Below are 124,824 nucleotides of genomic sequence, written 5' to 3'. Positions count from 1 at the left end.
AAACAAAACATAGTAAAAGAGATCAGATTTGAGGATACTAGAGGTGGGGGTTAGGCGAAAGAGAAACTGGTTAAAGGTAGGGCTTCCCTGGTGCCTCAGACAGTAAAGAATCTGTTTGCAATGCTGGAGACCTGGCTTCTATCCCTGGGTTGGGAAGATCCCCTAGAAGAGGGAATGGCAGCCCCCTCTATTACTCTTGCCTGGAGAATCCCCATGGGCAAAGAAGCCTGGTGAGCTACACTCCAAGAGGTTGCAAAGAGACATCACTGAGTGACTGAGCACAGCCCAACACAGTTAAAATGTACAAACTTCCAGTTATAAAATAAATAAATAGTAGGAGCATAATGTACAACATGATAAAGATAATTCACACTATTATTTGTTATATATGAAAGTTGTTAAAAATGTAAATCTAAAGAATTCTCATCACAAGGGAAATTTTTTCTATTTCTTTAATATTATATCTTTATGGGATGATGGTGGAGAAGGCAATGGCACCCCACTCCAGTACTCTTGCCTGGAAAATCCCATGGACAGAGGAGCCTGGTGGGCTGTAGTCCATGGGGTCGCTAAGAGTTGAACACGACTGAGCGACTTTACTTTCACTTTTCACTTTTCACTTTCATGCATTGGAGGAGGAAATGGCAACCCACTCCCGTGTTCTTGCCTGGAGAATCCCAGGGACGGCGGGGCCTGGTGGGCTGCCGTCTATGGGGTCGCACTGAGTTGGACACGACTGAAGCGACTTAGCAGCAGCAGCAGCAGCATGGGATGATGGATGTTCAGTAAACCTATTGTGGTAAACATTTCATTATGTATTGATATTTAAGTCAAATCATAATGTTGTACACCTTAAACTTATACAGTGCTATATATCAATTGTATCTCAGTAAAAGTGGAAGAAAAAGATTTTAAATCAATCAACTCTAGAAACATAATGCATGTGCCAGCTTAAAATGTTAGAAGAATTTTTTAAGCCTTCAAAATAATAAAAAAAAGTGACAAGAACAAAAACAAAACCTCAAGACAAAAAATGAATTTTAAAACTTAAAATCAATAAGAAATGCACAAAGGAAATGGTCAACATATTTAGTTCACATGCAAAACATTGTTTATGCCAATGCCCAAAACAAATGTAAAGGACAGTAAATTTTTAAAAATTTAACCGTAAAATGATGGAAACAATGAAAATTAATATTCTTAATATATATTAAAATCACAAATTTATAATAAAATAAATATTAAGTAAAAAGGCAAACCTAACATTGTTAACAAAACAATAAATACATGTAGCTAATGTAAATATGCAAAAATGGCATATTAGCAATAAAATACAAATTAAATTAATAAAATGCTACTGTCTTAAGAGACAAATAGAGCTAAGTGATTAAACTTTAGTTTATTAATACCACTGAGAATGCAGCAAAAGTGTAAGTTTTATTTTACTAACGCTATTTTGAAGTTGCTGAGCAGCATCAGTCACATTTTGAGGATGTCTTCCCAGTTAACAATCCTTCCATCCCCCATTGTCTAAAATGCCTGAAAGTTTTCAGGGCAAACCAATCCAGTCACAAGTGTGAACAGAGGGAACCATGTTGTTCTTTTGGAACACAACAAAAGCCATGGCCAGTCAGACTGTTTCTGAGTAATGTAGACTGAGGAATAGAAGAGTAATCTCTTTGGTTAAAAGTTTAAGGTATGATCTGGAGATCTGTGTGGTGGCCACACACGGGCTGTGGTTTAAAGAGTGAGAAACCACACCTGGGCTGTGGTTTAAAGAGTGAGAACGTGAGAGACACACAGTAAAGGAAAGAGGCGCATCAGAGAGAAATGGCAGATGACTTTCATTTCCTCTTCAGTCTCCCCTTATGGCCCAGCCTTTGTGAGTTCTAAGAAACTTCTGTGTTACTTAATAACAAACAACTATTTTTTGTTCAACTTGATCCTGATATTTGAAAGAAACCAAATCATAATAGAACAAATTGTTTGAAAAGCAGCTTGAAAGACAAGCCACAGGCTGAGAAAAGACATACCTGATAATGGATTGTTACCCAAAATATATAAAGAATCCTTAAAATTCAACGAAAGGAATAGTAAATTAAGAAAACAATGAAATACCACTGCATATCTATAAGAATGGTCAAAATCCAAAATACTGGCAACACTGAATGCTGGTGAGGATGTAAAGCAACAAGAACTCTCATCATTGCTGGTGGAAATAAAAAAATGGTACAGCCATTTTGGAAAACAGTTTGTCAGTTTCTAACAAAATTACACATATTCTTACCATACAATCCAGCAATCTTGCTCCTTGGTATGTACACTAAAGAGCTGAAAACTTAGGTCCACACAAAATCTTGCACACAGGTGTTTATAGTGAAAGTGAAAGTCTCTCAGTCGTTTCCAAAAGTGAAAGTCTCTCAGTCGTGTCCGACTCTGCGACCTCATGTACTGTACAGTCCATGGAATTCTCCAGGCGAAAATACTGGAGTGGGTAGCCTTTCCCTTTTCCAGAGGATCTTCCCAACACAGGGATCGAACCCAGGTCTTTCGCATTGCGGACAGATTCTTTACCCGCTGAGCCACAAGGGAAGCCCGGTGTTTATAGTAGCTATATTTATAATCGTCAGGCTTCCCACGTGGCTCAGCGGGTAAAGAACCCGCCTGCAATGAAAGAAATACTGGAGATGCAGGTTCGATCTCTGGGTCAGGAAGATCCCCTAGAGGAGGGTCATGGCAACCCACTGTCCAGTATTCTTGCCTGGAGAATTCCATGGACAAAGGGGCCTGGTGGGCTATAGCCCACAGGATAGCAAAGAGTCGGACACAACTGAAGCAACTGAGCATACACATTCATAATCATCAAAACTTGGAAGTAACGAGATGTCCTTCAGTAGGTTAACGGATAAACTGCGGTACATCCAAACAATGGAATATTATTCAGAGCTAAAAAGAAAGGATCTATAAACCCTAAAAAGATCTAGGGGAAACATAAATGCATATTACCAAGTGAAAGAAGCCAATGTGAAAAATCTACATACTGTATGAATCCAAACACCTGTCATTCTGAAAAGACAGAACTATGCAGATCAGTGGGTCCAGGGGTTAGGAGGAAGGGAAGAATGATAGGCCGAGCAAGGGGAGGATTTTTAGAGCAGTGAAATTATTCTGTATTATTCTGCAATAGTTGATACACATCATTAAACATTTGTTCAAGCTAGTAGAAGACACAGGGGTGAATGTTTGTATAAACTGTGGACTTTGGGTGATAATGGTGTATCATTATCAGTTGTAACAAATCAGTTACAATAAATCAGTTCATCAGTTGTAACAAATACATCACTCTGGTGCAAGATATTGATATTGAGGAGGACTGTACATATGTGCAATGGCACCCCACTCCAGTACTCTTGCCTGGAAAATCCCATGGATGGAGGAGCCTGGTAGGCTGCAGTCCATGGGGTCTCGAAGAGTCGGACACGACTGAGAGACTTCACTTTCACTTTTCACTTTCATGCATTGGAGAAGGAAATGGCAACCCACTCCAGTGTTCTTGCCTGGAGAATCCCAGGGACGGGGGAGCCTGGGGGGCTGCCGTCTATGGGGTCGCACAGAGTCGGACACGACTGAATCGACTTAGCAGCAGCAGCAGCAGCAGTACATATGTGGCTGCAGAGTGCATACAAGAACCTTTAGTACTTTCTGCTCCACTTTGCTGTGAACCTAAAAGTATCCTTTAAAAAATCTTTTGTCTTTATAGCAATTTGAGACTGTTTTCAAGAACTTTAAAAATATCATAAGGCAAACTCATAATTCCATTTCTAAGAACCCATCCTAAAGGAGGGATATTCAAAACAAGCCTACAGATAAATTATAAAAATGCATTGTGTAAAAAAAGTATTTTGGACAAAGAGTTAATTGCATTGTTGTGTGTGTGTGTGTGTGTGTGTGTGTGTATATCACTAGTGGTAAAGACCTGCCTGCCAATGCAGGAGACATAAGAGATGTAGGTTCGATCCCTGGGTTGGGAATATCCCTTGGAGGAGGGCATGGCAGCCCACTCCAGTATTCTTGCCTGGAGAATCCCATGGACAGAGGAGCCTGGTGGGCTACAGTCCATAGGATCGCAAAGAGTTGGACATGACTGAAGCGACTTGACACACACATATAGAAGTGAAAAGCAAAAAGCAATACAAACAACAAAGAAATAATAAAGATGTAGACAACTGGGCTAAATTGTAATAGATTTATACAGTTCAAGAATCAGCAAAAGGAAAACTATTTACAAAAGCTGATTTTAAAATCTGATAAATTAATAATTTACAGTGCTAAATAAAGATTACAACAGGAACATCTATATCCTGGCTATACACAATTTTAACTCTAACAGTGTGGTTCCACTTCACAGTACAAATAGTCAAAAATTAATAAATCATTATTAAATAAATGATGTGTAAAATTGCAATTTTAGAATATTAGGTAGCATGGCAAATACTGGTGAAGTTCTTTGTTGCTGTTCCAGGCAAGCTTTACAGTAACCCTCTTTATTACTGGGTTGATATAATTTACTGACATATTCCAATGACCTAAACTATAGAAAAATTGTTAGGAGAAATTTTGAAGTGCTATTCTTTCTAAATGCCATTTACTTTAATTTTTAACTAAATTTTCTTAGCAAATTCTCTTTATAAAATTTTTCTTAAATTTTAAAAAATTAAAATGTATTTCAAATACATTTTTGTAAATGTGAAGTCTAAAAATTACAAGAATTCTGCAAGAGTAAAATAAATACTTGTAACCTTCAAGAAAATAAATACTTGATATTTATTTACTTAAATAAATCAAGTAAAATAAATACTTGATTACTTGTAATCTTCTTCTCTCATTAGTGAAGACTAATGGAACTTAAAAGAGAATTCAGAATGAAAAATATGTCATTTTTAGAATAAATATTTTTCACACAATATCTAATGAACTTTTTTTCTACAAAATAATTGGTTAATGACAAAGCATTCAAATTTCAATTTTTGAAAGCATATTCTCATCAACATTAATATAAATTTGGCACAAAGCAACCAATTCCAAGTTAAACATTCCATGATATAAAATTTCAAAAAAAGTCAAATGGAGCATAAGTTCCTGCTAATGTCAATAATATCTATGTTTGTCAGGTTACATCTCATCCCTATATCGTCCCTAGTATACATTCTAAAGATAGTATTGCATTCATTTATTTATATGTAGAAACCATGATCGTTGTGAAATTGTCACACAGATAATTATCATCAAAATAATTATTTATAGTATTTTTTTTCATAGTCTTATAATGTCAATATATTTTGTGTGGAAAGTTTATGCCCAGTGAAGGTTCTGGAGCAGAATGGCCAAGATCAGAGTATCTGGCAGAATTAAGCTTAGTGAGAATGGTACAGATCTCACAAAGATGCTGTGAAATTTGCTGACATAACTGTGGAAAGTGACTAGAACAGTGTTGCCATCTAGTAAGAGCTCACTAAGTGGGTACATCCGGTTGAGCAAATTGAAATCAAGGAAGAGATACTGTCACTTATGTTCATCTTGTCTACAAATGACTCCAACTGTAATATTTTATCATTTCCTATTTATTTTATAGGAAAAGTTCAATTCTTCTTACAGTTTTTCAGGATTGCACTGCATATGAATCAGTAGTCAGTAATATAGTCATTCTCACATTTAGTCTTCTATGCTTCTTTTTAAGGAGTCTGCTTCTTAAAATTGTGTCCTGTACTTTTATATTATTTTTCAGATTTAATGAAGTTATCAGAAAAAAGGAAAAAAAAATCTCATACATATAAATTTGTCATTGTGTTCATAGCAAAGAGGCACCCAGTATCTTTCAATTCATTGCAGCATTATTTCTTTGAGGGACAGTTTTTTATTAAGTTCTTGATTCCTTTCTAAAAGATCTGAATCACTGAAGTTGTCAAATTGAGTTTCAGATTTCTCCTTTGCCTTCATTCCCTACCCAAGAACCAGCTTCCCCTCTTGGGCATGGATTGTGTTTGGGTAAGAAGGAAGACTGTCCAGATTGATAAAGCAATACCCCTGGGAAAAGATGATTAACATGTATAAAGGGATTTCCCTGCAGTATAAATACCAGCATGCGCTCTCTTGGTGCTTCAGAGCCTCCCTGATGTATATATGCAGGTAGTGAGATTTGAAACGGCCCTTTGAGATTGTAATATAATAAAACTGACTTGAGGAGTGGCACCTCTTCTCCGTTTCTATTCTTTTGTGGGAATGAGTTGCCAACCTTTTACTTCGACTGATACCTTTATACCTCTGAATTCTGAGTCTTCTGCAACTCTGCCTCTGATAATGCATCCCAGTGCTGCGGAGTGCCTACCGGTCTCCAACCACGCCACCAACGTGATGTCCACAGGTACTAACTTCAATAACAGTCTACATGCGGCTGCGCCTTAAGATATCAGGATGGGTGCTTTGAATCTTGCTAGTTTAGAATCTCATTTTAAAAAAAATTTTAATGTGTATTAAGTTAAATATTCAGGATATTAAAGAAGACAAAATGCCTAAGAAAATATTCAAGAAATATTAGTAAGTGTAGTAATTTCAAGTATTGTTGATTTTATTATAAAACCTGTCTTCTATACAAGTAAACAGTGAGTCTGAAAACCACTCTATGCAAACATGTATGCATAAAGAGTAAAACTAAAAAAATAGTGTAAAATAATTTAAAAGGTGATTTTTTTTCCTCTTAGAGATTTATTTGGTTTTTAGATTACATTTACTACCATGTCTAAAAAATGCCGTACACCTCTGAGTAAACACAACTGAATGATTCCTGATACCAACAACAGTGGGTTTCAAAGAATAAAATAATTAGATGTTTAAATACACTTTATTCAGATGGTAAAGAATCTCCCTACAATGCAGGAGACCCAGGTCTGATCCCTGGGTCAGGAAGATCCCATGGAGAAGGGAATGGCAACCCACTCCACTATTTTTGCCTGGCGAAGTCCAAGGACAGAGGAGCCTGGCAGGTTACAGTCCATGGGGTTGCAAAGAGTCGGACACAACTGAACGACTAACACTTTCACTTTAAATACACTTAACTTCTTTAGAATAATTAAAAACTCAGAAACCAAGTCTAGAGGCAATATAATATTTATTTGTTTATTTTTAAAACTTTTTATTTTATATTGGAGTATAGCCGGTTAACAATGTTGTGATATTTTCAGATGGACAGCAGAGGAATTCAGCCATACATACACTATATCCTTTTTTACCCAAACTCCCCTCCCATCTAGGCTAGAGGCAATATAATATTTAGAATCCATGAACTGATTTGAATCTTTTCAAGATTTAGTTCTGAAGAGATTTCAACCTTTAATCAAGTTTTTATATTTTCTTATATAACTTTCTTAGATGAAAATTAAAATTAATTCAAATATATTGTCTCAAACACAACCAAGTAAATAAATATGTTTTGTTAATGTGTCTAATTTTTACTCAGTAACAAAGGGTTTTGATTAATAAACAATGTCTTGGGTAAATGTCTGTTTAATAGCACTTTTCACTTGTAAAGCAATCTAAATATGAGCTAAATTTTATAAATTTAAAAATCAATTTGAGTTGACACATTTATATGCCAATTTAAAATATTTTAGCCTTATATTTTGTTAAAATTAAGCAGCTTTGAAAGTTATATGTAAGTTTGGTATTAATCTTTAACAGAATTTTCAAATATCTGAAGATCATATTATCTAGATTTGGGGAAAATTATTAATGTAGAGATGTTTTTTATCTACTGAAGAGTCTCAGAATTTAATTAAACATATGCTGATGCAAATATCCTCAAACATGGTTTTAAAAAAAAGTAATAAAGTATTTTTATGAAGAGGTGTGGTATAAATAAATTTAAACAATTATCACATATTGTTGTATTGTTCAGTCGCTAAGTCTGAACTCTGCAACTCTTTGCAACCCCATGGACTGCAGCATGCCAGACTTCCCTGTCCTTCACTATCTCCTGGACTCTTCCCATACAATTATCACATAGCTAATTGTGTATTTTAAATAATGGACATTTAAATAGATTGAGAATGAGAAGGATAGTGCATTTTTGCATAATATACTGTATGTGGATAGTATTTGGCTAGAATAAAAATTGGAATTGAGGTTAAAATTAAGCAGGTTTAAGCTCAAAACCCTATTTATTTAAAAAAAAATAAAAGTAAATAAATAATGTATCTAGTAAATTAGCTTGTCATTTATATGACTTCCCCAAATCAGCAAAACAAAAGAATTTAAACCTTGGAGGTAAAAAAATTCATAATTAGTAACAATGTCCTAAATGGCTATTGTTATTGTTTTAAATAGCAATAGCATTGATTCTATAATTTCTCCATCAAATTGTAACCGTATATATCTAATTGTCTAGGTAAAGAATTAGAAATGATTATAATGAGAGGGAAATGGCAACCCACTCCAGTGTTTTTGCCTGGAGAATCCCAGGGACGGGGGAGCCTGGTGGGCTGCTGTCTATGGGGTCACACAGAGTTGGACACGACTGAAGCGACTTAGCAACAGCAGCAGCATAATGAGAGGAGCAGTTGGATATTCAATGCGTTTCATGTTTCTTTAATTTTGGAATGCATAGAAATTATTATAACACAAAATTATTTCAGTTCTATGTGTCAGTTGTAAAATGAAAATTTATACAGATACTTTAAAATATTAAAAATGAGTTATAGTTAGAGAAAATGTTTTACTTTATGTCTTTAATTGATAGACTACATATTTTCAAAAAGGACTATAAATCTCTTCTAATATCTCATATTATTCAAGAAGATACAATTATATTTTTGAAAATCCACCACTCTATTCAGGACATAATGGGAAAAAGTATAAAATAAGATATAAAAGAAAACATTGATTAGTGATTTTATTGTTAGTAGTTCATTGTGATTCATGTTGAAAGCTTGATAGAAGTTAAGTAATTCAAATTTAATTTCAAAATACACCTTAATTCAATGATACTTGTAGCTATTTATAAATGAAGTTAAGTTATATGCTGGACTCAACCTTTATAAACCTCTAGTTACTCAGTGATCAATGAATTTATTTTTTGACCAGCTTCATCATTAGAATTGTTCAATTAATTGTGTGCATGCAGAAAATCTACAAGCTCATGGTTTCAATACCAGCCTAAATACATTGCACATTGTCACAGAGTTTTTGTAAGCCTCTGAATTTAATGGAGTTTTATGATCATACCCAATAAAAGGCTAGTGGCTCTGCCACTTCCTCTTTGATGGAAGAAATTTGTTAGGTGAATGAGCAGAAGTAAAAGTAAAGACCCATGAAGAGTTGATTTCTGTATTCATTGCTCCAGCAAAAGACAATTTTATGGTACCATGTTATACGAGAATTTTAAGAGACTATTCTCTGGTCAGTTCTTTGCAAAGTCTACATTGGGTGAAACCTGCAAGAAAACTGCAGCTTCCAGTTGTGTGCGTGTGCTCAGTCACTCAGTCATGTCTGACACTTGGCAACCTCATGGACTGTAGCCCACCAAGGTTAAAACTGGTCAGTCACGCCAACCCAGAACACTGGATATAATTAATGAAGGCTCTAGTCCACTGTGATGATTCATGAACTCGTTACTTGGGAAAAATGTCAACCCCTAGTTTTAGCATACTCATCAGAGAACTGCCCCCAAATGAGAACAAATTATTGGCATATAACTTTAAGAATAGCATAAATGTGTACATTTGAAATGAAACGAATGTGTCTTGAATCCTCATACATTTTCTTACCAGTCCCGTCTATTTTGTCTTTGATCCAAACTCCTAAATGTTTGTGCACATGTTTTGTGGTGACAATGCTGGGAAACACAGCAACAGGACTTCATTATTCTGTTCCTTCCTGTCATTATGGAAACCAGTCATCGACCTATGGCGTGATGGCAGGTAAGAAAAATTGTCTTTACATGTAAGATTGAGTTTGGGGACGCTTGGATGCATTTTCTGGGTCGAAGGGAATCTTGACCAGAGTGTATCATGAAATTCAGATCTCCTAACCTTAGAAATTGCTGCTAAATCCACCACTTACTATAATGGTCCCTGATCTGTAACGCCTTCAGAGATCATAATAGTTATACCTGATCACTGCTGTTCTCCACATGCCTGAAATGAACTGCTATGCTTCTTAACGCCTGTGTTTGCTTTGTATGATTTTTATTCTAATTCTCTGTTGCCAAACTGCTAATTGTCACTTGCTTATGCCATTGGTGGGCTTGCCTCCAGTAATAATAAGGTAGCTGCTAGCCTTATGTAACTATTTAAATTTAAAAGTAAATTAACTAAAATAAGGTCAGATTTAAAATTCCTCAGTTGCCAACAGTGAGCAAGTCAGCAAAAGCTTTAAATGACTTCATTGCCCGCCTCCATACCAACAGGGTTAATGATTATGAGGTACGGAACTTAATAGTCATCATTTCCCTTGAGATTTTGGCTGTTCCTTCAGTTCCTGAATTTAAAATAAAACAGGAAAGTGCTTAATAATCTTTTGTGGCTACCAAAGCAGATAGACTAACTTATAGAGCATATTCCTCATCACAGTATTTCTTTTGGCCATTTGGTCTGTAAAGATAAATAAGACATTGAAGGCTAAGAGAGATTTGCAGCAACTTTAGCCATAGTTGAATCCTTGGCAGCCCTGTCTGAGATGCTCTGAGTCTTGGATAAGATTGAAATAGTATAAGTTACATACTTATTTCCCTCTGGATAAAGAAAGCATCACTATATCAAGATAAACTATCTTGTTTGCTGACACTTAAATGAAAGTATTGTTAGCAACTTTCTTAAGGGAAAGAAAATCTGACGTAAGAGATCCACTCATCACAAAATTTATGACTTAATTTTAGACCATGGCTATACAGTAATTTTTTTGTGCACAGAAATTATTTAGAAATCTCAATCTTTTATATTTATTTCTGCAGCAAGAAATAATTTCAGTGACAATAAACTACTAATGTTCTATGTGAAAAATATAAACGTGTGTGTGTGCATGCTCGTGTAATAGTTGTTATCCAAGTAGGTAATTAAAAAATCAAACATAGATTTATGCCTATAAATTTGAAATTAAATTGAACAAAGAATTTAGTTCACCAACCTTTAATTTCTAAAAATTTCTCAAATTTACACTAAATAAAACATTAAAACTTTAAAATAATATATTCTAGAACAAATTAGCTTTTCCTACATTCTGTTAGAGAGCATTCTGAATAAACTTATATCCTCACCTTTATGATGAAGTGAAAACTGATGTTCTTAATGGTTACCTTTAAATCTTAATGTCTCTCTTCAATAATTAAAAAATAAGGAAAGTCATATTTTTCTTCCTCTGTGAAAACGGACCGTTTATGATTCGTGTACTTAGCTGTTAATCAGTATCCATGGTTAATGAGAGGATCTCTCGTTGAAGATGAACTACTTTCATTATAGAAATAGTAGAACAATGTGCATTTAGCCACTAGCGGTGCCGCTCAAATGCTTTCTGTGGCCTCCACCACACTTGGATTACAGAGACAAGAAATGATGAGTTTATAGACATGTGCTACTCTTTCTTGGAGGAGAGAGTCCTTGCTGTTCCTTCACAGTAGTTCCCAGGAACCCACATGCAACTTAAGTCATCTCTGCACCCAGCAAGGGGCAGCAATGAGTGGAGGTTAGTGCTCAGACCAAACACTGTGAGATGATTTTTACTACTACCTCCCTCCCACCAGATCTAGGTAGAAGCTGCTGAGTTCACAGCTGGCCTGAGAAACCTGACTTCCTTCCTGTTTCCAGGGTTGCAGGTAACAAGCCCAGGTTCACACTGAGAGTCCACAGGCAACTCAGGTTGTGCTGGTCCAAGTTTCCTCAGCAGGCCCTCAGCAAACTTTCATCTCCATTAGAAGTTAAAAAGGAGAGGTCTTTGGAAAAACCTTTTAAAATGATTCAAAGCCCAGGTTGGTGATAATAATGAAAAAAATGGATGTCCTAAGCTTTGGAGGTATTGCTGTAGTCTTAAACCAAAATTACATATATTTTGTCGCTGAAAGAAAAATTCACCATGTCAAGCATAGAGATTATATTTGAATATTTTTGAGAGGGAGATCATTAAAATGTGATGTGCTTTGTAATTTGTTACAATGTCACTATTTTGACATATATTCAGTATTAGCCTTTGCATCACGGCAGATTTAATCTCAGAGAATCTGAACCTTTCTGCTGTCATCCCCAGAGAAGCTACACAAATTGAGTCATAAAACACAGGGATTCAGAATATTCAGGAATTCACAAAAGGTTTAAAATACACAAGAGAAACCTGATAATGTCATTTGAATTTTCTGAGAAGTCTCAGGCGTTCATCAAATCAGCCACTTCCACACAATCCACAGAAGCGTCTAATCACCAACAACGAAGGTTCATTGTCACATACTCCATATAAAAGTGAAGCTGCACAAAGAGCAATATTTCAAAGGGTGTGAAATTGCTTTATTTGAATATGGTTATTTTATCCCTATACTCTGATGCTTATATGTAGTCTGAGCATTTCATTAAATTAATAACTCACTGGAAAGCAAGAGCTACAGCTCATATTTTAAGCTAAGGTTGGTAGGAAGGATTCTAATCATCAGATGAATCCTCTGTACCTCATAGTCCAGGTGTGGGGATATCAAAGAGAATGATTGGTGGGGTGAAATGAATTAGCCACACCAGGAACTAATTACAAACCTCGTTCAAGTTAGCATCTCAAAGTGTTAGTCTCTTCACATCCAAGTTGTGATGGGTACCATACATAGCTCTATCTGAGTTGAGTTGTGGCAGCTTTCTACCAACTTAGCCTGGTTTTCTCCTTGATCTTCTCTTCAGATACATTCATAGTTAAATTTCTTCTTCTGTTTCTTCTCTCCTAAGTACTTAAATAATTCAACAGCCTGCAGGATGGATAATAGGAAACAGGGAATTACAAATACTATTCAAAAATCTCTTCTAGATAAACACGAAAGAAAACTAATAACAAAAACCTTTCAAAATTCTGATTTCTGGGTATACAAGGTGGTGTCTGTTCTCATTTGTAAAGCTGGGTGAAAGTTGGAAAACAAACTTAATGAGCTGTGTACCTTGCCCACCGTCCTGTGTGAACTGGGCTAATCAGCTACATGGTAATGATTGCTAAACCCAGCAAGGTTATGTGTTTTAATGGCCACCCAAGGTGTGCAGTAAGAGTCCTTGATTAAAAATTGATCTTAAGAGGAAAGCAAAATAGCTGATGTTGGAAAATTATTCAAGGAGATGAATGCTCTTTTTAAATGAGATGTGAATAATAAGAATAAAAGATGAATATAGCTAAAAAGTGTCTTTTCCACCTGGGCTAGGACAAGAGGTACCAGAAATATGTTTCACATTTACATAGGCAAACAGTCTACTTTGGAGGCCATCTCTTCATTCTTAAATTGTCTTTTTTCTATTTCCTTTTTTTCTTTTTTGTTTTATTTAGTTTTATTTTTGCCTCACTTATTCTGGATGTGTTGACACTAAGGGAAGGAGTAATTCTGACCATCTTTTGCCTCTGGATCATGAAAGGCGCCTGCAGTAGCATGGACACTGTGTATTATTCCTTAAATTATGTAGCATCTGTCTCAACTTCACAACTCAAAAGCAGCTACAGGCAATCTGTAAACAAATGGCCATGGCTGTGCTCCAAATCAACCTAATTTACAGAACTAGGCAGAAGACCTGTTTATATGTGGATAGGATGTAGCAATGCACAAAAGAGAAAAAAAATCACAATTCAAATTTATGATTTGTTTCACATTGTCATGCATGAACGTAAAAAAAGAAAATAAATGGAAATATTTAAATGAACTGTGCTGTGCATCTCTACAGCAAGGTGGGGGTATTTTACTATATCCTTCTTCCCCTGTTTGTTCTTTTAAAGCTTCTAGCTCACAACCTCAGAGATGTTGTCAGTTAGCAGCTGTCTGAGCCACGTGCTGCAGAAAAGCAGTGTGCCCTGTATCATGGGACCTTGAATCAGGTGCCCGTAAGGCATGCTGGACCTCAGCTTCCCATCTTCTGCTTTTAAAGATTTAATCTCTGTTCCTCTCCCTCCTCTGCCGTCCAGAAGTCCATGCAGAGCAGTTCAGAGAGGCTATGGTGGATTAATCTGCAGGGTGAAAATCCATCTTGGACTGTAAAGAATGTACAAACCTTTCCAAGCTATTTAGGTGTGCACTTGTTCTAGGCTTATAGACAAGTTTGGTTTATCAGTGTTTTGGAAAATATTCATGAAACTTCTGTGGCACACAACTTCCTGCATCTTTTCTCTCCGTGCTCAAACCCCGACTTCTTAATATTCCAGGCTTTAGAAAAACCTTTTAAAATACCTTGTCACATATACCATACCAATCAATCCCCATTTTCTCCCAAATACAGGATCATATAATAGAAATCAGTTTGTCTGACCATGCTTGTGACTGTCCCAAATTTCTGTTTAACATTAGTTTCAGGAAAACTGTGTCCCTGTGGATAATTGTGGATACTTTCAGTTAATGAAAAATAACGCAGCACACATCGTGTTTTCCTTCCTCCTCTAGATGCCAAACTTTTGAACATGGTATTTCTTGTGCACTCTTTATGAACTCATGTTCAAATTTATTTTCTAAATGTCCATTTCTCCAGAGTATTTATAAAGTATACACTAGCTTTAAATTTTTCCATAAATAGAGATGGCACACTTCCAATATTTTTGTAAATATTTATAAAACTTTTGTTTGAAAGCATTTGTTTAATGTGACCAAATATATTTAAGATGCAGAATCTTTGAGTCATCTGATTTCCCTGAGTACAGATTACCTGAAAAATGAACTGATTATTGATGTGGCCTATTGAGGTATTCACAGGGCTTCACTTCTAGTTTCAATTGTATAGTGAATTCATCTTAGCACTCAAGGAACGTTATTTGTTTTTATATGAATTTTAAATTGTGGATAAAAAAATACACACTTTTTTCTCTGAAAATAAAACAAAAGTCCTTAGATAAATATTAAGTAAATGTTAACATAAAGGTGATAAATTTTTTTATATATTAGTATTTTACTTAACTAGTAGAAATCTAAAACTAACATTAGGCCAAAAATGAGCTTTGTTAAAATGTAACAAACATTAAAAAAATTGAATTTTGTAATAAATTAAAAATTGATAAAATTGCTTTTTAAAATTGTATCTGGTCTATTCAATGTAGCACCCACTAAAGCAAAAAGTGGATGATTAACAATAACAACAAAAAACTGGATAGTTTTGATTTTTGAAAGTAATATGAATTGCTTTAGACAGAAATAGTTTCTTTTGTATGTTTTTTATATCCATGAAACAGCTATACTTATTTTATGATATTTTGCTTAATTTCTCACTTGTATGTATTTTGTTTCAGAAACATAATAGTCTACTGGATAGGGGTACACTTCAAAATTATATTTTCTCATATAAATAATATGAGCCAACAACTTACTGACTTGCAATATTCTTTGCTCATTACATATTGATATATTAATTTAAGATTTATATATTCTGGCAAAATACACTATTACTCATGTCTGATTTCTGACTGTATTTATAGAGAAATTATAAATAGCATAAAACTGATGTATTTTTTAGTAAGTTTCTAAGAATGATTACTGCCTATTTTCTATAGTCATTTATATTTAATTTATACTCATAAGAAAAATGATTAATTATTGAATATTTTATTTATATCAAAATGTCTTGGTTATACCCATGTCATTTAATATAAAGTGAAATCCTTATGAATAAAAATGTAATATACTGCTGAAGAAAACAGAAATAAAATGTGTGGGAATTTGGCTTATACCATCCTGTCACCAATACTCCCTGACTGAGATTCTCTCTTCTTTCCAAATGAAGAATGAAATCTAGAAGCAATTAAACAATTAAATCATGTAGTTTTTTGAGATTTCTCATTTAACTAACTCAATGGATTCAGTGCTTCATCATTTATGAGGGATTATGTATTGTATCTCAGAGAAGGAAATGGCAACTCCAGTATTCTTGCCTGGAGAATCCCAGGGACAGAGGAGCCTGTTGGGCTGCTGTCCATGGGGTCGCACAGAGTCGGACACGACTGAAGCGACTTAGCAGCAGCAGCAGCAGCATGTATCATATCTAGAATTGCACCCTTCCTTGACACTTAACTTTTTCTTCTTAAATAGTAATCAAGAAATGATTCCATCATAGTATATTTTGCAAGAATCTTGTTGCTGACCTTCTAATAGATCTTTAAAAGTTACTTTTTGTCGACATCCATCATTACCATTAAATCTATTTAAACCTTATTAATGTATTTTTTGTTCTCATAATTTTCGTTTTACTTGCCTTTACTAAATTAAGCATTTACTGATAAAACATTGGATTTCTTAATGCTGTAAAATCAATTTTTCAATGCTATGAAAATTTCCCAGAATAGCACTTAACATACACCTTGATTATAATTAAGAAAATATACATTCTGGTAGAGTTGAACCTCAGATTCACAATAACAAATGAAAAGATTTTTGTTTGTTTTTGGGGAGCCATGCTGAATTCCATAACCAGGAATCAAACCCATGCCCTCTATACTGGAAGGATGAAGTCTTAACCACTGGACTGCTATGGAAGTCTTTTAAGAGAAAAACAATGATGGAAAACTCACACTTTTTTGAAATTTGCTTATTTCTATTTAAATTATTTGCAAGTCCCTGGTTCTTTCCTTTGGCTTTGCATTATCTTTGTTTCCACTGCTCCCAGGAAGGTGGAAAAAAAAGATCCTATTTATACTAAGCTACACTGACTTCTACTTCAGAAAAGCAAATGTCAGGTAACCTTTTAGAACTGAGACTGGCTGTCACAGAACAATCTGATGGGCCAAAATTTTCCATGTATCAAAATGAGGGATAATTACAAATGGTCCTTTTCTTGTTGTTACAGGGAGCTTAACCCCTTGTCTTTATAAGTTTCCTGACCACACGTTGAGTCATGGTTTTCCTCCCATGCATCAGCCTCTCCTTTCAGAGGACCCCACTGCCGCTGATTTCAAGCAGGAGCTCAGGCGGAAAAGCAAATTGGTTGAAGAGCCAATAGACATGGATTCTCCAGAAATCCGAGAACTTGAAAAGTTTGCCAATGAGTTTAAAGTGAGAAGAATTAAGCTAGGTAGGTGCTTGTTAACAGCTGTGGGACACACAACTCCGTCTGCAAAGTCTTACTCTATTACTGTTTAATCTCTTACATGCTGCTCAGAAGTCTAAGACAGTTCTCATTCTACATCTCTACTGTGGATGTAAGTTGAATTATGAAAACCTATAGCAACCTTCATTTCCTTGTAAATTCTTAGCAGCAAAAATATATAGATTTCTAAATTAATGGTCTCCTTTTCAAACATAAGTTTAGAAATACCTTTGTTTTATTTGAATTAATACCTTTGTGTGATTCAAAAGCTAAAAAGCTGTGAGAATTGTATCCCTCTGCTTATCCTTCCTGTTTATCAGTGTTATTAGTTTCTGTGAATCCTTCTATTCTATGCATATTCATATAAGCAAATTCATGTATTTCTTCATATAGACATTTTTCATTTGACTATTTTGGAGAGCTTTCAGTATTAGTTTTTTAGAGAGCTCTTCTTTTTAATGCATCTCTCAATTCCATTTTATGAATATATTACCAGTCTCCTACTGATGGAATTTAGATGGTCTTCAATCTTATGTTACTGAAGACAATGATGCAATGATTAACTTCATAAATAGCATTTTGCACCGATAAAAATATATGTGCAGGGAAAGTGTTAAAAGCAAAATTGTTTGATTGAAGAGCATGTGTATTTGTAATTTCAGTAGATGTCAAATTGGTCTCTATGTAAATTCTAACAAATCTTATTGCCACCATGAGTATCTCCTTTGCCACTCTTCAGAATATGAATTCTGTTAAGGCAGAAGTTTTTTGTTTTTTGTTTATTTCCTTTGCTTTCTCCTTAATGGCATATCCTCAGCACTTGGAACAGTGACTGGCATGTAGAATAAAAAATAGTTATTGAAGGGAAAAGATGCTATTAATCTTTTGGACCTTTGCAAATCAGTTAGGTGAAAGTAGCAGTTTCATTTTAAATTTCCCTTATGAGTGAAGAGTGAAAGAAGTTTTTCATGTGTTGGACAGTCATTTGTAATTCCTTTTCTGTGAGCGATCTGTTCATAGCCTTTGCTCACTTTCTAGGGTGAAGTGTTTTTAATGTAAATAATCATAATAATTAACCTTGATTTAAATGCATGAAATATATTTTTAATGGATTGAACTGATAGTACAAACTTCTGCATTTGTGGACTGAGCCATTGGTAACTTTTAATGATATCAATTGATGGGCATCATATGTAATCATTTTATGCATACAGGTATATAGCCTTGGGCCCTGAATTAATATGTAGTTACTGTTTGTCATAAACACAGCAGTAGGCATCTTTATGACATTCATTTTCAATTTACTTTTTATATGACTGTGAATGTTTCAAATTCTACATTGATGACATTTGTCAACTTATATTCTGAGAATGTTTGAGACAATCTATGAAAACTTTTTGCCTGGAGATAGAAGCATTACCAAATGATATAATAAATGCTTGGTGATATACATAAAATGTTGTGTGACCAAAGTCTCATAATAAGCATGCTTTTAGGGAAAGTAAACACAGTTCTTAGTTTTATTTGTTAACTTCAACATGTTGAATTTTTCACTCTTACAGCTGAGATAAAAATATTTGTGATATATCACCATATAGTTTACATATTATATTTTAATATCTATAGATTTTGAGCATATTTCAACAGATGCCTAATAATAATGATTAGAGAGAATTTTTAAATGTCTTCTAAAGTGTGTATTAAGGATTCCCTGGTAGAACAGCTGGTAAAGAATCCACCTGCAATGCAGGACACCCCAGTTCAATTCCTGGGTCAGGAAGATCAGTTGGAGAAGGGATAGGCTACCCATTCCAGTATTCTTCGGCTTCCCAGTGGCTCAGCTGTTAAAGAATCTGCCTGCTATGAGGGAGATCTGGATTCAGTCCCTGGGTTGGGAAGATCCCCTGGAGATGGGAACAGCTACCCACTCCAGTATTCTGGCCTGGAGAATTCCATGTACTGTATAGTCCATGGGGTTGCAAAGAATAGTCTGACTACACTTATATTAGGTTATAAAAATGATTCATGTATAATTACTACAGTATATAGCACAGTGGCAAAAAAATAAATCTGGATACATTAAAAAGAATCATTTCACTACTTTATACCTATGCTACATTGTCTAGAAACTTTTCTTATATATTTTTGCAAAGTGTGTTTAACACATTTATCCAGTTTGGCTAAATATGAATGGCAGATGTTCCTATCTGAATTCTTTTGGCTTCTAAAATATTAACTTATTAACTAGAAGGAATTTTTTAAAATACTAGACAATTCTACACTGCATAACCTTACTGTTATTCTAAATTGCTAACAAATTTATCGTTAAAAGCAATATTTAATAGTTGACAAAAATACTACACAAATTTATACAATAGTGGACCCAAATCAGTGTTTCTTGCAAAACTGAAGCTCATGGCCTTTGTTATTCTTTCACAGGATACACCCAGACAAATGTTGGGGAAGCTCTGGCAGCTGTGCATGGCTCTGAATTCAGTCAAACAACTATCTGCCGATTTGAAAACCTGCAGCTCAGCTTCAAAAATGCATGCAAACTAAAAGCAATATTATCCAAATGGCTGGAGGAAGCCGAGCAAGTAGGAGGTACAAAAGCTGTGTTTCTGGAAACAGTGATGTTTTAACCTAAAAACAATGGTTTCCCTCAGTTGAATTTGTACTAAAGCAAGAGGTTTGAAGTTTGGTTTGATTTTTCTCTTTGACATGAAAAATAAGTATCTTGTTTCATCACACTATGAAGAAAAGCAAGGCCAGTGAAAGTGTAGAAATAAATTTATTGAGAAGGTAAATAATGAGAGAATAAAATATATAGGGAAAGTTTCTACACAATGTGGCATAGGTGTGAAGTGGTGAAATGATTCTTTTTAATGTATCCAGATTTTTTCCTGCTGTGCTATATACTGTAGTAATTATTCATGAATCATTTTTACAACCTAATATAAGTGTAGCCAGAGCATTCGCACACACCGTTCTTTCTAGTGAATAGCAAGCAATTGCTAGATGAACAATTTAATGTGATAAAAATTATCTACTTATATTAATGTCAAGGCTGGCTAAAGAGCAAGATTTGATAGCATTTAGAGCAACTGTTTCAACAAAGATAGGGTATGATTTAAAGACAACTGTTAATATTTATAAAGTTAATATTTTTTTCTGTGTTAACATTTTAATCTAGGGCTTGTAATCTAAAATGATGTATACTGCAAATATTTAAAACAAAAATGTATGGTAATTCTATTTTGTATTGTTTTATAAAGAAACTTTAAATCCAAATCTGATAGTTAAAAAAAAAACCTGGTTTGTTTTTGTAATTATTCATTGTTTTCGCATCACAGCTTTATACAATGAGAAAGTTGGTGCAAATGAAAGAAAAAGGAAACGGAGAACAACAATCAGGTATACTTTTGAGATATTAAGAGTTAGTGGAGAAGAAAATGATATTTTACAAATGGAATGAACATTTGAGTATAATATAGTTTCAATATAACATAAAAATGAATAGAGCCAATTGAGAAAATAGGTGAAAAAGCACAACATTCAATAAATTACTTCTGAGAAACAGCTGGAAATTTAAAATTTGATGGAAAAATATGTATTGTTTGATTCAAGAACAGTTTTGCTCTGCAAGTTTTGGATAAAACAGAAGCTGTACAATCACAGCTAAAAAGAATGACTGTTTCTACTGTGTCATAATGTGTTGATTTATGTTTAGACATAAATCTTGCTCCGGGAAAGACCCCATGGACTGTAGCCTACAGGTTCCTCTGTCCATGGGATTTTCCAGGCAAGAATAATGGAGTGGGTTGCCATTTCCTTCTCCAGGAGATCTTCCCGACCCAGGGATTGAACCCGGATCTCCTACATTGTAGGCAGATGCTTTACCATCTGAGCCACAAGGGAAGTCATCTATCTATATTATTTCAAATTAACAAAACTGGTCACTAGTATTTTAGTTGCTTAAAGTTCAAAATGACTTCTAGCATTTCAAGCCAGATTGTTCATTTATCTTTTTGTAGTTTCCGTGAGGCTCATGGAGGAATTGCTAATATACAGGTTTTGTTTTGGTTGGTTAGTTGTACACTAAACATTTCAATAACCTGAGTTCTGGGGGACATTTAGAAATGCATACAGAATTATTTTCTTCTCAGTAAGTCAGTGCCCTCTTGTGGCAGAAAGTGGATAAACAATGTCGGGGTTCCCTCCTTAATTTCTTCCTGTGACTCTGGTAAAAGGAGCCTACATGAGACAAGCATCTAAATGTTCAAAAAAACTTCACATTTATTATTGTTGAAAAGCTTTGAAGGTGTTTTCAGCGTCTTTAGGTTTCCTTTTTACGTTAATGTTAGTACTAATATTTAGGAAATGTAACCTAACTTGATTTTGATGGGCCTAAACCATCATCTCCCTTCTTTCCTGCCAACTCCCCACCTCCCAGTATTGCTGCTAAAGACGCCCTGGAGAGACACTTTGGAGAACAGAATAAGCCTTCCTCTCAGGAGATCCTGCGGATGGCTGAAGAACTAAACCTGGAGAAAGAAGTGGTGAGGGTTTGGTTTTGTAACCGAAGGCAGAGAGAAAAACGGGTGAAGACAAGCCTGAATCAGAGTTTATTTACTATTTCTAAGGAGCATCTCGAATGCAGATAGGCTCTCCTATTGTGTAATAGCGAGTGTTTCTACTTTTCATTCCTTTCTCTTCTCCAGCCAAAATAGAAATTAGTTATTTGGTTAGCTTCAAAAAATCACATCAGTAATTTTTGCAGAAGTGTTTCTTTTCTACTTTAAAAATAAATACAATTTAAATTATGTTGATGAATTATTCTCAGAAGGCACATTGTACATTTTAAGCCAAAGACTAATAGGATTCAAACAATGATTCTGTCCCTTTCACTATATCTTTCCCTCTATCTCTCCCTAACACACACACACACACACACACACACACACACAGGAGTATGCACATGTGCTCTTTTAGTTTAAAGATTCTTTTCCCAAAGGCTGTATATCTGCTTTTTAATATTTTAGTCAGTATGTCCCATAAAGAATATCACCAGAGAAGATCCAATTAGAAAATTCCTTACCTGATGTCCTGCTTGCCATCAGCTTTAATAGTTTGTTTGAACTAAAAGTTAGAATTTTATTATTGCATTTAGGAATAAATCTTAATCAGAAGTGACGCCTTTGAAGTAACAATTAGGGCACAGAGCCCAAAGAAGTGTTTCAAAAGAAATTTGTAGAAATATTAATTTATGATCTTTTTATTCTTCCCAGACATTAGCTTTTTGATGTTTAGCTATGGAAAATATGCTTTATGGAATCTTGAGCCCCACACTACTGTTTCTATAAGCTATAAAAGTACAAGGAAGATGTCTGGCTTACTTGCTATTTCCTCAGTGCCTGGGAAAGCCTTTGCTCACAGTGGAAAGAAATCTTTGTTAAATGAACAAGGGAGTTTATTCTTAACAGTGGCCACAAACTTGAAGAGAGTCAAATTTAATACCATAGCTCATTTTTGAAATCTCACAACCTAGAAAATCATCTGGGGTCCCATCAGAAAAGAGGATTATTTTTGGTTTAATTAGTTAGAATACGATTTATTGTTAATGAAAAAATTTGCTGTATTGAGCTTTTCAATTCAGGGAGTCGCACCTTAAGGAACATGTATTTAATTAATAAGACTGTGCACCACTGTACAGCATATGGAATATAGCCAATATTATATAGTACCTTTAAATGGAGGATAATCTATAGAAATATTGAATCACTGTTGTATACCTGAAATTAACATAATATTGTAAATCAACTATACTTCAATTTAAAAAAGAATGCACTTCTTTAAAACTTGTAGGTAGAAGCAAACTGTAATGTGTTACCACTATCAAATAGTGACTTTGTTTTGCGTTTTGAATGTCAATCTGCTGGCAATGTTTACCTAACTTATTTTATGTAACAAAAAATAGGAACAGTTAGACTAAATTTATTTAGAATACTTACTAAATAAACTATACTGTCCTGTCTTCTGCTTTTTGTAATATTAATAAAGACTAAGGATTATGCAGATCATAATCTATGTAGATTATATATATATATGTGTGTGCACACATAATCAACATCAATTGGATAGCTGGAAACATTGATATATTATTAAAAGCAAACAAAAAAAGATCAGTTTTCAGTGGCCTGATAATCCATGCTTAAGTACACATCTAGGACCCAGGAGGTGTTAAATACTATACAGATACATACACACACACACACACACACACACATATATGTATGTATATATAAAGACTTTTCTTGAGAGTAAATTCCAAATTACTCAGCTGTGTGGATTTATAACTTTTCTCTTGATAATTCATTTGCTTAAAACATACATTAGTTAGGGAAGTGATTCATTAGTTTGTAAAAGGCAGAGCAAATTTATACATACAGACCCTCCTAAAAATACATGTATGCGTGCTGTTGAAACTTGCAAATAAAAGCAAATGTAATGCATTATAAATCTAGAATAGTGACTCTTTGCACTTAAATATGACTGGGAATGTTTAATCTGACTCTATATAGCAAAAACAAGCACGGATATGTGCCTCAGTCATCATTACAGATGTTAAATTTAGATTATCATCAGACATTCTTCTATAAGGTCATTCTTTCCAACTTTAGATAGTTAGCATTGGAAACCAGTTTTTCTCCCTAAGAAACATTTTGAGGTGGTATTTAATATTGAACTAGCAATCCCTTATTTACTATTTATTACGAGTAATAATAATACTATTACTAGCTATTTACTAGTTGTAAATGTACTGGTATTTGCTATTAACTCATTTGTATAAATGAGTTTTGAGACTTATTTTCTATTTAGATAGTATTTTAATAGATATTGGCTTCCTTAAAAATAGAAAATGGTGAATGTTATTTAGAATTCTAAACTGCAATTAAACACGTGACAAATGTGACTTACTGTGCAGTGTCTGTGTTTAACATTTGGGAATACATCCAAAGCTGACATAGCCACACAGTCTTTCCATTTCTTGTTTTTATGAGCTCTTCCGTGGGAAATCTTCAAGAATTCCATAGAGTTCCATTAAAATGGAAGGATCTGTTTGTCACTTATACCTATTGGTACACTCAGTTTTAACCTGTAGAGGTGGCTGAGAAATTCACTTAACTTACCTTTCCATATCTAATGGTAAAAATAAAGAATCTGCCTGCAAAGCGAAGACCCAGTTTCAATCCGTGTCGGGAAGATCCCCTGAAGAATGAAATGGCAACCCGCCCCAGTATTCTTGCCTGGAAAATCCCATAGCCAGAGGAGCCTGGCAAGCTATGGTCCACGGGGTTGCAGTGGGACACAACTGCACGGCTAACACTTTCACTTTCCATATCTAATGGTAAAAATAGTTGAAAGAAATATTTTCAGTGTTTGGGACAGAGATGTGTGTATGTACCCATGCATATTTTCAGGTTCTTGGGAGGATGGTTTGTGGGGAGGGGGTGTGTATGCTGTTCCTATAGCTGGGTACCTGAAATCAGACTTCAGGATCCTCAGGCTTCCTTGAAGGGGAACTCAATCCAGTGACTCTTAAAAGAACTAAGTAATAGGAATTGTCTTAAACACACTTATGGACTCAGGTCCTATAGAAATTGAAAAGTTAATCTATTCTTCTGTAACTGCAAAACCCTATTCATGTAGGGTAGTGGCATCAAAAGAGAAAGTCATCACAGGTCTCTTTTTCAGATTTGCACATATACAGTTTAAACATGGGAATGTCTCAAACAGGGGTACAGATTTAAATTGGGCCAACCAGGACCAGGCTAGGAGTGTGGCTACTGGGCTGATAAGGAATGTCCATGGGGTGAGGGCGGGCTTCTCCTAAAGGCATTCATTACAAATTATACACCTCACTGTGCAGGTGGTAACCTGAAGCTCACAGGTCACCAGATTTCCCACTCTGGTTTACATAAGCACAATTGCTTTAAAATTTATTTTATTGAAGTATAGTTGATTTACAAGGTTGTGTTAATTTCTTGAACTCATTTCCACTACCTCTGCCACAACCAGGCACTCCCCCTCCAAACATAGTCTGTGCAACACAATCAGCCGACGGATGGTCATTTTATGTTTTCTAAGATGAGTATTGATGGACATTTTTGTACCAAATTCTACTTCTCTCAAACTCAGTGATCTCCATCCATGACATTAACATTCAGTAATAGAATATGACATTGGGCTGCATTCTTCAGTAAGAGAAATTGCTATCCTCCTCCGCTCACGTTCTATTAGCAAACATGTCAGTTGCTAAAGAAATCCTTTTGCCAAAAGTAGGAAATGAGGAAAATCAAGTAAACATATAAATCAGTTGTTTCATTAAACTCAGTGTGTGAGAATCCTTGTTTACTGATTTTAAGGGTCTAAAAGGAAGTTTTGTTTTTCGCTGACAAAGGTCCATATAGTCAAAGCTATGGTTTCTCCAGTAGTCAAGTACAGATGTGAGGTGGACCGTAAAGAAGGCTGAGCACCGAAGAATTGATGCTTTCCAACTGTGGTGCTGGAGAACACTCTTGAGAGTCCCTTGGACTGCAAGGAGATCGAATCAGTCAATCCTAAAGGAAACCAACCCTGAATATTCATTGGAAGGACTGATGCTGAAGGTGCTCCAATATTTTGGCCACCTGATGTGAACACCTGACTCACTGGAAAGGATCCTGATGCTGGGAAAGAGAGAGAGCAGAAAGAGAAGAGGGCGGCAGAGGATGAGATGGTTAGAGAGCATTACTGACTCAATGGACATGAGTTTGAGCCAACTCTAAGAGATAGTGAAAGACAGGGAAGCCTGGCGTACTGCAGTCCATGGGGTCGCAGAGTCAAACACGACTTATTGACTGAACAAAGCAGCAGCATAACTTACAAATTTACAGACAATGCTCATGAAAACTAGAGCATTTTATAAATATGGCCAAATCAAAATGACTCTATTCTTTCCTTTGGGTCCCAAAGTCTTTTGTGGCATTCATGTTTGACTGAAATTGTTTTAAAAAATCTCTAAGACTTATCTGTTTAAAGATTTAAAAATGGTTATCCCCTGCAAGTTCCAGGAAAGAAATTATCAGATAAATTTCATGTGAAACCACCAATTATTAGACATTCCATTCACAAGCATCAGTTCTATACCAACTGCTAGTTCTTAAACAGACATATAAACAGCATCGTTATCTAATTTTTCCTTCCAAGAAAGTAATAAAAATCATTCTTTTGAAAAATTATCAGATATGCATATAACTTTAGCAGAAATCAAAAACAGAGTATAAGAGATAAGGGGAAAAAAAACATAACAGCAATAAATCTTTATTGAGGTTTTTTTTTAACAAAATAATTTTAAAAACAAAAACCCCCACATGTAAACAAGAAAGTAAATAAAGTTAGTTGGCATTATTATGTACATCCAAGAATCAAAACAAGTCCTATGTTAACATTCCATAATCAAGTAAAGTGTTTTGACCCATCAATGTTCCAAGGGTACCTATATTTAATGTCATCAATAATGAAATCTTATCTTTGAACATTATAATATGGTTTATGGATTATGAAGTTTAGGTTTTCATTTTTCTCATCAATTCCTTATGCCATATGTTCACTAGTCCTAAAATGTATTTATGTTGTTCATATTAGTCCAAAACATCCATTGTCCCAAATTAACCAGGTTACAGTTATTTGATCTCCTCCAGAAGAGTTTTTAAAGGGTGGGATGTGCTAAAATCCATATATGACAACATCATTTTTCAAAGCTAACCTAATTCTAAATTCTATCTAACTCATCTGCCATGTCTTCATTTCTTCTCACTTTCTATACATACATTAAATACCATAGCAACTTTACCTTAAAAAATGCAGTTAATACATTAATACACATTCAGGCAGCAATTTCTGACAAAGTTGTAGTTTATTTACCAAGAAAAAAATGTTCATTTTTAAAATTAATTTGAGTACTGTCTTAGTAATGTTACTTAATTGAGAATGATGGCTTCATCAAACCCTAGTGAGGGTTTGATATACACATTAATACAATTCAAAATTAAAGAGATTAAATTATAATTCATATGGAGGAAATTTCCTCAGTTCTGGGAAGAAAGACCAAAATATATTGTTTTATTAATATAAAATGTTATTCAGTGTCTGTTTTTGCTAATTGTATTTAATTCACTTTATAAGCTTAAAAAAAAAGTACCTGGCTAATTTTTGCAAGAGGCTTCAATTTGAGTTTAAAAGGTAGTTCTTTTCTGTCAGTTAAAATAATTTAAAGATGTGCACAATATGTTTGTACTGTTTAAGGCAGGTGCCAAGCACATTTTCAAAGGTAATAAACTTACCAAGTAGAATGTTCTCCCAAAGGAAAAGAAAAGAAAAGCTCATAACAGTTTTTGTTTAAGACAGATGTTCAAATAGCACTCTTCTTTTAGGTGATTTAAAAATAATTTGACAGCTGAACCGCCTATGGTCATAATACATATCACTTACAAAGGACAAGTAACAGACACAAAATTAATGGTATACTTTTAATATTCTTACAAGTCTCTTTAAGTTGGTGCCTCGTGGCTTTAACAAGATTTGTATTCTGTGTAAAAAGATTCAGAACATAAATACACTAAGGAATGAATATAATTTCTCTATGCCATGCAGAAAAGAAGTCAACATTTTACACATCATCACTCTCAAAGAGTTCTAATTAAAATCCAAACTGTTCCCATTTTTGCATCATTGTCATTCTTTGGCAAAAGATTCAAAATAGCCATGGGTTAGGAAAAACTGTTTACTCATAGTCTTCATTTTTGCAAAATAAATGTGCTTTGTAAAAGGAATCTTCACTGTGCCTGGTTTATACTAAATAATTATAATAGGCAAAATATAATGGCTTTTTAAATTAATCTACTCCTAAAGCTTTGAGTTGCCGTTCAATCTCTTCATCGGAGATTGTAGACTTTGAAGTAGAGGCAGATGGTAAGCTTCGGGCAGCTGATGGAGCTTTGGCCATCTATATTAAAGAGAGAAAAAGAGGAAAAAAAAAAATGTATTAACAAACTTTCGGGTTAGGACATAAAGGATATGCTGCAAGAGGTGTAATTTACTTTTCAAATAGATATTAAAAAACATACACCTAACATAAAGGAAAACTTAAAACAATGACATGAAGAGAAAGTACTTCCATCTGAGAGAATAGGACATTCGTTCATACCTTTCCAGAGATTTCAATTCCAATTTCATCAAGAACTTGATTCACAATATCTTGGCTTTCTTCTTCATCATCAGAGCCATCAAAGATGTCATCAAGTGTGTCATTGACTTGAGGGGAGAAGAGGAAACAAAGCAGTCACTTTCAAACAGATTTCAGGTTAGGTTTATATTTTCAGAAAAAGGCCAGCAATGTAATTTACACAGTGCAAATAAAATCTATGAATAGATGGAGAAAAGTAAATACCTTAGTTTACACTTAAGAACAGGAAAAAAAAAAAAAAAAAACAGACTCTGATAAATGGAAAGGTAAATGATTATAAAAGTTTCAAATGGAAGAGATGACACCCATCTGGAAGGAAGAAATACTTGAGATGGTCACTGAAGGACACAGATATACAGTAGCATGAGCAAAGACACAGTGGGAAGCAGCAGGGATACATGTAAGGAAGAGTAAGCTCTTCTGTTTGACTATGTAAGATGTATAAATGGGAAGTGGTTGGGAAGGAAAGAATTTAAAAAACTGGCCTATGATTGTTATTAACATAATCACTGGGGAAGGTCCCAGAGGAAGAAAGACAAGTAACCTAGCCTGATCTCACTGTAAGTACCCTGCTAATTGGTTGTCTGATAAACAGACTAATACTTGCCAGCAAGAGAGTCCCTGTTTATGAACTTAGCAGGCTGTTTTCATTTTAGGATTGTTGTAGCTACAACCTATGGGTTTATATCTATAAGTCCCTTGAAAATAACACATAAGATAGGTGACCATCTGAGGTATAAATTTAATATATTTCCTACACTTTGTGAATGTTCTGTTCAACATGAAATAAGCAAACAGATTAGACATATCATCTATGATGCTTATGTCTGTTATGGGAAGAAAAAGATTTGGAGAGTCATTTCAGACGGCCCCGCCCCTCTCCCTGTTCTGCAAGAGTATCTTAATAGCTTGTATCCTTGACATTGCTAATAAAGCTTGATATTGGTTAAGATCTCTACTGAGCATTGTTTGATAATTTTGATTTTTTGTGTTAGTTTAATAGTATAAAATCAACTGGAAAAAGCTAAAGAGCTTAAGACCAAAAAAAAAAAGGAACACCATCTCTGAAGAAGTAAAGTTAATGCTAAATTTTTATTTAGAATCTCAGTTCTTACACTTAGTAACTGGCCAACTTTACGGGAAGTCACTTTACCACTCTGGGCCTCAATATTTGCGTTGAGAAAAGAAAAGGGCTTGACCTGAAAATTGTGTTTGATTTATGATGTGGGACTTTATTTTTGTAGTCAGAAAAGTGCCACTATGGGAATCTGATCAGCATGCTCAGAAGTAAGCCTCCAGAAAAATTATTTAGCAGTGATACTCAGATGGTAGTGAAGTAACAAGGGCTGCAGGGAGTCCTGCAGGTTAGAGTTAATAAGGGCCTGAATGAAAAACTACTCACAGAAAAAAATGAAAGAAGAGGACAGAGAAGCAGCACCAGAATGGTGTAGTCAGGATTAGCAGAGAAAAATGTTTTCAGGAAAAGTGTTAACAAAATTAAAGATATAATACAAATTCCCCAAAGATCTTGTTTCCAAAACCTGAATGTGAACAAGCATTGGAACAACACTGTAAAATATAAATTCTAATTTGAAAAAGATATGTCCATCTAAAGCTTGTATTTATCTTTGGATGAAAATACTAATGTTAATACACTTTACTGAAAAAATGAGTAACCACCAATAACTACTATTCTTTCAGACTTGCAAATTACTAAATTACAAATGAGAACAAGTGATAGATACGAATTTTAAATACAGGCTTACTGATTCTCTTCACTATGGCTTAAAGGAATATTTAATTCCTCCACTAAGATCTGCTCACACCTGTGCCATCATTGGAATCCACATAAACATTTAGATACTATGAAAATTATATAAATGGCAATTCTCTCAGTCACTAAAAATTCACTAATGATGTTTTTGAAAAATTATATTTTTAAAAGTAAAGGTTAAAATAAAAACTAAAGAGTTTTTGAAACTCTCAAAGACATATGCATGTGTGCTCAGTCATGATGGACACTTTGTATCCCCATGAAAGACAGCCCATGAGGTTCCTCTATCCAGAGAATTCTCCAGGTAAGAATACTGGAGTGGGTGGCCATCTCCCTCTTCTCCAGAGTCTTCCCAACCCAGGGATCAAACCCAGGTCGCCTGTATTGCAGGCAGATTAGATTCTTTACCATTTGAGCCATCATGGAAGCCCCAAGAATTTTGGATAGGGTATCCATTCCCTTCTCCAGGGAATCTTACTGACCCAGGGATTGAACCTGGGTCTCCTGCATTGCAAGCAGATTCTTTACCATCTGACCCACCAAGGAAGCACAGTGTCGTTAAACCACAGAAAAAAAATCAGATCAGATCAGTCGCTCAGTCGTGTCCGACTCTTTGCGACCCCATGAATCGCAGCACGCCAGGTCTCCCTGTCCATCATCAACTCCCGGAGTTCACTCAGACTCACGTCCATCGAGTCAGTGATGCCATCCAGCCATCTTATCCTCTGTCGTCCCCTTCTCCTCCTGCCCCCAATCCCTCCCAGCATCAGAGTCTTTTCCAATGAGTCAACTCTTCGCATGAGGTGGCCAAAGTACTGGAGTTTCAGCTTTAGCATCATTCCTTCCAAAGAAATCCCAGGGCTGATCTCCTTCAGAATGGACTGGGTGGATCTCCTTGCAGTCCAAGGGACTCTCAAGAGTCTTCTCCAACACCACAGGTCAAAAGCATCAATTCTTCGGCGCTCAGCCTTCTTCACAGTCCAACTCTCACATCCATACATGACCACAGGAAAAACTATAGCCTTGACTAGACGAACCTTTGTTGGCAAAGTAATGTCTCTGCTTTTGAATATGCTATCTAGGTTGGTCATAACTTTCGTTCCAAGGAGTAAGTGCCTTTTAATTTCATGGCTGCAGTCACCATCTGCAGTGATTTTGGAGCCCAGAAAAATAAAGTCTGACACTGTTGCCACTGTTTCCCCATCTATTTCCCATGAAGTGATGGGACCCAATGCCATGATCTTCATTTTCTGAATGTTGAGCTTTAAGCCAACTTTTTCACTCTCCACTTTCGCTTTCATCAAGAGGCTTTTGAGTTCCTTTTCACTTTCTGCCATAAGGGTAGTGTCATCTGCATATCTGAGGTGATTGATAATTCTCCCGGCAATCTTGATTCCAGTTTGTGTTTCTTCCAGTCCAGCGTTTTTCATGATGTACTCTGCATATAGGTTAAATAAACAGGGTGACAATATATAGCCTTGACAAACTCCTTTTCCTATTTGGAACCAGTCTGTTGTTCCATGTCCAGTTCTAACTGTTGCTTCCTGACCTGCATACAAGTTTCTCAAGAGGCAGATCAGGTGGTCTGGTATTCCCATCTCTTTCAGAATTTTCCAGTTTATTCTGATCCACACAGTCAAAGGCTTTGGCATAGTCAATAAAGCAGAAATAGATGTTTTTCTGGAACTCTCTTGCTTTTTCCATGATCCAGCGGATGTTGGCAATTTGATCTCTGGTTCCCCTGCCTTTTCTAAATCCAGCTTGAACATCTGGAAGTTCACGGTTCAAGTACTGCTGAAGCCCGGCTTGGAGAATTTTGAGCATTACTTTACTAGCATGTGAGATGAGCACAATTGTGCGGTAGTTTGAGCATTCTTTGGCATTGCCTTTCTCTGGGATTGGAATGAAAACTGACCTTTTCCAGTCCTGTGGCCACTGCTGAGTTTTCCAAATTTGCTGGCATATTGAGGGCAGCACTTTCACAGCATCATCTTTAAGGATTTGGAATAGCTCAACTGGAATTCCATCACCTCCACTAGCTTTGTTCATAGTGATGCTTTCTAAGGCCCACTTGACTTCACATTCCAGGATGTCTGGTTCTAGGTCAGTGATCACACCATCGTGATTATCTGGGTCGTGAAGATCTTTTTTGTACAGTTCTTCTGTGTATTCTTGCCATCTCTTCTTAATATCTTCTGCTTCTGTTAGGTCTATACCATTTCTGTCCTTTATCGAGCTCATCTTTGCATGAAATGTTCCTTTGGTATCTCTGATTTTCTTGAAGAGATCCCTAGTCTTTCCCATTCTGTTGTTTTCCTCTGTTTCTTTGCACTGATCGCTAAAGAAGGCTTTCTTATCTCTTCTTGCAATTCTTTGGAACTCTGCATTCAGATGTTTATATCTTTCCTTTTCTCCTTTGCTTTTCGCTTCTCTTCTTTTCCCAGCTATTTGTAAGGCCTCCCCAGACAGCCATTTTGCTTTTTTGCATTTCTTTTCTATGGGAATGGTCTTGATCCCTGTCTCCTTTACAATGTCACTAACCTCATCCCATAGTTCATCAGAAGAAAAACAGATACTCTGAAATAAAATACTAGGACTTTCATGAATTTAGTAATCCTAGTAATTTAGATAGTGCTTTATACAATAAATGCTGTCAAATTAAAATGCTAGGAGATAAACAACAGCTAAACTGACATATCCCTATATAGTTGTAAAATAGTTAGACAATATCTTTGTGAAACAATGATGCCAGTTTTGACATATTATACAAGTAACAATTCAATGTATTTTACAAGTAAGAATGCAATGTTGACCAGGGTGCTGTGAAGGGTCACTCATTTGTTATCGATGAAATAAAGATTACATAGTCCTTCTGAAATAATCTGGTAGTTTGAACCAAATTGAGAGTCCCTTGGACAGCAAGGAAATCTAACCAGTCCATCCTAAAGGAAATCCGTCCTGAATATTCATTGGAAGGACTGATGCTGAAGCTGAAACTCCAATACTTTGGCCACCTGATGTGAAGAACTGACTCATTTGAAAACACCCTGATGCTGGAAATGACTGAAGGTGGGAGGAGAAGGGGACGACAGAGGACAAGATGTTTGGATGGCATCACTGACTCGATGGATGTAAGTTTGAGTAAACTCTGGGAGTTGGTGATGGACAGGGAGGCTTGGCATGCTGCAGTCCATGGGGTCACAAAGAGTCGGACATGACTGAGTGACTGAACTGAACTGATGAACCAAAAGTCGTATAAAAGTTAATAGTCTAAGAACACTGAAGAAATTCAGACAGATATTACAGAAACATATTTATCAAAGGACTGTCAAATAAACTGAACATTTTAAAACAATCTTGCTGTTGCTGCTGCTAAGTCACTTCAGTCGTGTCCGACTCTGTGCGACCCCATAGACGGCAGCCCACCAGGCTCCCCCGTCCCTGGGATTCTCCAGGCAAGAACACTGGAGTGGGTTGCCATTTCCATCTCCAATGCATGAAAGTGAAAAGTGAAAGTGAAGTTGCTCAGTCATGTCTGACCCTCAGCGACCCCATGGACTACAGTCTACCGGGCTCCTCCATCCATGGGATTTTCCAGGCAAGAGTACTGGAGTGGGATGCCACTGCCTTCTCTGTTAAAACAATCTTACCAACCAATATAAGAATTGTTCAATAAATTAGGATATATTGATGTTATATAATATTAAAGCCATTAAAAAAAACAGAAAATTCAAGGTTATGAGGACATCTTTATGTTATACTACTATGTTTTTTAAAGGCAAGATAAGATTCAAAATCATCTATGTTATCTCATTTTATAAGATATAGAAAAATATAGGAAAGAAATAAATAATATTAACACTATAGGTGGTATAATGATAAATTTGTCTATAGCCTTATTCCTCTTATCCCTCATATTTCTACCACAGTATGTAGTTTATACTCAACAAGAAGAAAATTAAATATTAAATTTAGACTCTGGAAGGGGAAAAAGAAAAAAGAATGAAAGAGCTCCATTATCTCTACCTCTAATATAAATAGATCTTCTAGAGTATGAAATATATAAGATCTTCTATAATATGAAAAAATATAAATATATCTTCTGTATATTTACAGATCTTCTACAGTATGAAATAATCAACACAACTCTTAGATTATCTAACTTATACTAAGAAGCACTGTTTTATTCACAAGTTGGTTTTGATTCTCTAATCTATAAAGTAAAATTGCCAAGGCCAAATAGCACAGAAATAAGGCATCACATATTTTACATTTTTCTTTCAGCTAAATGTTAATAGAATTTTGAGCCTTACACAAAAACTTGATGAAATTCCAATACAGTCATCTATTTAGAAGAGAGCTACATTATTTCTCATTTGTGTCTTCATGGGTGACAATATGAGGTTGTTAGTAAATAAACTTGCTAATTGAAAGATGAAACAACTGAAAATTTCATTACAAGTGATTAAACTTACTCATTTCCTCAGTCATTTCCATTTTCATGTTTTCCTTCTGGAAATTCTGCATTGTTTGTAATGTCTTTTGTGGATCCATCTTCTTGTTTACTGCCTGCATTGTCTTTAAACATATGAAAAGATTCATGTTACATACATAATTATGAAAATTTTACTATGGAATAAGTCCAAAGGGAACACATCAGTAAAGGTAGATTTTTTTAAAAGATAAACATTCTGCCATTATCAAACATGAAAGTGTTAATATTATAAAAAAAAATTAAACTACTCATTTGGAAACCATCTGCTTAACATCTATATAATAAAGGCCACTGTGAAAAAACTCATCTGAACAGTAGGCAAAACATTATGTAATAAAAAAATACTGCTAACAAAATCCATTGTTACTCATATAGGAAAACTACATTTGCCTGTTATGTGGCAAGCAGGTAATGGCTACATTTAAAAAAAAATATTAATTTTTTTCCAAAAATTTTCATGTCTGAATTACAGGACACTTATTTAACCTATTTATTCACTTAAAACCATGATTTCAAGAAATGATAAAAACACTTAGCTTTGCAAAAAATATGTGAATATTTTATATTCACAACTAATTTAATTAAAACAAATTAATGATATCAAGTATGGCCAAAATATTTTATATATTATTATCATATATGTATATGGGTATATGTGTTTATTGTATGTGTGTTATATAAAATATGTCAGTTCAAAGATAGGAAGCAAACACAGTCTTTTATGCATGCTGCAGCCAAAGTAATTTTTTCAAATACAACACTGTACTCTCCCATCCCCCACCAGCTCACACATACCTAATTCTCTAGAGGCTTTGAGTTGTTCTTAGCACTGAAAATTCAATTCCATAAATTGACTTGTGAGACCAAACATCCTAACCCTGCCTAACAAGCCAGTCTCATTCTGCACCACTGCCCTCTGGGTACACTGATCTTCTATTTCCTTAAATGTACTGTGTTCCCTCCCACCACAGGACCTCTGCATATACTGTCCCTCTGCTGGAATGCTCTTCTTTACTTGCTTTCACTATAAATACTTCAGATCTCAGTTTCTCACCTTAGGGCAGCAGTTTCTGACACCCTAGGTTAAAACAGATAATCCTGTTAAATCCTACTCAGTACAGATAAAAGTTTATGTATTGGTGTAAATTATATGACTTTATTTGCAAATTACAGTACTGTTACAAAAATATACTAATAACAACTACAATGCTGACAGTGATAAAAGAGCAGCTAATGCTGATATATATTATTTCTGTGTGCCAGGCACTGTTCTAAGCACTATATGTATAAAATATAATAATATTTAAAGTTAAATACATTTAAACCTAACAAGTCTTTATGTGCTGCTGCTGCTAAGTCGCTTCAGTTGTGTACAACTCTATGCGACCCCGTAGACGGCAGCCTACCAGGCTCCTCCATCCCTGGGATTCTCCAGGAGAGAACACTGGAGTGGGTTGCCATTTCCTTTTCCAATGCATGAAAGTGAAAAGTGAAAGTGTATTACCATTTCCTCTCTATTACAAATGAAGAATGAAGAACCTGTCGAGATCACACAGCTATCAAGCAAGATATGAACCTAAGTAATCTGACTCCAAAGCCCATGTTTCTAAGCACTGAATTAAAGGGAAAAAAGTAAAAGTGTTAGTCATTCAGTCATGTCCAACTCTTTACGATCCCATGGACTGTGGCCCGCCAGGCTCCTCTCTCCATTGAATTTTCCAGGCAAGAATACTGGAGTGGGTAGCCATTCCCTTCTCCAGGTAATCTTCTTGACCCAGGACTGAACCCGGGTCTCTTGCATTACAGACAGATTCTTTACCATCTGAGCCACCAGGGAAGCCCAATCACTAAACTAAAACTACCTCTCAAATGCGCTGCTTTGTAAATAGACTTTAATCAGCACTTGCCTGGTTGTGTTTCCCATTTCATCCCCATCACTTATTATAGTTCCTACTTAGAGGACCTAAACAAATATTTCTTGAATCAACAAATTTTTAAGAAATTTAAGTGAAAATTCTAATTCGTACATTGCTATATGGCAGGACCACATTAGATATGCTTTCTTCCCCTATCACTTGCAGAAAATTGCAAAATGAGTTGTCTTCTTCTTCAACATTATTGAAAGGTTATCCAGCTCTGGTGTGTGATCTTCAGATAGGACCTTATCTTAAAATTAGATAGATATTTAGTTCTATCGATTTGTAAAACCAAAAAAGGAAAACAAAGTTTTTTTGCTCTTAACCATGCATTTCCACTGTAAATGACTAAGATCCATCAAAAGTAAGTAAACTGACAGAATAACCTTTATTCAGAATAAACAGCTTTGAAACAATCTGTTTTTTAAGGAACACAATGTGCCACTGTACTTACTGTACATAAAATGGACACTTCTATTTCATGTGTTCTGTGGTCTAAAAGGCAATTTTAGTTAATCCTCATTATTTCTGAATTCCTTATTTGTGAATTTGTCTACTCACTAAAATGTATTTGTAACCTCAAGTCAATACTTGCAGTACTTTTATGCTCGTTTGTGGACATGCACAGAGTAGCACAAAGTTTGAGTGGCCCAACAAGCACAATTCCAGCTTAGATCTCCCAGATGACACCCTGCCGTCTTGACTCAGCACTAATAATGTAAATTAGTGTCATCTTTGTGGACTATTTTTTTCCTTTTGGTTGGTGATATCACTGTTTAAAATGTTCCTCTAAGCATAGGACTGAATTATGGTCTAGACAAGTTAACAACAACTGTGATCAAAGGCTCACAGGCACCTAACCCTCCATTTCCCCTAGGAACAATGGTTCGATATTCCCTAATTCAGTGTTCCTCAAACTTTATAGAATGCAATTACTGCAAATAATGAGAATTAATGGTTATGGACTATTTTCCTAATATATATAACCCTGCACTTTCTCTCCTCTGTGGTTAATCTTTTCTTTTTGCTCTTTATATTCATACTCTTTCTTCCCTTTATTTAAAGCCTACTGATAATTTTGGTCTTCCAGAAAGTCTTTCACATCAATCTATTCAAGGATCTGTGCAGTTCACTGAAACATGGAGAACAGAATGTTGTAGAGTGTAAAGCTTCCTTTTTAGCACATCTCAACCTTCTCCCACCGCCAAAATGAACTATGTAATATATGTGAGAGCAGAGCCTTTGTCTTGAACTTCTGGTCTCTCACAGTTCTTAATACACAGCAAAGAGCTCACTATTTATTAAATGTCTGAAAGGCTCACAGTCTTTTAAGTTCTACAGTAAAATCAATAAGTTTTTTTAATATAAGGGCTGTAAGTTAAACTTACATTCTTGATAAAATGAACTGATAAATTCTTCTGAAAATACTCATGCATCTTTCTGACACATTCATGAAAATGAATCAAGAGGAAACTATAATTCAAATTATTACATCAAAATATATAGCATATGAAATAAGAAGCCCTAAAATCTTTTTTAAAATTTAAGGGAAAAAAACTAAATAATGTTTTAAGTCAATTTAAAAACTTTAGAAGTTACATGTAATCCTGGAAGAGTGGAAGTGCCTAAAACAAAAATTTCATATTAAAACAAATTGATAAAAAGCCTAGAAATATTTATCTTAATTATGTTTAATTATAACTCATTTGATTAAAAATTACAAAGATTCTATACCATATATATGTTATCATACACATACACACACACACATATAAAAGAGGGAGCTTTAAATCTAATTTGAATGCTGATATTTAAACATCTCAGATGAAATCACAAAGCTATGGATATAAAGGTTTCCACTTACTTTTGCTGTAGTAGACATGGCTCCTGCCATCTTCATCTGAGAATTCATCACTTTTGTTTGTGTGGACATGGAAGTGACTTTTGAACTTACAGCAAAGGTTCTTGTTTTTTGTTTCCGTAGATGTACAAGCTGTTTGGCTAAAACTCTGCAAGCTTCTTTATTACCAATCTTGGCCATTTTCTTAATTTCTAATTCCTATCAGAGGAAATAAAAAGAAGGAGTAAGATCATTAAAGGGGGAGTCCTCAGTGATTTGAGAAGAATAGACTGAACATATACATTATATCCTTTCACCCTGATTATGAAGAAAGAGGCTTTAACAAAGTCATACAAATAGTCATTTGAGAGGGCAAACTGTTTTACATGTTTATATGGATAAGACGGAACTAGTACTGTGTTCTACACAAAGAAAGCAAGTCTACAAAACAGTACTCACATAAAGCCGAAAAGAAAATTTAAAAACTCAATCCAAAAGTAGGTAGGAAAAAACAAAAAATCAAAGGAGGAATTAGTAGAAGATAGCAAAGAAAAAAAAAAAGAGTACAGTGGTAGATTTGAAGCTAGTAATACAGACAACTATCTTTAATGAAAAGGTCCATTTACTATCTTAAGTAAGAGACAGATTGGCAAATTAGATGTTGTTTAGTTGCTAAGTCATGTCTGATTCTTTGTGACCCTGTGGACTGTAGCCTGCCAGGCTCCTCTGTCCATGGGATTCTCCACGCAAGAATACTGGAGTGGGTTGCCATTTCCTTCTCAGAACATAAAAATATATGCTATCTCAAGAAAACAACTTTGATTAGCAAAACAAAGCTATATAAAGCTAAGTAAAAGGATAGAACAAATATATTCTATATAAATACTTAGTAAAATCTGGAAATTTGGAGTGGTTACATTAACTAGATTAAAAAAAAAAAAAAGAAAAGGGAGTATTACCAGAATAAAGGGGGCATTTCATAACAAAAGAATTAATACATAAAGATGTCAAACCAATCCTAAATGTGTATGCACCTAAAACAGTGCTTCCAGATTTACGAAGTGCAACTGATACAACTGAAAGGAGAAACAGACAAAGACACAAGTAGCATAAGGGACATCAGCAACTCCTTTCTTAAGTATATTGCTGTATTTTAGGACGAGTGGACAGATTTACAAAGGTGTAAATTTACAAATTTACAAAAGTGTATTTTAGGACGAGTGTACAGATTTACAAAAGCACTATCACCAACCTGACCTAACCAACATTCACTAAAAACTCCATCACCAAGAGCAGAATACTCTTTGCAAGTGCACATTAAAAAAAAAAAAAGGAATTACCAAAAATATACCACATTCTGGATCAGAAAACAAGGTTCAACAAAAATAAAAGGATTGGAATCCTACAGGTATGATTTCTAACTGGAGTGAAATTAAACTTAGAAAGCAGTAAGAAAAATAAGAAAGGAAAATAACAAGCAGAAATTAGGAAACGTGGTTCGAAATAAGTCATGCAAGAATTGATGCTTTCCAATTGTAGTACTGGAGAAGACTCTGGAGAGTCCCTTGGACAACAAGGAGATCAAACCACTTAATTCTAAAGGAAATCAACTCTGAACATTCATTGGAAGGACTGATGCTGAGGCTGAAGCTCCAATACTTTGGCCACATGATGCAGAGTCAACTCATTAGAAAAGACCCTGATGCTGGTCAAGATGGAGGGAATGAGGAGAAGGGGGAGACAGAGGATGAGTTGGTTGGATGGCATCACTAACTAAATGGACATAAATTTGAGCCAACTCTGGGAGATAGTGGAGGACAGGCAAGCCTGGCGTGCTGCAGTACACGGGGTTGTGACAACAACAATAACAACATAGAAAAAAAAATCACAGGGGAAATGAGATAATATTTTGAACTTAATAAAATAAAAATGCACATATCAAAATGTGTGAGTTGCAGTAAAAACAGTTCTTAGAAATTTAAAGTGTTAGAGCTTACATTTAGAAAAACTGAGTATCTAGTAGGCTTCAAAATAGAGAAAGTAGAAAAAAGCAGAGAAAATAAAACACAAAGTATATAGAAAGAAAGAAATATATAAAGAGAAGAAATCTATAAACTAGGAAGGAAAAAAATACAGAAAATTAATGAGATCAAAAGCTTTTTCTTTTACAAGAAATTGATCAAATTGATAAACCACTGCCAATTAGAAGAAAGAAAAAAACAGAGAATACACAAATGACAAATACTGAAAATGCAGAGGAGGGCATCACTTAACAACCAAAAGATGTTAAAGAATAGTAAGAAAATATTATAAACACAATGTTATTACATTTTAAAATTTAGTAGAGATGAACAAATTATTTGACAGATGTACACTACCAAAACCTCATTCAAAACGTAGAAAGTTTGATCCATTCTATACCTATTTTCTAAAAATTGAAAATTTTAGAATTTAAAAATCTAGCCATAAAGAGATTTTTGTTTAGTTCAAACATCTATCCACAAAGAAAACTTCACTTTACTGATGAAACCGATCAAACATTTAAAAAAGAAATACACAGACCCTTCCAGTAAATGAAACAGAAAGGGACACTAGCCAACTCATGCTTTAAGGTCAGCAGTACTCTGATGTTAAACTACATAAGGACACCACACAAAAAGATAACTACAAATTAACAGTTTTCATGATCAGAGATACTAATATTCTTATGAAAATTTCAACAAATTGAAATAAAATATTTTTTTAAAAGTTCATCATTACTAATGAAGTTATCCCAATAGCAAAAGTTTGATTCAACTTTGGAAAATCATCAGTTATGTAATTCACTATACTAACAGACTAAAGAAGAAAAACTACATAATTATAATCTCAATAGATGCAAAAAAAGACAGCACTTGACAAAATAAGTTCCTGATAAAAACTCTCAACAACTAGATAAAGGAACTTCAACCTGAGAAAGGGCGTCTACAAAAAGCCTATAGCTAATAAACGATGACAAAAGGAAGAAAAATTTTATTTACACAGATGACATGATTGTCTATGTAGAAATCTAATAGAATCTACAAAAAGGCTACTAGACTGAGTTTAGGAAGGTTACAGAATAAAAGATCAATGTACAAAAAAAAAATGAATGTATTTCTATATACCAGCAACAAAAAGTATCAGAAATATGATGAAAGTAGCACAGGATCAGTATAACCCTGAAATGACCTGGGAAATGACCCTAATGTTCATTAGCTGGTAAACGGATAGTCAAATTTTGCAATGTCCACACATGGAATAACAGTTATCAGTAAAAATGATGATACATGTAATGACACTGATTAAGCTCAAAATAATTATGAATGAAAGAAGCCATATAAACATGAAATCACTTTACGATTTCATCTATATAAAATTCTTGCAAATGTAAAATCTACAATGACAGACCAGTGTTTGCCTAACTGAGGAGGAAATAGGGAGAAAGGGGATGGGTAGAAGCGATTATAAAGGGAATAAGAAAACTTTTGGGGATGATGGATATGTTCATTACCTTGACTGTAGTAATCGTTTCATGAGTTAATACATATGTCAAAATGTGTCAAATTATTTGCTTTAAACATGGACAATCAATTGCATGTCAACTATACCTCAAGCATGTTGGTTTTTAAAAATGTTTTAAGCAATATACATTTAAAAACGTAACAGAAAAATACTTAAAGATAGCCAATCTATTTTAAAAGTATATTCATTATCACAGACATTGTCAATAACAGTTAAAATATAAAGTAAGACACCCCATTGGTTAACACAGTTATTTTCTTGCAACCCTCTCTTGTTTTGTTCTTTTTTAATTTATTTATTTATTTTCAACTGGAGGATAATTGCTTTACAATATTGTGAAGGGCTCTTGTTTTCTAGGACTATTTTATCTTTGCTGTTGATTGAGAAGAAGATGGCTGTTTTGAGCAATATTTCTTCCTAGGCATTTATGTCTTTCACAAACAGAAGAATAATTTGATTTTATATTCAGCAGAATAAAGACTCCTGATAAAAATCAAGAGAATGACACAGTAAACAAAGGTAACCAGAAATTGCAGGAAGGTATTAAATGCCATTTCTTAGTAAAGTAAATCACTTACCACCTGCCATGTGTCTTTTTCCTAGTTAGCTAATTACTCCAACACTGACTTCTAAATTTGTTAGAAAAGTTAAACTGAAATTTAATGTTCTACTTACCAGCTGTTTTTCTTGTTTCTCTAAAGCTGCCCGATCTCTGATTATAGCCCTCTGTGTACCTCGTAACTCTCGATTCTGTTCCTTTATTACATCTAAGAGAATCACAAAAGAAACCTAAATGTATGACTTGTAAGATCTTCTTTAATACCACTTAAAATACTGGAATTAGAAACCTCAATTAAAAAAATTTTACAAGATGTTAAATTTTTTTGTTTCAATATACTAAAAATTAATCAAATGTTAGAATGAATTATAAATATTGATTATATAAAAAAACACTGAAGTACAAATACACTATATAGTCTGAGGTTTAGTCAAAAGAATATATAAATCACACTAAAATACTCCCTTAGAGAACTGATTATTATACATTGCTTTTATGACATATATATTATATGTCACATATATGCGAGTGAGTGAGCAAACACACACACACACACACACACACACAACCTTTTTCATCTCTTCCCTACTTCAATATTACATGAAATTCCAAAAAGGAAGACAGGCAATGTGTTTATTAAATCTTTTTTTTACACTATGTCATCATCATTATAAAGAGTAAGAGAAGCATCCAGACTTCCAATGAAGCAGACAGGGATTTGAATCACACCTCTGCTACTGGATCATTATATGATGGTTTCTTGTAAAGTCAGTTAATACTCTAAACCTCAGTTTCTTATAAAATAAAAATTATCATGAAGGTGCAAATAACATTCACAATGACCTGATATATTGTAAGTGTCCATTCATTGTTAATGTCTTTCTCATTTATCTCAATTCATGAGGATCCATCAGTCTTACCTTTTGAAGAATTAAAGTATTAGTCTAACTGACTGACTATAATTTAGATTAATTGTTACTAAATAGTGATTACTTCAAAAGATCACAGATATGGATGGTAATGTTTGCCAAACTGTTTCCTCACTGTGAGGAAACTTGCGAAGTACTTTACATGTATGTGATCCCTTCATGGAACACAGCCTTGTCATGGCAAAGGGGCTTGTGTAACTCAATAAAGCTATGAACAATGCCATGCTGGGCTACCCAAGAGGGACAAGTCATAGTGAAGAGTTCTGACGAAATGTGGTCAGCTATTTAAAATCCTAAAAGGTGATGCTGTTAAAGTGCTACAATCAGCATGTCAGCAAAATTGGAAAACTCAGCAGTGGCCACAACTGGAAAACATGTCTTCATCCCAAAGCCAAAGAATGTTCAAACTACCACACAATCGCACTCACTTTACATCCTAGCAAGGTTGTGCTCAAAATCCTTCAAGCTAGGCTTCAATAGTATGTGAACCAAGAATTTCAGATGTAAAAGCTGGACTTAGGAAAGGCAGAGGAACCAGAGATCAAATTCTCAACATTCTATTGGATCAGAGAAAACAAAGGGATTCCAGAAAAAACATGTACTTCTGCTTAAATGACTAAACTAAAGCCTTTGACTGTGTGAATCACAGCAAACTGTGGAAAATGGAGTACCACACCATCTTACCTGTCTCCTGAGAAACCTGTATGAAGGTCAAGAAGCAACAGTTAGAAACTTACATGGAACTGACTGGTTCAAAACTGAGAAAGAAGTATGACAAAGCTATGTATTGTCACCCTGCTTATTTAACTTCTATACAGAGTATCATCAATAGAAATGCTGGGCTGCATGAATCACAAGCTAGAATCAAGACTGCAAGAGGAAATAACAACCCCATATATAAGGACGATACTGAATGGCAGAAAGTGAAAAGGAACTAAAGAGCCTCTTGATAAGGGTGAAAGAAGAGTGAAAAAGCTGGCTTAAAACTCAACATTCAAAAAACTAAGGTCATGACATCTGGTCTCATCACTTCATGGCAAATAGAAGGGGAAAAAGTGGAAGCAGTGACTGCAACCATGAAATTAAAGACACTTGCTCCTTGAAAGGAAAACTGACAAACATAGTCAGTGCATTAAAAAGCAGAGACATCACTTTGCTGACAAAGGTCTATATAGTCAAAGCTATGGTTTTTCCAGTAGTCATTTATGGATGTGAGAGTTGGACCATAATGAAGGCTGAGCACCGAAGAATTGATGCTTTTGAGTTGTGGTGCTGGAGAAGAGTCTTCAGATTCCCTTGCATTGCAAGAAGATCAAACCAGTCATCCTAAAGGAAATCAACTCTGAATATTCATTGGAAGGACTGTTGCCGAAGCTGAAGCTCCAATACTTTGGCCTCCTGAAATGAAGAGCCAACTCACTGGAAAAGACCCTGATGCTGGAAAAGATGGAAGGCAAAAGGAGAAGAGGGCGACAGAGGGTGAGATGGTTAGATAGCATCACAGATTCAATGGACATGAATTTGAGCAAAGTCTGGGAGATAGTGGAGTACAGAGGATCCTGGGGTGCTCCAGTCCATGGGGTCGCAAAAAGTCAGACATGACTTAGCAACTGAAAAACAACAATTCAGTATAACGTTCGCAATAATGCCATGGAATTGGTTTTTCTATTATTTTATACGTATCCGAAAATATGTGTTAATAAGTTTAAATAACGTGCCCAAGGTCACAAGGTAGTAAGTAGTAACGCCAGATTTGGATGCAAGTTTTGTCTCCTGAATCAGTGGTCTTAATCATTTTACTAGAGTACCTTTTCAGTAAAGAGGTAGAATTTAAAACTACCACCACTACAACAGATAGAAGAGTCTCCTCATCAGATGGCACTGGGAAAACTAGTCAGCTACATGAGAAAAAAGAAAGAAAGAAAGAAATTGGACTCCTGCCTCACACCATATATAAAAATTAATTCAAAAGAGAAGAATGACTCAAATATAAGAGCTAAAATCATAAAAGACTTAGAAGAATACATAGGAGTAAATCTACATGATTTGGGTTTTGGCAATCGATTCTTAGATATGACACTAAAAGCACAAGCAACAAGAGAAAAAAATAGATAAAGCAGACTCCATGAAAACTAGAAACTGTGACTAAAGGGAATTATCAAGTGAAAAGACAATGTAGAAAATGGGAGAATATATTCGCCAATTACATATGAGTCAGAAGCCAGAATATATATATATATATACATATATATATATGTATGTATGTATGTATAAACCTCTTACAATTCAAAAACAAAGGACAACTCAACAAATGAGTGAACACCTTGCACAGACATTTTGCCAAAGAAAATACATAAATGGCCAACAAATATTTGGAAAAGATACAAAGTACTCATTAGGGAAATCAGAAACCATTTCTCATCTGCCAAAATGGCTATAACCAAGAGTCTTCTTCAACACCACAGCTCAAAAGCATCGATTCTTCAGTGCTCAGCTTTCTTTATAGTCCAACTCTCACATCCATACATGACTACTGGAAAAACCATAGCTTTGACTAGACGGACCTCTGTTGGTAAAGTAATGTGTCTGCTTTTTAATATGCTGTCTAGGTTGGTCATAACTTTTCTTCCAAGGAGCAAGTGTCTTTTAATTTCATGGCTGCAGTCACCATCTGCAGTGATTTTGGAGGCCCCCAAAATAAAGTCTGTCACTGTTTCCATTGTTTCCCCATCTATTTGCCATGAAGTGATGGGACTGGATGCCACGTTCTTAATTTTTTGAATGTTGAGTTTTAAGCCAACTTTTTCACTCTCCTCTTTCACTTTCATCAAGAGGCTCTTTAGTTCTTCTTGTGAGTAGGAATGTAAATTATTTCAGCCATTGTGGATAAAAGTTCAGTGGTTCCTCAAAAGTTGAACATAAAATTACCAACTCATCTCACAATTTCCCTCCTATTTACCCAAAAGAACTGAAAAAAAAAGTACCTAAACCATTACTCTACACAAATTCAGCACTATTTAAAATAGTCAAAAGGTGGAATCAACCCAAATGTCCATGAACTGGAGAGACAGGGGACTGGTGAGTCATTGCTTAATGGATACAGGGCTTTATTTTACGGTGATGAAAATGTTTTGGAACTAGAGATGGTGGTTATACACCATTGTGAATGTACTAAATGCTCCTGACCTGTTCACTTTAAAGTGATTAATGTTAAGTGAATTTCAACTCCATTAAAATAACAGCAAAGCCAGCAACCATTATCTTTTGTAGTGATGGAGCATCACAACTTATATTCTACACATTTCTTATTATAATGAAACTTTACTCAGAATAAAAATAACTAATTATACTGAGTAATAGGTATATTAAGTGCTTCACAACAACCCCCAAAGGTAGGTACTATTATTTCACTTGTTTCAGAGGCCGGAATTGGTATTTGGTGAGGTAATCTGCGCAAGGGAGAAAAAAGTGCTAGGCTTCACCCCACAGGCACTCTGATTCAATAGCCTCTGACTGTGAAGCTTGTAGGAAAACAAAAAATAAAGCTATCAGAGACATAATCCTTACAAATAGAGACAGATATCAACAAATAGCACTGTTAAACAGAATGAACAACATTTCACGTCATTATATAAAATCAACTACAATGACTGAATAAAAGTTAAAAATAAGATGTCAGAGCTCCTATATCCTACTTACAAAACATCTATTTCTCCTCCTTTACTTACTCTGTTTCTCAATTAAGTTATATTGGTGGACATCTCACACTCAGGATTTACTAAAGATATATTCTGTATGTTCCTTACACACAGGAATAGGAAACCATACAATATCTATATAGGAGATGAGAAGAGAGGGAGCTCTCTCCCCTCACTCACTTTCTTCTAGATGGGAAACATGTTTCACTTAAAAAAGAAGGGGATAGTCTGTAGGCAAATATATTTGGGAAATGTTCAAGTTGAAAAAATTTTAAACCAATTTATTTGCTTCAAGGCTTCTAAGAACATTTAATATACAAAAGTACATTGTTAACCTTTAAGGGAAGAATATGTGGTCGGTTATTCTCCGAAGTCATTAAACCAGGAATCCTTTTAAAGAAACCTCTATTAGCATTTCTTGGGTAGCAGTGTTTCATGGAGCACTGGCTGGGATCCTATTCTTAAAAAACATGACTTGTTAGTTTGCTAGGGCTATTACAACAAACACCATAGACTGGGTGGCAGAAACAACAGAATTTTAAGGTGCTGGCAGGGTTGGTTTTTTCTGAGCCCTCTCCCTTGACATGAGATAGCCATCTTCTTCTTGTGTCCTCACATGGCCTTTTCTCTGGTATCTTTTCTTCTTCTTATGATAACACTGGTCCTATTGGATTAGGGCTCCACCCTCATGACCTCAGTTAACCTGTTATCTCTGTAAAGACCCTGTCTCCAAATACAGTCACATTAGGGGTTGGGGCTTCTACATATGAATTTTAGGTGGACATAAATTTAATTAGGTCTACACACATGATGTTTTTCCTCTGAAATCTACAGACTGACACTAAACAAAAGAGCAAAGAAAGCTTTCATTTCCCCATCTTTCAAAACAATCATCAGCTTTTTCATCTTCACTACTTAAACCCTTTCAATTTCCATTTTTTGGACATAGTTCCCCTATCTTGCCCAAGACAATGGATTGGTATGAAAACACTGACCACTTATTCTACTATTTCAAAAGAAAATATGCCCTAAATTTAACACTATAGTATTACAAGTGAACTTTTGGAATACAATCCTTTTGCACACTAAAAACTCCCTGAATTCAACTAGGATAAGATGAAATATTAAGATAATGATGATGGTCTTCTAACGTTACAAAAGTACTGAGCTGAGAGAGAAGCCACCATATTGATAAGTTGAATTGTGACTAGGTAATTGACACAGTGTAAAGCAACTGCTGAAAGCACTGACTGTTGGATCTAAAATGTTATCAATATACATTTTTTCATTACTAAGGTCATGTAATGAAAAATTTATATTTGGTCTTTGTCTTGAGTTCCTGGCACAGAGCTCCCAAAACTCTTGGAATTTCCTGAGTGATAGATATGTCTTTTGATCTAAGGAAGTGTACCTCTGGAGAGTTCAGGATGAGGCTGCTTACCAGAAAGTCCAAATTCTTGATTAGAAGGTGAGGCCTTTCAGCCCCATCTCTCAGGGGAGGGGAGTAGAGCCAGAGACAGGGTTATAAATATTCTTAAAGAGACTGGGTTCAGGATGGGGAACGTGGGTATACCTGTGGTGGATTCATTTCGATATTTGGCAAAACTAATACAATATTGTAAGTTTAAAAATAAAATTAAATTAAAAAAAATAAATAAAGAGACTGGAAGAGTTTCCAGGTTGGTGAACATACTGATATTCTGGGAAGGTAACATGTCCAGAGAGGGCATAGATACTCTGAGCACCACCCCTCACCCCATCCCCCTGCACAGTACCTTGCTTCCACTTAGCTGTTCCTGAGTTGCATTCTTACAAATAAACTGGTAATACTAAGAACTTTCCTGAGTTCTGAGAGTTGTTCTAGTGTGTTTTCAGATCTGAAGAGGGAGTTGGGGTGACACTAGTGTTTACAGCCGGTCAGTCAGAAGTACTGGTGGCAATCTAAGACTTGTGACTGGCCTCTTAAGTGAGGACAGTTTTGTGGACAGAGCCCTTAACCTGTGGGGTCTGTACTAACTCCAAACAGTTGTTGCTTAGGATTGAACTAAAGTGCTGGAGACACCCACTTGGTGTCAGAGAATCAGAGTAAAGAATAGATATAGCCATCTTTGTTGAAATACAAGTATTATGACATGATACTTTAATGACATGATACATTAATAAAACAATTTAATCGAAATTGTTTGACTTCACTTTTCTTAATTTTATGTAACTATGTGTACCATAACTGTCACTGTATATTAGAGAAGGAAAAATAAAGAAAATTAACTACCGCATATTTCACAGCCTGTTGTTAATGACCTATTAATATTTAAAGAGTTCTAAGCTATAATCCAAGAGCATCTAATGTTATACACTAGATTGTATAAAACAAAACTGTAACACTTTAAAATATATTAAGGTAAGAGGGAAAAGACAGTAAAATATTTTTTTCATATGAGATAATGGGTGTATCCTATAAAACAAATTTTCTTTAAAAACAATTCCTGTACTAAACTCATAGTTAATAATTTAATCTTCAAATAATTCAGAAGGAATAACATGAGAAAGGTTCGGAGACATTCTTAATGTTCTGAAGTCAAAGTTTATTTCCCATTAAATTTATTTCTTAGTAGGTCTGATTTCTTCCTAAGGTTACAAGCTCTTTAAGAGCAAGAAGTATATTTTATTTATTTACCTATTTGTATTCTCATTTTACTTCATATCAACAACTATACCAATATAGTAGTTAACTGTAATCTAAGGGAATACAAACATATATATACCAAAATGTGAAAGGATTTATCTTATAGCCATAATTTAACAGGTTCTTTAAAAATATGTAATAAAATTTATTGGTTATCAAGAAAGATGACTAATAATTTAACAATAAAATCTACTAGTTATCAAGAAAGATGGTTGACAATTTAACAATGGCAAAATCTGAGCTATGACAGATTTTATGACATTTTCTACAAAGGAAAAATGGAGTACTGAACTTCCAAACTGTGAATATGCAGGGATGTGCCTACGGTATGCTCTCTCTGTTAGTACTTGGACATGTCAGAAGGTTCCAGGGGCTGCCCCACCCACCATCTTCTCCTCACCCACATCCAGCACAACACTGAGAAAAGGCCACTCAGGCCAGCTCCATCCAGGGCATTAAAGCCTTTCAGGCTCTTCTTATTGAACAAAGTAACACATATGTATAAGAGTGATAAGATCACTGACTTAAATTTTGGACTTAAGAAGATACAAACAGACCTAAGGTCATTCTTTGGTTCCCAGTCAATAAGGTCTATCTGATTACCAAAGAAAAGAAAAACAGAGAGCGCCAAAATAAAAAGTGAAATATAAAAGGGTCTCCCATGTGATCTAGCTCACTAGAATTTTCTACTGGGTTTGAGGCTAAGCCTCAACTTGAATCATAGTTATTATTTCTAGACTCTGCTCATTTCCATACTGTTTGCACATCTGAGGATTAAATTACAAGCTGCAAATATGAAAAGTGAAAGTCGCTCATTACAAGCTGCAAATATGAAAAGTAAAAGTCGCTCAGTCGTGTCCTACTCTTTGCGACCCCATGGACTGACTATACATGGACTATTCCAGTCCATGGAATTCTCTAGGCCAGAATACTGGAGTGGGTTGTCTTTCCCTTCTCCAGGGGATCTTCCGAACCTAGGGATCAAACCCAGATCTCCCGCATTGCAGGCGGATTCTTTACTTGCTGAGCCACAAGCGAAGCCCAAGAATACTGGAGGGGGTAGCCTATCCCTTCTCCAGCGAATCTTCCCCATCCAGGAATTGAGCCAGGGTCTCCTGCATTGTAGGCGGATTTTTTTTTACCAACTGAACTATCAGGAAAGCCCACTTTTTTCTTTTTTTTTTTCATCCTTTCAAGTGCCTATGTTTTGAGAGAAGGGAGGGAGCTCAAGCTTGCAGTCAGGATTACTGTGCCTCAGGAGCACTAAGGCACAACTCACAGACTATACCACTCAGCTGTGTTTAAGCTGGTCTCCTAGACAGCACCGGCTCTACCATGTACTGGGTTTGCCACTTTACTGTAAGGTCATGATGGATTTTTTAACATTACCATATTGTCTGCTTTTAAATGTGTTTCTTCAGAGAAAAATCATTTTGATTTATGCAACTGTATTGCCTATCCTGAATCTGACGATCACATGGATTGAAAAAGGAGCACAAAATGCTTCCACGTCCTGCTTTACCATCTCCATGAACTGGCTTCTGGGGATTAAGATCCAAGAGGAGAGCAAGTGTCCTCTTTGTATTTTATGTGCAAGGTCTGCAAGCTAGTATCAGAGGAAATAGTGGCACTGTGGCACTGGTAGAGTGGGTGAAGGAGTATTAGATAAACTCTGATCATGGCTATGAACAGAAGAGCTGGGAGCATGAGTTCAGCTAAAGCTGGCATGTGGAGCTCCACAATGAACAATAAAGGGGGATGGGGTACTGGCCATGTGAGAATATACCATCTCCTTAGGTTGATGAGGGAAAAAAAAAAAAAAAAAAAACAACTGCAAAAATGCTACAAACTCAAAGGTTAAGGGCTAAGAAAGAAATATTAATATTAGAGGTCAGTACCTAGAGAATACTGGCTTTGAAAATCAAATTTACAGAGGCAGAAGGACAATAACAGTGAGAGAGTGGGTGAGAAGAAATCAAAATTTGATAGGCAAAGCAAACTTGTTTCTCAGGCTTTGGACATAGTACATCAGAAATCTGAAAGAAAACGTATCACCTAAGTAACCAGTTTTAATACATGATGAAGAAAAAATAAAAACAAAAATAAACAACTATGGGAAACAGAAAGGAGAGTAGAGAATCATGCCACTCTGTACTTGGTCCAGACAGCCAGGGATTTGCTTAAAAACCAGGCTGAAGTTGAAAATCTCAGCGGGACTCACTTGATAGGAAAAGGTGGAACACTATGAAGAGACTAGGAGTCTAGCCCTATGGTAGCATAAAAAGAAGCAACAAGGAATGCTTTTCCCCCACCAGGAAAGTCTCAAAAGTAACTCAAGCCCTGAGGAACTCATTGAAATGAATTTGTTCATGATTGTTAAAATATCAGTGTTTTCAGGAATTTAAGGAAGGTTTTGAGATGTCACCTGTCAGCAGATCTTTGGGTCTCATGTGGGTCTCAAAGACACAGCCTTTAGCATGCTCATCAATAACAGCTTCAGAAAACTGCCAAGGGCGTTTTTCAGCTTAGATAAGTAAAGGAATGAGTGAAAGATCCTTTGAAAGAACAGTCTCACAGGATGGACTTGAAGGTAGAAAATGGTAGCATGAAAGGAAATACCAGCCTTTGGTATCATGTTTGGAATGGAGAAATGTAAAGGAAAGACATTTCATACAGAAATATCTGTTCCTGGGCTTCTGAAAGGGCTTCCTACTTTACTGTTCTCTATGCCTAGAAGGCTCAGGTACCTGGTCATCACATAACTATTTCTTTCTCAACACTGTGTTTTTCTCTCAAATGCCACATAAGTAGGAAAGTCTTTTCATCACCCAGGTAATCACTTCCCTCACAAACAACAGCAACAAAAACTGCAGTAATGAATTGGGGGGGAGGGTGGACAATTAAGGAAATTTGGAATTTCACTCCATATTAAATAATGCTATTGGGAGTTCCCAGGTGGTGCTAGTGGGAAAAAACACGCCTGCCAATGCAGGAGACATAAGAGACACAGTTTCAATCCCTGGGTCCAGAAGATCCCTTGGAGCAGGACGTGGCAACCCACTCCAGTATTCTTGCCTGAAGAATCCCATGGACAGAGGAGCCAGGTGGGCTATAGTCCACGGGGTCGCAAACAGTCAGACACGACTGAGAGACTTACACTGTCACTTTCACTTCTGTACACTATTAACTTTTTTGAGAGTCATAATGGCATTGTGTTTGTACAGGTGAATATCCTATTCTGGGAAATATCTGCTGGATTGTCACAGTTGCATGATGTCTATAACTTACCCTAAATAATTCAACAACAGAAACCCACATACGCGTACAAATGTACTCATAAAGACATACACACATAGAAAGGGAGAGAAAACAAATGTGGCATAATGTTAATAATTGGTACATTGAGGCAATGAGAAAATGGGTATTCACTGAATAGTGTCATTTCAACTTTTCTTCAGATCCGAAATTGTTCAAAAAAACAGAAAAGAAACAGTCTCTATTTCCTATAAATAAAATGTTGTAATACTTTTGCTCAGAAAAATGCTCAGAAGAGTACTGTGTTCGTGAATTCCTTATTCAATTATTTTTCTTTGGTGTGCCAAGAATTTAGGAACCAATCAGAAAGCAAAATTTGAGTTTTTAAATATTCAGGATAATAATCATTCTGGGAACACATACCATGCAAAGAAAGATCTGGGTACTGTAGGTAGCACCATGAGAATGCTGTAGTTTATCTGGAAGAAGGCACGGATATTTCTGAAAGGGATCTAATTTATGTAGATGATAAATTTTATCCCCTCTTGTGCTATCAAAAATGTGGCATCACAACTGACTCTTGACAGATTTATCCAACTTAGTCAAAATTTCACAAATTTTGAACTCTGGAAAATCAGCATACATAAACAGCACCCAATAAGGCAAAGCCTAAGAAGCTTTGTTCCTCTACTGTCAGTAACAGTTCTCAAATTATCTCTAAACTTGCAGTAAGGTTCAGGGTTGGTGTGATAATATAGATGTAGACTACAGGATGCTCTGGATATGGATACTGGGAACACCGCTCTTGGTTAGTAAATGCCACTATTTTGGCATTTAGTCTCTAAACTCTAAACTGCTGTAGAGTCATTCTCATTAATGCTGAAGACTCTGCAACCATCCAAATGTGGAATGTGGAAAAACTTAAGAAAAGCATAATCCAACTTTGGAAGTTCATGAAGATCTACTTTCATTCAGGAAAATACAAACAAGAAGATGTTAAAAAAAAAAAAAAAAGTGGGAGGGGGCACAAGGAGTGAGGTATTTAACACAGTTTGCAAGAGAGTTCCAGAAAAACATCTATTTCTGCTTTACTGACTATGCCAAACCCTTTGACTGTGTGGATCACAACAAACTGTGGAAAATTCTGAAAGAGATGGGAATAAGAGACCACATGACCTGCCTCTTGAGAAACCTGTATGCAGGTCAGGAAGCAACAGTTAGAGTTGGACATGGAACAACAGACTGGTTCCAAATAGGAAAAGGAATACATCAAGGCTGTATACTGTCACTCTACTTATTTAACTTCTATGCAGAGTACATCATGAGAAACTCTGGGCTGGAGGAAGCACAAGCTGGAATCAAGATTGCCGGTAGAAATATCAACAACCTCAGATATGCAGATGACACCACCCTTATGGAAGAAAGCAAGAAGAACTAAAGGGCCTCTTGATGAAAGTGAAAGAGGAGAGTGAAAAAGCTGGCTTAAAGCTCAACATTTAGAAAATGAAGATCATGGAATCTGGTCACATCACTTCATGGTAAATAGATGGGGAAACAGTGGAAACAGTGGCTGACTTTATTTTTCTGGGCTCCAAAATCACTGCAGATGGTGACTGCTGCCATGAAATTAAAAGACGCTTACTCTGTGGAAGGAAAGTTATGACCAACCTAGACAGCATATTCAAAAACAGAGACATTACTTTGCCAACAAAGGTCCATCTAGTCAAGGCTATGGTTTTTCCAGTGGTCATGTATGGTTGTGAGAGTTGGACTATAAAGAAAGCTGAACACCGAAGAATTGATGCTTTTGAACTGTGGTGTTGGAGAAGACTGTTGAGAGTCCCTTGGACTGCAAGGAGATCCAACCAGTCCATCCTAAAGGAGATCAGTCCTGGATGTTCATTGGAAGGACTGATGTTGAAGCTGAAACTCCAATACTTTGGCCACCTGATATGAAGAGCTGACTCATTTGAAAAGACCTTGATGCTAGAAAAGATTGAGGGCAGGAGGAGAAGGGGACAACAGGGGATGAGATGGTTGGATTGCATCACCGACTCGATGGACATGGGTTTGAGTGAACTCCGGAGTTGGTGATGGACAGGAAGGCCTGGCGTGCTGTGGTTCATGGGGTCACAAAGAGTCGGACACGATTGAGTGACTGAACTGAACTGAACTGAGGTGGCACTGAAGAAGAATTTCTAGAGAAAGAAAAAAACCTGTTCAAATTAGCTACAGGAAGAAAAAAAGAGAACTCTACACATAAAGGTATCATAACTAAAAAAACATCAGAGTGAGAAAGAGTATGATATATACAGATGAATATGAGAAGGGTTCTTAGTGAAATGACATGGCTAGTAAGGAAGACAAGGAACAGATCAAGCATGGCACTCACTCGATCCTTTCATGCTAGAGACTCAATAAATGGATTTACAGTGAGGAGCAGCATAGTGAGGAGTAGCATGGTAAGGGAGAAGGTAATGCCACCCCACTCTAGTACTCTTGCCTGGAAAATCCCATGGATGGAGGAGCCTGGTAGGCTGCAGTCCGTGGGGTCACTGAGGGTCAGGCACGACTGAGCAACTTCACTTTCACTTTTCACTTTCATGCACTGGAGAAGGAAATGGCAACCCACTCCAGTGTTCTTGCCTGGAGAATCCCAGGGACGGGGGAGCCTGGTGGGTTGCTGTCTATGGGGTCGCACGGAGTCAGACACGACTGAAGTGACTTAGTAGCAGCATAGTAAGATTTGGAGTTCATATATATATATCAATCACATAGGCAACTTTACAGATGAATGATTTACAGGCTATGAAGCTACAAGAAGGAAATGCAGAAAAATGATGTAAGAAAGTTTAAGATAAATGGGACCTGAATGAGAAAAAGAAAGATCATATGTGACAAACATTTAAGAGACAAAAGGAGGACTTGGTAATTAATTAAAGGTAGAGGGCAAAATCAAGGACTGCTACACATCGGAAGATGAAAACCCAGGAAAAGAACTGACTTGAAGGAGATGGTGATGAATTCTTTTGGGGACCTCTTTTAATTTGAGGTACTCTGGGACATCAAGGTGGAGATACTTAGGAAACTATTAGATATACTGATCTGAAACTCAGAAAAATATATCTAAAGATACACAATTGGGATACATCAGCACTTAGGTTATAACTAAAATAAGAGTTTAGATAAGATCATGTAGGGAGAAAATGTACGGTTAGAATAATGGTAATCCAAGATGGAACCAAGCAAAACACTAACATTTAAAGGCAAGGTTAAAATAAGAAAAGAAGGAAGAAAGAAAAGAAAAACATAAAAGGAAAAGGAGTAGTCAGAAGAATTTGTGGAAAATGAAGACAGTGTTATGTCATGCAAACCAAAAGAGAATTTCAAGGAAAAAATTATTATCAAAATCAAATGCAAAACATAGCCTAAGAGATGATCACTAAAAATGGGATTCAGTGATCTAGAAGTCACTGATGATCTTAGCAAGATCTCATTTATTACATGAGACGTAAATCAAACTGCTGTACAATGGTGGGTGGGGGGACGTCAGAGAAGTAGAGAAGTGGGGATAGGAGACATCACCACTCCTTTGAGAGATTTAGATGAAGAGTAAAATGAATTGGAAAATACTTCCTAAGAAAACGTTGGGTTAAGGGAAAATATTTCCACTAAGAAAATTTTGGCTTATAGACAAAAGGTATGCCTTACATGGTATCTACCAAATGCTGAGAATTCCTTGTACTTAGCAAGAACAGCAAAATTAAATTGTGCCGCAGGCTTTTCAATAAGAAACAAACAACAATGATAATGCTCAAAGAGAGAAAGTCATGTCTCTGTCACCTAGTAGCTGAATGATCCTGGGCAAGTTACTTAGTCCTTTGCGTCTCAGTTTCCTCATCTATAAAATGGAGATGACAATAGTGCTTATAGGTTTTGTTAAGAATTAAATAAGATACAGATACAATATGCTAACACAGTGTGCTGGCTTAGACTAGCACCTCAAATTTGTCTTTGTTGAGGATAACAGACAAAAAGTATATCGCGCTTAAAGACCTTCACTTTTTAACAGGCATATTTAGCTGTGCATTCACAAGTCCTCATGGCATCTTGACTTACAGGTTCATAATTAGATTAAAAAAATAGGTCACCATTAGTCCACTTAGGGAAAAAATACAAAAGGAAAACAAAACAAAAACATATATGCATGTATATGTACATATATATACATATATATATACAAGTAGTTTCAGTTGTGTCTGACTCTTCATGACCCTATGGGCCATAGTCCGCCAGGCTCCTCTGTTGATGGAGTCTCTCCAGGCAAGAATACCAGAGTGGGTTGCCATGACCTCTTCCAGATGATCTTCCTGACCCAGGGATCGAACCCACATCTCTCACATCTTCTGCATTGCAGGCGGATTCTTTACCGCTGAGCTACTGGGGAAGGCCTATATAATGTGTGTGTGTGTGTGTGTGTGTGTGTGTGTGTGTGTATACATATATATATATATCTTATAAATCAGTAAAAGGAAAACCAAGTAGTCAACTGTAATTTCAAATTCAAAAGAATCTTTCTCTTCCTTAGCACTGAGCTACAATTCTCATTAATTTCTGTAACAAAGTATACACTGCAGAGACTTGTTCATCTTTGTGTCAAAAATGAATTAAACATAACTCTGAATAGTAATAAGTGCTGTAATGTTTTCTCCCCTTTTAATTTACATATGCAGTATTCTTTAATGATATTGTATGCAACTCTTCTAGCCAATCCAAAGAGACAAGAAAGATTCAATTATTCTCCAGCTCTATAAGTAGTTACATATTTTTCTTATATATCAGAATTTCATTACTGCTGAAACAGGTAAAAAGACAGCATATAGTAAAAGATCTTATGATCAATAATCAACGATTCTGAGGATCTGGCAGATATGCATAAGAATACGTTCACTTTCAAAATATATAGCCTCATTACTGCTAAAATGAATGCTGTCACCTTTTAAACAAAACATCTTTTTTTTTTTTTCTGAGAAAATAAAGAATAAAAGCATCAGCAAATCTCCAGATCAAAATAATGAAAGTACAGATCTACAATTAAGATGTCATTAAGTGATCTCAATTGACATGATAATTTAAGAAAACATCAAGTATGCAGTTTGCTGGTTATAGTGAAATGTACATAGTGGCCAAATTTATATTCAGAAATTTCACACTCAGATCTTTAAGTCAGTAGATAGTTCCTTCCAAAAGTCCTTAAGATTTTTTTCTTGCAAGTAAGTCTATTTAGCAAAAACATCATTTCTTGGATGAATTAACTCAGCTCCAAATAAGTATACAGTTAAACATGCTCACTGCACATCCTCATTGTCTTTTTTTTTTTTCTGCTCTATACTTCAAGTACAATTGTCACTGGATTGCCAAAAGCACCAGGAAGCACAGCACTGAGAATATAGAACTGATTTTTATGTCTTTGTAATTTGACAGACATCAAGCAATTAGAGCTAGGACGTTTCGCTTTTAATGTTAATTTTAAAATTTTAATTTGTAATATCATAGTAAGAAGATGCAACCCTTTACCTCTGTACAATTCTCACTCTATGAGACTTAAATAACCAAAAAAAAAAAAACCTCCCCCCGCCCCCCCCCCCGGAGTACTATACAATAACTGAAAACCATAATGTTGGTACTGAACACTGAAAAAATAAAGTGTCATGTTAAAGATTAACATTCTCAGGTAAAATACACACAAAACTCATTTCACATAATTGTATTACTTCCTATCCAAACTTGATAGTTATTGCAAGTATTTTAAGTGGTATTTCTCAGTTAATAAAAAGTCAATTTCACCCACTCAGAATAACCAAAAATTATTATTATGTATCACACAGTATTATGCTGTGTGACAAATTAGGGGTAAAAAGACATGTGCTGAAGTAAAAGGTAGTGCGGAGGGTAAAGATCCTATCTCTGTCATCCTCCAAAAAATAACTGTGGCAGCACTGGAACAGTCAATACAAAGGAACGAAGGAGTTACCCCACGTCTGGATTGAGTACCCTGTTTGTACCAATCACTGTCTAGCTACCACTGCTCCTTTTGTGGCAGTTAGACCCTTACAAAGAAGTGATTCTTTGATTGAACCAGCAACAACCTAGACTCAACATGTAATGAGAAACACGATTTCTAAATAATTTGAATGAATTTGATTCCTGGTAAAGTCAATGAAAATATCAAGGCTAACTAAACAGCTATATAAGCATTTATGACAATCATTGCTTACAAACACCAATTTGTATATTCCTGTATTCACTTTTTCCCCTTAAAATGACATTGAGTTAAATGTCTGGGGCAATGCAAGCATATTAAAACGTAAGTGTCTATGCAGATAATGCAAACCACATTTCTTACTTTAGACAGCAAGATATTTATACGAGACAGAAGTCAACTATGAAAACGAAATCCAGGTACCTCCCTTGGATTTCTTTTATTTTTCTACTGGTGTCAGTCAAGAAGCATTTATTTCACATCTCTGTTGATGGTGTGTTCCCAGGGCAAGACCGGTCCAGACCAAGTTCATTTGTAACTGGAGCCTATTACACCCTCCCCCCACGTCAACACAGGTTTCCGGTTTGGATGCTCCCAAGTAGTACAGCTCCAAACTGAAGGAGCAGTAAACACTCAGAGGAAACCAACAAGAAATTCATCAAATCACCAAATCTAATGACAGGCAAGGGTCAACCGCATCCTGCCTCCAGGAAATGCTCAGGACACAGCTGAAGGAGAAACCTGGGGACGGGGCGGGGCTGTTAAGGATTGTGTTATCAGAGAGAGGAAGCCAGACTGCCCAGGTGAGATTGAGGTAGGGCGAGTCCGAAGAGACAGGGAAGTGGAAAAGTGACGCACGAAGGCGGTCACCTGTGGGGCCACTTGATCCAGCCCCGCCCCCAGGGACAGCAACAAGAGTCAAGGCCGGAAGTCCCCCAAATAAGCCTGGGAAACGCAGAGCTAGGCCTTTTCAGCTAGGCACGGAACTCACCATCCACGGTTTTCTTCTTGAAGAGGGACGCCATGGTCAGGGACCGCACCCGGGCAGCCGGCTCGGCCCAATCCGGCCCGCGAGTTAGAAAGAACAAGGAGGGATATGACAGACCCTCGAAAGGTTCGGGATGGCGGAGCGGATGGACAATTGAAGAGGGCGGGGTCTGCAGTCAGGACCCGCGGAGAGCGGGTATCCGCGAAGCCTGCCGCAGCCGAGTTGCCCGGAGCTCAGGTGACCGCGAACTAAGACACTTTTTGGAGAAGTCACTTCTAGGCGGCGCCTGCGCGGTTTGCGCATGCGCCTGCGCACTGCGGCGCCTGAAGCCGCGGCCGCTGCCCTCACTTCAGCGGCTGCCCACTCTCCAGCTTGCTGGGGTCCTGGCGCCAGGAGTGATGCGCCGCTAGCGATGTTAGCAGTACTTGGGGATCGCGGGCAGGGTCAGGTGGCTTCTAGGTCCGGGTTCCACGCTGAATGCAGACAGAGATGATCCTTAGCGCTCTCCGTGCCCACCAAGAAGCTGGAAGTAGGGGTCCCCAGAATCCTAGGACAAGCGTGGGTCGTCCTGGAACCAGTTGATTAATGACCATCCCCTTGCTGTCTGTATCAAGCCTTTCATAAGTGCAGGGGCTGATGATAATGCTGAGGTCCGTGCCCTGGTGGTGTTTGTCTTGGGAGTTTTCCGCGGTGACTGGCTCAGCAATCTCCCCGACGCCCACCCGCGCAGCCCCCTGCCGGACCCAAGGCGCTCACTGCGGCCCTGGGCCCGGGGCTCCTATCACCCGGTGTGGGTCTCCAGGGATCCGGTTTCTAGGCTTGGAAGTGGCCGGGAGAAGGGTGGGGAGCAGCTTTCTTAATGCAGTGTTTTTTGTTTAGTGCTCTTGACTGGAAACAAAAAGAAATCCACACACATTTGTTGTACACCGGTTTAAATGTCTCCAACTCTGTTTTTTAATATCTCAGTTTCTTGCAGTTGATCAAGAAAAATTTATGGCTACACTGTGAACCTATTAGAATGTTTCATACCTGTATATTGGTGTTCACTGTGGAACAAAAGCTTTATATTATGTACAAGGAAAAGCATAAAGAATTATTTAAAGAATCCTTCTGTGTATAAGCATAAATATGGGAAATATTATGTTTGGATCGAGATCTTAAATTCATTGTTCATTTTTGTGTGTGTATGTGTCCCTCTCCCTCCTTCCCCCGCTTTCAGTCTCTGTGTGTTTGTATTTGTACACATCTCTGTTTAATATATTACTTTGCTATTTATAATTTTAATTTTGCATTGAACACTTTTTCTCCCAATCTATTAGTGCTTTAAGTAACACTGCCTTCCACAGGATGAAAATAATAGTACTTTTTTCCAAAGATGTGATTTCTGATAGGAAGACACCTCAATAACAGTATCAGTATTATCAATCACCTCTGGTTTTATGAATTATGTCTCAAGGATTTTTAAGTATTTGAGGTAGTCAGATTTCCCCGACTCTTTGCAACCCCATGGTCTATACAGTCCAAGGAATTCTCTAGGCCAGAATACTGGAGTGGGTAGCCTTTCCCTTCTCCAGGGGATCTTCCCAACCCAGGGACTGAACCCAGGCCTCCTGCATTGAAGGCAGATTCTTTACTAGCTGAGTCACAAGGGAAGCCCTCCTCATTTATTCCCCTGTAGAATCCCAGGGATGGGGGAGGCAGGTGGGCTGCCATCTATGGGGTTGCACAGAGTCGGACATGACTGAAGCGACTTAGCAGCAGCAGCAGCAGCAGATACATCAAAGCCCTCAGGGCTAACTGTTCTTCCTGCCGTTGCTACTAAAATTTAGCTGAGAATCTGCTCAGGAAAACTTTCTTTTCTCAGGAAAAGCATAATCGTAAAGAAATGGGAAAAAAGGTAAGCAGGACACAGTCTGTGCATCCAAGGCCTGGCCTTTCCTGGAGTAAGCTCTATGGCAAAGAGGCAGTTTACCCTGGGTGCCTGTTGTAATGAATGGCATTGAGTAGTGCTTGAATGCCTGAGAGGCAATAAGCTGTTATGTGTGTAGTGATCCTGTTCTTCCCTGCTGCAGTCACCCTTGTTTTATTACTCCTACACAATCCCCCCCACTGACCCAATTGTAACAGTTGGGAAAATGCCAAAATACTTAGCAGCAACCATATGGAAGACCTTCCAAAAGTGCACAGCAGGAGCTCAAGATGGGGTTTCTTCATTACAATAAAGACAAAATAGAGATGTGTAGTATTTAAACCCAGCACTGGAATAGCGTCATTCTCCCCTAGTTTGAAGCAAGCTGATAGCTGGATAAGCAAACTGGAATCTATTCTGATTAGTTGGTGGCCAAACTGTATCTGGTTATATTTTATAGATCACTCAGAGAAGGAAATGGCAACCCACTCCAGTATTCTTGCCTGGAGAATCCCATGGACAGAGGAGCCTGGCAGGCTACAGTCCATGGGGCTGCAAGAGTCAGACACAACTTAGAGACTAAACCACCACCACCACCTTATTGAAGGGCATGTATGCTTAAATATAACTTAGATTTAGGACACCGAGGAGTCATAGAGGCTTCCCTGATAGCTCAGTTGGTAAAGAATCCTCCTGCAATGCAGGAGACCCCAGTTCGATTCCTGGATCGGGAACATCCACTGGAGAAGGGATAGGCTACCCACTCCAGTATTCTTAGGCTTCCCTTGTGGCTCAGCTGGTAAAGAACCGACTGCAATGCAGGAGACCTGGGTTTGATCCCTGGTTTGGGAAGATCCCCTGGAGAAGGGAAAGGCTACCCACTCCCAGTATTCTGGCCTGGAGAATTCCATGGACTTCATAGTCCATAGGGTCGCAAAGAGTGGGACACGACTGAGAGATTTTCACTTTCAAGGAGTCATAAAGTAGAACACTAGGTATTTTTCATTTCTTTAAAACCAACATTATCACATACAAACTAACTGAATCAACAAGAAACATGCATAGTGGACAGAGAAAACTTTCTAATATTACTTTTAAATCTTAAGAAATAATGATTTATTATCCTATGGTGATTATGACCCAATACTAGTCTTCCAAATTATTCATTGAAAAATATTTGTTATATTCCTAATGACACGTACCATGTTATGTGTTGGGGACATACTATGAAGAAACAAGTTGTGTTCCTCCACCATTTTCTCTTCCACCTTCCTACCAGGTATTTCATCTCTTATCGTTCACTTATTACACTCCAACTCCAATTCCCATATGTGGGATTTTTTTTCCACATGAAGCAGTTCTCCAACATCATCTGGGTGTCCTACAATTCAACTCAGTTCCAACAATTCCAACACTATTTACTCAGAGATAGCATCAGATCCCAAAAGATTCCACCACCCACCCCCCTTAGGTGCCAGTTGCAAGTCCAGATTGTTAACTGTGCCTCTAAACAACCGGCTATAAACTAGATGTTCCTATAACCCACCCACCCCCACCTTTGAATGCCTGCTAAGTCGCTTCAGTAGTGTCCAACTCTTTGCAACTCTATGGACTGTAGCCCACTAGGCTCCTCTATCCATGGGATTCTCCAGGCAAGAATACTGGAGTGGGTTGCCATCTCTCCCTCCAGAGGATCGTCCCACCCCAGGAATCGAACCCACATCTCTTACATCTCCTATATTGACAGGCAGGTTCTTTGCCACTAGGGCTACCTGAGAAGCATCCCCTTTGGGTTTAGTTAGTTTGTTCGATTGTCTCAACAGAACTCAGGAAACCAGTTTACTCACTAGACCAGTGGTCTCCAACCTTTTGGCACCAAGGACAAATTTTGTGAAAGACAGATTTTCCACAAACCTGGCAGGCAAGGAGGGGGTTTGAGATGATTTAAGAATATTATATTTATTATTCATTTCCAATCTAATGCTGCTGCTGATTTGATAGGAGGTCCCAGCCAGCCTCCCCAGAGATTGGAGATACCTGCATTAGGCTACCAGTTTATTACAAAGGATATTAAAGAATATGAATCAACAGTCAGATGAAGGGATACCTAGGGCCAAATTCTGAATGCAGGATCTTGTGTCCCCATGGAGTTTTGAGCTCAAACAAGGTGGCATGTGGATGTGTTCTGGCTCACCAACCTGGAAGTTCCCAAAACCCCAACCTTTTGGATTTTTAATGCCTTATAAGGCAGGACGGATTAAATCATTGATCAGTGATGACTGAACTAAATTTTCAGCCTTCTCCCCCCTCCAGAGGTTGGAGGAAGGAGACTCAAAATTCCAACCCTCTAACACATAGCTCGTTCCTCTCATGACCAGCCCCCATTCTTAGAAGCTTTACAAAAGTCACTTTATTATCATAAACTCGGTGTGTTTGAAAGGGGTTTGTTATGGATGTCAACACATATTTATTGCTTTTATCACTTATGAATTTTCAAGGGTTTTAGGAGCTTTATGTCAGAAATGAGGGTGAAGACCAAGTATGTATTTCTTTTTATATGTGATGATAGCATACGTGTCCATCACAGAACAAGCTTTGGCTCAGAATAAAGAAAAGAGCAGAACTCATTAAAAACAGGATGCGTGCTGGATGAGATAGTGAGTGTTTTGTCACAGAAGTGCTCAAGCAGGAGCAAGCTGTGGTAGAAAGAATTCTTTTGAAGAATCAAAGGCTTGACTGTAAGGTTTCTAAGTTTCTTTTAAATTTTGAAATTCTTTTATGAATAGAATATAGCTCAGGCCAAATCTTGGGATAGGGTGTTCCATTCCTTCCAAGTAATGCCATCAAATCTTATTGGCTTCACCTTTAAAGATATGGTAAAGCCAAGAGGATAATTGTATTTTATAGTTTTTGAATCATCCTGATTCAGGTAATCTTCATTTTCCTCCAGCTTATAACCATCTATGTAATTAATATTTCCCTGCTTTCATCTTCAGCTCACACTTCTTTTGTATCAGTATAGAGACAGAGTGGTCCTGTCAAAATGTGAATCAGAGCAGAGCATGCTATTCTATTTCTCAGAAGGAGATCAACATAAACTCAATACTTATGTCTGGACCACACATACAAGTGTGAATGTGCACGTGCATGTGCACACACACACACACGTAACTGTTCCACAGATTGAACTTCTGTTATTTCATCATATGTCCAAACTTGTACCATCCAGGTTGCTTTCCTATTCATTTCTCTTCATTGTGCATCACTCACATGGAACATAATTATTTACATGCGATACTAAAATTATGCCGTTTGTTATCTACATGGAATTTCTGATAGAACTCCTTTTAATTATATTACCGTTTTTGAATTACATCAAGATTTTAGTCAAGTAAAAGTTTTAGTGTTTTTAAAAAATATAAATTCCTATTCAGTCTTCCCACCCTATTCTTGATTATGGATAATTGTAGCCCAAATATAAACGTTTTCATGCATCACTGGAGATATTCATGTTTGTATTGATTCACTTATAAGTACTTTAGAAACTTAGGGCAGAAAGAGTTGGAAAAATCCAAAAATCTCTTGTTTCTTAAAACACATAACAGTTAAGAGAGAAATCAAAAGGCTTTTCAAAGCTGTACAGCTAGAAGGTGTTGAGTCAGAATAAGTGGGGACAGGCTCCTTCGCTGAGTTCGTGCTTCATAGTCAATTATGTTGGCTCGTGTTTGTCAGTTACCGTGTGACTGTGAATGGGTAAGTGTGTGCACTCAGGGGACAGGACAGCAGAGAGTGTGGGCTGTCTAAGGTTGCTATTTCCCACATTTGCTCACAGAGGAAGCCAAGGTTTGATTTAAAGGAAAGGTACATTGGAGAAGGACCTCCTGTTTTACCTTCATTTCCTGGCTTCCATCTCTTGTCAGGGCTCAGTATCTATACATGGATCCCCCTCTTTCAGCTTCTCCAAATTCAAAACAGAGAGACATCACTTGTTCCATCAGGCTAAATAAAGGACAGACACTCAAACGGCATTATCTCAAACACATGTATATCCATTTCAAGCCCAATAATGTATGCAACATTTATGCAACAAATAATGTGTGCAAACCAAATGCAACATTTTCCCACATTTTAGCATGGTCACCATGTTTTTGCATTAAAATTTCAAATATTCCCTATAATTTCTGCCTCCATGCTTTTATAGTTCCCGAAATTCACCTCATTTTTCTCTTTGTCAAATCTTGCTTTATAAAATATCTGCTATAAAAAATGAGTTGGACAAGTCAGACATTTAGTCAATGAAAAGCTAAATGAATACCCTAAATGTGTATGGCTGCACATCATTGGTTTTATAGTCACAAAGTGTTCTTGTGTTATTTGGAATATGTAACAGTGTTATCCTTTTTGAAAAATAAACTAAACTTTGCCCTGAATTTCTCAGTGTTAATAGGAGTTGCACATGAGTAAATCAAGACTGAATTTGTGCCCCCTGGCACAACACAGCATATGTGTATATTTGCTCTTCAATCCAATAAGAACACTACAATACAGAACTACTACCATACAAATAGAAATGAACTTCAACATAGGGGTAATGGCTTTGCTTCTTCAATAAAATAAACCTTAATAGCTATCTCACTTTGTATTTCACATGAATAGAAATTAAGAAAGGCTCTGGATATTAGATCTTGGTAAATTAGTAAGTATGAATAATTTACTAAAATAATGGCATTGAACTTTCTATACAAATAAGTTGACCTTTTAGAGTAGTACTCATTTCAAGCTACATTTATGTGGCTTTCTTGTCATTGCTTATTCAGTAACAAATAGTGAAAGAACACATGTGTTATGAAATATATAGTGCTAGTTAGTAACTCTGGAAGTGAAAATCACTCAGTCATGTCTGACTCTTTGTGACCCCATGGACTATACAGTCCATGGAATTCTCTAGGCCAGAATGCTGGAGTGGGTAGCCTTTCCCTTCTCCAGGGGATCTTCCCAACCTAGGGACTGAACCCAGGTTTCCCCCATGGCAGGTGGATTCCTCACTAGCTGAGTCACAAAGGAAGTAACTCTGAGGGATCTAAAAATGAGTTAGACATGAAGATTGTTCTAGAGAAGTAAAAAGTTTATTACAGTTACTAGTGGTATGTCAAAAATTAAACAATTTAAAAAGATAAATGTACCCCTGGCTTTCCTGGTGGCTCAGTGGTAAAGAATCCACCTGTCAATGCAGGGGGTGTGGGTTCGACCCCTGGGTCAGGAAGATACCCTGGGGGAGGAAATGGCAATCCACCTCAGTATTCTTGCTGGGGAAATTCCATAGACAGAGGAGCCTGGCAGGCTACAGTCCATGGGGTCGCAAAACAACTGGACATGACATGAGCATTCACACATGCACTCAAGAATTAAATGTCACAGTATATGGTCTCTCAAGGCCACTAACAAAATTGCATCTTTAATTGAATGTATGACTATAAATTTTAAGTTTGGAGATCTTGCAGACTGTTGGACTATAATTAATGTATTGTATTTAGTGATGTAACCTCATTTTTAAACCTCATTTTAAGCCTCATTTCTTCCTAAATATGTTATATTCAAAAAATTGGCTCAGAATCTCAAAGATGCCCAAGAGTAGATGAAAAATTAAAATAATTTTGAAAATAATTTTAGTTATTTTTGATGCAAAAAATGTAAGAATGTCTAAAGTTCATAAACTGGACCTTGTTGATAGACACAATTGCAGTGATAAGTGATATCTATGTACAATGTTCATATGCTGGAGGAATGCTGTATCATATTTTCACAGTTTAATATGAGAATTTCATATCTTCTCTCTCTACTTTATATGTGAAAATTACAATTTAGGCTACAAACTAGCCTTTTCAAAACATATAATTAAAAATTTAGTATTTCTATATTATAAAAATTTAAGACAATCCCTCATAAAAGAGGTCTGGGCATTCAGTTTATTGAAATCTTGTTAATATGTATTTAGTTGTGGAATTCTTTCTAGCTGAATCTAACTTTTACATGGTCTTTACAATAGCACAAACAATAATCATATTTAGTGATTATCTGCTCCATGTACAGCATAAAGAAGTATAGAGAAATATTAGATAAGTTAATTGCCAAATTAAGAATAACATATTTTAGTGATGACAAGTAACCCTACAAGAAAAGTTATTGTATTAGGAGGGCTAAATTTGTAGTCAAGAATAGCAAGTTGATTTGACATATCAGAACAGTCTTCATAGTTTAAAATCATTTTTATGATAACAGCTACTGCATTTGGAGATGTGGAGAGTCTAAGTACAAGCCTGAGATCAGCTGGAATAGGATACTGACTTATAAAGAAGGCTGTACAGAAGTTGTTTACTCTCAACTTTTCCCCTGAATGGCTACCCTTGACTTTATTACCAGAAGGATGATGTATGAGTTTCCTACTGCTGCTGTAACAAATTATCACAACCTTAGTGACTTAACTCAAATGTAATATTTTAGTTATTGATCCTGGGAATCTAAAATGGGTCTTAATGGACTAAAATGAAGGTTTCATCAGGAATGTATTCCTTCTAGAGGCTGCCTGAATTCTTTGGGTCCTTGCTCCTTTCTTCATCTTCAAGTCTTGCAGGTTAGCATATTCAAATCTGTCTCTGACCCTGTCTTCTAACCTTCTTCTACATGGAAGGTAACTTGTGATTACATTGGACGCAGTCAGACACTCAAGGAAAATTCCCTTGTTTTAAAGTCAGCTGATTAGCAACTTGAATTCCATCTAGACACTAATTTCCTTCTGCCATGTAACAAAGCATATTCATAGGTTTCAGGCTTTAGGAGGCAAACATCTTTGAGGAAGAGCATTCTGCCTGCCAGAAGTGAGGCTATGTTTTTACAAAAAGCATGAATCATTGTGCTGCTTGGCATTCTTTGGGATATTTGAGTTGTAGATTGTTTCCCCAGTCGTTTGCAACACCACCCATGTGGTTCTAAAGAGCACTGTTGACCCCATGACGTGAATAGACTGCTCTTTTCTACTACTATACATCATAGTCAGCTGTGCTCAAAATATTAACCTATCTTTTTTTCATTTTGGTGGGAGTATTCCTGATGCTTTCTCACATCAGCTCTAGCAGATTTCTATGAAAGGGAGTAAAAGACCTTTGGACAAAGGTTTGTCCAAAAGATCAGGATCTTGTTTGTACAAAAGATCAGGATCCATCAGGATGGGACATGGAATTTTTCATTGAAACAGACTTGGCTTAATGCTTTGTTCTAAATTCTTTCATATGGATATAGTATGTTTGTATTTAACGACAGTTTTATTTAATTGATATTTAATTTTGGACTCAAGCTGCATTCATAGTGTTGACAATCAACATATTTAAATGTTTAGATGACTGACTTCCTTTTTCTTTTATTCTCCACATGTTTGACAACTAAGGTTTCAATAAACTTTATATCAAGTCAACAATATTCAACCGTCATTTAGCATATAATTTAAATACTTTTCAAAAATGCACATTGGATTAATGCCACTCAATTTTATTTTAAGAAATAAATACATTTCCTGGGGAAGGAAATGGCAACCCACTCCAGTATTCTTGCCTAGAAAGTGCCATGGACAGAGGAACCTGATGAGATCCATGATGAGTCCATGAGATCACAGAGTTGGACATGACTGAGATACTGAGCACAGACCAGAATGCTCAATAATTTATTCAGTCATTTATTTCTTCATTTTTTCATTCACTTATGCTAGAATTTTAGAGGCGAAGGGGATTTTAAAAGTTGTCTATTACAAGTTCTTCATTTTACAAATAACTATCATGACCCATAACAAAGAATTGCCGAAGCTCACTGTCGTTCAGTGGGGGTTCTACAAGGAACCCCAGTGACTCAGATCTCAAGTCAGTGCTTGTCCTGTCCTATAGATCTGTTTTAATAAAGAAGCAAATAATAAAGGAGAATAAAGAAAGGATCTGGAAGGCAGTCTTTGAGAAATGTGCAGGCATTGAGACATTTTGCTTTATGAAGAAATGATGGTATGTTCCTACGACTTTCAGTGCCCAGGATATAATTCATGTAGCTCATTGAGGTCAGTTGTGTAAATATGAGAGGTCAGCCCTTTGGGAAAACTCCCCATTCTCTTGGATACATTTCAGGATACATTTGAGCTAGGAAATTTTTTCTTTCAACAAGTGATTTCTGCCATCAATACGGAGATTCAGAACACTAATATTTTTATAAGTATATTCTGATTTTAATGAAGACAGAAAGTTATTTTAGGTCAGAAGCATAAATGGCAAAGCTGAACTCAGCCCCTGAAAGGAATGATCCAGAAAGGAGTTTGGGAACATGAGGGTGGGATTGGGAACATGAGGGTGGGAAGCCTTTATCCACAATCTGCTAATTTAGAAAGTGATGAAGGCACTTCTCGTGAACAAGTCAGAATATACACATGCACTCAGCTCATCATTCAATTTCTTAAACATTAGAAACAGTTCTTAAGTCTCACAGTTCCCTCAAATTCAGTGTAAGGTTATTCAGGTTAGAATGGTGAAATAGAGACTGACAGAAAATACTAGTATTTCTTTGGGACACATTCTGCATTTAAGAAGCAAAAGGCACAAAAATAGACAGGGCAAGCGTTTTACCTAAATTAAAATCATGAAGATGCAGTATCCTCCAGAATATGATTTAAAAATTGAAAAATAAATTACAAAAAATTTTATGTCAAAATAATGCTTAATGACAAGGAAGACTATCCAAAATTGAGTCAGAAATGTTGGTGAAATAAGTCATATGAATACAAGTGTAAATTATGGTTAACCATCATTTTAGTAATACCTGATGTTACAAAAGTGGGCGGTTGCTTTTTCTACATTTTGCACATAACGCGCATTACGTAGAAAAGCAGATCTAAGCACAGAGTTCTGCTACCAAGGGAGGATGGGGACTTTCTCCTTGGGGGTCATAAATATAGTTTTCCATCTGCTGGAAACTGTTTAGGTGAAACATGCCTGAAGTCAGGGCCTGGATCAGATGATCTCTGGGGGTCTCTTCCAGCCTTTTGAGTCTTTGAGAGAAATTTCTAATCAGCATGTTAATGACTACTTTAAATTTGTATTCTGGTTTCCTTGAAGATAATTACCAGAAACTCTAAGCAGAGAATAGCATTTCTAAATGCCTGTTTAAGAGATGAAGAGAAAGAAGAAAGAAAGAAAGGGAAAAAAAAAAGATTCTGTTTAAAAAGAAAAAAAAAATAGAGGTAAGAAAATGTGACCCACTCGATATCAGAGAAAGCAATTACCTGAGAAGATGGTATGGTTCGGCGGTCTTGGTAACGTCTGAGAAAGTCCAAGGATGCTGGATCTTTCCCTTGTTCTTAGATGTCTTGCTGTGTGACACAGGGCAAGTCACTTGACCTTGGTTTCTTCATCTGAAAATGCAAGACCCCAGGAGTTGTGCTTGATTACCTGACTAATATCAAGGTACAGGAACTAAATGAAGAATGGAATTTCATTTTGGGCTTCATCACTGCTGCAGCGATGACAGATGGGAATAACATGAATTAGGTTACTCCTGCGCTTCATTAACTGACAGGAAAAAAGTCTCAACAACATGGATGGTAAACTAAACTTTGGAAACACTTTAAAAAATCTTAATTTGGATATTATAGGATGATAAATATGGCAAAGATGTATTTAATTTCTACATAATAGAAAATCAACTTTAATATTATTCTATATGTTCAATTAATTTAGTTTCTCCAAAATTAACCAGAGAAGAAAAGGAGTGGGGTAAATATATGCTATAGGCCAATAAGTTCCCTTTCTATACCTAGTCTTTAGAGGGGGAAAGGCCTTTATATTAATGTTGATGTATAGCTGCTTTATAAATAACAAAAATGTATCAGTCCAAATTATTTTTCTCCCTATGTCCTCCTTTTCTTTACCAGTAGTAAAATAAGTTTAGTCTAAATTTTCATATGTTTTTGACACAAAATGTCATTTACCCTAGGTGACTAAGCTGACAAGTTTCCACATAGGGTTAAGAGCTTAGCTCCATGCTATTTCCAACACATTTTTCCCACCAGAGAGTTTTGTTTGTTTTAGTAAATATGTCCTATATGTGTATGTATAACTGAATCACTTCGTTGAACAACTAAAACTAAAACCAAATTGTAAATCAGCTATACTCCATTATAAAATAAAAATTTTTTAAATGTCCTAAATAAGAAATCAAATGAGGAAGGAATTAAGCTTATACCTAACACAGAAGATAATACTTTCCAATAATCAGCTAAAACTTATCTCTGAGTACTACTAATAATCATTACCTATGTTTTAATGAATAATATATTCTACTTACAGTGAAAGAGCCAAACTCATTCTGGAAAAGTAGTTGGCATTTTGATTAAAGATTGCAATTATCTGCAGCTTTTTGTTCATGAATGCTAAGGGGAGGGCAGAGATATCACAGGAAATACTGCTCCACGTGAGGTTTGGGGAATCATAAATTCTGGTTCCGACTCTGCTATTCAGGTTGTGGATGGCATTATACCTTAGTCCCACCATCTGTACAGTATGAATAATCATATTTCTCTAACTCACAGGTGTGTTGTAAAGAGCAGACAATAAAAAGTAACGGAACATACAAGCATCCTCAGAGCCCAGATGATAAGGAAAACAAATGGTTAAGAGATACAAAGTAAGTGAGTTGAACTTTCTAATAAAACTCTGAGAATCACATTTAATCTGATAACAAAAAATCTTTTCTGACAATGTTCTCCTACCAAGATTTTCATAAGGCTCAATTTTATTTACAAAATGTGCATGATTTGGACTTTTGGTTTTATTCCAGAGTCTGTGAGGGGCAACAAAAGAGAAACACACTTCCCAACCTTGCAGCATTTGGTATGTCTTATGTGAGGGATCAGCAAATGGTACATTCTCACTGTGAATCTATGCAGTATTTAATATTGAATTACAACTTTAATTGAAAGAGTGAAAAGTATACTTTAGTTAAATAAGAGGGACTAGGATAACTGTTAGGAGCTGAATAAATGTCTTTTTATTCCAGGTATTGACATTTATTAACATGACACAGGTAAAATGCCCAGCAAGCCTTTGTGTTTCTTCCTTCAAAATTTGGGATTCCAAGGATACCAAGTCAATATGCCTAATTTAGATAAAATATTTACCCCAGGATATTCAGATACACTCACAATAGGCAGGTTAGAGTATAATATAATCATGTTTAGTATAATCAAGCTTCCCTAGTGGCTCAGACAGGAAAGAATGTACCTGCAATGCAAGAGATAGAGGTTCAGTTCCTGGATCAGGAAGAAGCAGCCCAGGTCAGATTCAATTCCTGGGCTGGAGAAGGGAATGGCTACCTACTTCAGTATTCTTGCCTGGAGAATTCCATGGAAAGAGGAGCCTCGTAGGCTACAGTCCATGGGGTTGTAAAGAGTCAGACATGACTGAGCAACTAACACTTAGCCTATTATTGGGTTGTTCGCAGATACAGGAAAATCTTTGTGAACCAAGAAATCACCCCCTTGACTTCTATAAGCATATTACTAAATGTTATTAAAAGCAAGTTATATCCTTTGGTATATGGGAGACAGATAAATGTCTTCTCTTCATGCTTAAAAGAACATTTCCTGTTTCTGCTGCTGCATAAACACCTTTTTGCTTTAACTCCTTTACCCACCATTATTGAAAACCAGAGTTTTGAAATGTGGGGTTAAAAGTTGTGAAGTTGTGTGTCTCCAGTTCCTTTCTTTATATGACTTTCTGTGAAGACTTTGTTCTCAACATGCCAGCTTTTTTTTTAAAGAAAGCAATCTCGTTCAGCTTCTTTAAATAAACAACACAAATAAATAAGTTGAGGATCTCTGGTTTAGTGTTAGGAAAATCAGAAGGAAAGAGAATTTCAAGGGTGGGTAGTCAAAAATGTGAAAATCATGAATAGTGGATGAAAAGTATGAGTGAGAGAAAAAGGAAGTGCAGTTTCATTGGCGTAGGAGCAGAAGATCAAAATGCTTTAAGATACAGAGCAAATGATGGTGAGAAAGAAAGTGGGGTCATCGACTAAAGAATATACTTCAAAATTTTTAGAATTAAAAAGTAGATTTTTTTTCAAGATAATTGAGATATAACCTCATAACATCTTGTGGGCTGAGTGTATGGGTCTGGGAAAACTCTTTCAGTTTGTGGACCAAGCATACTTAGGGGAAATGTGAGAAATGCCTTCAAGTTTTGTACAGGACTCTCAGTAATCCACACATTGTCAACCTTGAATGGGTGCCCATGAGTATTTTTACCTTTTTAAAAAATTTATTCATAATTTTTATCTTTTTCATCCTTCTGATTTTCCTTACTCCCAAAGGACCAAGGTCAACAGTGTACCTTGCTGTCAGGGCAACTAATATTGGTTTTGGATTTCATCCTGTCCTGAGTTTGGAATAGTTTAGAGCATCTGGATTCCTTTGAGTATAACATGCAAAAGGTAAACATTTCTCTACTAATCTTGACAACCTTAAAGGAAGAAAGGGCACAAAAGGAACAAGAAACTTCTATTCCCCCATGAGTGCCTTTGTAATATCGTGAAAGCTCCTAGTGAAGGCAAAGACTGAAACTGGTGGTACCACTGATTTTCAAACTGAGGTGAAGACTACCTACATCACCATCAATGCCATATTTATCTATATCATAGGTGTGCCAGGCAAAGAGCATGGGAAAGTTAAGCTTCAGAAAGGAAAATTAATCTCTTTGCCTCTGAGATTTAAGCAAATAAAGAAAGAGAGGAGAGAAAGAGATTGGATGAGCTTTATGGAAGAGTAAACATGTTATCACATAAATAGCTTACAATATCTGAATTCTCTAAGTGATGTAGGAGGTAAAGCCCTCTATTAAGAAATAAGTAAATGGGTTGGATTGTGACTGGATAAAAGTCAAGAACAACAACAAAATAATCAAGAATTTCTGAAATTGTCACTTGCTGAATTCCATAGAAGTCAATAATATTCTGTTGTTCCTATGGGATAATACTTGTCCAATATTTTAACAATTGATGGCAACTTAAAATCAGTGCTGAATAACTCTTAACGTAACTGCTCTTTCCGGCACATATAGGGACTCCATCATGGCACTTCATACAGTAACTTAAATTGAGTTATGTGCATTGTTGAAAATGTCGTCAGAATGATTACTCTGTGATTCAGCATTGAAACAGTAAGTTATTCTGTACTTAGGAAGACATGGGAACGGAGCAGTGGGACATTAATTTGATATTAATGAAGCAAATGTTAATCAGAGGAGAAATGAACACAATTCTATAATTTCTTACCAAAAAAACAACCAAAAGCATTAGTGAGATCCAAGAACATAAGACATGCATATATTTATTAATGAGATGTCTGTAAAAAGATTGGCAATCACTCACCAGGCTCTGTAACTAAAGGAAAGAGAAATATCCATGTATCTCAGCCTAGATGGATGAAGTTTCAAATTATTGAGAAGATGGTATGACCAACTTCGTTGTAACACAGATTATTTTTAAAATGCTTGACATCCATTTTCCAGAAACTTCAGCAAATTTAATATTACCTCTTTCACTTCCAGCAACATGTGATTCAGTTGAAGAAAACTGAATAAATTCCAATTTTGTCAAATAGGATAAGCTGATGAATCCTGCAACTCTCTGACATGCCTCCAAGTTAGACCATCAATACCAAAGCACTGAGAAGATGAAGATTATGGACATGGATGAAGAAAGACACTGTATCACCAAGAAATTGTGCATAATTGCCAATGTTCAAATGTTTCCTCCATGTTGCATTTTAACCTCAAAATATTTCTGAAAATTATCTCCTCAGAAATGTTACTCCATATTTCTATGCACATACATAGGTTCATGTACATGCACAGTCGGTTGAAAATTGTCTGAACTATAGACTGGATATATGTTTTCTGGAAGAAACAAGTAGGAGCCTACCCTAGTGAATTGCAATGTTTTCTTCTTGATTTATTTAGTGGGCATGCACTGAACCATTTTGAACATAAACTTACCCAAAACTATAATGACTTAGTTGTTAATTGCTGCCATTGTGAGTGGATAACTGCAACCTCATGATTTTCAATCAACCAATCATTTAAGGACCATTTAAAGGAGGGTGTGAGCCCTTGTTGCTGAAAGATAGCTATTTGTTAACACCTGCTAAGATTAATCTAGTGTCAGATATAAAAACTGCCAATTGGGAATCTAAATGAAAGTCTTGAAGGAAACAGTGACTATGTAAAAAATAACCATGCATCAGAAACACATTTAGTAGGACAAAAGATGACAATTAATATGAAAGCATGCTCATTGATGAAGGAATAAAAAAAAATTCAAAAAAGTAGTCTCTGAAAGTAAACATATTTCAGAAATTGCATATCAATTGAATTTGAGACTTAGAAAATTATGTATCATCCCCAAAGTGATATAGTCTTATATTTTCTTTAAATATGTTCATAAATTATATTTATTTTTTTTTACATCTAGATAAGTCTAAAGGTTCTTCCAATAGTATAAAATAAAAAATATATATTTCAGGAAAGTATATCATTTTATTGGCAGATTTTTTCCTTCTCAATTGCACATAAGAGATGGTACTTCTGAGAACTGATGTCATATTAGATTAAATAAAGTACTATAATAGGGATTTTCACAATGTTATTTGTCACCATTTTTTCTATCTACTCTCATGCATCCATCTATTTGTACAATCCATAATAAGCAGCACTTTTGTTCTAGGAATTCTACTAAAAACTAGGGATAGAAAGTCTTATGAAGTATAGTCTTGAGATTAATGTCATTACAGTCTAGCTGAGGAGAAAAGGAGAAGTAAATAGCTATAAGGTGATAAGCATTGTATTGTGCTGTGCTTAGTCACTCAGTCATGTCCAACTCTTTGCAACCCCATGGACTGTAGCCAACCAGGATCCTCTGTCCATGGGATTCTCCAGGCAAGAATACTGGAGTGGGTTGCAATGCCCTCCTCCAGGGGATCTTCCCCACCCAGGGATCGAATCAAGGTTTCCAGCATTGCAGATAGATTCTTTATCGTCTGAGCCACCATGGAAGCCCAAGAATACTGGAATGGGTAGCCTATCCCTTCTCCAGGGGATCTTTCCAATCCAGGAATCAAATCAGCATCTCCTGCATTGCAGTTGAATTCTTTACGAGCCAAGCTACCAGAAAAGCCTAAGCACTGTATTATATATGTGTGTATGTACAAAAACATTATTATTGGAGTAACTATAAAGTCACTGGCTCTGCCTGGGAGATTCTGAGAAAACAGAAGAAATATTAGGGGTTAAATCATGAATAAGTGCTTATTAGACAAAAAGGGAACACATTTTGAGTAGAGGGAACAATATATGCCAAGATCAGAGTGACAGAAACAGCAATATTAGAGGAACTTAAGAGGAATAAACTGGAAACAGATTTTGAAGTATTTAGTTTGCAATAAGATTGTAGTAATTGGAATCACTGAAGACTTCTCCAGCATTTGATTTTTAAATTTTTTTTTATAAATTGTACATGACAAAAAATTGACTGTTTTAGTCATTTTAAGTGTACAGTTCCATAGTATAAGTGCATTCACGTTGGACTGCTAACACTAAATTTGAGAAGGTCATTTTGTGGTAGGTAAACTGGAGTTCAAAGTCATTAACAAATAATGAATTGAGTATTTTTATTGAGGTATGATAGGACCAAAATTAGAACTGGAGACTAGAAGATAGAGACTACTAAAATAAAGTTTGTAGGAGGGGGATTATTTAAGGCCGGTGGTGCTAGTAGTGAAGAATCTGCCTGCCAATGCAGGAGACACAAGAGACAGCAGGTTCTATCCCTGGGTCAGAAAGATCCCTTGGAGGAGGAAATGGCACTCCACTCCAGTATTCTTGCCTGGAAAATCCCATGGACAGAGGAGCCTGGCGGGCTACAGTCCACAGGGTCACAAAGAGTCAGACATGACTGAGAGACTTAACACTTTTACCTAAAGAACAAAGAGTCAATCAATAAAGGAGACCGTGAAGGAATAGCGAAAGAAAGGATTAAGAGACGCAGACAGCGTAAGCATCAAGAAAGGAAAGTATTTCAAGTGACAAGAGCACCTAACTGTGTGAAATATTAGTACTCAAATAGAATAAAACTTTTTAGATAGTTCACTGGATTTGACAATTAGGAGTCATCGGTGAGTATAGGAAGAGCAGTTGTATAAGATAATTGGGGATGAAGTCATGGGCATAAGTGAGAATATAGTGAGTTGAAAGAAATATAGTGAATTGAAACAATAGTAGGAATAGTAAGAATATGAAAGAATAAGAATGATGATAGTTGCTATTCACGGACCACTTACACAGTGCTGGGGACTGCGCAAGTGTTATGGACCATGATGACATATAATTGTCCTACAAAATTTTCGCCATAGGTATTAAAATTTTATAGACTTAGAAAATTTATATAACTTGCCTGAGGATATACAGCCTATTATAAAGGCTAAAGCCAGGTTTATACTACTCTATATACCATTGACAAGGATATTTACAGAATTAAGAACAAAGTATTTTTTCAAGATGTTTGACCACAAAAGGAAGGAAGAAGATGAGTCAGTAACTGAAGGAGATAGTCATATTGAGGAAACTTGTTTTATTTATTTATTTTTTTATTTTGAGGGGATTGGTATGAGAGGCAGAGTTTTTAGATTGAGCAAATTGAACAGAACTCAAATTGTTTTATAATAATTAGTTTAGAAAAACAGAGTTTTGATACTGTAAAGATAAAGAAGATATTTTGTGGAATGAGAGCCCAGAGTAGGAAGAATAAAATTTGCAGTTCATGGGTCAAAAGTTTACTCTCTGAGAATAGGAAAAATCTGGATTCACAGAAGAAAAGGAAAAAAAGAATGTATGGCATTACATACAGATAACTGAGCATGGTAGTAAACTTATGGAGTTTTTGAGTGATACTCAGTTTTTTTTTTAACAGTGTAGAATATGTTTGGGGTTTTGAAAGGCATATAATAGTAAGCACAAAAAAATGTCTCAAGGAACTGGAAGAGAATTATAATAGTAAGCACTTTGGTCAGAGAAGGCAGTGGCACCCCACTCCAGTACTCTTGCTTGGAAAATCCCATGGATGGAGGAGCCTGGTAGGCTGCAGTCTGTGGGGTCACACAGAGTCGGACACGACTGAGCGACTTCACTTTCACTTTTCACTTTCATGCATTGGAGAAGGAAATGGCAACCCACTCCAGTGTTCTTGCCTGGAAAATCCCAGGGGTGGGGGAGCTTGGTGGGCTGCTGTCTATGGGATCGCACAGAGTCAGACACGACTGAAGCGACTTAGCAGCAGCAGCAAGCACTTTGGTAGCATAGTTCAAATGAACAACTAGAACTTGAATGGACTCCAGTAAATATTTTCATGTTATTCATCATGACCAGTGTGTAAGGCATTGATAATAAAAGAGAATTGAAGGCAATTCTTGCATTGATCCATGGATAGTGAGGTCATACGGGCTTCCCAGGTGGCTCAGATGGTAAAGAATCTTCCTGCAGTACACTAGTCCAGTGTTCAGTCCCTCGGTTGGGAAGATCCTCTGGAGAAGGAAATAGGAACCCACTCCAGGATTCTTACCTGGAGAATTCTATGGACAGAGGAGCCTGGCAGGCTATAGTCCATGGGATCACAAAGAGAAGGACATGACTGAGCAACTAACACACACCCTAAGGGTACAATACTAGAAAGATGAGAAAGGAAGAGAATTCAGAAAAGTGGCACAGAGCTGATAACCAGGCGGGGGTTACTTATAGAACTGTTGTTTGGTGTCAGAGCAGAAATGTAGTGCAGACAAACAGTGAGAACTATGAAATAATAAGTGATTGTGTAAAGAATTTCAGAATGTAAACTTTCAGAATCACCCCTGACAGTTAACTAGTTTTAGTGTCTCATCATGAAATACTTCTGCTAAAGAAGGAGGAATGAGAAATGCCCAAATTAAAATCATATCTGGTAAGGTAAATAGTTTAAAAATGTGAATTTTACCCCTAGTTAAGTAATTCTTCTAGCATATCTTTCACTAGCAGCTTTGAAAAAGAAAAATAATTCTCAAGAATACAGCTCTTACAAAAACACACTGATTCCTGTACCTAACTTCTGAGTTCATGAAAAGCAATCCTTTTTCTCACTGCTATCTTAAACAGACCTACTACTAGTACACAGGGCTAACTGTAGTACCTTTTGAACCCCAAATGCTGGTTAATATGGGTGTTGCTGTTAATCTACTTCTAGAAGCCTGTATTTTCTTCAAGGTTAAAGCTTGGATTCATGAGAACAATAACCATTCCTCTTCTTTAGCAGTTAATTTTTGTGTTTATGATCAGCCCTTGAAAACTGTCAATCATTTTTGAAGAAATTTGGTCATGGTTTTTTATCTCTTTGTTACTAAGACCAAGCTTAAATATTTGCATAGTATAAATTTGTATAATGTACTCCATCAGCATTTATGTGATAGTTTATTATTTTATCTCTTCTATTGTTTTCTCACTCAATGTTTTTTTAAAGTTTGTTTCAATGACAAAAGCACCCAAAGATAGAGTATAAGCAAATATCCATGCCGACTATGTTTAACATTTTACTATTTAGATTAAGTTCTGGATAATAAAGCAAGAGATTTCTTACTTAGTTGCATCTGATTCATGTTTTTTTCTTTTTTTTATCTTAATCAAAAGTATAGAAACTACCCAAAAACTGAAATCCAAATCAGGTAACCTCTATTTACACATTTTCTTCAAAACTAACTTATTTTGAATGTAAGCAAGATGGGCTCTTACCATGTGTCCTGACCAGTTCAAACACTGCTTATCACAAGATCTTTTCTGATTTCCCCAGGCAGAGTTAATTACCTCCATGTCTCAAACAACTCTGCTCATGTATGTCATTTATCATATTGTATTGTGCAATCTGTTTATACATCTGAATCTTTCTTTAGACTTTGACTCAACTGGGTATAGAGGCTGTCTTATTTACCTTTGAATCCATGAAAGCAATAAATGTCTGACTCAGATTCTATGTAATTCAAGACAAGTCTTTACACATTTGAGTTACAGTAATTGCATAAGGAAAGTTGTACAAACCCTCAGCATACAACTTGATGAATAATAAAGAGTACCCAACTTTCATTATGAATTTTTCCCCCAGAATCATTCTCAGTTACCTTTCATTCAGAGGGACTCACAGAGCTACACTCATGATTCCTCAGTCACTAAACCTTTTCCTTGTCCAACAGTAACCACACTCAAACTTCTGTAAATAGTAAGAAACTATTTTACATTGTTGTTTTGGTCCTATGTGAATAAATCTGTGCCTTCTTTATTTTTCTCTTTATTTTATATCTATCTGTATATATATGAGTTTGTATTTTATTCATATATATATGTACATATATATATAGGATGACAAGTTCAAGATCCAGAATAATTCAAACTTAACTAATTTAACTATTTCAATGAAAGTGTCAAGTAGTATTAATTAGGCTTATCTAATTTAAACACCTTGTATGTATGATATACTAAAACATAGCTGACAATCATTTATCTTCCAGCGACAGAGAAACAGATCCCTCCAATGTGATGGTATTAGGAACTGAGGCCTTTGTGAGGTAACTAGATTTAGATGAGAACTTGAGGATTGGGTCTTGGATGATGGGATTAGAGGCCTTATAAGGGACATTAGGTAACACTAGTGGTAAAGACAAAGTGCTAACAAAGGTCCATCTAGTCAAAGCTATGGTTTTTCCAGAGGTCATGTATGGATGTGAGAGTAGGACCATAAAGAAAACTGGGCAACAAAGAATTGATGCTTTTGAACTGTGGTGGTGGAGAAGACTCTTGAGAGTCCCTTGGACTGCAAGGAGATCAAACCAGTCAATCCTAAAGGAAAATCAGTCCTGAATATTCATTGGAAGGACTAATGCTGAAGCTGAAGCTCCAGCCCTTTGGTTACCTTATGTGAAGAACTGACTCCTTAGAAAAGACAGATGCTGGGAAAGATTGAAGGCAGAAGGAGAAGGGGATGACAGAGGATGAGATGGCTGGATGGCATCACCAATTCTATGGATGTGAGTTTGAGCAAGCTGTAGGAGTTGGTGATGGACAGGGAAGCCTGGTGTGCTGCAGTCCATGGAGTGACAAAGAGTTGGACATGACTGAGCGACTGAACTGAACTGAGTGGTGAAGAATCCACCTGCCAATTCAGGAGATGCAAGACACAGTTTCAATCCCTGGTTGGGAAGATCCCCCAGAGGAGGAAATGACAACCCACTCCAGTATTCTTGCCTGGAAAATCCCATGGATGGAGCAGCCTAGCAGGCTACAGCCTATGGGGTTGCAAAGAGTCAGACACAACTAAGCAACTGAGCATACACACACAAGACACACCAGAGAGCTTGCTCCCTCTCTCTCTCTCGTGGTACACGCAAAGAAGAGGTCATGTGAGCACATAGTGAAAAGGCATCCATCTGCAAGTCGAGAGAAGATATTTTACAAAAACCTAATCATGTTGGCACCCTACTCTCAGATTTCCAACCTCCAGAACTATGAGAAATACATTTCTGTTGTTTAAGCCACTCAGTCTGTGGTATTTTGTTATAGCAGCCAGAGAAAACTAAGATACCGGTATTTACAGATGTTCATGGTATTTGGACCTTAAGCCGGTATATGCATAATGATGTTTCAGCTTCCCAGAATGTGTGCAGGAAATGTACATGAAGCCCAGCTCTGTCTTGCCACAGCTAGTGTGTGTATCGTTTTCAAATTTTGCAACTGAGAGTTCGGTGATAGTTCCTTTTTCCAAAGTTAATGATGCAAGTAAACATTATCTAATTTAGATTAGGTCTTCCACTTAGAGAAATAGTTCTCAATGAGTATGATTTTACCCCTCAGGAGACATTTCTGGTTGTCATAACTCATGGTGTAGTGTGGAGGGTGCTAATGAAATATAATGGTTAGAAGCCAGAGATACTGCTAAATCCAGTGCCATAATACTAGAAATGGTAACCCGCAATAAAGAATTATGCATCTCTACATGTCATTAGTGCTGAGGTTGAAAACACCTGGCTTAAAAGAAATTTTCATGGAAATAATTTGATTTTATATTAACTTGGTATTTGTTGGATTTTGGGGATGCCTAAGATTTGAATTACATGTGTCATTTTTCTTTTGCTTTTCATTTTTAACTTCAAGGGATGGAATAACACCAATTTAGGGAAACTTAAAGTTATGACCAACCTAGATAGCATATTCAAAAGCAGAGACATTACTTTGCCAACAAAGGTTCGTCTAGTCAAGGCTATGGTTTTTCCTGTGATCATGTATGGATGTGAGAGTTGGACTGTGAAGAAGGCTGAGCACCGAAGAATTGATGCTTTTGAAGTGTGGTGTTGGAGAAGACTCTTGAGAGTCCCTTGGACTGCAAGGAGATCCAACCAGTCCATTCTGAAGGAGATCAGCCCTGGGATTTCTTTGGAAGGAATGATGCTAAAGCTGAAACTCCAATACTTTGGCCACCTCATGCAAAGAGTTGACTCATTGGAAAAGGCTCTGAGCTGGGAGGGATTGGGGGCAGGAGGAGAAGGGGACGACAGAGAATGAGATGGCTGGATGGCATCACTGACTCGATGGACATGAGTCGGAGTGAACTCCGGGAGTTGGTGATGGACAGGGAGGCCTGGTGTGCTGCGATTCATGGGGTTGCAAAGAGTTGGACACGACTGAGCGACTGATCTGATCTGAAGGTAAATTAAACTAGAAATAACTGGATAAATTTGGGAGCTAAAAATACTCAAATATCATTTCTCATACATTCTACTTTACAAGTTTCAAAGATGGGGCTGCTCTGGTTTAAATGTCCTTTGGAGCATGCTCAATTCCTGGTAGATATTATTACTTACAGTAGTAATTAAAGATATTCTGAATCATCAAGAAATATTTTTCTCCTCTTAACATTACTGAATTTTATTTCATTAACTATGATACCACATTCTAAACAATTCTTTTCTTGAACTTCCAATTTGATGATATTTTCATTGTCTTTCTATGAAAATTAATAATATGTGAAAATCACTTTTCCAGTGAAAAGGATGCCAGATATAGTCTACTTACTCTTTAGAGCATGAGTCATGAAATATTCCTTTACTTGAATGTTATATCTGGCTTTTAAAAAATGGTTACATATAAGCAGTGACTCTTATATGACTTTGCTGAAGGTAAAACTCTTGCCAGTGGTGTCAGTTTGGTAGAAAAATGCTGTTTATCACTTATTATGCGTTACAATAAAGCATGTGTACTAGTAAAGAATGAGAGGAGGAGAGAGGCAAAGAAAGAGCTGCAGAAGAGATAGATTACATGGGGCTGTGTGTATTATCACCCTGAAGTCAGTAGGGACGCCTGCTAAATGCTCTTACAACTGTAATAGCCTATCTCATGCTAATTCTAGCCTGAAGCTTCCTGACACTTCTTGTTCAGAGATAATGGGGACAAGACTACTCTCTCTCTTTCTCTTTTCTGGTTGAACAGCAGATTTTTTTCTTTTTCTCAAGGACGTCAAATAAATTAAGCAGTCTTTGCAAACATTAATACAAAAGCCTTTTGCTTTGTAGGAATTCCCAGTAATAACATGCAAGAGTTATTACCCTTGATACTTAGTAGATTTTTTTAATGGCTAGCAATAATCATTTTGATTGAATATTGGCTTATAATAGGCTTGTAAAGGAATTCAAGCAGCCTTAACTGCTTTCAACCTTAGCTTCATGTGCCTCAGGAAAATCCTTGCAACAATATATCTTGGAGTCATTAACATGGAAATATTTTATAAAAATGAAAGTTAATACCTATTAGCTTCAAAAGTGAAGCCTATTAAAATGGACTCTTTATATCAATTTTTAGTGCTTTAATATATTATTGATCCTTTTCTTTGAAAGAGGAGATCATTTTATGGCAAGTTGCAGGTTTAATTTCCTTGGACATTCAACTTCTTTTTTAGCAAAGAAATTTCATAGTTTTCCTAATTCCTCATTTACAAATGAACTGAGATTTTATCTGCTTAACACCTCATCTAAATATTTCAGTTTCCTTCAACCAATTTGGGAAAGAAAATGAGATGCTTATTCCATGAAAGTATATTATTTGAACTATTAAAAATCAAGATTCCTTCAATATTTTGTTTGAAATTTATGTCTCCTCAGTGAGAATGCTTATAGGCCATCCTCTATTTTAGTAGACTTTGAGTAAGAAAGACATACTCCAGAGGCCAATCTACTGAAAAATATGTGAAGTGATTCCACCGTGAGGCTGTGGAATCCACTAAAACTCAGCTTCCACAGCATGAAGGACTGCAAGAAATGCAGGTTTGAGGCTAGATTGGACTCTAAAGAATTATGAAAAAATGATTTCTTACTTGTTGTTTTATCACATCCTATCTATCAGGGCAGGATAGTATCAGTAATGGAAAAACACACTAGTTGAGACCCTGGAGTGTTTCTGCCCAAAGGACACCAGAGCATTAAAGCTGGAGGAAGATGGTTGTAAATCGAAAGGTTTGCATCTGCTACTCTTTGCCTCCTTTGAAGCCCTGGATGGTAAAAAATGACAGAAGCTCTTAGATTGCCAAGGAATTTCCATTATTATCAGTTTTTTCAAAGGCACTAAATAAAGCGCTTTGAACAACTCTTGCTACTCGCCAGTGTATATTTAAATATTTCTTTAGTTTTCATTGGTTGATGATTTTGACTCTATTCCATATTGGAGTATTGAAATGCTTACTTTGTCTTCACAGTACGGAGACAGTACATTGCCTCTTGGAACACATATAATCTTACCACTACATGAACATTATTAGGTCAGGAAACCATATAATAGGCCTTTATGTGATACTTATTGAATTAGTGAAGAGATGCTCATATATTCTTGCACTTTGAAACAGATCACTTGATTGAAAGAACTAATTAAAAATGACTTGGTCATAATTTTAGGGTATACTTTCTGACTTGGGGCTTCCCTTGTGGCTCAGCTGGTAAAGAATCTGCCTGTAATGTGGGAGACCTGAGTTTGATCCCTGGGTTGGGAAGATCCCCTGGAGAAGGGAAAGGCTACCCACTCCAGTATTCTGGCCTGGAGAATTCCATGGACTATATAGTCTATGGGGTTGCAAAGAATAGGACACGACTGAGTGACTTTCACAGCTCTGACTTGTATGTTAATGGCAACAACCCAGATTCAATAGAATATGTGTATTAAATGATTTCCCAGTGTTGATGTTGGGTTATGCCAGTTCCTTTACTGGTCACAAGGGCACAATTGTAATATTGGCTTCTGGGACAGATGGTAGGGCCTGTCGCTTTAAAATATAAACTATGGAGTAGGGAAAACTAACTGCTTATGATACAAATTGAACGTGGGACTTTAGACCAATTACTAGCATTTTCCAGGTAGGCATTTAAACATAACGTTAAATTCTGGATTATCCACAACATTCATATTAACGAGTGATCACCTGTCCTAATGCCTCTCCCTCGACAGGCTTGGTTCCCCCACTCCTCCTTAGTTTCTTTTCTCTACCGCTGTGTAACTATCCTGGGACTACAAGCCTCCTTTCACCCCACCACACACCCCTTACAATGCTGTCTCAGGCCAGACTCTTTGCTGACACCTGCACTAATAGCAGGGTAGATTATCTGCTCTTCTTAATTATCTCTCCCACAGCTCGCCTCCATTAGCTTGGATAATTGACTGTATACATAACATTCATATGCAGAACAATGTGCTATAGGAAAAAAATTAATGAAGAGAAAAAAAGGAATCTTTACATGAGGTTTTCTCTGTGTGGTGTCACATATAGGGAATCTGGAGTTTTGGGGGCGCATCTGCTTTTCTTTTGTTGGGAAAGTCATTAAGAATTCGGAATGAGACTTTTCAAAGAATAGGAGGAAGTGTTGCGTAGGTTTTGCATTGAGAGGGCATTCAAGAGACAGAGTTTCAGTGAAGGATGGCAACCCACTCCAGTACTGTTGCCTGGAAAATCCCATGGATGGAGGGACCTGGTGGGCTGCCGTCTATGGGGTCGCACAGAGTCGGACATGACTGAAGCGACTTAGCAGCATGAGTGAGAAGACAGGAAGCAACAAATGATGAGGCATGAAGAACAAAAGGATTGGCCATGAGTTACAGATCTTTGGAGGAGGCCTAGAGAGGCCAAGGGGGTGAATTCAATGGAAACTGGTCATCAACGGAACAATTATGGAAGAAGAAAAATATCTTTCCTATATTCTTTGAGTCAATCCTATAAATTGCCCCTGCAATTTTTGGCATTTATCCCTATTATATGACTGGAAAATTCAAGTATTCTATAGTTTTAGTGATTTCTCCATTTGACAAATGATGAGACTGGAATTTAAACATGGGGTATGATGCTAGAGGGTATATTGTGATTCAGTAGGCTATTTGAAACATTTGGACTGTTTCAAAAATTATACCTCAAAGTTGTATTGCTTTAAAAGGAGGTAAATAAGAACAGCAAATACAAATAATATGAAATGATTACTACAAGTCTATATTACCTTAAATTACAGAAACAGTGAATATAATATATTGTGTTGTTTAGTCACTGAGTCGTGTCTGACTCTTTGCTACCCAATGGACTGTAGCTCGCCAGGCACCTCTGTCCTTGGGATTTCCCAGACAAAAATACTGGAGTGGGTTGCCATTTCCTTCTCCCAGGGATCTTCCCCACCCAGAAATCAAACCCTGTCTCCTGCTTTAGCAAGTGGATTCTTTACCACTGAGCCACCAGGGAAACCAGAAAATAATATATAGAGAGAGTGAAAATGAACATAAATTTGTGATTTATTTGTCTGAGTTCTTCTTTAACAGTAAAGAAACTGCAGAAATAATTAGATTGAAAACAGGATTAGAAAATTGTTCAGCTGTACAATAATAATTCAAGATTTTATCTTTCTTTGTTTTAGATTAAATAACAGTTTGAACGTCTTTAATTTTGCATAGTTTCAAATTACTTCTCATAATAACAATAAAAATCACTTACCTATCATTAGCCCTGTAGATGACCTAAGACTTCTTGGTATATTATTATTGAGGTTTTAGGAAAAAAGGAGGAATTTTGCTCTCATACCTCTTACGGGTTGACCTCACAAGAATCAGTACACAAAAAAGAATGTGTTCTTTGAAGTGATTTATTAATTTATCTGGTGTGAGATGTAGTGGCTTAAAGCTTTTTTGAAAATTCAGATTTCATCTTGTTCTGTTTGTTTGCATGTGTTTGAAGCCGAAAGGTTTTCATTTGTGTTTCTGCTGACTTGCACATTTCACACAATAGGCCTTGTTATTAAGGGCCTGATCATGGTCAGTGCAATTTGCAGTGTTAGCTAATTTTTGAAACTAGCAGTGAATTTGAAATTAATTGCAGACTATTTTGGGTTCATTAGTGTTCATGAAGGGTTTTATGCCTGTTTGTTTGTTTTTCAATTGAGTAGAGGGGACCAAAATAACAAAGGCTGCTTTCTCTTTTATTCAGAAATAAAGTGGTGCAATCTTCAACTAAACCAGTGATAATAGTAGCAGCAAAGACAATACAAACCGAATGATTTGGCAACGAGAGGGCACTTGCAGCTATCCTATTTGCCATTTGTATATCCCAAAGCATGGAATAATAGAGGCAATGTTCAAATAATTAAATGACCAAAACAAGGAAAATAATACAAGCTTTGCAATTTACCTATTGCAAGGTAAATAAGCTTTGCCTATTTACAAAAAGGGGTCAAATTCTAAGCATTCCATATAATCAAATAATTTATTAGGTTTGTGAGGTTAACTGCTTACAGCTAAACAACTTGTAGCTTAATTGCTTCTCATACTAGAGTAGAGTTAGAAATGTCTTTCTGCTCCCTATCCCCAAAGCGGGAAAACGCAGCCTCCAGGCACTCAAAGTGCTATACAGGAAACAGTAGGTAGCATAATTCAGCCATGTCAAATTAATGTTGCTATCCTGGGAACATAGATAGCATAATGAAGGAAGAATAAGGACATTCAGGAGAGAGAGTCCTTCAGCAGGACATCCCTTCTGGTTTTTATTTCTGTGCAGAAAATAATGATTTATGTCCCATTAAAAATAATAACATTTGGAGTTTGGGAGTAACATATACACACTACTATATATAAAATAGATAACCAACAAGGACTTACTGTAGCACAGGGAATTGTACTCATTATTCTATAATAACCTATATGGGAAAAGAATCTGAAAATGAATGGAGATATATATATATATATTATATACATAAATACATATGTATAAAGCTGAATCACTTTCCTGTACACCTGCAACTAACATAGCGTGATATATCAACTATACTCCAATATAAAATAAACATTAAATTAAAATATTATCCTGAAGATTAATTTTGAGAGACTAAGTATACAATTTTATTCATCCATTCATCCTTCTTCTACTTTTTAAATATTTGTTTAATTCTCTGTAGTAGCTCTGTAAGTTTCCAAAAGGGGTAGAGAGCATGGAGAATTGTGTAAAACATGAACAAGGAAATATCGAATTGAATCTGTTTTGTGTGTGTGGCATTCAATGAATAAATCTCCTTGGAAGGCACATCAATGACTGCTCTCTGCTCCTGTGGTTTAAAGCCATCCTTGCTCTTGTTAGATGACAGATTATCAGCAGAGAGGAACAGCAGGTTTGAATTCATGATGATAGATAATGGTCTGAATATAAGTGTGTTCTTGAACTTGGTTGAACAGCCAGCCTCATCGCTTGAGACATTTAAAAATACACTGGATAAAGAGAAAGAAAATGCCCTTCAGGGAAAATCATTTCCTCTACGCATAGATAATCTGTCTTTTCAAGATTTTGTTCTATATGAAAAGTGGAACTAATGATGTACCAACAGGAGTCTGAGAAATCTTTAAATTCACAAAAAAAGAGCTGATAATTGTGATGCGAGTGAGATGGAGAAAGGCAGTCTGTCCTTTAACACGGAGCCTGGAGTGACAGGTCTAGGATGGTTTGTCTCTCCTCAGTGTTCATCATTTAGCTGAGAATCTAGTGGCATGCTCCAGTACCATTTCTGTAATTCACACAGAAAAAAGAGGAACCAGAGACAATTCATGTAAATGATTACAAAATGATCTAAGATCACGAATGGAGGGGATTTCACTTTTCACATGACTCAAATAGTGATATTTTGACACACTCTAATGACCTGTGTGGAAATGATCTCCTTGAAATATTCAACAAAATACATAAAGTACAGATAGGTAAGAGTTGCTAAATTAGCACTAAAAAAATACTAAATACTAAAAAAAAAACAATTTAGAAAATTATATTTATTCAAATACTGAAGTATTAGTTTTATTTCCAAAATAATCTTAGACACAAGCACAGTGGTGATTAAAATAAGAGAGAGAGAGAGAGAGATGGAAAGCCATCTTACTCCATTATTTGTTTTAATCAGCAATAGCAAATGAGATATGACCTGTTCCAGATATTTGGATTTCTTAATGTGTTGTAGTAAATAGATTGTTGCTCATATTATAATAGATTGGACTCATTGCCTGGGGAGGGAGACTGCATTATAATTAAAATGTTGCCAGAGGGGTTACCAGAGAATATTTCCCCATGTTCTTAAATTCCTTTAACCAGAGAGTTCATTACGTTTTATGAGCATTTATTTGTTACCATTGAGAAAACTTTTGAGCTTTGGATGTTTTATTTCCCTTTCTGAGAGAAACATTAGGGCATTTTATATTATCTGTTCAAGTACATAATGTATCTGTGGCTAAGAAGAGATTAGTTCTTTAAGGACACAGGGGATGGAGGTGGGGGAGGAGAGAGTGGGATGAATGGAGAGAGTAGCATGGAAACATGTACACTACCATATACAAAATAGATAGCCAGTGGGAATTTGCTGTATGACTCAGGGAACTCAAACTTGGGCTCTGTGACAAACTGGAGGGGCGGGATGCAGTGGGAGGTGGGAGGGAGGTATATACCTATGGCTGATTCATGTTGATGTATGGCCAAAAAATATTGTCATGCAATTCTCCTTCAATTAAAAATAAAAAAAAAATTTTTAAAGAAGAGATTAGTTCTATAAAGAAGAAACTAAATACTGCAATGGTATATCACTGAATTTTTATGTATCTCTGAATAGTATGTCATAGTGTATATAAATATATCATGTAGAAAAATTTATAGTCGATTTCTGGGAAAGAAAATTTGCATAAGGAAAAGTTGTACTATCTTTACCTAATCCCCACATCTGCCTCTCTGTCTCTCCCATCCTCACTTTTCACAGTATCAATTCCAGTTCCTTTGCCAGGGGTTAGGAGAGTTTTTCCAGGGCAAGGATCATCTTGTTCTCCCAATTCACCCCTGGGCTACTCTGGCCCCCTTCAGGGTTAATGATTAGCACTGGGAGATGTAAAAAATAGAAAAGAGTGTACTGAAAGGCACAGGTGTCATCTAGTGAGGGTGCCCTGGGGATGTTTGCTCGTACTGATACTCAGTGGTGGACACTTTCCTGGGTTCCCCAGGTACCTGCCTTGCTGGGGGCTCCTGATTGCAGTACCTTTAAAGCGGGGAATGCTGGCCGCCAACAGTCCATTTGCTTATGATCCCACTGTCAGGCCCCTGGGCATGCAGAGTGTCATCTGTTTTTTGGAGTCCCATTGACCCACCAGGCAGTCATATATGTAACATGTGGCAGATTCATGTTGATATATGGCAAAACGAATACAATATTGTAAAGTTAAAAAATAAAATTAAATTAAATTAAAAAAAAAAGGGTTCAGCTTGAACACAGAGCACCCCTTGCCCCAAAGTCAAGGAACAAGTACATTTCTTTTGCCTTCAGTGGTTTGCTCACATTGTAGCTTCTTTACTGTGCCATGCAGTCCATCCTCTGTGGAATTTTCAGATGTAGTTCTTGTATTGGTTTCTGTATCTAACAAATTTCTAGGGCTAAATATTTCCCTTAAAGACCCTGCCATTCACCTGAGATCAAGAGGAAAGAACCACTTTCCCCTCTGCCAGTGCTTAGGAGTGCAGGATTATATGTGTGTGTGTGTGTGTGTGTGTGTGAATGAGAAGGGAGATGTCTGATAAAACACTATAAAAGTTCTCTACAACCTCAGCCTGAAAGTAGGTGAAAGGTGGAGGGTAGCAAATCAGATTTTTCAACTTTTTCAGTCACTCCACCTAGAAAGTGCACCACCTCGTTTTCAGAATGTGGCAACACGTGTCAACCGTTGCTTTGTTCTAGACCTTGTCATGAGAACTTAATGCAGAAAGAGTTGTGATTTAAAATCTTTTCCCATGCATGCATAGGTTTAGCTTTTAGCCTTAAGGCCATGAGTTGCCACTGTATACTTTTAGGTAGGTAAATGACATAAATAGAACTATGTTTAGGGAGTTCACTCCAGCAGCAGAACGGGCAATGGGTTCGAGGAAAGGAGAGTGATTTGAAGGGAATGTGTCTCGACACATTTGCAGGAACTTAAGACTCAGTCAGGCTTGAAGTTACGCAATTGCTGTGAAGAATGGTGAGGTGGTGGAGTCAGATGGCAGAGATATCATGGAATTAGAATCTGTATGACTTGGTTATTTATTATGGACAGAGAATGAGAAAGTGGAAGATTTCAGGGTTTCTGGCTTCAGTAACAAGACAGAAAGTGGTGCCATTAATTGAGATAGGAGTTATAGGATAAGGGAAAAACATGGGTTGAAAGATGGCATCAAAGAAATTGCCAGTTATGTAACAAAGACAGGTATGGGTTTATACACATGTATGCTTGTAATCTATGCTAACATTATATATTTCATATACATTCTTCTTAATCCTTTCTGCCACCTTTATAAGGATTCAGTTTAGAAGACTCTTTCACAAAAAAACACAGGAATCAGGTGGCCTCCATTGTAAACCACAGGCAGGAATGCTATTCTTGGAAAAGGAAAACACATAATAAGCAGTTTGTACATTTCAAAACTTCAGATTGTTACAGATATACTTTTAGTTTGCAAGATCATAAGCACATAGCTGAAATATTCACTTTATATTGCACGATTACATGAAAATTTGGGAGGCCAATTCAACTGGGGTTCTATAGAGTATTTTTTAATGAATACAAGTTTGTTCACCATTGCAACAGCTACTCTCATTCAGCTAATTCAAAGTAATTTAAAGGATAGGAATTTGACTTATTGACATGAAATCAGAGGCTTTAGCCTGGAAATATTTTCTTGTGAATCAACCACCAAATAGTTTACTTGAACCATGGCTAAAATATTTCAGGGCTTTCTGAGGCCAAATGGACCAGCTGTTTTTTCCTGATTCCCATCTTCTTGTCAATATTATAAAGAGAAGTCCTCAGAGGCAAAAAAAAAAAAAAAAAGAAAGAAAAAAGGGAGGGGGGAACAGAAAACAGTCAGTTTGTTAATTATAAGGCTCATGATGTATACTTTGTACTCAGGTCAGGCCTCAGCTCAGTTAAAGATTTATTGTAAATTACCCAGAGTGTCTGTGGTAGATTGTAGGAATGACCATAATTCTTTGCAGTTACTTCCGTTAAGAATTGGAGTTTGTTCCTCCATTCCTTGAATTTGGGCTGGCTTTGTAACTTGCTTTGGTCAACAGAATTTAACAGAGTGATGTACAGGTCTTGAATCCAAGCGTCAAGAGGCCTTGGGTGGTTCTTCCCTTTCTCACTCTTGACTGCCATGTGAACAAGGCTCAGCTAAACTTCTACATGAACAGACTAGTCTAGTTATCTTTGTTGCCCACGGATTTCATCTGACTAACATCCAGCTAGGTTAGTCCAGATGGCCACTACCTAGTGATTAAGATGAACCAAGTCTGACCCAGATCAGCAGAACCACCCAACCAAACTGTTCACTTGTGAACAATGATGGTAAATGATTGCTGCTTTAAACCATTATATTTTAGGGGTGGTTTGTTACAAAGCAAAAGCTAATTGGTATAGGAGCTAATCTTGATAAATTATCCAGAAGCTTAACTTGCCCAAATAGCCCAGTTTTTGATAAATTTACTAAAGTTTGACTGCAGGTATCTAAATGACAGCCATATGAGCCAACACAACATCTAGACTTTGTCCAGAACCATAGCTTTTTATTTGTGCTTTATTTATATTTATTATAAATTATACTGACAGGGCTCAGATGGTAAAGAATCTGCCTGGAATGTGGGAGACCCAGGTTTGATTTCTGGGTCGGAAAGATTCCCTAGAGAAGGAACTGGCAACCGACCCCAGTCTCTTGCCTGGAGAATCCCATGGACAGAGGAGCCTGGTGGACCATGGGGTCACAGAGTCAGACATGACTCAGCGATTAGATGACATGACATTATACAGATACAACCAGATTAATATGGGAGTTATATTCTAACTTTAAGATATCAGATTATTTCATTGCTAAAGAATAGTAATGTCATTGGTATTTTAACAACAGGAAGCAAAGGATAGTTTCCTTCATTGTTTGCCTTGTGTTTTAGAACTTATATAAAATATAAAGGGAGTTGAACAATTTTTTTGTCTATTTAAAATTACTATTGTATTGCTAATTATAACTATGTGGTAAAATCATTCATTCTAAAATTAAAGATATTCAGACCAAGATATAAGAAAAAATGTTAAATACATTTTAAAAAGGACTATATCAGCAAATGAAGAGTAATAGCACCACAATTTACTCTCATATTACACAGTCCATCATTAATGGTTTGAAGAAGTGAAATGAAGTCGCTCAGTCCTGTCTGACTCTTTGCGACTCCATGGACTGTAGCCTACAAGGCTCCTCAGTCCATGGGATTTTCCAGGCAAGAGTACTGGAGAGGGGTGCCATTTTCTTTTCCAGGTCTCTTCCAGACCCAGGGATGGAACCTGGGTCCCCCACATTGTAGGCAGATGCTTTACCGTCTGAGCTATGCTATGCTAAGTCACTTCAGTCGTGTCTGACTCTGTGCGACCCCATAGACGACAGCCCACCAGGCTCCCCCGTCCCTGGGATTCTCCAGGCAAGAACACTGGAGTGGGTTGCCATTTCCTTCTCCAGTGCATGAAAGTGAAAAGTGAAAATGAAGTCGCTCAGACGTGTCCGACTCTTAGCCACCCCATGGACTGCAGCCTACCAGGCTCCTCCATCCATGGAATTTTCCAAGCAAGAGTACTGGAGTGGGGTGCCATTGCTTTCTCCTACCGTCTAAGCTAGATCCACCTAATTTTTATTGGGACCAGCAAAGAGCAAACTGTGCCTAATTATCTAATCTATATCTGCAGGGTTTTAGTTATGGTCTCTTGTTCAATTAAAAATATTCACATGTAATGCAAGTCTTTCTGTAGATTTATAAAAAATTTGGGGTATATTGACTACTCAGTACAGTTAGTTATTATACTAAGTTACATGTCTCATTTGGAACACTCCCAAAAAGCAATGGTCAGTATAAAAATAGACATCCTATCTTTGAACGAAAACATTATATTTTATTCATGATAAGATAGAAGTCAATTGAATTCAGTCTATCATATTATTAACACTCAATAAAATGATTTTTAAAAGAATAGTATGAGACAATAAGAATTTCATGATTGATTAGCACAAGCAAATCTGGGCATCTTTCACAGTTTCATGTCTAAAATAAGCATAGTGTGTTTATTTCTTTTTATTCATTTAACCACCACTAATATAATTTATTCTATGGCAGACACTGTTATAAGTGCTTATGAATATTAGTTCCTTTTTAATTCTCATAGCAACCCTAGAAATATTATGTTCATTCTACAAATGTAAACGTTAAGCCAAAGAGAAAAATTAAGACAGAGAGGTAAAGAAACTTGACCAGGTTACCTGGTTAGTCAATAGCAGAATATGGATTTTAACTCAGGATATTTATTCTTATCATCCATATTTTAAGGACTATTCTATAACATAATTTTGCTTTCTTAATTTATCACATTGATGTCATGAAATATTTGGTCTCATATCCCAGGAAAAAGACAATATTTCTAAAACCATTGAGATAATTTCCCTGGTACGGGCTATTTTCAGCTATTCTATGTAAGCTTTTGTATGATCTTGCTTTCACAATACTCAGAGCTGATTTTGTCATCCTTAAAGATCTAGAGGGATGCTAAATATATAGATGAAGTCTGGAAATGTTTGTCAAATATCTGACATATAGCCTAACAAATGCCAGGTATAGAAAAGTTCTTGAGTACTGGAGTCAGTAATATTACTTACTGCATTATATAATATATATGCATATATATTACATATATAAAACTAAATTTTGTAGCACAAAAAAACATTCCAAATATTCAATATTCTAGTTGCCTAAAACTCAAAGTGAAGCAACAGATGGAGAGGAGGATACAGAGAGTCGCCAGGGGTGCTTGCTAATTATCATGTACTACTGTAGGCACAAGCACTGTATGTAAATTGCCAGTTGTATATTATATTTATCACCAACGTCATCCTTTATCTGCAGGCTATTTTCAGAAGCTAAGTACTCTGCCCAAACTATTAACCACTTCATTTAGTACAAAGTGGAAAGGGGGCTTTTATGAGTAGAAATGTATGGAGGTGGCAGTTGAATTCATAATTTAGCAATGCATCATGAATCCTTAACTTTCCCATTTAAATATTCTACTTTGTGGGCAAATATAGATTCTCTTTCAAAATATGACCATAAAATATTATCTCCAGGAAAGAAAAAAAAATTATTCTAATGTGGCATGGCACCAAGATATTATTTCTCAGTAAACTTTTAGCTATATTTTTCCTTAGGGCAATATTTAATGCTGCCATTATAAACTATTTTGACAGAATATAATTTCTGTAAACCTAAATGCTGCAAGGGATTTTTTGAGATAAACTCAACCATATTGTGGAAAAATCAAATTAGCTTTTTTAAACGTGGAGTGTTATGTTCAATAGAAGGACATATGATTAATATTCAGACAAGACAATACAATTTTAGCTGAAACAATATTATTCTTGCAATATTCTATTCAAATGAATCCAAATTTTATATGTTAAGGTGAAAAATGTGGACAGATGGTTAGAAATGTAAGTGTAGGCATCATCTAGAAATGAATTATTTTTTAAAGTCAAGAGAATGAAATTAAATAGCAAAAGTTTTGGTGATATAGAATATCAGTATTCTGGCAACAAATATTTGAAGACCCATATGGGTGAAGCAGTAAGAAATAAATCTGGTGGCACAGTAGCAGTCGGTGAAGGTATGCGTTCTTTTCTGTTTCTTTTCCTATTACTTTTCTCTGGGTTTCCCTGGTGGCTCAGATAGTAAAGACTCTGCCTGCAATGCAGAAGATAGGGTTCAATCCCTGGGTCAGGAAGATCTGCTGAAGAAGGGAATGGCAACCCACTCCAGCATTCTTGCCTGGAGAATTCCATGGACAGAGAAGACTGCCGGGCCACAGTCCACCTGGTCCAAAGAGTCAGACATGACTGAGAAGATGTTTAAGAAGATGACTTTTCTCCTGACTTGTACCTATGAAAATAGGATGAGGAAGAAAGAGTGACAAGGTTACCTTTAGGCAACTTCAAGGGAGATTATTTATGACAAACATTCAGAGAGAAGTTAAACAGATAATCAGTGTTTCAACACAGAGGTCTTTTTTCTGGAAGGTTCTGTAGGGCCCACACAGATCAGCTGTGGCATGTACATAGTGAGGAGGATATATTCTGAGGGTTTATGAGCTTAAAGTCTGCTAGAGAAGTCAACCACAAATAACATAAATTTTCTTCAGCATGCTAGAACGAAAATGAAAAACTAAGCTGTGTTATTGTCTACATTTCAAGGGAAGATGGGAAAAGACTTTGAATTGGACAATTCTGGTTCAGAATGAAAGTAAGAAGTGAAAAACAAGGAAAAATCTAGAAGAGGAAGGATAATCATAAAAAGAGAGACACAAATAATAATGATCCAAAGAAATGCAAGTTAAAACAAGGATGATATATTGTTCTTTGTCCATCAAAATGAAAAGATTGTTTTTTAAATGGTAAATTAAAATATTAAGTATGATATAATGCCATGGTTCTCAAAGAGTGATCCATAGATCCCTGGGACTCCTCCAGAACTTGTCACAGAAACCACATGGTCAAAGCATCTTCTTAACAGCATGATATCACTTGCTCTTTCACTCTCATTCTCTCACAGAGTATTGGAGAGTTTTCAGCAGGTTACTTAGTGAGTGATGAGTCATCACTCTGATAACTAGTGAAAACTGTGCTTAGTGGTTTACATCTTTTTCTAGTTTTAATTTCTAATACAGCAAATAGCTCTGACTCATATAAACAAAAGCTTTCTGGGGTCTTCAATAAAAGGATCTGGCAACTAAATAGATTGAAGGCTGCTTATATTGTTGTAACAAGCATATCAACAATCTTTCTGAGTGTGGACTACTTAAAAATAATAGTTTCCTTGGTGTAGTATTTACAGTGATAGCAATAAAATCTCAAGGGATCATCAAAAAGCAGACTAGATATTAATTACAATGATAAACTTCATGCTATTAAAGTAGTAAATATTGGACTTTAAATCAGAAATATTTAATAAACGATACTAAATCCAGGGAATCAAACATTCGAGAATTTAAGAAATGATTTATAAACAAGAGTAGTGTTAAAATAATAAACCTTAATAAAATGACTGTGGTTTATCTGCCTAACAAGGGGGCAGAATGCTTGGAAATAAGTACTGCCATAGGTTAAACTCTTGGCTATTATGTGGTATTTTACAAAAAACTTAATCTGTTTAAAACACAGACACTATATTAACCATTGGAGCACTATACTGGTCTCCATCAAACAGGGTTGTTGTATTAAACAAGATGTTACATGTAGCATTTAGCACGAAGCTTGGATCAATTCAGTTCAGTTCAGTTCAATCACTCAGCTGTGTCCGACTTTTGCGACCTCATGACTGCAGCACACCAGGCTTCCCTGGAGCTTACTCAAACTCATGTCCATTGAGTTGGTGATGCCATCCAACCATCTCATCCTCTGTCGTCCCCTTCTCCTCCTGCCTTCAATCGTTCCCAGCATCAGGGTCTTTTCAAATGCATCAGCTCTTCGCATCAGGTGGCCAAAGTACTGGAGTTTCAGCTTCAGCATAAGTCCTTCCAATGAATATTGAGGACTGATTTCCTTTAGGATGGACTGGTTAGATCTCCTTGCACCCCAAGGGATCTCAAAAGTCTTCTGCAACACCAGTTCAAAAGCATCAATTCTTCAGCACTTAGCTTTCTTTATATTCCAACTCTCATTTCCATACATGATTATTGGGAAAACCATAGCTTTTACTAGATGGACGTTTGTGGCCAAAGTAATGTCTCTGCTTTTTAATATGCTATCTAGGTTGGTCATAGCTTTTCTTCCAAAGAGCAAGCGTCTTTTAATTTCATGGCTGCAGTCACAATCTGCAGTGATTTTGGAGCCCCCCAAAATAAAGTCTGTCACTGTTTCCATTGTTTTCACATCTATTTGCCATGAAGTGATGGGACTAGATGCCATGATCTTAGTTTACTGAATGTTGAGTTTTAAGCCAACTTTTTCACTCTCCTCTTTCACTTTCATCAAGAGGCTTTCTAGGTTCTTTGCTTTCTGTTGTAAGTGGGGTGTCATCTGCATATTTGAGGTTATGGATATTTTTAATGGCAATCTTGATTCCAGCTTGTGCTTCATCCAGCCCAGAATTTCTTATGATGTACTCTGCATATAACTCAACTAAGCAGGGTGACAATATTCAGCTTTGAAGTACTCCTTTCCCGATTTGGAACCAGTCTGTTGTTCCATGTCCAGTTCTAATTGTTGCTCCTTGACCTGCATACAGATTTCTCAAGAGGCAGGTCAAGTGGTCTGGAATTCCCATCTCTTTAAGAATTTTCCACAGTTTGTTGTGATCCACACAGTTGTGATCCACACTAATGGCTTTAGTATAGTCAATGAAGCAGAAGTAGATGTTTTTCTGGAACCCTCCTGCTTTTTCAATGATCCAACAGATGTTGGTAATTTGATCTCTGGTTCCTCTGCTTTTTCTAAATCCAGCCTGAACATCCAGAAGTTCATGGTTCACGTACTTTTGAAAGCTGTCTGGGAGAATTTTGAGCATTACTTTGCTAGCATGTGAAATGAGTGCAATTGTGCGGTAGTTTGAGCATTCTTTGGCATTGCCTTTCTTTGGGATTGGAATGAAAACTGACCTTTTCCAGTCCTGTGGCCACTGCTGAGTTTTCCAAATTTGCTGGCATATTGAGTGCAGCACTTTCACAGCATCATCTTTCAGGATTTGAAATAGCTCAATTGGAATTCCATTACCTCCGCTAGCTCTGGTCATAGTGATGCTTCCTAAGGTCCACTTGACTTTGCATTCCAAGATGTCTGGCTCTATGTGAGTGATCATGCCATTGTGATTATCTGAATTGTGGAGATCTTTTTTGTACAGTTCTTCTGTGTATTCTTGCCACCTCTTTTTAATATCTTCTGCTTCTGTTAGGTCCATACCATTTCTGTCCTGTATCGAGCCCATCTTTGCATGAAATGTTCCCTTGATATCTCTGATTTTCTTGAAGAGCTCTCTAGTGTTTCCCATTCTATTGTTTTCCTCTATTTCTTTGCAGTGACCACTGAGGAAGGTTTTCTTATCTCTCCTTGCTGTTCTTTGGAACTCTGCATTCAAATGGGTATATCTTTCCTTTTCTCCTTTACCTTTCACTTCTCTTCTTTTCTCAGCTATTAGTAAGGCCTCCTCAGACAACCATTTTGCCTTTTTTCATTTCTTTTTCTTGGGGATGGTCTTGATCCCTGCCTCCTGTACAATGTCATGAACCTCCATCCATAGTTCTTCAGGCACTCTGTCTATCAGATCTAATCCTTTGGATCTATTTGTCAGTTCCACTGTATAATCATAAGGGATTTGATTTAGGTCATATCTGAATGATCTAGTCGTTCCACTACTTTCTTTAATTTCAGTCTGAATTTGGCAATAAGGAGTTCATGATCTGAGCCACAGTCAGCTCCCGGTCTTGTTTTTGCTGACTGTATAGAGCTTTTCCATCTGGCTGCAAAGAATATAATCAATCTGATTTCAGTATTGACCATCTGGTAATGTCCATGTGTAGAGTCTTCTCTTCCATTGTTGGATAAGGTTTTCTATACCAGTGTGTTCTCTTGGCAAAACTCTATTAGCCTTTTCCCTGCTTCATTCTGTAATCCAATGCCAAATTTACCTGTTACTCCAGGTATTTCTGACTTCCTACTTGTGCATTCCAGTCTCCTAAAATGAAAAGGACATATTTTTTGGGTTTTAGTTGTAGAAGGTCTTGTAGGTCTTCATAGAACCGTTCAACTTCAGCTTTTTAAGCATTACTGGTTGGGGCATAGACTTGGATTACTGTGATATTGAATGGTTTGCCTTGGAAACGAACAGAGATCATTCTGTTGTTTTTGAGAATGCATCCAAGTACTGCATTTCAGATTCTTTTGTTTACTATGATGGCTACTCCATTTCTTCTAAGGGATTCTTGGCCACAGTAGTAGATATAATGGCTATCAGAATTAAATTCACCCATTCCAATTCATTTTAGTTCGCTGATTCCTAAAATGCCAATGTTCACTGTTGCCATCTCCTGTTTGGTCACTTCCAATTTGCCTTGATTCATGGACCTAACATTCCAGGTCAATATTGCTCATTACAGCATCGGACTTTACTTCTATCACCAGTCACATCCATAACTGGGTGCTGTTTTTGTTTTGGCTCCATCTCTTCATTCTTTCTGGAGTTATTTCTCCGCTTTTCTCTAATAGCATATGGGGCACCTACCCACCTGGGGAGTTCACCTTTCAGTGTCCTATCTTTTTGCCTTTTCATCCTGTTCATGGGGTTCTCAAGGCAAGAATACTGATGTGGTTTGCCATTCCGTTTTCTAGTGGACCATGTTTTGTCAGAACTCTCCCCCATGACCTGTCCATCTTGGGTGGCCCTACACAGCATGGCTCATAGTTTCCTTGAGTTAGACAAGGCTGTGGTCCATGTGATCAGATTGGTTAGTTTTCTTTGATTGTGATTTTCATTCTGTGTGCCCACTGATGGATAAGGATAAGAGGCTTATGGAAGCTTCCTGATGGGAGAGACTGAGGGGAAACTGTGTCTCGTTCTGATGTGCTGTGCTCAGCAAATAAATGTTAGTTATTGTAAATATCTATGTAACATATTAAAAATTAAACTAAAAAGTATTCATTCACTGAACAAATGTTTGTTAGACTTGGGTCACATCTGGAAACAAAATATTCCAAAGGTACCCCTATGGAAAACACATTAGAGATGGTTCTTTTTGGCTATGCATGGTATAAAACCTGGATCTCCACCACATACATAAATATGCACACTCACTCACTGCCCTTCTCCATATGCTTAGGAAAGTAGTCTGAAAGGAAATACTCTCACATATCAAGGCAATTATATTTTTAAAATATTTTCATCAAAGCTTGTTTTATTTTTATAACCTGAACAAACAGGCATAAGAATGAAAATTCCATGAATATGTTATTTATTCTGAAGACTGTGCAGTTTTCTCATTTTTATGCTGAGATTATGCAGTGGCCTCAAACCCTTTTGAAAGAAAAACACTCTTTAAGACTCCCAATTCCCATGACAAAGCTGTTATCTTTAATCCCTCCTTCATTCTAGGTATCCACATCCAGCATGCCACCAAGTCCTGTCAGAACCTTCTAAATATCTTTAAGTATCTCCCAGTTTTGTCCTCTCTCCACCTTCTTTTCTCCTGTTTAGCAGAAATCTAAATCCTCAGCTTTTGATGTGTTGCTTCTGACTGTGATCCCTGCCACATTCTCATCCTTTCCCATACTCATCCTCCACAGAGTTCCCAGGAGCCCTTCCTAAAAGTCCTGCCTATTCATGTCATTCCCTTGCCTAAAAGTTTTCAAAAATTATTTTGTTCATGTAAGATGACTCTTCTAATCTGATCCCTGATTACTTTTCCAGCCCCATGACTTATCCTATCTGCAGTCTACCAAATCATTTGCTTTTACCATTACCTCACATATCCTTTCAAAGGTCAATGCCTTTGTACTGCTTATCACCCCTCCTGGAATATGTGTCACCACCCATGAACTTCACGAACTTATCAACAGCTCAGTTTTCAAGATTCATTCCCTTGTCTCTTACGCCCTTCTCTCTTCTCTCTGTCATCTCCTAAGAGGACTTTGGGTGTTCTTTATGCTCCCAGAACACCACTATCCTAACTTTGCACTGTGACTGTTAACTTAGCAATCTCCTTCTAGCACCTTTAAGCTTTCTTGTCCTCAGAACCAAAGCATCTGGCACTTGAAGGTTATCATAAACTATCTTTCCTTCATGAACATTTCCCTTCTCTGAGCTGCATTTCTCTTCTGAGTTTCTCTCTTGGTGGAAGGTTCCTCTCAAGTACATCAAGAGTGGAGGTGAATGGTTTAACCTGGGAGTTCCCTTTAAGTATGGAGCAGGGATGAGGAAGGATTTTGTAACCCTTGGAAAAAACTTAATTCCCAAATTCTCAATCTTTTTTCCAGAGAAGGGTCAAATTCTCTTCTCTAAAGGTTGTTGTGAGAATTAAATATTTTTTGGAAATTACTTAGCACAGTGCCCGGCACAGGAAGGAACTCAATAGGCCTTTACTGTTATTATAACTTGTATCCTTGTTGCTGTTGATGTTGTTATTTAGTTGCTAAGTTGTGTCCGACTCTTTTGTAACCCCATGGACTGTAGCCTGCCAGGGTCCTGTCTGTGGGATTCTCCAAGCTAGAATACTGGAGTGGCTTGCCATTTCCTCCTTTAAGGAATCTTTCCAAATAAGGGATTGAACATGTGTCTCCTCATTGGAAGGTGGATTTTTACCACTGAGCCACCAAGGAAGCCCCTGTATTCTTTTATATCTTACTAAAAACTCTATTGATAGCCCCAATTCTTTTGTTTGTGCATCCTGTTTCAGCTATTTTTTGACTCTAATATTTGAACTACACATTTTATTGGTAAATAACTTATGTATTGCTTATATTGCAAGGCCAGAACTTGATATCATTAAATTGTATTATTTTTATTTTTTTAATTTAATTTTATTTTTTAACTTTACAATATTGTATTGATTTTGCCATATATTAAAATGAATTCACCACAGGTATACACGTGTTCCCCTTCCTGAACCCTCCTCTCTCCTCCCTCCCCATACCCTCCCTCTGGGTCGTCCCAGTGCACCAGCCCCAAGCATCCAATATCGTGCATCAAGCCTGGACTGGCAACTCATTTCATATATGATATTATACATGTTTCAATGCCATTCCCCCAAATCATCCCACTCTCTCCCTCTCTCACAGAGTCCAAAAGACTGTTCTTTACATCAGTGTCTCTTTTGCTGTCTTGTATACAGGGCAATTGTTACCATCTTTCTAAATTCCATATATATGCGTTAGTATACTATATTGGTGGTTTTCTTTCTGGCTTACTTCACTCTGTATAATAGGCTCCAGTTTCATCCACCTCATTAGAACTGATTCAAATGTATTTTTTAATGGCTGAGTAATACTCCATTGTGTATATGTACCACTGCTTTCTTATCCATTCATCTGCTGATGGACATCTAGGTTGCTTCCATGTCCTGGCTATTATAAACAGTGCTGCGATGAACATTGGGGTACACGTGTCTCTTTCAATTCTAGTTCCTCAGTGTTTATGCCCAGCAGTGGGATTGCTGGATCATAAGGCAGTTCTATTTCCAGTTTTTTAAGGAATCTCCACACTGTTCTCCATAGTGGCTGTACTAGTTTGCATTCCCACCAACAGTGTAAGAGGGTTCCCTTTTCTCCACACCCTCTCCAGCATTTATTGCTTGTAGACTTTTGGATGGCAGCCATTCTGACTGGTGTGAAATGGTACCTCATAGTGGTTTTGATTTGCATTTCTCTGATAATGAGTGATGTTGAGCATCTTTTCATGTGTTTGTTAGCCATCTGTATGTCTTCTTTGGAGAAATGTCTATTTACTTCTTTAGCCCATTTTTTGATTGGGTCATTTATTTTTCTCGAATTGAGCTGTAGGAGTTGCTTGTATATTCATTTGCTATTATTTTCTCCCATTCTGAAGGCTGTCTTTTCACCTTGCTTATAGTTTCCTTTGTTGTGCAGAAGCTTTTAATTTTAATTAGGTACCATTTGTTTATTTTTGCTTTTATTTCCAATATTCTGGGAGGTGGGTCATAGAGGATCCTGCTGTGATGCATGTCGGAGAGTGTTTTGCTTATGTTCTCCTCTAGGAGTTTTATAGTTTCTGGTCTTCCAGCAAATAAATTGTATTGTTTTTAAAATCATTGACTTTATAATTAAAAATGTAACATCTTATAAATGGTGTTAAGTAACAAGATGTAATACATGCTTTTAGAACTATGTTTTAATGTAAAATATAGTTTTAGAAGCCAGAACAGACTTTTGGCCAACCCAATAAATAAAACTTTAAATATATAAAAATCAAATTATAGACAAGCCAACATCAAAGAGGTAACTTCTAAATAGAGGAATAACATAGGAAATATGATGAAGATATAATGTATTTGATTTTAAAAGCACATAAAACTTAAAAGAATATAGACTAACAAGCCCCTAATAAGTGATGAAAAGCCATGACAAGCACTTTGCATAGCAGAAAATGAATTAGTAAACATGGAAATATGTTGAACCTCATCAGTAATAAAAGAAACATGAAATCTGAATACAAATAATACATTTTTAGAAGTACAGCAAAGATGTAAAATAATTAAAATGCTCTTTGCTATTAAGAATGAGTTGGAACTTTTAACCAATATGCTTAAAATTAAAAGAAATATTTGGCAAAGCAATTTAGCTTTGTGTTTTTTTTTTTTTTTTTTTAAGTTTACTCTCTTTACCCAATAATCCCAATCTTCATAAATTCCTTGCTTGAGAAGGAAAATAATGAGCCTTAGTATACATTGATAAAGCATCCTGATTAAAGATGTTTTAGAATGCTTATGCATTTGCCTAGCTCAAATGCAAAAGAACATTCTATTTCAGCCTATTTTCTTATTTAATTTGCCATCATTTAAAATTACTCTTTAAGTCAATTAATCTGTTTCCCAATAAATCCAAGATGAAAATAATAATTTTGTATTAATATGTTTAAAAATACATGAATTTCATTCTGAGGTCTATAGTATTATTATCTGAATTACTTTTTTATGACTTTTTTTTAACCCTGAGAATTACATTTCTAGATCATATTGTGAACTCATTGCCAGACTGCTGCTGCTGCTGCTGCTAAATCGCTTCAGTCGTGTCCGACTCTGTGTGACCCCATAGACGGCAGCCCACCAGGCTCCCCCGTCCCTAGGATTCTCCAGGCAAGAACACTGGAGTGGGTTGCCATTTCCTTCTCCAGTGCATGAAAGTGAAGTCGCTCAGTCATGTCTGACTCCTAGCGACCCCATGGACTGCAGCCCACCAGCCTCCTCCATCCATGGGATTTTCCAGGCAAGAGGACTGGAGTGGGGTGCCATACTTGCTAAAGAACAAAGCTATTCTCCTTTGTCTCTATACCTTCTGTCCTTACCAGGGAACCTGGCATGGTGAACACATGTATTACATTTATTGATTGAGTGTATGAATGAACATCTTCTAAATATTTATATCTTCTTTTAGAAATTTTGCTTTATCTTTTCTTCAAGGTTGTATTCTTTGTGTTTTAGATTAGTTGTTTCTATTTAAATATATTCAGACCCTAAGGGATTATATTCATCTAATTTTATTCAGATGGTTCCAATCTTAAAAACAAACACAATCTTTCAAATCATCTACCGTTACTAATTTTTGGCCATTTTCCATATTTCTTTTCCTTTGTCTCAATTTCTGGGATATTATATTGGCCTGATTTTTCAAAGCTAAGCCACAGCCTTAGCGACAGAATTAAAAGTTGGGAGGAATTTTTAGAGACCTAGTAATCTTGTACGTAAATTTAGAGATGAAATAATTGTATATTAAGTAATTTGCTCATGGTTCTAAAAATATATAACTGCAAAGTTAGGACTAAAACCCATTGCTTCAGTCTTCTTTCCATTATAAGCCTAAATTTTGAAGGTCCCCCCCCACTTTTTTTTTCTTTAAGCTGTTCTTTTCAAAAACCATTTATTGAGAGCACACTTTTTGCCTGGCCCTGTGAGGGTCATGATTAATAAACAAGAACGCCGGGAAAGGTCATTGTTTGATTTGAATAGACATGTGTGGCAGTTAGAAATATGGAAATGTTCTCTCTCCCATGTGTAATACTTCTCAAATCTTCTCAGATTTGTTGTTTTGCATCTTAAATAAGCTGATTCAGCCTAGTATTCAACACTGAATTTCTTTACTACTTTTTAAATTATAGTCTTCCCTTGAGAAACTTGATTAATTCATATTGCTGAAATTATCACCTTAGTGCAAATGACATATGGTTTCATTCTGTTTCTAGTCTCTCTGGTTTGGAACATATTTTTGAAACACTAATAGATTTCTTATCCTGGAAGCCTCTTAATGCTTTGACATTAAACATAGGCATTACAAAATGTAGCAGTGTTAATTGAGAATGGTAATCAGGATGTCACCACTGGGTCCTATTTCCTGAGAGTTAATGTAACTCAATTATGTGTGGTATCCTTAGAATGGAAGTTTAACAATGAGCTATTGTTTTAATTTTATATTATTTCTATGCAAAACTGTGCTCTTTGTAAAATAACAGTATTTAAAGTTTGCAAAATATAAGTAATATTTAATTGCTACCATAGCTGATGCTAGCGTTTACCAACATTTTGAAGGTCTCTTTTTTTCAAGTTTAATCCATATAAAGGATATTTAAATATTTTAAATGCACATATTCCTTGTAATATTTGTTTTTACTATTTAAAGAAAGCCATTTCCCCTTAAGCTTGAGAATTCAGTTGAATATTTTTAAAAAATTGCCAAACAGAACTAAACAATAGTAATAGCTTCTTGCACTAAAATATCCATTTTAAATATATCAGGTTAAATCTAAGATTCTTCTAAACCAAATTTGTTTTCTCCTGCTCTACACTGACTCTACCTTTGTGATAATACCTCCAGAGAGTGAAACTGGGACCGGTGTAGAAATATCAGACCATTGAAAGGGCTGTTCACAGAAGACAGTGAGTTCACTGTGATGAAAATGATCAAGGTCAGTGTTATTTTGACTCTGGCAGGATACTGCACAACCTGTATCTTTAAAATTCAATGAGACAGATAGGAATGATGAGTACTAAATGTCTTCTTGGAATAGTGGGAAAAGCATATTTTATGCCAGAAAATCTTTCTGGAAGGCAACTGGTGATTTGTCTTTTCAGTACTTGATTATGGTTCTTTTCCTTATATTTTCGGTTTGTTTTTAGAGAAAGATGCCCACATTTCAAGCTTTGCTTTTTCGTTAGTCATTTTCTTTCTATGCTAGTCATTTTCTATCTATCCTCTCAACATTACTCCTCTACCTATTACAACTTGGGTTTTGTCTCTCTCTTTACCTCCCTCACCCTAAGCTATATAATACTTTTTGGTTTTGTCCATTCAGAGGCTTAATTTATTTGCTAAAATTAGCCTGTGGAACAGTTATCTTGATTCAGCTCTTGATCTGTGTATCAGGTTGGCAAGTTTTAGCCACAAATTACAGAACATGTCAGTTTACAGCAGCTTACACACCGAGTTAGGAAATTATTCATGTAACCAAAGTCCATACATATGGAGAAGGGAATGGCTTGCTCACTCCAGTATTCTTGCCTAGAGAATTCCATGGACAGAGGAGCCTGACAGGCTACAGTCCATAGAGTCACAAAGAGTTGGACACAACTGAGGGACTAACACCAAGTCCACACACAGAGCAGACCACAGAACAGTATGATCGGATATTCAGCAATGTCTTTCAGTGTGTTTCCTCTGCTGCTGCTGCTAAGTTGCTTCAGTTGTGTCTGACTTTGTGCGACCCCATAGACGGCAGCCCACCAGGCTCCCCCGTCCCTGGAATCCTCCAGGCAAGAACACTGGAGTGGGTTGCCATTTCCTTCTCCAATGCATGAAAGTGAAAAGTGAAAGTGAAGCTGCTCAGTCGTGTCCGACTCTTAGTGACCCCATGGACTGCGACCCACCAGGCTCCTCCATCCATGGGATTTTCCAGGCAAGAGTGCTGGAGTGAGGTGCCATTGCCTGCAGTTCTCAGTGTCAGCTTCACACTGAGATAATTCATTTGTGTTTGCATGACAAAAGGCAAGGGTTGTACATTTTTTGGAAAGAAAATCTCCAAATGTCCTCAGCTGACTTCTCATGTCCCACAAGTCTAGCTTGGATATTGGACATGGGATTTCCATGATTGATTTACAACATCCATTTAGGCATCAACTGCTAGCATATGGACTCAGTGAGAATGTATACTATCTAACTCGTGACTATTCCCAATGCCTAGATATTTTCTGGTACATAATAGGCTTTCACCTTATAATTTTGAATAGATATTCAAATCCTCATGACTACTACATATGGCAGGTAACTACAGATGATGTTCCCAGATATCAGCTAAAAGACCATCTGTCCATTATCTCCCTGTGCTTTCTTCCTCTCCTTGAAATCCCTATCCATACAATCAGCCCTGCTTTAACTCCTAGACCTACCTGGACTTTAGAGTTTTTCAGCCCTTTTTCTGTCTTTAAGACCTTTATTAATATGGATGGAATTAACAATACTACCTTAAAGAGTGATTGTGAGGATTAGAAAAAAAAAATGTATGCAAAGCATCTGACACTGTGCCAGATGTACAGATGGAATCTGATCAGTGGTGGTGGTATTTTCTGTTTTCTTTGTACCAGACTAAGATTATGATATCCTCCCAGGCTCTTCCCTGTGCCACTAGTTATATTTGTGACAAACCTGACCTGAGTCCATGATTCACAGGGCTGACAACTTAGACCTCACATGGTTTTCAAGTTCCTGCTCTGAAGATGTTTCAGGCACCAGAATATCTATACTCAAGGTCCTAACTGTACTTGTCTCTGGCTTCAGCTTCTGATTTGGTTTCTATCTTAATTGATGCTCTCACTGCTAATTCCTTAATGCCCTGAGGTGCTGACTCTTGTTTTGTTCTGATCTGCTCCATATGTGGGAGCTGGAATTGCCTCAGAACTCAGTTGACAACTTGGGTTTCCATTTTAAGGACTGACTTGCTCAAGGTCAGTGTCTTCCTGCCTAAATGGACATCCAAATGTCATCTAACTAGATTATCCATCTTCATGCTTGTCTATCTTACTCGTATATCTCATTTCTAAAGCTTCAAACCTCAAACCTAGGTGTTGCATGAAAATCATTATATTTTGTAATTCTATGACTATGTACTCTGAAGAATGGCTCTGGGCTTCAGAATATACAGATGTAATAGCGGAAACACAATAAAAAATAAAATCAATGTCAAAAGCCTAAGAACAAATTTAAAATCAGAGCTAACAAAAATGTAGGTTTTCCTACCCTAAATGTAGGAAATTCCTAGGGCTTTTATGTCAGCTGAAAAGACAACAAAAAGATGGATAAACATATGGCTGGTGTAGTGCCTACTTGTTATTCAGTGCTATCTTAAAAAAGAAAAAAAAAAAAAAAAAACAACTTTCATATATAGCCTTGATTTCAATTGGAATGTCAGACTCAAACTCAAGGGTTTGATTTTGTAACTGAGACAACACATGTCACCAGGGCTTCCCTGGTGGCTCAGAGGTTAAAGCCTCTACCTGCAATGTGGGAGACCTGAGTTCAATCCCTGGGTCAGGAAGATCCCCTGGAGAAGGAAATGGCAACCCCCTCCAGTATTCTTGCTGGAGAATCCCACGGACAGAGGAACCTGGTGGGCTACAGTCCATGGGGTCGCAAAGAGTCGGGCACGACTGAGCGACTTCACTTTCGCTTTCATGTCACTTTTAGTGGTGGGAATTGAGTCGATAATCTTATGTCTACTTTTTCATCTGCAGTATAGGAATCTGGACTATTTAAATAACCCCTCTTCTTGCAATGGCAATGCTTAGTTATTAAGTTTATTTCCAGAGGTCTATCTACTCTGGTTCTACAGAAAGCAAATTCTACCATGATGCCTACATGCCTGCATTCTTGACATGTAGTGACTGCACCCTCTTCCTTTTATGGATAAGGGCATCCCTGGGCACTCTACAAAAATGTTAACTGAAATCAAATCCTCAATTGGCTCTCTATTCTTACTTGAGTAACACACCCTATTTTCAAAGAAATGCTGACATGTGGAAGATTAGCATGAAGGTGAGAGGGAAGAAAGAAATCAAGGCAGTAAACCCTAAACTTATGTATGTGTTGAATATTTCATGGGTAACTGCATAGGGATTGTGTTTTTTTAAAGTATGTGTAACATCTGGTTCTTTTCTTCACTGAACTCATGTGCAGTGCTTTTTTTATACTTAAGAACAGATTTTCTATTGTTTCAGAAATAATTTTGCTTTTGTACCAAAGGCATTTGTATTAACTCAATATGGTGCAGTAAAAGTATTTCGTGGAATGGATTTGACCATATTGTTTATTGATCTCTCCACTTATTTGCTTTATGTTTATCTTTAGTCAGCTATCACATCAAGTTTTTTGGCATTTATCTGGATGCAGAAATTAGATATCGAAGGAAACCCTACAATTCATGTGGGTTTTTTGTTGGGTTTTGGTTTTTGCCTTTTTGTTTTGGTGTTTGGAATGCAGGAGGTAGGAGGGAAAGTAGAATTTAATGTCACTTCATTTTGCAAGAAAGAAACATATATATGTAAATACTTCTGTTACTGCTCTCCACTTAACAAAGCAACAGCGATGCTGTGAGTATATGAAGCTTGTCAGTAAATAGTAGACCAGCAGAAGGACTCTGTTCCATCTTAGGGTTGCGTTTTTGCTGCACTGGTTGAGGGACAGAAAACAGACCTGAAATATTTTTGAATATGTGGGAAGAAAAACTGATTAAAATCTGAACCTGTCAGTTTTATAAACAGAAAAATGTAGAATATTTTCAATTTCATGATAATTATGACTTCTGTTTACACTTACAGCCTGAACTTCCATTGTGATATAGGATGGAAACCTCACCCTATGCTTACTGATCAAGCCCAGTGTTCTCTCTTGACCCGTAGGACACCCTGCGAAGTATCAATCTTGTATATTTGCCTTCATGCTAAATTTCTGTTCTGCTCCACTGTTAACTCAAAATGAGCATGCCAAACCTGAAATCAGTGTTAGTTTCCCACAAAACTAGCATTTTCTTAAACTTCTTTTAACAGCGGACCCATCACTTCACCATTTCTGCTGCTTACTGCACGTCACATAATTCATATCACCTGCTTAGATCTTCTAATTGGATCAGAAAAGTGGTATTTTGATTGATGGATTTTAATACATATCATCTGCAAATATATTTTAATACATACCTCCCTTGCTCAAATCTTTTCAGTGATTTTCAGTGATTATTTGTCTCCTAAAGAGTAATTCATAACTTTCAAGCTTGGCATGAATAGTTTTACACAATCCAGACATAATGTACCTAAGAGTGCACCCCTTGTCACTGTAAAGTGCTTTTGTAGAGACATCCTTGTTGTGAAAGTTATGGTTGTGAATGCTACATTTAAGCTGGGTCGTATTCTCATTCCTTCCAAATTTATGACTCTATGATTCACAACTTTTTTACTTTAATTCTCACTTTTCCCCACTATTCCTGACACAAATGTTATTTATGTTTAATTAATATACATGTTGGATAGAAAACAATGTTTGAGGTGTGCATTCCACATAACTGAGACTAGATTACTTATTAAAGACTATTTTAAATTTCACCTCATGCAGTCATTTTTTTGCTGGCTACCTAACCCCATGTTTCTGACCTTATATTGCATTTACTGTCAGAATCTCTTACTTAGTATTATAATTTTTTGGTGTGAATTACTATTTGTTTTTCTAGTAGTATGTACTTCTGATGGTAGATTGTAAGATCCTGAGTAAAGAGAGTGTCTTATGTCACTTTGTTTCCCCATCTCGTGTACAATCTTCCATACTATCCATATTACAGATACCCGTTGAATATTTCTGGATGATTCAATGATCCTTTAACTTTACCATCTATATGAATCCTAGTTAATTTTCCACACCTATTAGCAATATGCCTGCTGCATTCGAACTTGCCTGATTATAAAACCTAAGTAACTTTACATTCTCAAAGTTCTTTAAAACTTTTAGCCAGTTTCATTTTTTATTGTCACCAATAATTTCTTTCTCTCTCTCTCACTCCCTCTGTCTCCTTTTAAAGATTCTAGACATATTGTAAGTATGTATTGTAAGTATTTATGATTGACTGGTAACTCCTCTGGAAATATCTCTTTCTCCAGGTCACAAATCTGTAGACTTCTATGAGAGTGTTCTGCAACGAAACTGGGTGATCAGTATCTCTGGGACTGAACAGTAGTGTGCATACAACCATGGAGTACAGTTCTTTAACTCCAAGAAAGTAGGTCCCATAAAACCCAAACTAAAGGGCTATTCAAATAGCTCAGTGAGAATCTGCCAACCAGCTGGAAGATGGAGGTGACACCTCTCCACTAAGATACACCGCCCCATGTACTCTGCTCCTCTGCGTGCTGCTCTTGAGTATGGGGAATTTGGCACATGTTTATCAGACCAGCCAAAAACCTGCACGGTGAGGAGATAATTCAGAAACCATGGGTCACACTACCAGATGAGCAGTCTCCGTTATCGTAATGCAGCATCCCCAGTGACTAGCCACACATTTTTACATGACTTTATTCACTAATTTCGTGCCAAAGAAAGACAACAGATGGAAGGTCCCATGTAGACAGCTGTGCCAAATGGATGTGGCGCCACTGCTACCCAAAAGTGTCAGTCCTAGTAAACCGGGGCTATGAAGACAGCCAGCGGGTGGGGCGGCCCAACACAAATATAGATAATATTTGTGGTTTAACTCCCACACAGTTATGCAGAAGGCATTATGAATTGGCTTACAGTTTGAGCTGATATTTTTAAAAATACTAAGGCATAAATACAAACATGATCTAAATGCATAAATAGAGGTCTCTGCCTACCATGTGCTAGAAAAATATCTCAGGGTCTCAGGACTAAAATAAACATGATTTCTACCATGTGTTCAAACAGTTGAATTTTGCCCAATTCAAAATTAGCAAAGCATGAGTATTTACTAGTAAAATTAACTTATTTTCTCCCTTTTCTCATTTAGCTACAGGCAAAGAGAGGAAAGATAAGCCATTATACAGTGCTTTTAATTGATACATGAAGTCAATTGTGTTAACTCATTATAGAAAACCAACTTCTCTCCTCTGCCCCTCACTTCTATGTAGAGGAAATTGATGTACTGAGGATAATTACTTGAATCTTACCCTTTATTTTTATTCTATAAACTTATCACTAGGCTTACAGTTTTCAGCAAAAAAAAATGTGTAAATAAGGAAAAAACAATAAGGAAAAAATTTTTCCATATAGAAATGAATTTCAAAGTTTTGCTATTGTTTAAATTACAATGAAGATTTTTGTTTTCCAAAAGGAAAACTAAAGATAAAATGGAATAAATTGAGGAATGAGTCTTAGGCATCAAATAATAAGATTTCCCTCTGAGCTACCACGTAAGCCAGTCAATAAGTAAGATTTCTTATCAATTCATATTTGTGAGTTTGTTTTACTATAAGAAAGTGCATAAACTCCTGTTTATCAGGGAGAAATTAAAATTATATGTGATTTCTGTAAGGCAAAATTACCTTTTCCCCACAAATTTATAAGTAGTTGGGCCTTGTATAGGCTCTCCATGGTTATTATCTGCCTAAACTAGTCCTCATACTTAGATTTTTTCTAACTTAAAGAGATACCAGGTTTTCACACCTTATATAAGGCCAGAAAACGCATAGCTAATGTTGATATTTTCATGTAGCATGTAACAAATGTATACTTTCATGTAACAAAATTGGTATAGTAAAAAATGTACAGGTTTTGTACCACAGAGATGAGTTCAGTTCTGAACTCTATGTTGTAATCTTCAGCATATCACTTCTTTTCTCTGCTTCTTTATTCATTTGTAAAACAATATTAATTTTCAGCTTTGTTGAGATCATTTATATAGTGCTTGACACATGGTAGGCTTAAAAAATTGGTAGGTCTTATTATGGCCTTTTAATCAGAGACTTATGCCATAATTAATGGTTCATATATGACCTTGGAAAGAGCTTCCCTGATAGCTCATTGGTAAAGAAGCTGCCTACCAAAGCAGGAGAAGAAAGTTCAATCCCTGGGTGGGGAAGATCCCCTGGAGAAGGAAATGGCAACCCACTCCAGTACTGGAAATTCTCTTGTCTGGGAAATTCCATGTGCAGAGGAGCCTGACAGGCTACATCCTTGGGATTGCAAAGAGTCAGAGATGACTGAGCATGAACATGAACATGAACATGAAAGATCTTGGTAAAATAGTTCAGTTCAGTCGCTCAGTCGTGTCCAACTCTTTGCAACCACATGGACTGAAGCACACCAGGCCTCCCCATCCATCACCAACTCCCGGAGTCTATTCAAACTCACGTCCATTGAGTTGGTGATGCCATCCAACCATCTCATCCTCTATGGCCCCCTTTTCCTCCCTCCTTCAATCTTTCCCAACATCAGGGTCTTTTCAAATGAGTCAGTGCTTCACATCAAGTGGCCAAAGTATTGGAGTTTCAGCTTCAACATCAGTCCTTCCAATGAACACCCAGGACTGATCTCCTTTAGGATGAACCAGTTGGATCTCTTTGCAGTCCAAGGGACTCTCAAGAGTCTTCTCCAACACCACAGTTCAAAAGCATCAATTCTTCCGTGCTCAGCTTTCTTTATATTCCAAATATCAAATCCATACACGACTACTGGAAAAACCATAGCCTTGACTAGATGGACTTTTGTTGGCAAAATAATGTCTCTGCTTTTTAATATGCTGTCTAGGTTGGTCTTGGTTTTTCTTCCAAGGAAGAAGTGTGGCATCTGGTCCCATCACTTCATGGCAAACAGATGGGGAAACAGTAGCTGATTTTATTCTCTGGGGCTCCAAAATCACTGCAGATGGTGATTGCTGCCATGAAATTAAAAGACGCTTACTCCTTGGAAGAAAAGCTATGACCAACCTAGACAGCATATTAAAAAGCAGAGACATTACTTTGCCAACAAAGGTCCATCTAGTCAAGGCTATGGTTTTTCCAATAGTCATGTATGGATGTGAGAGTTGGACTATAAAGAAAGCTGAGCGCTGAAGAACTGATGGTTTTTAACTGCGGGGAGTGAGCTTCGCCCCTGGCAAAGGTCATGAGGAAGGAGGCTTGGCATACGCAAAGGCGGGATCAAGCCTCAGGAGTCTCCCTGGAAATTCTCGAGCAATCTACCCCCAAAACCAGAGTCTGCCTACTTTCTGCTTTGTGCTTTCACCTACACCTCTGACTTTACGGGGGGGGCTGTCCCCCACTACCTCTCTGAAAAAAGAGTTAGCTTACAGCTCCAGTTAATAATTCCTGGGTGTGACAGTGTTTCAACCTACAAACTCCCTTGGAAGTCCTCTAGCCTGCCTGAATAGGTTTTTCTGGCCACATGTGATTGCTCAGAGCCTCCAAACTGAGAGGCATGAGATGTTCTAAACTGTCTAAATACAGATTCCTTTGAGCAGTTAAAAGATTGATTAGAAATTGTATTGGTGAAGGGATTTTCACTTGTTGGGCCAATGTTTGCTGCTAAGTTTCCATATCCCTTATCTGCTGTGTCCCTGGCAGTGTATTGATTAATATAATTGGTGTAAGTAGTAGCTTTAATGTCTGTAACCTGGGACCCTTGAGTTAATTCTTTTTCTTGTTATAGCCCACCACACCTTTGCGCTGTAGGAATGCAACTTTATCTAAAGCTTTTTGGAGGCTGGCGCCTGACTTTAGAATAATCACCTTTATAGAAAAAGGCCTCCAGGCCAGAAGATGATGCAAATCACCTAAACTTTTGCATATGATAAGTTTGCAGGAAGAAAGCCTGGCTTACTGCATGACTCTACCCCTTCCCCCATTATCCTCTATGCATAACTTAAGGTATAAAAACTACTTTGGAAAAAAGTGCGGGCCTTGTTCACCGAAACTTGGTCTCACCATGTCATTCTTTCTCTTACCTTCTGGCTGAATTATTCAGCCTCTTTTCTCCACTGAATTTCCTCACGGAGCTATCCTTATTTCAGCCTCTTTTCTCCACTGAATTTCCTCACTGAGCTATCCTCATTCTATTACTCTTTATATCCTTAATTAACGTTTAATTAAGCAATTGTTTCCTGATCCTCGCCGACACCGTCCCCCCTTCAAATTCCCTGGATCCACCGGGGCTGGACCCCGGCATTCAACTGTGGTTTTCGAGAAGACTCTTGAGAGTCCCTTGGACTGCAAGGAGATCCAACCGGTGCATCCTAAAGGAGATCAGTCCTGGGTGTTCATTGGAAGGACTGATGTTGAAGCTGAAACTCCAATACTTTGGCCACATGATGCAAAGAACTGACTCATTGGAAAAGACCCTGATGCTGGGAAGGACTGGGGGCAGGAGGAGAAGGGGATGACAGAGGATGAGATGGTTGGATGGCATCGCTGATTCAATGGACATGAATTTGAGTGAGCTCCGGGAGTTGGTGATGGACAGGGTGGCCTTGTGTGCTGCAGTCCATGGGGTCACAAAGAGTTGTATACAATTGAGTGACTGATCTGAACTGAACTGAATATTGAAAAGGCAGTCTTTCTTCCTGATCTCCAAATTTCTTTATGGTCCAAAACTTTAGGAAATAAGGCATTTGAAATAAAATAGTAGTGCAGCATCCAGGTTACCTTTTGTCTATTAACTCATTCATTAATTCAAAGAATAGCTAATGAGCACATATCAGGCCATACCTCAGCTGCTCTGCTAGGATAGTTTTCCTCAGTTCCCTCCATGCCTCCATGCTTCTCAAAGGTACTCTGCATCTGCTATGTGCTCCCATAGTATCCTGTGCATTTCACTACTAAAGAACTTTTTACTAGGTATTTCAGTCATATGTTTGCTTCTCTCTTTTCTTCCCACTAGACTGTACATCCCAAGTCTCATTTTTCTGTCTGTACTACTACGTATTCAGTTCAGTTCAGTCCAGTCCCTCAGTCGTGTCTGACTCTTTGCGACCCCACGAACCGCAGCACTCCAGGATTCCCTGTCCATCACCAAGTCCTGGAGTTTACCCAAGCTCATGTCCATTGAGTTAGTGATGCCATCCAACCACCTCATCCTTAGTCATCCCCTTCTCCTCCTGCCTTCAATCTTTCCCTGCATCAGAGTCTTTTCAAATGAGTCAGTTCTTCACATCAGGTGACCAAAATATTGGAGTTTCAGCTTCAACAGCAGTCCTTCCAATGAATATTCAGTACTTATTTCCTTTAGGATTGACTTGTTGGAAAAATAACTCATTCCTAATTTAAGTTTTCATAGCAAGGAAAACAAACTAGATATATTAATAACACCTGGAATACAGAGCTGGTTGTAAAGATTCAAGGAGAATATGGACAAATAAACCCAGCAAATAATTTTATCATACAATCCAGAAAAGGAAAGACAGTTATATGATGAAAGTAGAAAGTGTAGGAAATCAACTATGAAGTTCAAGGATAGGAGTACATTTTAGTAACCCAGTTTTTTGTTTTTGTTTTTGTTTTTTTAGCAAAGGAAAGCTTTATTCTCTAATTAGAGAATGGACAATTATGATCTCCTGCTCTAGAGCATCTGCAGGACATATCTCCTGCCGGCTTGGATCAGGCTGCTTTACAGGGATCTCATCAGCGGGGAGGGGCTGGAGTTCTCCTGGGACTGTGCTGTTCTCGCTCCAAACCACTGGGCCGAAAGACTAGTCTCTGCACATGGCCCGCCGCCACCATCTTGAATTGTGTGTTGCTTGCAGCGCTTCTGTACAAGGTCTGAGCTGAGGTGTCAGCACAGCTGTTTAACAGAGGGAACTCTGGTCTAAAGTGCCATGCTGCACCCTATAAGCAAGTGAAACAGGACTAAGCACAAGGAGGGAAAAAAGGTTAGACTAAACTTTATTACCTTTTCTATTTTTATTTCTCAAGAAATATTAGTAATCCAGTTTTCATTACACAGTGTATTCTAGACAAATTATGTACTTTTTTCCTCCTTGACTTTTCTACTGGTCTAATATTCTCTACCCATTTTTCATGGAGAGAAAAAAAAAGAGAGAGAAAAGGCAGAGATTGAAATCATCGTTATATAAGCCATGTGTGAGAATATTCCATTGCATAGTAAGGCAAAATTTGCACCATTGAGAAGAAAAGATGAAGCATTGTAAGTTGTCTCTATAGCCTAAAGAGGTTTGGATTTTCAATATGCTTCACTCCCCAAAATTTAGCGCCACAAAATCTAAGATCCTTACTTGCTGTTTCAAAACCAAAATTCCACAAGCAAAATGTTAGAGATATAACCTTTTATCCAGATGTAAAAGATAACTTTGAATTGCTTTTCTCTTTTTCCTCCTTCTATTTTTTCTTCACTTATAATTGGGCTAATATTTCTCTGCTTTTATGTTTTGAAAATATCATCCCACTGATGCATACACTTAAAAAGTTACTTGGTAACTGTATTCCTTCACTATATATTCAAATAGCATGGGGAGAAATACTGTACATGAAGATAGAAAAGCATTTCTAGACTTTCAGAGATCAGTGGATTGAAACTGAGAGATCCCTGCATCTTCCCAGCATGAAAATGCCTCTAAGCTGAACAGATCTTCTAAGTACACCTGAGGGAATTCATTCTGCTCAGGACTCAGTCATGCTTTCTTACCAATTAAGATGATAGACTGTATATCTAATAAGTTTTTCAGTTGTGAAAGAGGATATATATTGTGAAACAACAAATCACTAGGGTATGTTTTTATTGTATTATAAAAACCTTTAAAACACTGAGTGACAATAGGAAATGGCTTTTTGCCATAATTATTTTGAAGTTGTGCTTTCATTCTTCTTGGTTGGCACACTGTAGTATTTGTACTTGACTTAACCTGTGGGCCATTTCTCAGCAGGAGTAGGCTTACACAGCAGTGAGTGCAACCTTTAATTGGAAGATATCATCAGCAACATTATTAGTATCATTTATATAGTGTAATAAATAATGCTTATTTCTAAACTGATGTCAGCAGAGAGAATCCCTGCCTTGAGGATCTAGCTGTAGGATCCCGTTATTCTTAGAGATTGTATTTGTATATGGTTGGGTCAAGTCATCCAAATATATCCCTGTTTGTCTTTCTGACTTAAGTGTCTTGTAGCCACCTACTTGACTGAAGTACCCTGAGTAAACTGGATGGAGTCCACTCTTTTTGAATTTCCCAAACTCACTAAGAATGAGGGCTAATTCTGATTGTTCATGAATGATCATAGTTCACAATCTGGAGTTTGACCATATGGTTTGTTTTCCATCCCGTGACAATTGCAAGAGTGTATGAGGGTCCAGGAATAACTAACCTGGGAGAACTATAAACCAGACTATTTCGTGTAACCTTCGTGGTTACCTTTGTTATGTGTGTAGCATCATTAATATCTGCTCTCCTGCCTCTCCTTCTAGTGGATCATGTGAATACAAATTAGGAATTTTCAGCTCTACCATTTACTGTTTGCCAACTGTATAGAATATCCTTTTTTAAACTTTGATATACATAAGAGTATATAAGAATATACTCTAAGAATCTTTTTAAAAAGCACATTTGATTAAGAAAAATAAATTTCTGAATTATGTTCTGATTCTTGGATTGAACCTGAGGAACTGCATTTTCAAGGAGTAAGCAGGTGATGCTGACGCAGTTGGTTTGGTGTTCACACCTTGAATAACAAGGGAAAAGAATTTTAGCATCCTAGCTAAAGGTCATTTCCTGAAGATGATGCTGTCTTCAGAATGATAAAAAGGTGTTTCAAACTTCTTGTGCCCCATCCCAGGAATGCCTGCTAGCTCACAGCTTCCCTCTTTGTTGTCCCTTCTTTTCCACCACTCATCTCTTTCTGTTTTCCCTCCTTCCTTAACCCCAGCACCCCTTCCCCTCAACCTGAAATCAGTGAATCATTCTTCCTTTAGTTCTGAGCTAAGCTGTTTTTGCAGATCTCTTTTGTTGGGACACATTTTCCCTTTCTTAAACAAAAAACACCAGGGAGGGACAGGGCAATGCACAGGGCAGAAAGAGGTTTATTTGAACAATGTCCTTTTGTTCGGTTTTCTAATAGAACACCAGGTTTATCAGAATTAATGCAGTCAGCGTTAGCACAAATCCTTCCCCCTTTAGGGGAAGATTTTGCTTAGCAGCAAGGAAATCAGCTGAGCAGAGCGAACAGTGTTTTATTTGACCAACAGATGGCAGTAGCAGTCTCTCTTTCTCTATTGCAGTAATCAGAAAATTGAAACTAACTTGCTCCTGAGAGCCTTCTAAGAGCACTCATCAACATTTTTTAGTTCTTTGAGCTCCTGGCTGATTTCAAAACGTTATCTCACTCTTTGAGCACTGGACCACTTAATCACTCTTACAAAATGTAACCCTATTTTCAGGAGACATGCTACCTACCCAATCCATATTTGCCTAATTCAAATGGAAAACCAGGAGACCGTGACTGTCTCATTTCCACTATGCATAATTTTTTATTTTACGCATCTGAAAATTTTAGTTACACTAAAAATACAATTTTAAAAAAGAACTCATATTTTTGAAAATTACATAGGTTTTCAAATGAGTCAGTGTAAATCATTTCACCAGTCTCCATCAAGATCCAAGCTTTAGAGCTATGCAGTTGTACATGTCAAATATATCAAATGTGTTTCTATCTATAGCGTCTCTGAGAATATTTATTACTTTTGTTAGTATATTTGGTAGGATGTGTATCTACTAAAGCCTGCTCAATACTCCTTTTTACAAACATTCTCCTTACTATTGGGCAGAATTTCTTATAGAATTTCAATTAAGAGATACAGAACAAATATTTTGATCCTCTGTGGAAAACCGCATATAATTTACTTGTCATTCTAGAATTATAAACATATATGTGTAACTGTTTCCTATTTAACAGCTACCATTTAACTATAACATGTCTGAGCATCATAATTTAACTGCTGATCTTAGATTTAAACTCAGAATATCATTGATACATTTTGATTCTATCCATAGTGATAAAATTAATTTTTATAATTCACACTGATACTGTCTTCTTTGATATCTGTTCTAACTTCTGGTTAGAGCTCAGGGTTTGAAAGTTTGTGTTCCAACTTTCGCCATGGCTTCATTTCACTCACCTGTTTTAAGGGTGGTTCAGATGGTAAAAAATCTACCTGCAATGCAGGAGACCTGGGTTTGATCCCTGGTTTGGGAAAAGCCCCTGGAGAAGGGACTGGCAACCCACTCCAGTGTTCTTGCCTGGAAAATCTCACAGAGGAGCCGGCAGGCTACAGTCCGTGGGGTTGCAAAGAGTCGGACACATCTGAATGACTAAAACACTTTGCTTTTAGACACTTAGTTCAGAATCTCTTATGTTCATACCCTGTAAATGTTTAAAAATACATTTATAGAAAAACTGAATGTTCTCCCCTAAGATTGTGAACAAGGCAAGAGTGTTACTTTTCACCCCTCACTCAACATAGTACTGAAATTTCAAACCACTATGAAAAGGCAAGAAAATGAAATAAAAAGGCATACAAATTAAAGTCAGAAGAAATAAGATTGTCTCTATTTTCCAGTGCTATGGTTGTCTACCTAGAAATCCCAAGGAGACTACAAATATACTCCTAGAAGTAAAAAGGGAGTTCAGCAAGTTATAAGATTTGAGAGCAACACATATTTTTATGTCCTACAATGAGTATGTAAAAACAAAATTAAAGGCTTAGTATCATTTACAGTTGCCCCAAGAACAATAAAATATTAGGTATAAGTTAAAAAAAAAAGTACAAGAAGTGCTGCTATTTCATCTGTTGGTCAAAATGCAATGAAAGAAATCCCAAGAAGACCTGAATAAATGGAGAGGCATATCATATTCATGGATTACAAAATTCAGCATAATAAGATGTCAAATTATTTCCAAATTGGTTTACAGTTTTGATACAATTCTCCTAAATATCACAACACACCTTTTTGCAGACACAGAGAGGCTTATTCTAAAATTTACATGGAATGGCACAAAGACTGGAATAACTAAAGCAATCTTGGAAAAGAAAAATAAAGTGAGAGAAATCACTGTATCTAATATTAGAACAATATATAGCTTCAGAAATCAAGACTATGTGACACTGAGGGAAGGATAGACACATATATCTGTAGAAATGGTAGAGAAACCAGAAGTATGCCCACAAAAATATGCTATACTCTTTCTTGGAAAAACTGTGTAACAATTCAGTGAAGAAATAATTCAACATCATAGGCAAAGAAATGAACCTCAAACTAAAACTCATACATTGTACCAAAAATTAAACCAAAATGAACCATAGACTTAAATCTAAGATAGAACACTTTTAGAAGAATTAAGTGAAAATCTTTGGGAGCTTAACACTGAGGTTTTACACTTGATTTCCAAGCGTGAACCATAAAAGGAAAGTTTGATACACTGGAATTTATCAAAAATAAAGAAAATTTGCTCTGTAAACAATACTGTTAAGAGAATGAAACAAACTAATAAGCATGTGAAGAAAAAATTGCAAACCACATACCTGACCAAGGACTAGAATGTTAAGTATATGAAAAGCTCAAAAAACTCAGTAGAAAAAGCACAAACAATCCATTTAGAACATGGGTAAAATCAATGAACAGATATTTCACTGAATAGGATATATGTAGATGGAAATAAATGTATAAAATTTATTAAAAATAATTAGCCATTATTATTGTTGTTTAGTTGCTGCTGCTGCTAAGTCGCTTCAGTCGTGTCCCACTCTGTGCGACCCCAAAGACGACAGCCCATCAGGCTCCACCTTCCCTGGGATTCTCCAGGCAAGAATGCTGGAGTGGGTTGCCATTTCCTTCTCCAATGCACGAAAGTGAAAAGTGAAAGTGAAGTCGCTCAGTCTTCGACTTAGCGACCCCATGGACTGCAGTCTACCAGGCTCCTCTGTCCATGGGATTTTCCAGGCAAGAGTACTGGAGTGGGGTGCCATTGCCTTCTCCGTGTTTAGTTGCTAAGTCATGTCAAAGTCTTTGTGACCCCATGGACTGTAGCTTCCCAGACTCCTCGGTCCATGGGATTTCCCAGGCAAGAATACTGGAGTGGGTTGCCATTTCCTTCTCCAAGGGATCTTCCTGCCCCAGGAATTGAACCCGTGTCTCTTGTGTCTT

At 36.7% G+C, this 124,824-nt stretch overlaps 2 protein-coding genes across 2 annotated transcripts; one reads left to right on the top strand and one right to left on the bottom strand.

The window, feature by feature from the left end:
* Positions 1-6,190: 6,190 nt before the first annotated feature.
* POU1F1 (POU class 1 homeobox 1) lies at positions 6,191-24,246 on the top strand. Its single transcript, NM_174579.4, is given in 6 exon segments — positions 6,191-6,421; positions 9,900-9,971; positions 17,034-17,258; positions 19,713-19,877; positions 20,627-20,687; positions 21,727-24,246. Coding segments are annotated over 6 exon segments (876 nt in total). The 5' UTR covers positions 6,191-6,279; the 3' UTR covers positions 21,938-24,246.
* A 2,374-nt stretch (positions 24,247-26,620) lies between these two features.
* CHMP2B (charged multivesicular body protein 2B) lies at positions 26,621-60,523 on the bottom strand. Its single transcript, NM_001035472.1, has 6 exons — positions 60,290-60,523; positions 42,804-42,895; positions 38,610-38,804; positions 34,810-34,912; positions 28,522-28,628; positions 26,621-28,320 (listed from the first exon to the last, which is right to left on the bottom strand). Exons 1-6 carry the CDS (start codon positions 60,321-60,323, stop codon positions 28,210-28,212), a joined length of 642 nt encoding a protein of 213 aa, NP_001030549.1. The 5' UTR covers positions 60,324-60,523; the 3' UTR covers positions 26,621-28,209.
* Positions 60,524-124,824: the final 64,301 nt, after the last annotated feature.

The sequence above is a fragment of the Bos taurus genome, chromosome 1, assembly GCF_002263795.3.
Source record: "Bos taurus isolate L1 Dominette 01449 registration number 42190680 breed Hereford chromosome 1, ARS-UCD2.0, whole genome shotgun sequence".
Classification (NCBI taxonomy): Eukaryota; Metazoa; Chordata; class Mammalia; order Artiodactyla; family Bovidae; genus Bos; species Bos taurus.
The sequence above is the reverse complement of the archived record's forward strand: the minus strand, read 5'-3'. Positions and strand labels throughout refer to the sequence as shown.

Excerpts from the sequence above, each read along its gene's own strand:
- CHMP2B (NM_001035472.1), bottom strand. The coding sequence starts at position 60,323 with ATGGCGTCCCTCTTCAAGAAGAAAACCGTGGATG. Across the intron at positions 42,896-60,289 it reads CAAGAAGAAAACCGTGGATG|ATGTAATAAAGGAACAGAAT; the intron begins GTGAGTTCCGTG and ends TGATTCTCTTAG. Across the intron at positions 28,321-28,521 it reads GAATTGAAATCTCTGGAAAG|ATGGCCAAAGCTCCATCAGC; the intron begins GTATGAACGAAT and ends TCTTTAATATAG.